We start from the raw sequence: 144,179 nt of genomic DNA, 5'->3' as shown, positions 1-144,179 counted from the left end.
TCATGAGCCAATTCATGAATGCAGGATTAAAAGCGGGCTAATTCACATACCGGTAAAAGCACAAGCAATTCATAGAGCAATTCATATATGCATAGATCAGTTCATAGACATGAGATTAAAAGCAAAGGCAATTCATAGATGAGAGAATAATCCATATACGATGGAAGGTGGGAAGTGCAAGTAAGGCATAGACCAATTCATGAACACAGTGTTGAAGGTGGAGCAATTCATAGGTGATTAAAACCATATATATATATGTGTGTGTGTGTGTGTGTGTGTGTGTGTGTGTGTGTGTGTGTGTGTGTGTGTGTGTGTGTGTGTGTGTGTGTGTGTGTGTGTGTGTGTATATGTATATGTATATATGTATATATGTATATATGTATATATAGATTAAAAGCAATTCATAGAAGGGGGAAATTCATATACGTTGAAAGTGAAAGGTGCAAGCAGGGCATAATTCATAGGTACAAGATTAAAAGTGAAGCAATTCATAGGACATTTCATAAAGAATTAAAAGCAATATATATATATATATATGTGAGATTAAAAGCAATAATTTAGGAGGTTAAAACCAATTCATAGATAAAGCAGCAATAATAAAAGCAAGTGCAAGGAAGTAATTCATGAGGGTAGGCAGCGGAAGGGTTCATGGGGGGGGCAGAAAAATAAAATTTGCAATTAAAAGACCAATTCATACAGCCAGATTAAAAACAAATTCATAAAGTTTAAAATCAGAAATTAAATAACCTTTAAAAGAGACCGGTCAGGAGGGGTCCCGGTTAAAACCAAATTCATAAAATGATAAATAGGCTAAAATCACTTCGGCGGAGAGAGTCAGGTTAAAAAGGCAATTCATAAAGTCAAAAGAAAATTCATAGGAATAAAAATTAATAAGGGGCAATTAAAAGATCCCAGTTCATGGGAGGATCATAGGCGCACTTGCAATAGACAGAGTGAGGGGTTAATTCGGGGCTAAATTCATAGGGGTGAAATTCATGAAAGCAATGGAAAGAAATTCATAGAGAATTTAAAACAACAGAGCGGCAAAGATCACAGATGGCTCAGTCCACAGTACAGCTGCTAGACTGGGTTGCATATATACAGGAACAAGCAAACTTAGTCCATGCGTCCCAAAACACAGTTCCACCCCCCCTTGCTGTCTGCGTCAATCCGCAGAGCAGGGTCGGTGGGCGGCGAGAAGGGCTTCAGGCACACAGTTCTAGTCCTCATGGAGGTAGCGCCGCTGGTGGTCGTTCGTAGGCGGGCCGTGGGCTGGGAGGCAGAGAAATACGTCCCCCCCTAGTTCACAAGAGGGCCTCGGAGCGGTGTCCGACAGCAAAGCGTCCATGGGGCCGGTTCAGAGTCCATACACGTAAAGGCACAAGCATAGTTCATAACACCATAAGCAATAAAATAAACAAGGGGTAAAAATAGGGCGCCAAGAACAACCGTTAAGGCAGAAGGAGGTCGGGATTGTAGCGATCCAAGCGGTAGGACATCCGGAGTTGTTGGAGCTGTCGGCGGCTCCAACAGCCTAAATAAAGTAGTGAGGCACACAACAGAACTTGGAAGGCCAAAATAACGATGATCGGGTGCAAAGCCAAATTGTAAATTCCAGTGGCAGTGGGGTTCCAGCCAAAGAGGGTCTCCCACCACGAGTGCTTTCCAGTGGTCTTGATTCGTTGGACTAGGTCCAGGATCTCCTTTCCGTTGTGGGACACGACCAAAGCAGTGGTATCCCCGTCCCTCTGGATGCTCTGGAGGGTGCGGTGGAGCTGCGGGTGGGTCAGGAGCTCATGGATTAGCTCCAGACCAATGCCAAGGGAGATGGGCTTCACATAACGATAGATGGAGGGTGCCACCAGGATCTCTTCTTGGATCCAGACCGGTACCGTGTAGGTGAAGTCGCAGGCTGCCACTGAGGACAGGTTGCAGAAACAGCGGTTGACTCCCGGGATCACGGGCTTAAACTGGAACGAGTTCAGGATCACAAAGTCGCAGGCCGTTCGCACGCAGGCACATCCTTTGCCAAGGTAGACCACAGCGGAGCTGTTCTCCCGGATGACCTCGAAGGAGCACTCGTTGAGGGCGTTGACTTGCGGGGCTACACAGGGGTGATGCGGTGCAAAGGCTTGGTCTTGGCAAATGAAGCTGGTCTGGTCTCGATGCTGGCACCCTTGGAGGCTGACGAGCTGCCATCCGGTCGGGGTGAAGCGGGCCCAATGGTCGGGGTGGCGGGCGTAGAGAACTTCGGTGTCGCTGACCTGGAGTCCCAGAGGCACGACTGGGTACACGTGGAATGACTCGTGCGCACTGGCCGTTAATAAAAATAATTTAAGTTCCTGGGTGGTCAGTGAGAATGAGGAATTTACGAGAGACCACCAGGATTCAAGCTCCAGTTCGATGGGTGACAATTTGGGCATAATCAATCTTTTAATTTCCAGGGGCAAGTGCCCGTCCGTGGCTTGCCGAATTACTCGAATTACTTACTCAGTGGTGAGTCTCCTGCCAGCCTTGTGCTGGCTATCATTCTGTGCAATGCCAGTTCTGCAAAAAAGGATCAGCTACCACACAGTTGTTCAGAAGTTAAAAAAACTAACAGTGGGAGATTCTGAAGATGGCTTTTCCAAATTGCCTCTGGTTTGTCCTTTATAATGCATTTTTTCCCAATTGGAACAGCTGTTGGATTTTAGACAAACCAGCCACCAATATGGAATAGTGCAACTAGATCTACTTCTATCCACTAGCGGATTCAGGTCTTTTGGTTTTGAGGCCCAGTAAATTTGGAAGATGCATTTGTTAGATCCTGAGGACTATTTAATGGATCTAGGAGAGGATATTGAACAATATATTGCCAATCCTGTCATTGCATGTGTTCAGTTAATGGTGACCAAGCAGCTCCATACTTTCCTCTTGCTTTACCCACAATGACTGGGGAGAAAATTGCCCTTCAATGCAGGTCTGTTTCTCAAACACCTTTAAAGTCTGCTTTCATTGACCGACCTGCATGGAAAAACAACTGAAAACTGAGTTTTCTTCATCACCTATGTCCACTTCAGGAAGAACATGGGCTGGATCTTTTCCTCCTGTTATCTCAGCTCCACACCTTTTCCTTATCCAAATTAACTTTGCACCTTTCTTGGTTCTTATTTGCTGTCTGAAGTTAATCTGTGCTGCCTTCATACAAACCTGCCCTCATATTTTTCACCTTGGTACTACAAAACTGATTGCTTCTCTGCTAACATTGGGGAAAGGATAAGAATCTTAAAGTCTGATTCAAAACTCACCCCTACCTGTATAAGCCAAGAGTAACACCATCAAAATGAAGACTTGCCCCAGCCACAGTCCGCTATAGCTATCTGTACTTCCACTGAGTTTGCCTTGAAGCATAATTGTGTTCAAGTTCTGAGAATAAATAGAAAATTCAGAGTTATTTTGGGTTACCAGGACCAAAGGGTTTAACAATATTCCAGACAGACCCTGTGCAGGGGTCTCTGAAGCTTCTGTGCAGCTGGCACAGTATTAAATAATGAGAGTCTGAAATCCTGGTACAAACATCCCATGGGCAATAAACAGGAGCTGCAGGATTCCTACTTTTCATGATTTAATAATAAATCTCACCACTTAGACACTTTTTAGAAGCTCGAAACTTTAACATAACTTTGAGCATTGCAATTTTTCTGCCAGGTGTATAGCCTATGTAGACCCACAGCAAAGGCTACGAATGGGAGTACAGCATACACCTTCAGAACTAGACGGGAAGACACTATCTGCCCACAGATACTTGGCTTCCATGATCCACTGTGACACACTTGAACACTAGAGTCAACAGTTTGGGCAGGGGCAGAAGGGATTCTGGGAAAAAAATGTTGTGGTCCTCCTGAGATTCAGGCTCAACTCCTGGCAAGTCCCTGAGAATGTAATCTTGAGGTATAAACTTGGCAAACTTGATGAGGCCTCGAGATGATCCTGTTGGTTTATCTTGGTCTCCTCTTTTGGTCCTGGTGCGAGCTCAGTCTCTAAGGTTTGTTGACCAAGCTGAGCCTCTAAGATCTATAGTGTTCAAGATGTACTCAAAAGATTTAGGGAAATGAGCACAGATGTTGGAGCACTGGGGTGGAATTGCATGTCCCCAAAACTACTTCTCAATTCTGAAGTAAATTTTAAAGTAGAGTTAGAAGGCGATGTTTTGCAGAATGAAGTAGCAGGGAGGGAGTGTGGTTAGTAGTCCCTGCCCAAATCGTTCCCTCTAAAACTCCATCCATTTAGAACTCTTTTCTCATCTGGGGTTCCAAACCCATTTACAACAGAACCACAGCTCTGAAAACCTACTGAGGGAAAGGGCATGGGAGGTCTGTTTAATGCAAACACAGCTTGAACATCTTCACCAACTTGATGCACAGTATATGAGCTTCATTTCAGGTCCATTATTTCTGCTCTCTTTCCTTCGCATGATAATGCCAGTGACTGAGGCTAAATTAGACTATTTACAGACTTTGCAGCTTCAGCTTTTTGTATGAAACAAGGGCACCCATTATGAAAAGGTACCAATAAAACAATCTACATTTCTTCACGGTAGCTATTCTTGTTGTTACAGAAGCCTTCGTTCAGAATTGTGTGGCTGGATGAAATTATAATAAATAAAACCATATGTGTCTTTTTAAAGTAATCCAGAGGATTTTCTCTGTGTACCATAATTTTGAACCAGGAATTGTACATCTCACATGCTATATTTAAACAAAATATTTTAACATGATTCAGTCATTTGATATTTAGAACTTAGCAGCCACAAGATGATAATAGTCAGCTGCCTAATTGCAGTAACAATTAAGGCTGAAATGTATTATCTGCAAATTTGTCTGTGATCCTTAACTAATATGATTGGAGAAATTCCAGAGTACATCTCCTCTCTTATGAACTCTCCCATTTTTAAAGATCTGCCAGTAAGATCATGCTTCTCAATGGTTTCCCTAGCATTATTTATTTAGCATGGAATACTCTCCCCCAGAATGTCCAGTCATCCCATTTGCTAATCTCATTCTGGAACAAGTAAAAGCCAGCCATACATTTGATACTAGATAATGCAAACAAGCATTGAAAATGTTTACCAATTTGGTTTTTGCTGTTTCTAGGTTTCTTTTGTTTTGATTTTATAGTACTTAAGTGTGGCTGTTTTGTTGATTTTTAAATGCTTGTTGTTTTGAATAAGTTACAAACAACTTTGAAAAATTGTTAAAATTTAATAAGCTGTATAGAAATTCAGACCAGTAGATAAAATTTGTATTAACAGTGACTTACTGAAAATGGAAGCAATTGAAACACTAAAAGTGCTCTAGTTGGGCAACAATATTCACTTTAAAGAGTAACCATGAAAGCAGTGAACCCATCCAAAAACCCTCTATGTTGACTATCTTCTTCCCACAGGTTCTGACCCAAGGGGGGAATATCAATAATTTCCCAAAGAGGAAATTAACAAATCCACTGAGCAGCGTCTTTGCCTGCTTTGTAGAGAGGGGAAATTGGCAGAGCCTTCTCCTCTGTCTTTTTAAACTATGCTTCCTGCTAACATTGCATCTCCCTTCACATGAGTATCCTCATGCAAGAGGTAGAAAATTAGTCTGTGTAACTGAGTCTGTGAATATACCTTTAAGAAGATACAATTATTTTTTAAAGCCACCAAGCTTAAGAACAATTCTGAAACCAATATTCTGTTCTTTATGTTCTTATAAATAAATTATACTTATGTTTAAGGAAAGAAATCCTTTTTTACCTCACAACCACCCTCATATGCTGACCGTTCTGTCAAACTACCATCTATAACCAGCCTTCCTCTATTCCAGTTAAACCACGGAGGTCTAAAGTGAAAGCCTTTTGAAGGAGTCAGACAGACAGCATTATGTAGGTCATTCAAACAAAAAGAGAAAGTGTTCTGGAGGTAAAATATGGGGTAGAGAACACCTGAAGCCCCGTATGAGTGGAAATGAAAAAGTGTTGGTTGAGATCAGAGCCCTGCTGAGGTATAAGTTTAAGGTAATGTAAGGAGGAGCTGCATTGAAAGTCCAAAGGCAAAGGTTATATAAAATACAGCAAATCATTTCAGCGTCCTTACACATGAAGAATTTAGGCTATGACTGCAATCCTAAAATCACTTTCCTGTGAACACACACCATTGAATAGTATGGGACTTACTTCTAAGTAGACCTGCTCAAGATTGCTCCCTAGATGTCTTATATCTGAATACTAGCTGGGCTGGGGAAAGGTTTGATCCAGGATTTGGGATATCTCCTGTTCTGGATGGAATTGCACTCCCCCTAAAGGAGCAAGTTCATAGGTTGGGATGTTGCTGGACCTGGTCCTCCTGTTGGATAAACAAGTGGCAGTAGTGGTCAGCAGAGCCTTTCACCAGTTTTGACTAGTGAGCGGACTGTGGCCCTTCCTGGGTAGGAAAGATTTTGCCACTTTGATACATGTCCTGGTATCAGATTGTAGACTGCCTTGTATGTGGGGCACTGCATCGTATGTGGGGCTGCCCTTGAGGAGTGTCTGGAAGCTACACTTGGTACAGAACATTTTAGCCAGAAGGAGGGGTTCATAGCAAGCATATCACTGTAGTCTTATTCTACTTGTGCTGGCTTCCAATTTCTTTCCAGTGTGGTACTGACCTTTAAAGCCCTATTCAGCTAGAAGCCCACATACCTTTAGGACTGTGTCTATATGAACCTCCAACTGCTCCAGTCATCTTCAGAGGCCCAGCTTTGGCTGCCCTGCCATCTGAGACAAGGCAGGCAGCAACCCAAGAAAAAGCTTTCTTGGTCATGGTGCCAAACTCTGGAATATGCTCCCAAGGGAGATTATTTTGTCTCTCTCTATTGTTCTCTTCAGCCAGCAGGTGAAGACTTCTTTGTTTTGTTTGGCATTCCCTCACTATCTCTCATTGATTCCCCTCTCTATTTGTGTGTCTCTGTGTTTATATTTTTTATTTAATTGTTTTAAACATTTTAAATATTTGTATCTGTATATTTAATGATTTTTTAAATATTTTGATGCTTGCCATGGTGGGGATCCTAAATCGAGTAGAAAGATAGCATTAAAAATGTCTTAAATAAATAAATAAAATAATGACCTCCTTGTGTTCAATCTAAAAGTGAGAATTTTAATTGCATATAAACCAGGAACAATCTACCTGAAATTTGGCAGAGCAGATTTCTTGAGTTCAGTTCCAGTTGGATACAGGGGGGAAGATACAGCTGGAAATGTGTTTCTCATTGAAACAGATGGAATCTAAAATATTATAATAAATACAATGAACATAATTAATAATAAAATACATGTTTTGAAAGAAAATGAACTGATTTTTAAAAAAAATTATGAACAACTCTACTCCTAAGCCATTATTCTACCCATTCATAGGACTTTATAGACTTTAGCAAGATACTTTAGAAAGATTAGACTGAATCTTTATTCTACAATAAACATCCTAAGTCCATAAAGGGTGGGGAGTGGCTATATGATCTCAAGACACTACTTCAAAGAACGTCCAAGGCTGAAAACGTGTACCCAAGGCCTTCTTTTTGGTAGGTTCCTCTTTAGGGGAAAGTTTGGGAGTCTAGAGAATACAAAACCACTTCTGTTTTTTCTTAAATCCTAAAATAGCTATTCTATGACTCCCTCTCCTCCCCTTTAAGTATATTTGTTTGTAGAGATACCAGATGTGTCACAAATAAGTGCCCATACATGTAACTATTTACCACACATCTGCATTTGATGTGCAGCTTAAAAATTCTCATTGTTACTGGGGTCATGGTACAGGCAGACTTTTACAATCCTTGTCTTATTCTTCCAAACAATCTAGTCAGGTAGGTCATTAATATTCCCTTCATTATTCACAAAGTAGCATTTCCTATCCCAGCATCATGTGAGGTTGCTATTGAAACATTTTATTGTATGAAGCAAGCAAAGGTTGGGAGCTTAGCTTCAATATCTAAAGGAGTCTTTAGGCAAACAGCTTTTACTTCAGGTGTCTGCTGCTCAGGTATTTCTGTAAAACGCCCACGTAAGCAGCATTCTTTGCTCCTTTCACTCTAGAAGATAAATTATGCTAGTTTGTTCTGAGAGTGAACTGGGGCATGTGAGATATTTCACCATCTGAAAATGCTCATTGTAAGGGGAGGTCACTTCAGCTTTGCTTACTCAGGCCCCTGAATTTACTGCAATAGCTTTTTTTCCCCCTGTCAAGCTGTCAAACTTTCTCTGCAGAGTTTCACTTTCTGGTTACATCTTTCAGCTAGAAATTGAGGGTGCATTTAGCTGCTCAGCCCTCTTGCTCAGGGGAATAATTACAGATTTCATTAGAATGGGACAACAGATTTTAGTACTTAGGACAGCATCCAGTCATTTGGTAAAAAAAGCCACTGCAAAACATAGATGTATAGGCACTCCTACCACCTGAAGTGATACAGTCTACTATGTTCCCACTATGTTGCCCTTCCTTGTTTGTGAAGAGCACACTTCACGCTATACATACATATATTGTGTGTGTGTGTGTGTGTGTGTGTGTGTGTGTGTGTGTGTGTGTGGGTGTGGGTGTGGGTGTGGGTGTGGGTGTGGGTGTGGGTGTGGGTGTGGGTGTGGGGAGGGGTGTGTGGGTGTGGGTGCAGATGTTTATATATATATATATATATATATATATATATATATATATGTCTCATACTCTCTGTGTGTGTGTGTGTGTGTGTGTGTATTATGAGACATGGTCTACACATTTACTTTGCATCAGATTGCATTGCTGGTAGAGATGATAGCCTTTGATATCACAGAGTGACCTATCCCATATTAGGCTATGAGTGGGAGTGCCATTTCCTTTTCTAATGTATCCCCTTGTGAAAAGAGTTTTTTTTTAAATAGCGCTGATTAACTTTCTCCATGGCATGGTAATTTTCTATCTGCAGGAATGCTTAGAGTTTTGTTTATTTTTTACATACAGGAGCACTTAAATTTGCAATCCACTAACTTATTCACATAATTTACTAAGTATATTTAATGACCTATACAAGAGTGTTTTTAAAAAGCCTTATGGTCTATTGATGTCACTTTAAACCAAAGACACTTTCATTTTGTTGCTCCAAATTCTGAATAACAGCATCAAAGAACAACAGTGTGTTCTTCTGTCAGGATGATAATGTGATAGCAATTAATATCACCCTTTTCAAACTTATCTTTATAAAATCTCTGTTTTAACTGTTTGAATTGTGAATATGAGAGGGTGATTAAAGGGACAAGCAGAACTTTAACAATATCTACCAGTAAACAGAGTGCACCTACTTAAGATTGCACTGTAAGTTAAACACTCTATCCTTTTCAAGCAATACAAAATGTAAGCAGTCACCATTAGGGATGTTCAAATACCTCCCAGTTTAGATTGTGCCCTATTCACCAGTTGTGAATAGAGACCTGATTTTTTGATGATTGGTTTGATAGTTTGTCAATCTGTCTGTGGATATTTGTCAAGTTGCTTCATTGTATTTCTTCCTAACCATGCACAACAGTGCAATTGGCTTTTCTAGTATGCACATTCTCACACAGCCTAATTGAGTTCTATTTAACTCCCCTCCCTTCATTGCTTTGTACTAGCCCCAGTCATCAGGAAATTATTTAAACTGACAACTGGATCACTATAAGTCATATAAATTAGTCATAAATAAATCCTGTCTTTCAGTAAAATTCTACCCTCAGGTGTTCATCTAAGCAGTGCTTAGTGGTGCTAATAGCCATCAATCGTTATAATCAGCGGCCTCTTGCCATGGTTTTGTGAAAACTTGATGCAAACCAGTTCAACAGGTTTTGGTAGATGCTCAGCACAAACCAAAGAGAACAAGTGATCAGCTCACATCTGATTGCCACCTTTGAACATGTACATTTGACTACCAAATATATTTGTGATGAAATTCACAGTATCCCTATTCACCATCATAATTAATATGATGGACTTTTCAGGACCACGTAAGTATGGGTGGAAATGCATATACCTCATATTCCTATGGGCAGGGTGTTTTTTGTGAAGGTACTCACCAGTACTGAGTACTGACACCTTTTAGAGGGCTCTCCCAAGTCCTGATCCTCATGTGTTGTCCAATTCCCACTCAGCCAGAGAAAGTGAACCCTCAGGAACAGCCTAGTGGGCTGAGGAAGGGGAGAGTTGATGGAAATCAGCACAGCCTTATACATGAGTACTACACTTTTTAAAACAAAAAAACAGTGTCTATGGGGTATATCTCCCCCCGCACTACATATAACCACTGTTATATGTAGTGAAAATGTTGTTTTATATTAGGTGTTTAATTAGGTGTATGGATCATGAAAAGCTATTGATAGTGTTAAAAGAAAGGGGGTGCCACAACATCCACTTGTTATGATGTGCAACCTGTACTCTGGACAAGAGACTGCTGTCAGGACAGAACTTGGGGAAACAGAATGGCTTCCAATTGGCAAAGGTGTCAGACGAGGATGCATATTATCTCCCTACCTGTTCAACCTCTATGCAGAGCATATCATAAGGAAAGCTGCATTAGATCTAGAAGAAGGTGGAGTGAAAATTGGTAGAAGGAACATTAACAATTTGAGATATGCAAATGACACCACGTTACTGGCAGAAAATAATGAAGACTTGAAATGACTTCTGATGAAGGTTAAAGGAGAAAGCACCAAAGCAGGATTACAACTGAACATCAAGAAGACAAAAGTAATGACTACTGAGGAATTACACAATTTTAAAGTTGAGAATGAGGAAATTGAAATTGTCCAAGATTTTCTATTCCTTGGCTCAATCAACCAAAAGGGAAACTTCAATAAAGAAATCAGAAGATTGAGACTTGGAAGAGCAGCTGTGAGGGAACTGGAAAAGATCCTTAAAGATAAAGAGCCAAGCCACAAGAGACAAGTGACACATGGCAGGTCAGCGCCCTGGGAAGTGTAGGGGACTCCTTGCCCTCTCCTTCCCCTTTCTGCAAAAGCCACCTGCCAGCTTCAGGCTCCCCTCGCTTGCTGAAGAGCTGGAGGAAGCCAGAAGCAGCAGCCATTGCCAATACTTCTTCCAGGCACGAGCCTGCCAGACATGAGGGCCCCCAAAGACCATTTGGGGTGGGCAGCTGCTGCTCTCTCCCAGGGTGCCTGTGTCCAGCAGGCTGCCTGCCCACCCCCGAGGAGCTGCTATGGAGACAGCCGCCACATCGGTGAAGCTCAAGCCGCAGTGACAAGTAGAGGGATCTTCTGCTGCTCTGACATGCTCTCACTCCAGTTTTCCTCCGGGAGCTTGGGGGCAGATGAAAGGCATGTCAGAGTAGCAGCATCAGCAGCGATGTGGCAGCTGTCTCCGTAGAAGATCCCCAGGGGGCAGACAGGCAGCCTGCCAGACACAGGGCACCCTGGGAGAGACCAGCAGCTGCCTGCCTCAAATGGTCTTTCGGGGCTCTCACATCTGGTGGGCTTGTGCCTGGAAGAAGTATTGGTGATGGCTGCTGCTGCTGGCTTCCTCCAGCTCTTCAGCAAGCAAGGGGAGCCTGAAGCTGGCAGGCAGCTCTCACAGAGAGAGGAAGGAGTCTCCTACACTTCCCAGGTAAACCTGAGCCAACTCGCCATGTGTACCTCATCTCTTGTGGTTCGGTTCATAGGTGTCTCTCTGGGGACCAAGATCAAGAGAATCCAAACTATAGTATTCCCCATTATTATGTATGGATGTTAATGTTGGATCATGAAGAAAGCTGTCAGGAAGAAAATGGATTCATTTGAAATATAGTGCTGGAGGACTGTTTTGTGGATACCATGGGTGGCCAAAAAGATAAGTGGGTTCTAGATTAAATCAAGCCTGAATTCTCCCTAGAAGCTAAAATGACAAAACTTTAGGCTATCATACTTTGGTCACATCATGAGAAAACAAGATTTTCTGGAAAAGTTAATCATGCTAGGAAAAGAGGAAGACTTAAAACAAGTTAGCTTAACTCAATAAAAGAAGCCATGTCTTCCAGTTTGCAAGATATGAGCAAGTCTATTAATGATAAGACATTTTGGAAGTCGTTCCTTCATAGGGTTGCCATAGGTTGGAGGCAACTTGATGGCACATAACACACACACACAGGTGTTTAATTTAATAAAAATATTCATCCCAAGTAGATAAATGGTTTTGAACTTTAATATAATGGTTCATATTCACTGTATATATTTGTAACGTTCACCTTTCATAGGGTTGGAGCCAGGTAGCATTTTACATCATTCACAACTAAGTCCCTTCCTTTCTTCATTTGACATCCTATATGGCTTTGTCCATGAAAGTCACATGATCCCCAGCAATGCATAGTCTTTTTGGTAGTCCTCTCTTTTTCAGAAGCAGACGAGCTGGTTGGATCCAACCCATAGACTCAGAAATATACATAAACCCATTAAAGTGTGTAACTTTGTACAGGACTGTGCCTTGACAACATATTTGTAGAAAGCAGAATACAGATGCATTAAAAAAAAAAACAGGAGTAGCTATATTCTGGAAGTGCATTCAACACCTTGTTTTCAAAGATGAAATTTTCTATCCAGGATCAACCTCATGTGAAATAGGGTTGCCTGTTTTCAGTCAAATCTGCCTGTGCTCTGGACTAACTGGCTGAGACCTTGTGATGATGTCACAAATGCATATCCCTAGAATAATTTTTCAGCTCTAAAGACTTAATCAGATTGTGCGTTTTTAAAATGCCCAATTCTGTGTTACTTATTCAAATGCATTAAACAGAAACAATTAGTGCTGCCCACTAGAAGCACAAAAGAGGAGCATAAATGAAAAATTAAAATCAGCATATAATTCAGAGGCAAACAGGTGAGAGGGAGAACTAGGCTCCTCCAGAGAATAAAACTTGTAAGTTGGTTCTTGCTCTAGAGTATTTTGTGCTCCCACCATTTCTGTTGGCTACAGCTACTCAATTTCTAATCATTTCTTTGAATCCTCACTTGGAAATTTGGCAGCATGCCTATAAGAAAGGCTGACTGTGCCACTGCTTCAGGCTGCAGGTTGGAGATCACATTTGTGAATGTTCCCCTGTAGTGAACAGAACTTGGGCTAGAAGGGGAATGAGGGTGTGAAAAACAAACAGAAGCCGTGGATTTGGGTCTAATAGAATGATGACTCAGCATCTCCAAGGATAACTTTCAGAGTCCTACAGGGGGAAAAAAGAGCCAGTTTGGTGTAGTGGTTAAGAGCGCAGGACTCTAATCTGGAGAGCCGGGTTTGATTCCCCACTCCTCCACTCGAAGCCAGCTGGGTGACCTTGAACTAGTCACAGCTTCCTTGGAGCTCTCTCAGCCCCACCCACCTCACAGGGTAATTGTTGTGGGGATAATAATAACATACTTTGTAAACCGCTCTGAGTGGGTGTTAAGTCATCCTGAAGGGCGGTATATAAATTGAAAGATATTATTATTATTAAAATCATTGAAGAGGTATCCTTAAAATTCCAACCAGATGTTCAAACCAATCCAAAATAATAGAATGATCACCAAATGAAATAATAAACCTATTGGGAGACCCTGTCAATAAGTTTCTTGCCTAAGATGTCCTGGAAAGAAGAGGGAAAGCATCTGGAGCAGGATAAGTGGTGACTACATTGTTTCTCCCAAACATTATTTAAGTCTAAAAAATCCGTTTTCTATTTCAAGCGATTACATGATTACTCTTCCAGTTCTTCAATTCTATGAAAATATTTAACTTGTGATCTTAAAACTCAGCTTACTTTCTAACAAGAATTACAGTGTTTTGCTCTGTGGTTACAATATATGCATCATATTTTTGCTAGTTACATTCCCACATTGCATTAATTGCAAATGCAATGTACATAATTCCATGTAACTACTACAACTGGTGTATTACATAATTCCATGTAACTACTACAACTGGTAAGTCATGGTGTATTACATGGCACATAAAATCTGATGAGGGGGTATTAATAAGTCAACCATACTGAAGAAATACTTCAGCCTCAACATCATTCCTTAGGATACTGGAGAGTACATTGACTTGACTCAGTGCACTCAGGGCAGACATGTTGCTCTCAGAGGAGAAACCAAAACGATCTCTTTGCTCAGCTATTCACCTTGCCTCGGGCAAATGGAAAATAAGCTTTCAATTCTTTCAGGACACCAATTTTTTGTATGCTTCTTGGTAAGAGTTTATTACTTGGGGACTGTAGCCATGTAGACAGAGGAGAAATTCCTTCACCTACACTAACAGAACTGAAGGTTATTTTCACCCCCATTTTACACTGAGAAAGAGATTCTTTCAGAGCCAGCAAAGCATGCAAGCAGTAGAACCTGCATCCAGTTTATAGTTCATCACAAAACAAGAACATGATTGAGTTAAAAGAATCCTTCCAGGGGGTTCTGAAATGTAAGGAACAACTATAATAAAACTCAGGTAGATGGTTGAATCAAGTGGAGTATCATATACTCTGGCAACTGCCAAGCTTTGAATGGGAGATAAAAGGTAGAAATCCAGAGTCTACCCTTCTTTCCTTTCCCTAGAGTTACCCTGTTGCACCATTTAACCCCCTTTCTTCTAGACAGTGGGCTGAGACACAGCTGAAAAGTCAAGAGATGCAGAGATGGCTTGCAATCCAAAATTCCTTGAGCTGTCATAGGGTGTGCATACAAACTCCAGTCAGGGCAAAAGCTGCGTGCTAGACCATTGTGTCTAAATTCTGAAACAGTTGGCTGCCTCACACAGTCAGAAGGGGAGCTAAGCCCTTTAGAGTAGATTTTAACCACACTCCTTGGCCTCTTCCTTCATTCTAGTGCTTCTTGCATCCCTCTTCCACAGCCTCACCCCTCGTTGAAGATGGAGGGGAGAATCTGGCAGGCAATGGAGACAGTTGAAAGGCCAGATAGCACTCTTCACTAGGTGAGATTTGCCCTCCCCCCCCCCATGTTGGCACATTGCAATTCTTATTGTATGGGGAAATTAAGAGGTTGTAAGGGATTTGGGATCTCAGAATGGGTACCATGGCAGTGGGCTATGTGCACCTAACTGCCTGCATCAACATGATACGTTGCCAGAAGAAGGCACTGAGATCTCTTTCTTTCTTCTCTTTCTTTTATATTGCTATACTTCCTGTGAAGACAGGGCCTCCAAGAGAAGGAGACTGTGGGGACAAAATTCCCAGGGCACAGAGTCTGCTTGAGGGCCCTGAGCTGTGGTTCTCTGACAGCCAACACAGTACAATTTAGCTTCCCTGGATTGCCCATGCTCACTTCTGCCCTTTTGGCTACTGCTGGTGCACTGTGATGACACACAAACAGAGTGAGAGAGAGATGCTAGGGGTTAGTTCAGCTTCCCCCGCCTGCCTCCATCCTGTACTTGCATAGCCAGGCAGGCTTACATGCTGGACTTCATGCTGGGAAGATACAATGTGCATCACGTGCTCCTTCACCTTGTCAAAAACCACCATGTGCTGCATGTTCTCTGCCTCATTTCCTCAGCTGCACGGAGAGGCTTCTTGGGATTGTCAAATAAGTCCCTACTGGAGGAAAGAGCAAGATTCATGTCCAGTAGTACCTTAAGTTGGAGCAAGTGGGGGAGGGGGAGTTCTCAATGATCTCAAGCCCCAGAGAAGAATATGATGGAGGGGGCAGAGCTGTGAAACCTGACACTGTGATGCTGAAGAGGCAGTTTTTTCCCCCAGGCAGTTGCTCAGCATTAGTACCAGGACCAAGGAAATACAGATTGGGGTCTCAAGAGCAGTGGTCATTGCAGATAGGAGTGCCAACTGACCAAAAAAGAGGCGTGGTTGCTCCTCTTCCTTTAATGCATGCTTGATCTATAAAAAGCAGCAAGTGGAACTATGACTCCACTGATACACCAGTAGCCGCTACAGATTTTGGGCTTTCTAGGCAGTTCAGAGCAGTCAAAATCTACCACCTGTCTAGCCTCTCTCCTCTGCTCCAAAATCCTCGCAAACAGGCATCCAGTCCTAAATTCTCTACCTCTCAGCCAGCTAATTGCCAGGGGTTCCCATTTAGTTCCCATATACTCTGCCACCATATAATTCCTCAGACCCCTTGGTCATGCTATTTCCCTAAGGCAGTGGTTCCTTAGCTTTGGGATGTGGTGACCCACAAGTCCAAATGTATTGGGCACAGGAACCCATCCAGGGTTGGTCCAAGGTTTTCTTGTGCCCTAGGCAAAGTATGACCCTGGTGCCCATCTAATCAGCATTCCATTTTCCACAGTGGTCAACCATATGTTTTTAAGAAACCAAAAACATTGTCATACTATGAATCTTGGGCAAGGGCCGTTTCAAAGTACACATACAAGGTCCTGCATATAAGAGCTACATTCCAGCTGGTGACCACCCTATTCTTCTCCATTACTCCCTCTAATCCCCTTTAAGATTCTAAGAAATCCACTCTAGTAACAATCCAGAGACATTTTACTTCATTCTTTATCAATCAACACATTTGTGCAGTGAAAAAGAAAAAAATATCAACTAATGTATGACTTGGACAACACTGTTTCTAGGGTCAGGCCTTCGTTTCAAAACACAGGTCAAAACTTTGCCTCAAATTAAGCACTGAAGATGGTTCTTACAGGAGTCTCTTCACACCTGATGATTTTCCTACAGAAATATTATTCCTCATAGGAAAATGTGAATACCTATACAGTTACTAGAGCCCCATGGTGCAGAGTGGTAAGCTGCAGTACTGCAGCCCAAGCTCTGCTCATGAGTTTGATCTTGGCAGAAGCCTTCCAATTTGACTCAGCCTTCTATCCTTCCGAGGTCAGTAAAATGAATATCCAGTTGCCTGGGGGTAAAGCATAGATGACTGGAGAAGGCAATGGCAAACCACCCCATAACAGAAGTCTGCCAAGAAAATGTCATGATGCAATGTCCCCTCATGGATCAGTAATGACTCCATACTTGCACATGCTTGCACCTTTGTCTTTACATATACAGTTACTAGTTGCCAGATGGCTTTCCCTCCTTCTTATTGTTGCAAAGGGAGGGAGAAGCAAGAATGTGAGAAGCTGGCATAGAAGAAGAGCAGAGAAAGAGAGCAATGCAAAAGGCAGGAGAGGCCATTTGGGAAGGCTGGCCTATGACCCTTTTTCAGAGGCTTTGTGACCTACTTCTGGGTCCTGACCCATAGGTTGGGAAACAGTGCTCTAAGCCAACAACTTGCAGCGATAAAGTAAGTATTTATTTACTTCTTTATTTATTTATTTCAAATTTGTATTCTGCCCTCTCTGTGTGCGGGCTCAGAGAAGGTAACAACATATTAAAAATACAATTAAAAATTCATGTTCTTTAAAAACAACACATTTAAAATAGGATGGTGGACAGCCTTCACAGGGACAGTTAAGATTTATACACCCCTTTTTTCCAGGCCAGTGGAGGCCCAGCCTCAGCCATATGCCTGGTGGAATAACTCTGTCTTGCAGGCCCGGCAAAAAGATATTAGATCCTGCCAGGCCCTGATTTCAGCAGACAGAGCATTCCACCAGGTGGGAGCCAGGACTGAAAAGGCCCTGGCTCTAGTTGAGGCTAGGCGGGCCTCCTTGGGGACAGGGACCACCAACAGCTGTTTGTCCCCTGATCAGAGTGTCCTCTGGGGAATATATGGGGAGAGATGGTCCCGTAGATATGCTGGTCCCAGTCCTCACAGGGCCTTTTAGTTCAATACCAGAACCTTGAATCTGATCCAGTACTCTACTGGCAACCAATGCAGCTCACGTAAGAACAGTGTTATATGCGCCTTATTTGGCACTCTCGTAATAACACACGCCACTGCATTTGGTACCAGCTGTAATCTCCGGGTCAGACTCAAGGGCAGCCCCGCGTAGAGCGAGTTACAGTAATCTAGCCTAGAGAGCAGGTTTTTTTATCCACCACCCCTAGCGGAGGACTGGCAACCCTAAGTATGGGAGACCAGCTAGCCGCTTGTGAAAAATGATACACTCTTATCTTGTGCCTGCTAATGGCCAACTCCTGTTCACAAAATGAATGGTTATGATAGCTTACAAAAACTGGAGCAATTGTTCACACCAAACCAACCAACACCACTATGTTGTATTATGCTGCTAATGCTATGTCTTTGTGAACTTGTATCTATTTAGTTTATGGCATTGTTTATGGAAATATTCCTGATATGGACTGTACTAATCACACCGTGCAATCCACCTTGAGTCTCAGTGAGAAAGGCAGACTGTAAATGACATAAATAAATAATAAAATTAATTGGAACGTGAACATGTTTCTATAGCCATTGTTTTGGAAACTATCATGTACCCTTTATGTTGTTGCTTTCAACCCATACTCCAGACCCACACCAAACTGTCCATTTGAAAATTATGCTGTGCCAATTCATCACCTGTTCTAGACTTCATAATGCTAATAAAACTAAAGATTGTGTTTGTTTTAATAATTCTGCTAGATCATTGTAAGTAATATTCTTAGAAAGCAACTATCAAAGGTTTATTGCAGAGAGTGTTACATAAACATTGACTGTGCTATTTCATCAGCAGACACAAGGTAGGAATGTGGGTTTGGGATGATTATATTACTAGGAGAATTTCATTAAGCTGAATCCACATTTGCTTGGTGCTGCAATATTTTATTACAGAGGAAAATCCATTTAATAGGAATTTAGTGAAGTCTTTGAAAGGTTCCCAACTTAATGTGATTTGAAAAGCTTTATTTATTTCATATATTATCTAAAAGGAGAAAATTGCTGCAGTAGCAATTTAAATTTTTCTGCCTTGGGGAAACACAACCAGAGTTCTCTGGGCAGTATTTCCTCATTATTTCTTTGCTAAACAACAAAATGACAATAATGGATTTAGTATCCCCAGAATACATGGAGTAAGGTTTGAGGCCACAGGAAAGCACTTGTCCTTTGGAAATACTATATAATTCTGTTTGGCTTGGTAAGACTTTATTTTACAGATAAAGCAACTAAAAGGAGGTATTTTGTTTAACTCTCTCCCTGGATTTCAGTGACTATAGGAATAATATAAATTTAATCCAGTCTTGTATCTTCAACTGTAGTCAGAACCAGCCAGTCTGCAGGGAGTACAGAAGGCAAACAGGTGTATTACTGACAGACTCTACCTATTGTTATTCATTTCTAGCTTGAAGAAGTCAGAGATTCTCCAAAAATTATGGAAATGGTCCTGCAGTAGTCCAATGTAAACCACACGTGGAGCTGCCTTATATTGAGTCAGATCATTGGTCTATCAAGATCGGCAATCTCTGACTGGCAAAGACTCTCCAAGGTCTTGAGCAGAGATCTTTCACATCATCCAATGCCTGATCCTTTTAACAGGAGCTGCTGGGGATTAAAACTGAGACTATCACTGAACTACAGTCCTATTCCAGGGGCTAAATATCTAAATGATGCCTTTGCGATGGGTAAAATCAATATGCACAGAGTAAAACAGTGATTTACATTGCAATCCTGTGCAGAGTTATTCCAGTCTAAGAGCAGAACCACAAGTGATGAAAGGCACAGATTGGACACTTGTCAGCTTCCCTCAAGTTTTGTTGGGAAATGTAGGGCCAAGCTACACATGACAAATGACACTTGAACGGCAAGTGGATTGAGTGGAGGGCAAGTGAACAGGGAGAAATACACTTGCCATTCAAGTGTCATTCGTCATGTGTAGCTTGGCCCCCAGGCAGCTTGGTGGAATGTTGGACAAGTGACAGTTGAAAAGTCCATTGGACAGCAGTCAGAGAGCCAAGCTGCAAGACTAGGATGCCTACATTTCCCATCAAAACTTGAGGGAAGCTGACAAGTGTCCAATCTGTGCCTTTTGTCACTTGTGGTTCCGCTCTAAATCTATTGAAATAAAAAAGGAGTTTAGATTTCAGTTGGTTTAGACATAGGATTTCAATGATACACAAGATGCTGAGTTAGTATCTAATACTGCCATCCTAAGCAGAGTTACCCTTCAAACTTTGATGGATTTAGAAAGGTATAACTCTGTTTCGAAGCACACTGTCATTTTTCTTGAGGAAATTCAACCAATGACAGTCAACTGACTAACTGTCATCTAGGCTCATAGTTAATAAATTTTCTGCACATTATTATATTGGCTTTAGAAATGTATGAATCCTGCTTAGACTTCACATGGGCTATATAGAGATTATATGCCCTAAATGACATAATGTTACTGGAAAAAAAGGCAGAGTAGATTTTGAGACTAAAAGCTCTGATCCCTGGTGGGTTAAATCAAAGTCTGGGGTTGCAGCCACTCCTATGAGCCACTCAGTTTGCCTTACACACTTTTTTCTGAAGCTTCACTGCAGGAACTCTGGCAACATTACTATATAGTTTAGCCATAATCGACTTTGTTTTACTTATGTGTGTCTGGGAGACTAGCCTTTTTTCTTTCTGTTTCGGAAGTATGATTCCAATAATGTGCATTCTACAGTATGTTATTTTATAATGGATCTGTGAGGAAATAGTTTGCAGGCCCAGCAGCTAAAGGGGGGAGCGAGTGTAAGGCGACAGAAACAAAGACCCAGAGAAGAAATTGTTGGAAAAGGTAAAGGCCACAGCTGATGAAGCCTTGGCTTACCATAGGGCACAGAACCAAGCATCAACCATCCTGCCTACCAACTGATAACCACCACTACCACCCCACCCCACCCCACCTGCCTGCTGAGGGGAGGACCAGTTGCTGGGGAGTTACCCTGCAGGCTTGTCCTTAGCCTCCATCTTCAGCGCTCTAAGACTGTGGGCGATGCTGGAGGGCTGGGAGCAATCACCCTAGTTTCACCTGTTGTTGTTTCCAGGCTGGAGGGCATTGGTGGCTCTTCCTCAGCTGCTGGCTGTTGGTCCTTCCTGACCAGCCTGTAGCTTGTCAGCCTGCTTGCTGGTTCCTGGTTCAGGGCTGGCTACCCAGGGCTCCTCTTCTCCTGAGGAACACTCAATGCTGCTGTGCTCTGACTGGCCCATGACACACTATTTTGCCTTTTCTTGTTCTGCTTACTGGTGCAGCCCTCTCTTCTGGACTGCTATAAAAATAGCCATTGATGAAGAGACCATCTATGGTAATGATGATCAGATAATGTATTGCCAACTGAACTTTTTTCCTAACAGAAAATACAGTTATAGCAGAAATGAACTGTCTCTGGGATATAAACTGCAGCCAAAAATTATCAAGAAATAAGAATTTAAATGGAATGGAATAATAAAGCTGAGATTCTTTAAAAATGAAACTATATACTGTCTTTATTTGTGTTTTACAAGTAAGAGAGCAATAGCAAATCTGACCTTACTTTGCTGTGCAGGTGTCCTGTTAGGTATGAATGCATGTTTAAAAAGCGCCATTTTGGAAGTCCGTCGGGCTTCTTCAAAATATGCAATGAAGCGTCAGCTGCCTCGCGAGATCATCATTGACTTCTCATCTAAGAGGATTCGGGACACTATCCTATATAATACATACAATGTGGATCTGGACTTTCTGGGTAATAAGGTTAAGATACTGAAGGACGTTCCATTTTTAGCTTGGAAAAGAAGATTTAAATACAAAGGGTTTGTGGCTCTTTTGAGGAAACGTGAAATAAAGTTCAAATGGTTATTTCCGGAAGGTATCTGGTTTAATTACAAAGATCAAGCTTACAAGATAATATCAGAAGATCAACTAAGGGACTTTGAGGGTCAGCATCCAGAGTTCCAGCAGGATTTGCAGCAAGAAGAGAAGGGTTCCAAGTCTGAAGGGGGAGGGGAGGAAGGAACGAGCGCGGCGACTGCAGCTGTTCAGAGAGAACTGCGTCCGAGGCCCAGGGGGGGGAGGAAGACCTAATCTTGATTATAATCTGTATTTTGCAAGGTCTACCAATCTAACAGTATTTTACAAAGTTTTAATTTTAAACAATGGCAGTATGAAGGGAAAGCATTATTTGTAGATGTAGTGTTTGTGCTGTTATGTGTTTTTTTTCTTCCCTTCCCTCTGCCCCCCTTCTTTCCTTTGTATTGTTAGTGATTAAAAAATAAAAACTTTATAAAAAAAGAAAGGTATGAATGCATGAAACAACCCTACCCACCCCCCATTAGGTTCACAATATATTTGTCATTCATGATCAGTTTGGCTGTCTGTGTTCATCCAGTTATTTTTGATGTATTAACAGAATAGTGTACACATGTATGCTTTCATACAACCCAATGGGAGTCTTACTTCTCTTCCCTTCCACACATAGCAAATGGGACGAACCATGAACCACATGGTTCATTTCTTCCTGGTTCGTGCCCACCTTTAGTTACTATGCCGCAGCAAAGCTGTTTGACAGTCATTCAAAGTGCAGAGTGGACAAGCAAATAGATCAGAGATTTAACTCATGGGTCAAGCATGGTACGTTCACTTGTCGATCATGTTTGCTGAAAAGTTCATGGCATCCATCCTTTTAAGTGGATCATCATTGCCATAATATACTCCTACTTTATTGTTGTTGTGTTCCTGTTAAATTGCAACTATTTCTTGAAGAACACAGTTGATCAGGTGCCATGGTCAGACCACTCGGTTTTGAAGGATATCCCCCCCCCCGCAAGGGTGGCGAGCGTATTTAAGCTCGCCTGCGGAGATTCATGGATCCTATTGGTTTCCAGAATGCTCTATGGGATCCAATACTCCCTGATGGTTTGTTAGATGAGCTGTGGGAAGACTGGCAAGTCCATCTCTCTGAAGCCATCGACGGAATCCCCCCCCCATCGCCCTCTTCACCCCCGCACCAGACTGGCTCCCTGGTACACTGAGGAGCTATGACGGATGAAGCGGGAACTAAGATGGCTTGTGCAAGTGTGACGATGATCTTGCGATGAAGAAGCAAAAACATCTTATAGGACGTTTATGAAAGCCTACGAGATGGCGATGAAAGCTACAAAGAAGGATTTCTACGTAGCTTCCATTGCATCAGCTAGCTCATGCCCAGCAAAATTATTTAATGTGGTTTGGTCTTTGGTCTCCCTGTCAGGGGGAGACTCTCAAATTTTAAATTCAAATATTAGCTGTGAGGCTTTTGCAAACTTTTTTGCTGACAAAATCTTGTCTCTCTGCCACAACTTGCCAGCCACAATTGATAGTTCATAATTGTGAACTAGAGGCCCCTTGGCCATCCACTGGGCCGATATTAGATCAATTCAACCCACTCTCTGGAGATGAGGTAGACAGGACCCTGCGAGCAGAGAGACCTACCACGTGCTCCTTGGACCAATGCCCGTCTTGCCTGGTGAAGGCCAGTGTGGATGGGCTATGGACTGCCTTGGAGGCCATTGTCAACATGTCCTTGAACTCTGAGGTCTTTCCTGTAGCACTGAAGGAAGCTGTGGTTAGGCCTCTACTGAAGAAACAATCTTTGGACCCCACTGACCTGGTCAACTACCACCCAGTTTTGAATCTTCCATTTCTGGGTAAGGTGATTGAGTGGGCAGTGGTGGAGCAGCTACAGGGTTTCCTGAATGATTCCTCATCCCTAGATCCCTTCCAGTCTGGCTTCTGCCCGGGTCACGAGACAGAGACGTTGCTGGTCACCCTCACTGACCATCTCCGCAGGCAACTGGATCATGGTGGATCGGCGCTGCTGATATTGTTGGATTTGTCAGCAGCATTCAACATGGTCGATCATGACCTATTGACCCACCACCTTGCCGATGTGGGGGTACAAGGGACTTCCTTACAGTGGCTTGTCTCTTTTCTCCATGGTCGGGGACAGAGGATGGTGCTTGGGGAGAAATTGTCATCCCACCACCCATTGGTGTGCGGTGTCCCTCAGGGGGTGATACTCTCCTCTCTATTGTTTAATGTTTATATGCACCCCCTCACCCAGTTGGTGCGAAGTTTCGGACTTGGGTGTCATCAATATGCCAATGACACCCAATTATATCTGATGATGGACGGCTGGCCTGACTCTGCCCCAGATGTCTTGGAGAGTGCCTTCGAAGCTGTGACTGAGTGGTTGAAACAGAGTCGGTTGAAACTAAATCCCACAAAAACGGAGGTCCTGCATGTGGGTCTGGGGTCCATGTGTACGGGACTCTGGCTCCCCGCTCTTGATGGAGCGCCGCTTGCACCACTTGCGAGAGTGAAGAGCCTGGCGGTGATCTTGGATGCCTCCTTGACTATGGAGGCACAGACCACAGCAGTTGTCCGGTCTTCATTTTTCCATCTGAGACAAGCCCGGCAACTTGTACCCTCCCTGTCGACCCACGACCTAACAGCAGTGATCCAAGCAATGGTTACCTCTAGATTAGATTACAGCAACTTGCTCTTCACCGGGCTTCCCTTGGGCTTGATCCAGAGATTATAGCTGGTTCAAATGCAGCTGCACAGCTGATTGCAAGAGTCCCAATAGGGGAACATATAACACCTATATTACGCCAGCTGCATTGGCTACCAGTTGAGTACCTGGTCCAGTTCAAGGTTTTGGTGCTGACCTATAAAGCCCTATGCAGACTGGGTCCAGCATATCTGTGGGACTGCCACTCCCTATATATACCCCAGAGGACACTTCGTTCTACACACAAAAAACTTTTGGTGGTCCCCGGTCCTAGGGAGGCTTGCCTGGCCTCGACCAGAGCCAAGGCCTTTTCAGTTCTGGCACCGGCCTGGTGGAAATCTCTGTCTGATGAAACCAGGGTCCAGCTGGATTTATTATCCTTCCGCCAGGCCTGTAAGACAAAGATGTTCTGCCAGGCATATGGCAGAGGCTAGGCTGGGCCCCCGCTGGCCATACTTGACTTGACTTGAAAAGAGCTGTCCACCAACCTATATATATCTATAGATATGGATATATGGGCCATGTCCAAAATGAAGTAACTCTTCCATTGCCATCTGAGGAGAAGTTTTTATTGTATGTAGTGTTTTAAATGTTATTGTAATGTTTTTATCTGCTTTTATGTGTTTTTATGTAAATTAAAATGTTGTGCTCCACCCTGAGCCTGCTCAGTGAGGAGGGTGGACTAAAAATCTAATATAATAAATAAATAAATAGTATCTTTCTTTTCTTTTCAAGCTCCTTTGATCCAATTATCTTGAACAGTGGATACAGAGTCTTTATTTCTTTAAGGAAAATTTGGAGGAGAGATACTTGGCCAAAGCCAGCGTGATCCTTAGGTTTCTATCCACCAGCAAATAAGGGACTATATTGTCTTTTAGTACAATTAAGGGGTAGTTTATTTAAAATAGGAGTAATCCACAGTTCACGATATGAATTGCAGCGAGGGCATTCCAGTGTTATATGGGGCAAAGAATCAACCTTTTCCATGTCGCATTTGCAAAGTCTATCCGAATCCTACTATATAAAAATCTAACTTCAAGACAGCTTACTTCCTATCCTGATGTACCTCCAGAGGGCGCTGCTGTATAAGGAAGCCCAGAAGAGGCAGTCCGTCCCTCCAAGAGTGCACCACAACAGGAAGCCCAGGCTGGGATCAGGCGCACAGCAGGGGGCAATGCCTGCCCCCGACTTCATCCAGCTGGGATCAGGAGAGGAGCAGGTGGCAATGCTCACTTGCTGCCATCACCCAGCTGGGATCTGGCGTAAAGCTGGTGGTAATGCCTGCCCCCTGACTTCACCCAGCTGGTATCAGGAACAGAACAGATGGCAATACCCACTCCCACCTTCACCCAGCTGGGATCAGGCATGGAGCAGGTGGCAATCCCAACTAACCCCAGCCATCACTCAGCTAGGATCAGGAGTGGAGAAGGTGGCAATGCCCGTCCCCCGCCTTCACCAAGCTGGGATAAAGAGCATAGCAGGTGGCAATGCCCATCCCCTGTCTTCACCCAGCTGGGATCAGAGCAGGTGGCAATGCCCGCACCCCCAACTTCACCCAGCTGGGATCAGGAGTGGAGCAGGTGGCAATGCCGGCCCCTGCCTTCACGCAGCTGGGATCAGATGTGGAGCAGGTGGCTGCCTTCACCTAGCTGGAATCAAGCACAAAGTAGGGGGTGATGCCCACCTCCCCACGTTCACCCAACTGAGATCAGGAGCAGAGCAGATGGCAACGCTCACCCCCACCATCACCCAGATGGTATCAGGAACAGAGCAGGAGGCAATACTCACTTCCCCCTTCACCCAGCCAAGATCAGGAGCGGAGCAGGTGGCAATGCCTGCTCCCTCTTCAACCTGCTGGAATCAGGCACAGCGAAGGTGGCAATGCCCCCTCCTTCATCCAGCCAGGATCAGATGCGGAGTAAGCAGCACTGTCCACCCCCATTAACCTGGACAGAATCAGGCGCAGAGCAGGAGGCAATGCCCACCCACCCCCTTCATGCAGCTGGGATCAGACACGGAGCAGGCGGAAATACTCTTCCCCTCATCTCCCCATTGGGATCAGATGCCTGCCCCCCTTCACCCAGACAGAACCAGGTGCAGAGCAGGAGGCAATGCCCATCCCTTTCACCCAGCTGGAATCAGGAGTGGAGCAGATGGCAATGCCCACCCCTCTTTACCTGGCCAGGATCAGGTGTGGAACATGTGGCAATGCTCGCCCCCCCTTCACACAGCCGAGATCAGGTACAGAGCAGGCAGCAATGCCCCCCTTTACCCCGTCAGGGCCAGACACAGAGCAGGCAGCAATGCCCACCCCCCTTCACCCAGACAGAGTCAGACACAGAGCAGGAGACAATGCTCACCCCCTTCACTTGGCTGGGATCAGGAATGATGCAGGCGGCAATGCCCGACCTCCGCCTTCACCTGGCTGGGATGAGATGTGGAGCTGGAGGAAAGGTCCACTCCCCACTTCACCCAGCTGGGATCAGGCACAGAGCAGGTGGCAATGCCTGCCCTCCCTTCACCCCCCCCACCCCAGAATCAGGAGCAGAGTGGGTGGCAATGCCTGCCCCCTTCACACTGCCAGAATCAGGTGTGGAACAGGTGGCATTGCTTGCCCTCCACCTTCACCTAGCCAGGATCAGAAGCGGAATAGGGGGCAATACCCACCCCCTGCCTTCACCCGGCCAGGATCAGGCACTTAGTAAGAGGCAATGTTCAACCCCTCTTCACCCAGCCAGGATCAGGAGCAGAGCAGGAGGCAATGCCTACTTTGTTACTAGTAAGGTATATTTAAAACTGCTGAAGAGCCACAGTAATGTAAGAAAAAATAAAGTTGTTTTATTAGGATCCTAAGGGATGGTGGGTCTAGGGAAATCCTTAACACATGCTCGTAGCCATACATATTCACACTGGGGAGCCTACTTCGAGTAAAGAAACAAAACTGCTTAAGGCATTACTCACTAGAAAGGTTTCCCTGACTATGATAACTGGTCCAGGCAATTGTGCAAAATTCAGTCTGGGCACAAGGCTAGAAATGTCCAAACTGTTTTTCTAACCATATTAAAGCTATTGCGTAGCATGGTAGAACTAGAAAACTGAACAAAAGAGTCATAAGCAAAAGAAGAAAATTGTAAGAGCATTACCTTATTGCACTGTACGTTGGGAATATAAACTGTATAAATAAAAAATGATCAGGGAATGATTCAGTCTCTCTAGATACTTGAACAGAATCATTTCCAAGGGCTATTACAACATGAAGCTGTTGAACTAGAATTCATTAACAAACATGATTGTCCCCGAATTTTAAATAAAGGATTGTGAATGATTCTCATATGAAAATTCAACTCTCTCTCATTTGAGTCTGTATGATGTTCCATATTTAGCACTCCAGTAAAGAGATTGTATTATTTTACTAATCAGTTTTCACTTTAATCTTCTGGCCAATTCTCCAGTGTAACTCAACTTTCTTGCTTTTTTAATTCATCGATGTGAGCTGTTGCTTATGTGACAATAAAAGATTTTGGGCTGATTCCCACATTCAGATTTGCCAACACATGAGCACAGAAAACAGCTGGTCACGTGTCCTTCCTCCTTGGGAAAGCAAAGCTAGATGCTACATCAACAGTGAATGGACAGCAGCTGATGGAACTCTCTCCTTGCCAGAAACATAGGACATGATGAAGTCCTTGAAGAGGGACTTCTGTTTGCTACTGGGACCACAACTAGCATGAGCAGGCTTCATCACACGTATTCCCTCATTAATAGCATAATATGCTAACTTAAAGGTACAACAGTACCATTTATCTTTCCCTTGTATCTGTCTTTCACTAAGACAGATACTATTGAATGTATCATGGAGGTTGGGATGGGAGCCAGGTTAAAAAATGCAAGTTGCCCTTTTTTCATATAGTAACATGGGGCTCTTTAAACATTACTCCAGCCATATTAGAACTGTTTTTCCATTAATGATTTCCAACCAAATGGAAATTCAGATAACCATATGACTAGGACCCAATCACAGGATCTTACACAGCCAGCAGGAGGGGTGCCAGTTCCATAGGAAAGACCCATGACTGGCCTTCACTCACATTTACCCCAGTCAAATAGAAAATAGTGATGTATAGTAGTTAGAGTGCTGGATTGAGGTTGTGGAGATCCAAGTTCAAGTCCCTACCAAGTTATGAAGTTCACCGGGTGACTTTTTGTTGGTCATTCTCTCAATCCAACCTACCTGATGGGGTTGTTGTGAAGATAAAATGGAGGAAGGGAAAATGATAGATGTCAATTTCCTTGAAGGAAGGAAAGGGTTAAAATGCAATTACACATATACAGGCTTGACCTGGAAGCCCAGGCTAGCCTGATCTTGTCAGATCTTGGAATCGAGGAGAGGGTTGGCGCTTCTTAGTACTTGAATGTGAGACCTCCAAGAAAGTCCAGGTTTGCTACATAGAGGCAGGCAATGCCAAACCACTTCTGTTTGTATCTTGCCTTGAAAATCCCACAGGGTCATCATAAATCAGCCGTGACTTGGTGTCACTTTACACAAACATATATGTGGGAGCCACAGGCAGCAAAGTAGTTTCTGCAGGATTAGGGTAGTGTTTAAACTGCCCCTTATTAAACTACCCTGTGCTGTTCCTTGTTTTCAGTGGAGTTAATCCAGGCTGCTTTATTTCATAATGTACATATCTGAACCCTATTGCTACAGATTTAGCTGGTCTGTTTTGTTTCAGTTCACAGCCTCAGAAAGGTCCTTTGAAGACAACCTGTAGTGACACCTCTTGCTGAAGAAACTGAGTGTTTTAGTAATATTCAAGTGGTTCAGTCACTTAAAGAATGAGTAAATGGAAAACATATGGATTCACTTATTCCTGAAAAGGCCTGCAGGGTAATTTTAAAGAGAAAAACGCACTGAACATTAACAGGCTGATTAAATCAATCACATTTCTTTAAAAAACAAATGCAATTTAATATAACTACCATTTAATTAGATGGCACAAACAGCATAAGCCACCAGGAATTTTTTGCACAAACCCTGCTGAAATAAATGGCAGTAGAGCGAGAGCAAAAGCAAAAGAGAATGACCTGGTGGATAGTGTCTTAAAACTGTTCCTCTAAATCAGAGTGTAAAATGGATTACCAGGCTAATATTTCTATTTCTATCTCTCCTTATATTGAAGAATCAAGGCAAGTTGCATCATATCTACCTTGCTGAAATAGGAATTACATTACACATACAAGTCAGGAATTCCCTATTTATGGACATTTTCACACGGCTTACCAGCCTCTGGAATGCTGCACAAAACTCCCAGCAGACAGTGTCTTCTCACGCGATTTCACGCAAAACTCCCAGATAACAGCATCTTCCTGGTGTGATTTCGCGTGAGAAGACGCTGTCTGCCGGGAGTTTTGTGCAACATTCCGGAGGCCGGTAAGCCATGTGAAAATGTTCTATGTCAGTGGAGAGAACAACTCCACGTATATGCAGAGGTGCATGTACAGGGCTACCTCATCTATTGCAGAAAACTGGGGAACCCACTTGTGAAGCTTTGTGTATATGCATCAGAGTGCCCGTGGGCATCTGAAGTAGAGAATTAAGTCACACTTCAATATAATCTGTGTGAGCTCACACTCTGAAGACAAGGCATGTTTTTAAAAAGCACCCAGCACATAAATACCCATGAAATTCAGCATACTTAAAATGCCTGTTTAAAAAAAACTTCAAAGACAAGCAAATTCGAACAAATTTGGGTATAATTTTGTTTCTGGTGAGCTAAAGTTCCTAGAAATGGGAAGAACTTTCACTGAACGATATGTAGGTGCAAAAATCCTTGCACTCAAAGAGTTCCTTTGCAACACATATCCTTTAGCTATTCATAAGACACCAGCTGTTTGGCCACCGGTAAAATATATGCAGGGTAAAATGGCCATTTCTATATTGGTCCTTTTGTACTACAGAAGTAAAGTATGATGAGAGTTATATGATCAATTCCAAGCCATTGCCTTTAAAGTGAGCAACAGAGCCTTTGTGTAGTAATCTTGTGGTCATATTCAGTCCCATGGGCATTATTATTTCAAATAGAATTCATTTGTGCATGAATACTGAATGAAGTGGTCCTCGGGGAAGACAGAGATCATTGATGGAAGGGATGGTCTGGCTGTCTAAATAAACTGCTATGACTGTTTTGAAGATGCATATGCCAGCATTATCTGTCAAGGAAGATATACAGAAATATTTCCTACCATGTTGGGCTAGGAACTATAACCATCTAGAACTATAAGACACCTATGACAGGCAGCAGTTCTCCAGGCTTTCAGGCAAAAGATGCCCTGTTAATGGGCACAGTTCAAAGTTCTGTTTCTTACTCATAACTCTAAATGGTATAGATAGAGGATACTGTTTGCTCTCATACTATCCAGCCTGATAGTTATCTTGCCCACAAATGTTGCCTCTGTGACCCCACCTTCAGAGATGAGGTAGGTGGCAGTCAGATCAGGGCATTTTGAGTGGTGGCAGCTCACTTGTGGAATGCCCTGGTACCTGCTGTACATTCTTTTAAGCACCAGTCCAAAAGAATGCATGGTGTTGACTTAAGTGGTTTTACAATATGCTTCTAGTCTGAGGACCATTGTGATGTTGTCTTCAGCTGCTAATTGTTTTACACTTCTATGGTTTTATGTGCTTTTATGCTTCTGGACTTTATTGTCTATATTTTTCATGGTTGTTAATTCCAGTGATTTTATTTTACATATCATTTATGTTGTGAGCTGCCTCAAGCAAGTTTCTGAGGAAGCGGCATATAAATGTTGTAAGTAAATATTTCACGCTTTCTACTCGAGATTCTCTAGCTGGAGAATGAACTTCATTAGGAGCCCTTATGTACTGAAAGCATCTGTTCAACTGCTGGGAAAAAGAAATGGTAATGATGTTGTAGGCTCTGGAACTCTGTCTCCTAGGAGTTATGCTTGGCCTCTTTGGTTGCATGCCAGCTGACATCAGCAGAAGGCTTTTTTTTTAAATGGAAAGCCTTTTGAATTGTGATCTTACTAGATTGCCAACTCTGGTTTGGGGAAATTCCTGGAGATATGGAGGATGGAGCCGGAGGATAGTTGGGTTTGGGGAGGTGGAAAATCTCAGTGCGGCATAACACTCTCAGAAGCTTCCGTTTTCTCCATGGGAAATGATCTCTGTTGTCTGGAGATAAATTGTAATTTGGGGAGATGAGGATTCTCTCTTTAAAATTAAGACTTCAAAATACAACCTGCTGCTACAGCTGATCTTAACAGCCATCACTGCTCACTTGGCAGGTGAACAAGCACAGGACTGGAGCATGCAGCATCCCTCCACTGCCAGGCAGCACAAGAGAGGAAGAAGAGCCCCCCTCCCCTTTCCCATAGGAAAGGTGGTCAGGCCTCATTCTTTGAGGGGGATGAGTGCCATGACACAGAGAGAGTGGACAAGTGTGATTGATCTGATTTGCAGTGGTGGGCTTTGGGGGCATCAGCTACCCAACAATGCCTCTCCCTGATAGATTCAGAGGATCTATCTCCCTGATACCAGTACTGACCCACCCACACATCCTGCACTCTTTGCCCAGCGTGGGTTGCAGTCTTGCAGATGCATGTGAGTAGCTTTTTGGATGAGGTTTTGTCATCGAAGCAAAGTGGGTAGGCAAAAAAAATAGCACTTATGTTCCCAAGGCAAAGTTTGAAAATATCAAATGCATGGAATTTGAATATAGAGGTTCAAGGACAAAAAATGTAACCCAGATTTAAAAGGTTCAAACAGCACCGGCTACAGAGGTACAGTCGTTCCCAGACAAATCAAACAGTTTAGAAGGTTTTGCCAAAGTTCTGAAAATCTTGTGTTGATATAATCTGTGTCATGTGAGGACATTCTGTTATCAGCTATAGCAAGCAGAAATCAGAGTCCGAAGGAAGGAGGAAAGCAGAATGCTTGCTCCAAGGCTGAATCCGCAACACTGCAAACCTGCAAGTTGAGGCTCCCTCTCCTCCCCTCTTTTATTGCATTTGTTTCTAGGTCTGCCAGATCAATCCCAGCCTCTCACCCTGAAAACATAAGGATTGCACCCAATATGCAAATAAAGTAGCTCTATTCAGTTGTATCCACTGACCTATTTGGGGTGCCAACAGAGTTAAAGAGTTGCCATGAAGAATTCAAGTCTCTTGATTGTGGGACTGTAAATGTCCCAGATTGCACAAGATTCTGGTCCAGTAGCACCTTAAAGACCAACTACATTTCCAGGGTATGAGCTTTCGTAGAATGTCTCCATGTGCCTTGGTTTCAATCACTTGTCTTAATGCCATCTCATATTCAAATATCTTCCTACTGGGCACAATTAAGACTTTTTTGCATTTAGGGAAAACATGACATTAATGAGGCATATAGTTTGGTCTGTGGGTAGAATCTTTATTGAAGTTGTAAAGTATAATTAAAACATCTAAGCTTAGAGCATCCTTGCTAGGAAGTCGTAGAATTGTCTGTACGTGGCTAAAATTACTACAAGAGAAAATGCTCCTAAGCATATGGAAATGTTCCTTTAATTCTTATGCTCTTGGGTATCTCTTCTACATAAAGAACAATATTGTGCTATTAAGGTAATGGTGCTTTGTAGAAATGAAATGACAAATTTAGCAATAGCCTCAATCTTTTTTCTTTACTCAGTTTGTGGTCTGCTAACCACCAGATTCCTCAAATGTCTCTCTTTGGCATGTCTGACTAATGAATCGATATGACAACTAATCTACTGGAATAGTTTGAGTTATTAAAAAGAGTTACTCCCATAGATTCTGAAGCCATAGGATTTTGTTTCATTGGCTTCATGATTATACATGAACATCACTGAGAGAAGCTTGAAGGTAATTTCAGGATTCTGGATTTTCTTTCTTTTTTTAAGTGAGGTTTTCCTATCATGACATGATTCAGCTTTGTCAAGGAAAGGAAGCATCACACAATTTGTGCACATTGGCTGGAAGATTCAACTGGCATTTCCCTGTTTCACACATCTTAGTTGAGCTGTAGCAGACTGGATACCTCATCCTGCATTATTCACTTTCAGTTTCGTGTTTCATGTTTCATTGACATGTGTATGTGCTTCAGCACATTGGTTTGGATCTAGATTAAATTTTCTACTAACTAAAGGGGAAGAGTAATATTTACCAGTTCCTCTTTCCTGCTTGTAGACCCTTGATTTGCCCTTCTTCCTGGGGAGTCCCAAATCCCCCAGAAACAACTTTTTTGGGAGATCAGCGGCCTGCAGCAGGAGAGGGAACTGGAACATCCTGTTCCATTGACAAAAGTGCCTTGATGAATGGAAAATTTAGTCTGGATCCAACCCAGGGGTACAACATCATATAAAAAGAACATTGTTCCAGCTATATAAATACTCCAAGAATGTTGTTTTGCAGTGTTTTATCAATGATCCACATACACATAGTCAAAACAGAGGGTGGGAAAGATGCAGATGAATAGGAGCAGAAAGTTGTGGTGAACTGGACATGCACAGTGTTCTGTGCATCATTCAGAATAGAAAAACAAAATATTTCTAGTGTTTTGACTTCAATTTGGAAAAAAATTGTGTCCTTAAACTACCAGAGCTAGAATCAGATTTTTCCCCATATTTCCTCCTGATGTGTTTAGAAAGGCTCTAACAATGCAATCCTAAGAACACTTTCCCTGGAGTAAGCCTCACTGGATAGGCCAAAGCAGAGTTCTGAGTAGACCTGCTTTAGACTGGACTTTCAGTCCCCCTGACTCAAAGAGCTACTTTATGTGAATGCAAAGGCCTGTTTAATCCAATAATTTGTTTGCCTTTTTCATCTCTTTCAGCAAACCACTATATGTCATCACAAACTGCTTTAGAAGCTCTCAGGCTCATAAGTCACTTACCATGTAGTATCAGTAGGGGGACTTTCTTTCCAGAAGCTCAAGCTACTCCAAAGAATTAGCTGTGAGGTTCTCTAGACTCTGAACTCCTCATCTGCAATTAATGCTGGTAGCAGTAATCCTAGCAGAAGACTCCTGAAGAAGTCTCATAGCTCTGCTTGGATGTGCTTAAAAAGGAATTTCTCCACATCATGGCTTGGTTAGTGTTCCTCGGGTTGATTTGTTTATTGTGGGTTTCTTCCTCTAAAGCCAAAGGTTTGTTTTACTTGCTTGAGATATTCAGAGTTATTAGCTGCATAAACAGTTTTTGGTTGTTGTTTCTTTGCTTGTGGTAGACAGCAGTCTGGACTATGTGGGTTGCTTGGGGAGAAGTGGCTCTCTCTCTCTCTCTCTCTCTCTCTCTCTCTCTCTCTCTCTCTCTCTCTCTCTCTCTCTCTCTCCATCAGCCTAACCTACCTCACAAGGTTGTTGTATGGGCAAAACAGAGTAAGAGAGACTGATGTGTGCCACCCTAAGCTCCTTTGAGAAAGGATAAGATAAAAATGCACTAAATAAACAATGCTGATTTCAGAGAAGAGAGTTTCCTCCCAAATTTATGAATGATCTAGCCCCAATAAACTTATTATTAACAGTTACTTGAGGCTTGCAGATAAAATTCTGGCTCAGAAAGACCTACAGACAGAACATTATCCTTTGTCCCTGTATCGGGGGTGAGAATATCTTCCAAAAACCCATGGGAACTGTCTTTTTCTCTTTCCCGTACTCACCCCAACCACTCTGTTGTATCCCAAATACTCGGGCTACTGAACCCACAACCTTGCTTTTTCTCCCTTCTTCCTCCTCTGAGGCATGTGTTCTATTGATACCTTATTCCTCTCTCTACCCTTCCTGGCACATATATGGCAAGGCTTCAGAGCTACAAGTTCAATACTATCTAAGGTTAGCCATAATACCATGAACCTTCGTGTACAAAGGCAGTGATACTTGATGTTAAGGGCAGATAGGTTTATCCGTCACCTTCACGGTAGCTAAGAAGACAAAAAAGTACAAAAAAATCATAAATCTAGCAGCGTGAAAGCAAGCCATAAAACTTTCCAGGGCACAAAGATAGCATGGAACAACTTTTTTTAAAAAAAGAAGCCTAAAATGGTATTCATGAATTAGTCCTTGGACTTGAAGCAGATTGTAAAAACTGCTGAAGAGGGACTCCCTCTGTTCAAAGCCTGCATAAAATGAAATATTTTGGCCTGGTGCCTAAAGGAAAGTAAGGGGAACCCCAGGCAAGCCTCGAGTGGGAGGGCATTCAAAAGGGAAAGTGCCACCACTGAAAAAGGTCTCTCTCTGTTCACTATCTGCCTCACCTCTGCAAGCAGGGGCACATTGAGCAGGACTTAGGAAGAAGACCTTGATTGGCAGACTGCATTCAACTGGAGGAGGCAGTTCCTTCTAGCCTCAACCTGTCTAGGGGTTCAGGAAACAGTTGGGGAGCCAGTGCAGATCTCTCAGCACAGGGGTGATAACAATCCAACAATAGTGTGGTCACTGAATTGTGGACCTATTGGATATTCTGAGCAGTTTTCAAAGACAGCTCACATAAAGCACATTATAGTAACCTAACCTGGATGTAAACAGAGTATGAATCACCATTTTTAAAGAATCACACTTTTTAAAGTAGAGCCTATGCTGGCAAATGAGCTGAAGCTGACAAAAGATGCTGCATGCCATAGAGGAGATCTGGCACTCCAAGCATAGGCCAGGATCCATCAGCACCCCCAAGCCACAAACTTGCTCCTTCCGGGGGAGATGCACCCTCCTCCAGAATAGGTTGACTTCATAGTCTTCGAGCACCTTCTCCATTGACCAACCGCACCTCTGTCTTGTCTGGTCTGGGATTCAGTTTACTGGCCTTCATTCCCCCCCCCCCACCTTCTCCAAGCATTTGTTAAATGTCCACACAGCCCCACCTTATTTAACTGTTAAAGGAGAAATAGAGCTGGCAGTCATCTACATATTGGTGGCACCTTCCTCCAAATCACCAGACAATCTCTCCCAGCAGTGTCATGTGTATGTTGAACAGCATAGGGTACAAGATGCATTTCTATGGGACACCTTAGCTTAAATATCACAGAGCCAAGCACAAGTCCTTGAACTCTACCTTCTGTAATCAATCAGCTAAATAAAACTGGAAGCACTAGACCAAGGCACACACAAACACCCAATCCCAGCCCACCTGGCCTATCCAGAAGGATACTGTGGTTGATGGTATCAAAAGCCACTGAGAGGTCTAGGAGAATCAAATATTCTCGGGGTTACACAATATTATATCTAGGAATATGATTGGTTGCAGTTGAAAAGAATATAGTGGACAAAAGGGAACTTAGCAAAATAATGCTGATACTCTTAGATACTTTTCTCCTTCATTATGATCCCACCACCCCACTTTTTGTAATGTGCATCTTGTATTCTGCACGTTCCCCATTCCAAGATCAGAGGCCCACAGAGGCAATATGATAAGCTTTTTCTGTTTGACCTTCATAACTATGGACTGCTCTATCAAGAATATCCATCTGATGCATCTCACCGTTGTTTTACAAGGACACTGAACATGTATTTATTATTTCAAGATGCATATAGTTAGGGTTACATACAAAAGCAGCAATCTGGATACAATGAGCAGAAACTGAAAAGTTTACCAGAGGTAAAATTTAATATACAAAGAAATGCAATTAGTTATTCCTGTTGGAAATAGCAATGTCTGGTGTACTGCAGCAGCAAGAAGGAAGAAGAGCCTACCATGCAAGGGGCAGCAAGGATCACTTAGTTAGGACAGTGAGAGCAGCACCTCTCTTGTTTCCTGGGGGTCATTTCCTTGTCTTGTCTCCTATTGGGCTAAACAGGGCAATATCCTGCTTCTTCTCTCTCCTGCCACACTTCCTCTCTCTCTCTGCAAGATGTAGTCAGATAGCCAGGATCTCTCTCTCTCCTCTTTACTATCAAGTATGTAACTTCCTCAAATAAAACTTTTTGCCTCTCTAATCAGCACAGCGTAATTCCACTGCATTATTTACACTCACTCCATCAGGGTTGAGGGCCCAGAAGCTAACGCATGCTGAAATTAGAGAGAGCAACAAACTTCTGCCGGAGCTCAGATAGCCGCAGGCTAAAGCACAGAGGGCAGACAATAGAGGAAAGATGGTGGACTCCTGGGGAGCACAGCAGGGGTTCCAGGTCAACCGACTAGGCAACGGAAACTACGATATTTGGGCAGAAAGAACCGAGGCGCGTCTTATTGAGCTGGAGGTCTGGTCTGCGGTGAGAGATGAAAAACCAACAGGAGACCCACAGAAGGAAGCCAAATGGGTGAAACAGGACAGCAAGGCAAGGTCTATTATCATTAATGCTTTAAGTGATAAACAATTGTTAAGAGTTATTCATGAGCCCACGGCTAGAGACATGTGGAGATCTCTTTTACAAATAAACAGACAAGAATCAATTAAAACTAAAATCTTGCTAATGAGACAATTGTATCGAATTCAAATGCAGCCCCAGCAACAACTAAAAGATCATATTTCAAATTTCATGGAATTAACACAGAAATTAAGATCCCTTGGAGAGGAGATCCAGGATGAGGATTTGGCAATAATTCTGTTAAGCAGCCTTCCTCAGTCTTATGCGAGCATTGTGCATGTTTTGGAAATGCAAGGAAGTCTAAGCTTAAACTATGTACTTGCAAGATTGCAAGAAGAAAATCTTAACAGACAATCTTATAAAGATCAGCCCAGAGAACTTGCTTTAAGAGTCAGTTCAAGAAATGATTTCTCCTGCAGCGTCTGTGGGAAGAGAGGGCATTTAAAAGGAAACTGCCACTTTCTTGAATCACAAAGAGGGAGCAACTCCCAGCCATGCGGGACGGAAACAAAAGGCTTTAGGAATGCAGATAAAGTCAATAGCTTACCTAATGTCAATAGCTGAGCAAATGCTGGCAGACCAAATAAGAACTGTTTAAATGTTGGTGAAAAGGATCAAAGTATATGCAAATGGGTCGTTGATTCTGGGTGCAATCAACATCTATCTAAAGATGAAAGTGTATTTAATGACATGAAAACACATCATCAAACACTATATACTGCTAATGGAGAAACTTTAACTGCTCGGGGACGAGGGAATGTGACTGCATATTGTGCATTACCCAGTGGCCAAGTTAGAGAAGTGCAGATTGTTGACTGTCTCTACATACCTGAACTTAAGACCAATTTATTGTCTGTATCTGCGATGGCACAAAAGGGCATTAAAACTGTGTTCAAAGGAGAGAAATGTTTTATTAGCAATGAAGGTGAATTAATTGCACAAGGCACATTAAAGGATGGACTGTATATGCTGGATTGCTCTGAAGGGGCAGTGAATTTAATTAAAGGGTGCAGTCATAAGAACTGTACATATCTTATGCATAAAAGGCTTGGACATGCTAATATGGATTATATATATCAGCTTGAAAGGCAGAATCCGACTAATGATTTGCAAATGAGAAAATGTGCTGATGCAGAGAAATGTCTTTGCTGTATTCAAGCCAAAGGCACAAGACCTTCTTTCACCAAGCAGAGTGAGAAGCAAACCACAAGACCACTGGAGCTGATTCACAGTGATGTCTGTGGACCAATGGGAACAGTAACACCCAGTGGAAGTAAGTACATTCTGACTTTTACTGATGATTTTTCAAGATTTACTGTAATCAACCTGCTCAGAGAAAAGAGTCAAGTACTGGAGACATTCAAGCTGTACCTAGCAGTGGTGCAGAACAGATTCCAGAGAAAACCAATGGCTATCCGCACAGACAATGGAGGCGAGTACGTGGGGAAGGAGATGACAAGCTTCCTAGCAGCTGAAGGAATAGAACATCACCTGACCGTGCCATACACCCCCGAACTCAACGGGATAGCGGAGAGGAAAAATCGTTCTCTCACAGAAATGTGCACAAGTATGCTGCAAGAAGCACAGCTACCTCAAAAATATTGGGGAGAAGCTATCAACACTGCCGCCTATCTGCAGAACATGCTATCTACAAAGGGTGCAAGAAGCACACCATTTGAACTGTGGTACAACCGCAAGCCCAGTGTAAGGCATCTGAGAGTGTTTGGATCAAAAGCCTACACTTATGTTCCAAAGGAAAAGAGATCTAAGAAGGATCTCAGAACAGAAGAAGGCATATTTGTTGGATATGCACTGGGATGCAAAGGATATCAAATCCTCAACCCAGAGACAGACACGGTGAAGATCCGCCACGTGGTGTACATTGATGAAAAAGAGAAGGCAAGCAAGCCAGACACCAGAGAATCTACACCAAAGGAAGCTGATGCAGCACAGCAGCCAGAAATTGTGCAACTCTGGGACCTGACTGAGACGCAAGAGACACATGCAGAGCCCACAGAAAGAGAAGGGGAAGCAGAGCCAAGTGTCAGACGCTCAGACAGAATAAACAAAGGAGTTCCACCACTGAAATTCTCTTACCTGGCAAAAACAGAAGCTGTACCAGAACCTTCTAGCTGGGAAGACATAGAAGGAATGCCAACAAGAGAAGCAGAGAAATGGAGAAAAGCTGCAAAAGAAGAAATTGACTCTCTGATCCAGAACAAGACATGGATCCTCACAGAACTACCACCTGGAAAAAGGACAGTAGGATGCAAATGGATTTTCAAAACCAAACTTGATGCAGATGGAGAAGTACAAAAGTACAAAGCAAGACCAGTTGCAAAGGGATATTCCCAGAAATATGGAGAAGACTATGATGAAACCTTTGTGCCAGTAGTGAAACACACTTCAGTAAGAACACTACTGAGCATAGCAGCCGCAAGGAAGATGCATGTGGAGCATCTGGATGTGAAAACTGCTTTTCTTCATGGAGAGCTGAAAGAAGATGTGTATATGACACAGCCTCCTGGATTTGAACAGTCCAAAGACAGAGGACTTGTATGCAAACTGCAGAAGAGCATTTATGGACTGAAACAGGCTGCAAGGGCCTGGAACCAGAAACTGAACCAAATGCTCATCAAAGAAGGATTCAAGCAAGGTGGAACAGAACGCTGCCTGTACTCAAGAAAGAAAGACAACAAATGGACTTTTATTCTGATTTATGTAGATGATCTTCTCCTTTGTTATGAAGATCAACAAGATTGTGATGAAATAATTCAGCATCTGAACCAAGAGGTTGAGGTAAAGTGACTTGGAAATGTCAGATTTTACCTCGGCGTTCAAATAGAGCGAGAGGAAGATGGAAGCTATCTTCTCAATCAAAAGCAAAAGATCATGGATTTCCTAGACTACATGGATATGAAAGGTGGAAAACCAACATGTACTCCAATGGAAACAGATTTCCTGAAACAAGATGGAAACAATGAACCTCTGAGAAACATCAAAGTATACAGAGAAGCAATTGGAAAACTGCTCTACATAAGTACAGTAACCAGACCTGACATAGCAGCAGCAGTTGGAATACTGTGCAGAAAGAGTGCTTCTCCAAGTGTGAATGACTGGCAAGCAGTCAAAAGACTGGCAAGATACCTGAGAGGTACTGCACAACTGAAGCTCAAGCTACCAGCAAGCAACAATCCCAGACTAGTGGGATTCATGGATGCTGACTGGGCAGAAGACATCACAGACAGAAAGTCTACCAGTGGACAAGTATTCTTTTATGGTGGAGGAGCAATCAGTTGGACAAGCAGAAAGCAAGACCTTGTAGCGGCATCAACTACAGAAGCTGAATACATATCAGCAGCGGAAGCATGCCAAGAACTCAAGTGGATTCTACAACTATTAGAAGACTTTGGGATAGATGAACCCAAACCTATACAACTTTTTGGAGATAATCAATCTTGCATAAAACTTGCAAATACAGAAAGAATTGGATCAAGAACCAAGCACATTGACATAAAGAATCACATTGTGAGAAATATGCAAGAAGAAGGGCTTGTTGAGCTACAGTACTGCCCTACAGAAGAAATGATAGCAGACGTACTCACCAAGCCACTTGCCGAAGAGAAATTTCAAAGTCTACGTGAAAGACTGAACTTTGTGGACTTTGTACACTAGACATTGAGAAGGGGTGTTGGAAATAGCAATGTCTGGTGTACTGCAGCAGCAAGAAGGAAGAAGAGCCTACCATGCAGGGGGCAGCAAGGATCACTTAGTTAGGACAGTGAGAGCAGCACCTCTCTTGTTTCCTGGGGGTCATTTCCTTGTCTTGTCTCCTATTGGGCTAAACAGGGCAATATCCTACTTCTTCTTTCTCCTGCCCCACTTCTTCTCTCTCTCTGCAAGATGTAGTCAGATAGCCAGGATCTCTCTCTCTCCTCTTTACTATCAAGTATGTAACTTCCTCAAATAAAACTTTTTGCCTCTCTAATCAGCACAGCGTAATTTCACTGTGTTATTTACACTCACTCCATCAATTCCCTGCCACAGAGAATTCTTAAATATATAATATTTATTTATTTACTACATTTATATCCACTTTTCTCCCCAATGAGGACCCAATGGTCACCCAATGAGCTTCCATGTCAGAATGGGAATTTGAACTTGCATCAGATGCTAGCCCAATGCTTTAACCACTAGCACACACTGGCTTCTTTACTTCTTTACACTTTACATGGGAATCATATTTTTTACACATCCTTTACAAAAAAATAACATACATCAGAGATCCAAAGCACTTATACCTCATTTTATGTTATTTTCGTTTTTTTCAGATGCATGTCTTTAATGGAAAACAGCAGGGTACTCAGGGCAAGCACAACTATGCCAAGTGTGAGACATTCTGGGGAAGACAGAGAAGAAAGTGTATCATTGCCAATAAATTCCTTTGAGATCCTTTGACTAAGAATACCTGAGGGTGAGGCGGGGGAAGAGTAGAAGTAATGTATGTTCTAATTCTAGGATAACAGTTGAAATAAGCCTCTTGTTGCTTCAGCCATCCATTTACTTATGCAAACATTTATATTCTGCCTCATCTGACTTCAAGTAACAAAACAAATATATCATCCAAAAGAAAACAAATAAATGAGACCTATACACCACAAGCTCAATCCAGGCACTTCTAATGCAGTGAGAGAGATAGGTACATGCTATATCTGCTGCTGAAGTCAATGTCCATTTATAGTGTCTAGAATAACTAAACACTGGGGAAAAAATAATATTTTAAGAAACAGAGAACATGGCCATTATTGCAACTAGCTAAGACTGCAATCCCAAGCATACTTATTTGGGCGTAGATTCAAGTGGGTAGCTGTGTTGGTCTGTAGTAGAAGAGCAAAATTCAGATCCAGTAGCACTTTAGAGACCAACTAGATTTTCAGAATATGAGCTTTGACTCTCAAAAGCTCATACCCTGGAAATCTAGTTGGTCTCTAAGGTGCTACTGGACCTGAATCTTGCTCATCTTACTTGGGAGTAAGTCTTGTTGAAATCAATGGAACTTAGACCTCAGTAAGCATGAGTAGGACTGAGCTGACATCCCTGATGTAAACAAACAGTAGGAAACGGCCTCCCTTATTTGTTAAGACCCAGTGATCTAAACATTTCTCTTGTTAGACTCACTACCATCAGCCCTTGACTGGAGACCTGCTGTCTGCTGCCCCAGGCTGCCCCACACCCTCTCTTAACATATTGCAAAAAAGGGTTAGATGTGTGATAGTTAATGTATGGGAGGATATCTAATTACTTGTGCTGAACAAACACTATAATGATGTCATCACAAAGTAACCATGTATTATTCAGTACAAACTTGTCTCAATGCTGACATGCTACAAAGCATTCTGAATGAAAAAAACACATTCATGTCACATTAGAAAACATTTATTTGTCACTTGGGTGACTTTATACAGGTAAAGTGCATTGATTTCAAATGCTGCTTTTAAGAGTCAAACATAAACAGAAAGGATGGGTTGGGGGTGAAAATATTACTAATATGTACATGACTAGGGAAACATAATTTCACATAACAAAACTGAACCAACTGAACCACCACGGGGCAAAAACATGGCTCAAAAGCACGGATCCTCATGGATCCTCTTGAATTTCACATGGGGCCATGTGGCTGTGCCCCGAAGGGGTAGACAGCTTAATCTTTGGGTCCCATTTGTGGAAATGGACCTGATCTGGTATTGTATGGTGGATTTTGTATGGCCCCATTTAAAAATCAAGAGGATTCGTGAGGATCCTTCCTTTTGAACCATGTTTTGGGCCCATGGTAGTGCCACGAAGGGGTGGACAGCTTAATCTTTGGGTCCCATTTGTGGCAATGGACATGATCAAGTATTCTATGGTGTATTGTGGATGATCCCTCGTAAAAATCAAGACGATCCGAGAGGATCCTTGCTTTTGATCCATGTTTTTGCCCCATGGCGGTGCCATGAAGTGGTGGACACTGGTTTTTTTGGTCCCATTTGTGTCAATGGACATGATCCAGTAGTGTATGGTGTATTTTGGGTGACCCCATGTAAAAATCAAGAGGATCCGTGAGGATCCGTGCTTTTGAGCCATGTTTTTGCCCCCTGGCGGTGCTATGAAGAGGTGGATGGCTGAATTTTTGGGTCCCATTTGTGGCAATGGACATGATTGAGTATGGTATGGTGGATTTTGGGTGACCCCATGTGAAAATCAAGAGGATCTATGAGGATCCGTGGCTTTTTAGCATGTTTTTGCTTCAAGGCGGTGCCACAATGAGGTGGATGGCTGAGTTTTTGGGTCTCATTTGAGGCAGTGGACCTGATCTAGTATTGTATGGTGGAATTTGGATGATCCCACGTAAAAATCAAGATGATCCGTGAGGATCCGTGCTTTTTAGCATGTTTTTTCCCCGTGGCGGTGCCACGAAGTGGTGGACGGCCAAATTTTTGGGTCCCTATTTTGGCACTGGACCTGGTCAAGTATTGTATGGTGGATTTTGGGTGGCCACATGTAAAAATCAAGAGGATCCGTGAGGATCCGTGCTTTTGAGCCATGTTTTTGCCCCGAAGCGGTGCCATGAAGGGATGGACGGCTGATTTTTTGGGTCCCTTTTGTGGCAATGGACATGATCTAGTATTGTATGGTGTATTTTGCATGGCCCCATTTAAAAATCAAGAGGATCCATGAGGATTCGTGCTTTTGAACCATGTTTTTGCCCCGTGGTGATGCCATGAAGGGGTGGACAGCTTAATCTTTGAGTCCCATTTTTGGCAATGGAGATGATCGAATATTCTATGGTGTATTTTGGGTGGCGCCATGTAAAAATCAAGACGATCCTTGAGGATCTGTGCTTTTGAGCCATGTTTTTGCCCCGTGGTGGTGCCACCAAGAGGTGGATGGCTGAATCTTTGGGTCTCATTTGTGGCAATGGATCTGTTCTAGTATTGTATGGTGGATCCGTGAGGATCCATGCTTTTGAACCATGTTTTTGCCCCGTCGCGGTTCCACAAAGCGGTGGACGGCTGGTTTTTCTGGTCCCATTTGTGTCATTGGGCATGATCTAGTATTGTATCGTGTATTTTGGGTGGCCTCATGTAAAAATCAAGAGGATACTTTTGATCCATGTTTTTGCCCTGTGGTGGTGCCACGAAGTGGTGGACGGCTTAATCTTTACATCCTATTTTTGGCAATGGACATGATTGAGTATTCTATGGTGTATTTTGGATGACCCCATGTAAAAATCAAGAGGATCCATGAGGATCCATGCTTTTTGAGCTTGTTTTTGTGCCGTGGCAGCACCACGAATTTGTGAATGCGTGATTGTTTTGTTGCTCTCTGTAGCCTGGTACATGATCTAAAATATGACAGCCTTTTTGTTTTGTTTCAATGTAAAAACCATATGAATTCATGAGGATCCGTGTCTCAGATTCATATTTTTTCACTGTGGCAGGGCCAAATATTTTTGGATCTGTGTTTTTTATATTTCAGTTTGTGGACCTGGCTGTGATATGTGATTTGATGTTTCATTTGTGTTTTTCCTATTTAAAAAACCATAGGATCCGTGAGGATCCGTGTGGATCCTGGTTTTACTTTCTTCCGTTCAAAATATTGAAAAGGATCGAGCAAATTGGAAAAAATAAAACAGGTATAAGAACTGAATCCAGCATTCTTCTCCCAGTTGCTTACGTACACACACACACACACACACACACCCGCGCGCACGCATACATACATAAATATACAGAAGTTCATTTAAAAAAAACAAATTTAACTGTCCGGTTTCAGATCTGGAGAAATCAACGTACTTTCCTTTTAGTGATATAGACCAGCAAAAGACAAAGCGGTAGTTAGAGCTATTCATTCTGGGCTCTGAAACTGACGAATTCTCCTTACCTGTCTCGCTTCGGTGAGTTCTCTCTGATGTTTCCCAACTCAGTTCAAACGAAAATCAAAGGAGGCGGCGGCGAACAAAAGAAAAACGGTTAAACCCGCTGATCGCTCCGTTGAGCGAGGTACAGAGATTGCGTTACGTTTGCTGGAAACGTGGCATGTCAAAGACAGGAGTCGAAGACCTCTTTAAAAGCCGGTGGTTTCGAAAGGGGAAACAAAAAACCATCAGCATGTTAAAGGTTAACCATCTTTGCCGAATAACGGGCGTTTGATCCAAACACAACAGAGTGTAGCTTTGCAATCTCACTAGCCAATGACAGCAGCTAGTGGGCGGAGCCAGGGTGCTCCAGAGGCCGGCCTTATGGATGGGGTTTTCTTTCCCGTTTTTTAACACCCCCTCCTCCCCCCGGCAGATGCTTTTTTTTTTAGTTTAGTAAATTAATGCAGCAAGAAAGTCTCAAGATCTGGCGAGTTCTATTGAGGTGAAGACGGGACGAGGAGGAAAATGGGCCGGATCAAGAGACCACTGAGAGACTTTCCTCTTGTTATCTCTTTCTGATTACCCTGGGAGTCCCATCCCCATGAAACTTGCCCTTAGCTTCCTTCTCCACTTTAGCCCCGAGCAATGGGACACCTTCCCTGCAGCAATAACCACTTATTCGTGAGGAAAAGATCCCGGGAAGCAGGAGTCAGCGGCAGCAGAAAGGCGACGGGCAGGAAAGCAACATCGCCGGAACAATGCAGCGAACGCAGGAGGATGGCACATTCCCTTGGATATAACTGAGGAGGGCAACCCAGCTTCCCGAGGAGATTAGCCGTTGGGATTCTGCCTCCCACCCATCCCTGTCTCCCCACATGGCCAATATATTCTCGTGGCATTCTGCATGGTCCAGAAGCCCGGTACGAGCTTTGGAATCTCACTGAAAGAAAGGGAGATTTCTTTGCAGGAATCTGGTCGTCCCGCAACGCCAGTCAAGGCTGGTTACACGCAGAGCAGCGCCGGAGTTTAAATGCCAATTTTTCTCTCCAAGGTGCTGAAACGCAGGGGGTGGTTTCCTGTCCAGGGTCCTGAATTCCTCACCTGCCTAAGCTCAGCTCGTTCCTCTCCCACTTCGCCTCTACAAGGATTGTAGTTTTTAAAAAAACAAAACAAAAAGGAGGAGATTTCCACCATTTTATTCAGTCTGGTTTTTTTAAAGTGCCAATTTATTCTTTTCTGACTCGTGGACTACAAATTCATCCGATCTGAAAAAATGTGTAACCTCAATGCACTTGGAGTCTACCTTTGGGAGACCGTAGTATTCTTCAGGTAGGCTGTTTTTAAAACCACTGAGCTAGGGCTGTATGTGTTTGAGATTGCAGTGATAGATCTAGTATGTTTCCTCGGCTGAAGCCTGCTTCTGAGAACACTTTCAAGTCATCTTTTGGACATCCATATACCTTTTTTAGGTTTTCATTGTTTTCTGTTTCTCATTGTTTAATCCTGAGTATAACGACTTCTGACAGCTTTATGAGTTACTCGGTGTAATTAGCACTGCATTCTCTGTCTGTAACCGCAGTGCTGAAAATACCAGGTGCTCAAACTGGTAGAAATGCGACAACTAGTGGAGGCTGCAGGAGTTGCACTTGTACCCCACGAAACTAAGTAATATTTCATTTTCCGTCTTAAAAAAAAAGTTAAGGTGAATGAAGTGAATTATGGCCCTAATATCTGTTTATAATCCAGCTTTTAGAAAAGAATTGCTTTATGCTTGGTGGATTGTTCCTATTCAGTTCAACAGGTTTAGTTCTAATATTTTCCTGCTATGGAAACATTATTTTTTTAAAAAAAAAATCTAAAAAAGTTTGTTGTTTGTCATTTATTTCTTTTTACTTCACCCATTTTAAGCAGACAAGATTGTGTATATTTCTGATTTATGTCATAATGCTATGATATGCCAAGTACAGCTCCATTTCTCTTTAGAATGCTCTTATTAAACAAATGGGAAGCGGGATAGTTAATGACAAACACCCCTGCTATGTGGGAATGAATAATCTTCTTTGGTAGTAATGAGCAGTATCATAGACATGCATTTGGGAACTGATACTTGTTTCACCACCTGCAGGGTCCATCAATCGTCCACTTCATTCGAGTTGCATGACTGGAACACTTCGCCCTCCATGTGTTTTAGAAGAGCACAATCTTATGTTTTGATAAAGAACGCTGAATCATGCCATTACACACATGCGCATGGATATACCACCATTATGCATATAAACATTGCCAATACTATTACTTCTCTTTCTTCTGTCTTTATTTAACACCAATGAATTGCTATAATTTATCAATTTTGAGGATTAATTGACTTTGTTGGCTAAGCATATCAAGGTCAACACTGGAAGCTTTCCCAGTCTTAGAGTTTATAAGAATCAAAGATATGGGGCCTCCAAGAAGAAACCTATTTATCCCTGCCATATGTTGTAGTATGAAAATTACATTTTCAAATCTTTTATATGCAATACTTGATAACATGGAAAATGAGCTGCAATGCTGCACAGTTAGCCATTGACTTAAGCTGAGTTTAGGACAGTAACCTTTCCTTAAGAAATGATAAACATGAGAGCTGCTGTCATCTTGATCCTCAGTCTTTTGAATGCAGATTTCTTCTGATGTATCTTAAAACTGTGCTTCAGACAGGATGCCAAGCAGGTAACATTGACATGCAAAGAGAAACTCTCATCTTTGTAAATGACACACAATATTTTAAAAACCGAGTTTAATAGGGTGAACTATATCTAAAATTGAGTCTTTGATCAGTTAATGATGAAGAGTTTCTCTTCTGAAGAGAAACTAGAAAGCATTCTAAATAAAGTTTTAACAGGGTCTCAGAAGTATTCTAGAGACAGTTATTTAGTGAACGGGCTACCACAAAGAAAGGGGGGTGTAGATTTACAATCCTGTTTCCTCATCTTGCAGATTGAAATTTGTGCATTTTATGTGTTTGCCACATTTTATATGACATGTATTCATATAGTCTCATTTAGAAGGATCCTGATCAAATGAGTGTTACTGACTTCCATGAGAGTTTTAGATTGTGGATGTTAGGTTTACATCTCTCTCTAGAGACTGGAAACAAAGGCTTTGTATGTATTGGTGTTTTCTAATATTTGCCATAATTGCTCTTCTTGGTAGGAGGAATTTGAAGCAACCTAAAGCTCTTTTATATAAATCTTTGCAGATGAAATAATGCCTGTTGAAAGGAGTTTGTACCTGTCCCTACTGCTATCACCATGGGGCACTTTTGCAGCCAAAAGCCCCTGCAATGAAGTTATTCCCAAATAATTTTTTGAGATTTCCATGTAGTGGATTAAGGACAGTTTGGGAAGTGAATATAGGTCAATTATCCCCATGGAGGGTGAGATGCAATACTTAAAGTGTGACAACTAAGTAATCTAATAATCTCTCATAGAACAGAGATATGCAGTACATTAACTAGTATTGCATGATCATTCTCCTTGCCTGTCCATCAAGCCAAAGTATTTTGGAATAGGAGTAAGAGTAAACACTGCGTCAGTAGTCTGAAAAATAAAAAATAAAGAGGGAGGGGGAGATGTATCTAGCGATTACATGAGAGAAGAAAGCTTAGCTTCTGTTTAAACATAAGGCCTTCTGTAAGCCATTAAAAACCTCCTAAATCTGTAGGGACAAATAACATCTGGTGTGTGATTGCAAACATTATGATATTGCCAATATAATATATGTTTCTGTTACACTTGGAGCGTTTTTGGATGAATTTTCAGTTTATTCACGACAACCTTTCATGAAACAAGTTCATTTATCAGTTTTCATACAGATATATGCATGTCTTTACATTCTGTAGCTGTTTCATCCTATAGCTAGAATAAACTGCTGTAGCTAAGGAGGGAAAAGAAATGACATTTTTATTTGTCACATTCATAGGCCAGTCTTCCAGCAGATCTCTGTGCATAACTCTGAAAAGCCAGAGCATTTATTTGTACCAAAAAAGCTCACTTTAATTGCATCTTTAAATGTATCATCTAAAATTTTGCCACCATTTAATGCAGAGATATTGACATATCTGTATTTCTATCTGCCAAACACATATCATTTCATCTTCCATTTGTCTACCCAAGAAGTCCACATTGTGCCTTGGCAAAGGCGATCTTGCAAAATGGACACCTTTATTGCATTATTTTCATGACAGTCTCAGTTGAGTTCTCATTGTGTGGAATGCCTCTTGCAATTCATAAAAAAGATCATCAGTGATACTCTAACTGTGGAACAACTTAACCATATTTTGAAAGAGCTGAAATATCACACACACATGTATTTTACTTATTAAATTTATATGTTGCCTTTCCAGAGACCTGCTTAAGACAAAACATAGGTTAGAATGTGCATTGATAAAGATGAACATTGGGGCTTCTTAAAAGTTAACCAGAAGCCTTGGATGAACACTAATTATTAGTTATCTGGACTGAAATAAATTCAAAATAACTTCCCTAAAATCAAATAGACAGAGTGGTCCGGTTGGGATTACTGAAGTAGAAACATCTGAGACTGTTGCACCAAGTGCATGTCTAAAATTTGGAGAAATTGATCTATTTATAGATGAATTGGGCCTCTTTTGTAGCGCTGGATTTATGCTAAGAATTGTACTGAAGCTTCTCTGATTGTGCATGTTTGCTGCACCTTGCTAACTGTTTGAAGAACTTGTTTGGTATACTATTTGCTATCAATTTCCATTACATTCTAGTGGATAAGAGGCAATTCCTTTCCATCTCACATAAGATCAGTGATCTTCTTGCACAACCATATCCTTGGAAGTGAATGAAAACAAAAAGCTTGCCTCCTTAGTTCACAGAAATGCAGCTGAGATTCCAGATTTCCATTTCTTCTTCTGAAGCTCTGCAGTGCTGAATAACAGTGCAGTAAAACCTGCAAGTGGGGCAGCAAAGAGATTTCTTGGTCCATGTGCCTATGAAATGTTCCCCTTTTATAAAGGAATTCTAAAAACAGGGAGAAATCTTGTTTACACTCTGTTTTGAGGAGCCTCATTTTTCCCTAAAGTTATTTTAAACAGTTTAGCAACTTTTTGGAATAGATAGAGGCTTCTGCTTAACTATATAAAGTCCATAAAAACAACAGCAAACCTCTTCTGTAGTAATTATTCATACCTTGAAAGGAAAAAATAAATATATGTCATATATTTCAATGTACTGGTTCAACATTTGTATTTTGCATTATCTTGTTTTAAAATCATTATTTTTAAAAAAACATAACTAATTTCTTTTAAAGGAAATCGTGTGCATATATGTGTGCGTGCATGCATGTGTGTGTGTGTGCGCACGTGTGCATGTGTGTGTGTAATAAAATGCCATGGACATCAATCTTCCATATTTCCTTAAAGTGACCAGAAGCCTTTCTGTCTTTGCTTATAGTTAGCTACCAGAATTTTGGAGAAACCGTTTGGTATTTTCATCAAAATGGAAAAAAAAAGTCATGTACAGAGATATTTGGGAGCCAGTTTGTACCCCCTTGGCCTAACTTACCAAATGCAGCCTAATATGACTGTGGTTTCTTGCTACTTGTATCTCTGTTGGGCTCTTGTAAGGCATAAGAACTGCCCCGCTAGGTCATTCTGAAAGTCTACTCAATTCCACATTCTCTTTTCCCAACAGCAGCCGCCCAGATGCCCTGGGAAGCTCATATGCATGGCACAGAGCAACAATCCAATGTTTAGCAAAAGGAACAAGAGTTGGTTCACTTGCTCCTCCTATAAAGAGTTATACTCTTGAAGAAGTCCCAACCACATCAGTCTGTTCTCAAATGGTATCTTGTGCGTTCTTCATAAGAAAAAATGTTATACATTGGGGTTGATGGGTGCCTCTCAGTCTTTTATGATCTCAGGTTTTATCTTTTTTAAAAAAAATACCTTTGGGATTAAGAGTTTAGGGTAAAAATCCACAACAGTTGCACCTTTGTGTGCTCAGTGCCTATGACTGTGTTTTTATCAAGTGCATTCTAGACAGAGTCAGATTTCTAAAGGATAAAATGAGAGCAGCTTTCAAATTCATTTGTAGCCGTGTATTAGATCTGAGCAATAGTTCTAGAGCATGAGGGTTTCATTGTTTGCTCCACAGACTGACTCAACTCTGCCACGAAAGCAGCATGCTCTTGGAAGTGGCAGTGCACTGCAGCTGCCCCAAGTCCCTACCAAAAAAGGCTCCTACCGTCACCTTTAGGGAAGTCAGAATGCCAGAGTCTCATCATGACATTTGCTCATTTGCTCAAATAAAATTAGCGTTTCCAGCATGTGAATGTACATGCCCATCGGTGCCTGATGAAGTTACTTTAACACTCTGATGGTGACTAATGGGCATTAATTTGGATAGTAAGCAGGAAAGTGTCTCTCCAGTTCTGCTCCATATCTATATTAAATACCATGGTTAATGATAGTTATTTCTAAGCAAAAACACAAACCTCTGTATACAGGTCATTGCAATGTATGGACAAATGAAAAGCAAGGAGTTTTATTTCACCCAGCAGTTGTTTGAGAAGTAGTCAGATGATGAGCAGACACTACATTAGAATTCCATATGTCCAAACAGAGTCATTTGTTTACCCCAAAATGAGGAAATGATCCCCGGGCCCATTTGATTCTGGTTTTTAATAACGTCTCTGTTTACTGTTGCCAGAGGGTTTTAATTTATAGCTGTATTAATAAGAACATCATCCAAGTGCTAATGCCCACTGAAATCAGCGGGCCTTAAGCATTCTAAGGGAGAGCTCATGAATCAGCTTTCTTGTTCTTCCAGAGGGGTAGCCATATTAGTCCCTTTGCAGCCAAAATAACAAAGAGTATTGTGACATGGTCAAAATGACCACATTTATTATGACATAAGCATCCATGTAAAAGCTTATTCCACACCTGACAATGTGAACTGTGGCTCACAATGGCATGTGCCATAATAAATTCGTTAGACTTTAAGTTGACACAAGATACTTTGTCCTTTTTCTAGTTATTTTGCCATGCATTGTCTCTGACTGGTGGTTGTTCCTTTAGTTTCCCCCCCTATTTTCCAGTATCTACAGGCCCTTTACAGTGTTAAAGGAAAAATAATTTTCATTCTCTACCTTTATGCAGTGATCCATGGATTAATTTTTCCATGTTTAAATATGTTTCAGATAGAATTCAAAACACATTTACTTGAAAGTAAATCTTATTTGTTTCAGTGGAATTTACTTTCAAGTCAATATGCTCAGGATTGCAACCTAATTCATTCTCCTCTCTCTCTCCCTCCCTCCCCCTTCTCCTTGCTTGAACACACACACACACACACAAATACAGGCATACCCAAATTTCCTGTATTGGCTGTGATTCAAATAAGTTATCTTTGGGTAAATCAAACACTTGCAAGAACTGCCGAAATCGCCAGTCACCTATGGATAAGCAAAAAATGTAGGCATTCATGGGAGCATAAAGATTGCAAAAAGCAAAATAGCTAGCTAAAAATATTAAAGAAATTATAGTAGATGTTGCTTTGTGAGACCCAGACAAAGGCATTCTTACATTTGCACGTACAAATTGAGAAGAGAACAACCACTGCAAAAATTTCGTATGTTAAAGTGTTCCATTACTGAGTTCATAGGTTTATTATCTCCCACCCTTCTTTCCCTCTAGAAAACAGCCACGATGACACCAGCTCTCTATTATAAAGATTTTGCATAAGTTGCTACCAATGCATTACACTACTGAAAGGTCATAGGCCATTATTTTGAAATGATGTACATTAGCATATACCCACTTGGCATTGGTGAAGCTATGAGAGTTTACATCTCCAAGAAGATGGAGACTAGAACTGAATGCTGCAGATGAGTTTGTATTTCTGGAAGTATATATTTAGGACTGTATGTACTCAGGGATTGTCTGTACCAATCCTTCTCTGTCCTGTCCTCTGCTCTAAAATATTCTAGTCCTCATCATCCAGTTTCTGGTATCCTCCCAGTGACTAAGAAGCCATTCCTGCAAGAAAAACTAGCCCTAAGCAAGAATTTTTTTAATTGTAGAATTGTGGGGCTGACTCAAGTAAATAAGCCAACCCACACATGATTTTGTTGAATGAATCTCAGCACTAATATTGCCAGTTAACGTCCAAGTCCATTTATTTAGGGGGCTGCAAGAAACACTGGACATTTCCCCTCTAAAACTGCTACCCAATGTAGTCTGCATAACAGATTATGCAAATCGGGAGTGATGAGGGTGCTCTTCTCTTACACAGAACACGATGCTTTGTGTGTGGATGATTATGTACTCAGTACCTTGCACTGTGTAAGCCACTTATTTAGCAAGTGTATCAAATTGTGTAAACATGTTTTTTTTAATATTGGCAGTTAAGTAAATAGGTCTTTGTTGGACGAGTATACAATAAATCATCTGAAATTCTGACAAGCAAACAGAAAATATTGCATTACGTCAGAATCTGAGTTTTGAGTTCATTTTTTGACACAATATCCCTTTTGTATTTCATTTCTGCAAGGATCTCTCTTTTTTTAAAGGGGATAGATTTGTAGAATAACCTTCAGAAAGCTAGGATGTGTTTAGCATTCCTTCGTTGAGAGAAAAGGGAGAAAGCGGGGGTTTGCCGATAGGGAGATCATCACATGGATGGTACATTGATTCTTGCAGTGCCATCAATCATTACACATTGCCTTCAGACTCAAGCTGGTGGCGGCAGCCCAAGCTACACCAACATACGATAGATCTCTCCCAAGACAACCCCCACCCCTGCCTCCACATTTGTTTTCATTAACAATGCAGTTTCCAATAGAACATGCGCAGAGCCCCCGTCATCAAAAGGATTCTGGATGTGTATGTTTCAAGGCCATTTCAGCAGCAGTGGGACATCTTAGGGGGAAATTCTCACTGCTTTCTGTCATACATCTGAAGTTTTCAATCATTTTTCTATTAATAGATTTTGGTGATGGGGAAATTTTTTGGTATTTTTAAATATCCCAATTAATCTAATGCACTAAGAAGGAAAGGGGGGGGAGTGCTGAACATAACACTGGAGGAATCTCCTTCAGTCTCGGAATCCATTGCAATGATTTTGAGATCAGATAGCCTAATAAGAAAATGTAATAGAACCTTCCCCTAATTTAAATTTTACACTCAGAGTGGCTGGCATACACTAGTACTTTTAGGGTCATAAAAGTCCCCCTGCCTAAAGAAACCAGGATAGTGTAAAACTTGCAAATGTTATCAATACTTACACACACACACTAAGTATCTATTGATGTGCTCAGAATTTACCATACTAAAAGAAAGCCATAACATCCTCCTAACTGCACCCACTTCATTTAAGAAAGAAAAACAAACCAGTTTTCCACCCACCCATCTTTGCCCTCAGCTCTCCAATAACCACAAGTTAAACTCTTGTTTAAATATCAACTATACGATTCCTCTTTGTTTTGCTCCCTCATGATCACTTCTAAAGTCAGTGGGGTTAAAAATTATCCAGCCAATAGTACTGATGAAGGGCACAGTCAAATCAAATGTATTTCCTTCTTCCACATTTGTGGGGCTCCTCAGACAGGCACAGAGAGAGCCCTTTACCAGTGATGGAGGCATATCTCAAATAACATAAAGAGGGCCCAGTCTTGGAGCACCTAAGCACAGTATTTGAAAATACTTAAAACTCTTTAGAGCGGAAGACTTGTATAGATGCTCTACTGGTATTTGCCTTTGTAAGGCTGGTGCATCAGCAATCTGGAATTATGCTAGAAATGAGCTTAAAGGTGACATTTATCTCTAAATAAGACATACATTTTTGCAGTAGTTGCTCTCAGAGAACAGGAATTGTTTAATTTCATTTCTAAACCTGTGCTAATACAAGATAATAGATGACTCTGAATATTTCTGAGTCTATTTATTCCTCACTAGATTTGCTTTAGTTATCAGAAATGTCATTTCCACCAAATTTGGTACCTAGAGTTATTGTTGTGATTTCCTCTCAGAATTAAAAAAAAAAAAAAAATTGTGCTTAGATTCTGAGGTCACTTTTTAAAATATCGACCTGATACTGATTTACAAACCAACTCTGAATACATTTTCATATTAATCCTAACTTTACCTGAAAGTAAGTCTTATCAATTTCAGTACACCTCCAAATAAGTATGATTAAAATTGCAATCTTAGTTGAAAAGATTAGTTTCAGTTCACATTAAGTTTGCAATACACCTCACTGAAATAAATGGCAGGAATCCTATTATGTTTAGTGCTTTGAACTTTTTACTTTCTTTGCTTAGAGTATGAGTAATAAAGCATGATTAATTCATATATATCACACACATACGTGGAGAAACACCGTGTCTCATTGCTTCATGAAACCACTTAAAGGCATTCTGTTAAAACTGTAAACTACCATTGGATTTAAAATGATATGAAATCTCTGATATTTTGTTCTGTGTCAGCTCTTACAAATACACAAATCTTCACTCAGTATTGCAGTAACTGAACAATAAACACGCATGTATAAACTGACCCTTAATCCCTCCCTTATGCACACAATCACAACTAACACAGACTCCACTACTATATATTCTCAACCTGACATTAAAATATGCAAAAGAGAAAAAGTTACTAGTACACCTTTTGTTGGTGTAGGAATTACACAAAACTTAATCTCATTGCAGCCCAATTAAAATATCTCAGAGAATCAAGAGTTTGCACATTCTAATATAAATACAAGTTCTTCAGTATACGATATCTCCTTGTTTATTTTGCATTTCTTGTAAAACAAAGATTTTTGTTAATAAGGGACTGGAGTAAGTGTATTTTAATTGATAAATGATAGGTGTTATTTTCTAAAAGGTCTATTCTGCAATTTCATTAAATCAAGTGCAAGATGGGATTCTAGGTGCTAAAGATATATTTTTGTTCAAGAAATGCATGGAGTGAGGTAGATAAACTCCATTGTTTATAGAAAACTGCAGCTGTAATCTTTTATCCAGTTTTAATAAATGATAACAGTTCTTGCATGGAGACTGCTTTCTTTTCAAAAATCATTTATCACAAACTGTTCCTGTGTGCTGCATCCATGCAGATACAGATGTTATTAAAATGAAGACATATAATCAGAATGACATCAGATAAGTAACAAGGAAATCAAGGGACATTTACAAAGCCCATTGCAGTCAATGAAAACATTCTCACTGATTTCAAATGATTGCAGTTCTGGCTCTCAGAATTTCTGTCTGCATTATATGTTAAAGAACATATGAGCCGCTGGTTCTGAAAATACAGTGAGATGTTCTTTGTAGATGGATATTCTTTTTTACTTGCTCACCTACAAATCCCAATGATTTGATACAGCATTAGTACGAGAAATGGAAGTATTATAAATTATTGTAAATGCAGGAGTTTTTGGACTTTTGTAAGAGTGTTTAAAAGAGTCTTCTACAGGTTTAGAGCTTTCTATATGGAGAGGCAAGATCAATCCCTTGAAAATCCAACATATAGGCCTATGGATAATAATGTGTAGTATTTACACAATGGTTTCCCTTTTTTAAAAAACAACAGCAACTCTTTAAGGTAAGCTTGTGTTATGATTTGCTGTTTTCCAGATGGCCAGCAGAAGTTAAAGAAGCTAAATAAATTTTACTATCATCTATCACATTTTTAGCCCACCTTTTATCCAAATAGCTCAGGGTGACATACATAGCTCTCTCCTCCATTCTGTCTCCATAACAACTCTGTGAGCTAGGTTAGCCTGAAAGAACATGACTGGCCCAGCATCACTCTATGACCTTCTCATCCGAGAAGTACTGGAACTCCGGTTTCCTCACTACTAATCCGATACTCTAACTAGCACACAACACTGGAAAGTGGCTAACAGTATGTCTGATGGAGAATGTGCATTATTTCTTTAGACAAAGAATTAAAAACGTGGGGTGGAGGGATTACCTGATTCATAATTAGATCGTTAACCACTACACTAGCTCCAGTGGCTCACAATCCCATTCAGTTAAATAAAACATACTATCATTGAATCATAATTATATTTCACTCTTCTTAATAATGTGTTTAATTCTCTTCAAGGTCTGCAGTTCCTATACATTGCATTTTTAGAGGGATCCATCCATCTCCTACTCAAGGCAAAATTCATGTTCCACTGACTTCTATGGCATTAACAGCATGCTCTGTGTTACATTAAAATTAGACCTTTCTAGTGCCCCATATGAATTTGGAAACTGGGTTCTCTGGCAAGTCTTTGACAAGATGCCTGATGGAGAAAGTTGTTTTTTCCTTAGGCATATAATATTTTTTTAAAAAAAATAGTCAGAGCTGTCATTAAACTTGTTGAAAAACCATAATGAGTCTTGCTGTTTTGCAGCCACTTATAAAGAGTCAAATGTAAAGTGAAGCCAATATCATACCAATGCAAAAAGAAAGAATGCCAGCCTGAATTAAAATATTAGCCACTTGAAAAGAAATGTTTATATTAAAAATGAACAAAAAATGCAATAAAGGATAGGAAAGTAGTTTCTAGTTGTTGTTGTTGTTGCTTGGACCCCATCAAGATGATTGCCGTGGTTCCCATTCCAGTTTGACTATGTTCATTAAGGAGAAAAACTGACCTTGAGGCTGCAGTACATTAAGGTGATATGGTGCAAAGAGTGCCATTAATTGTGTACAGGACATTTGTAAAGAGCAGCCGAATAAACTGTCTCTTTCTGCAGCCAGGCTGTGGCTCATCTAAACAGTTCATAGGCCAAGGTTTGCTTTCGCTGAGGGGTTGCATTTTCTGTTGCTCTGTGACCCTGAGCCACCCTTTGGTTATCTGGGCCCAGCTGCAATTTCAGCCTACAGTGACTGTCCTTGGTTTAATCAGTCTAATTGGCCTGTTTTATAGGTTTGGAAGAAGCAGCTGTAAGGAGGGATAGGGGATGGAATGTGCCACTGGCACATACAGCTTGCTGCAGTCTGAACACAAAGTTTTGCTATTTGCTTGCAGGAAGGGTTAGAAATGGTTTTCTACAATTATTCGTACCACATAAAAGGGCCATTTTATCCCTCTAGGATAGTCATCTCTGTCATGGTTGCATAGTGTTTGTGTGGGTGTGATGACAATGTAACATTTCTATAGCACGTTCCAGGGTCCCCAAGCACTTTAGAAGTGGCTGACCTGCTGAAGATTAAACCAGAGCATCCAGACCTAAATCATAAGTTATATGCAACCTTGAAGGACACAGACAAAATCTAAAACTAAAAATCATTTCAGGCTATCTCATATATCCATTGAAAAGCAAGTACAGTCTGAATAAGTTCAGAAGTTATACCTTCACTAAATTACACTGGCACCATTCAAGGGTTGCCAACTCTGGGTTTGGAAATTTTTGGAGATTTTGGAGGAAAGCCAAGGGAGGGTGGGGTTTGGGGAGGAAAGGGACCTCAGCCGGTTATAGTGTCGGACAGCCAACCCTCCAAAGCAGCCACTTTCTCCAGGGGAACTGATCTCTGTAGTTTGGAGATCAGTTATAATTCCAGGAGCTCTCCGGGCCTCAGTCGAGCATTGGCAACTCTATGCCATTCTGCCCATAGCTGTAATGTAGCTATTTATGAGGTCAAGCAAAGAAATAATGAATTCAAGGTAGTATTGAATAATGCATTAAGATACAGTGAAGATTCTATTTGTTAACAGATTTCAATGATATTTTTCTTGTCATAACTACAAAAGGGAAATATGGAACATGAGTAGACATTGTCCAACCCACATGCCTCTCTCAGCTTTGCATAAAGTTCATCCTCCAACACTATCACCACCATCTGCATTATCTTCATTGCGTTTTTGCTTCTTATGTAATTCTCTTTCACACTTCCCCTCTGGCCACATATTCAGGATTTTTAATTATGGATGTTGGCCCTCAAGTTTCCTAAAAGTGAGTCAGCAAATCAACTTTTAAAATTTCTTGCTCATGTCATTGTCGTTTACTTTCTCTGTTGTATAAAATCATTTCATCTTATTTGATACACAGTCTTGACTATAAAAATTACAGAACAGTTTATCTGAGAGGTGTGCTTGTGCATGTGTGTATGTGCATGCACATGGTAACGATGGGGTGAGAGAGGTGTGGAAAGGTATTTTAAGCCCATCATATCTTAAATTCTGCATTAAAAACTCCTAAAAACCTTGATGAATGCTACCAATTCAAAGGCAGCACACGTCACAGAAAAGCATTCAGAAAATGAGCTTGGCTGGTTTTTTAATTGAATTATATACAAATATTGATTGTGCTACCCATTTTAATATTTAATTTTTAAAAATCAGCATACCCTCTGAGAGCTTTTCCCAGGCATTTAAAACTACTATTTAATTGTTTTTATATAGCATCAACCAGAATTAATATGAAGAGCTAATACGGAATTTAAGACTACTCTCTGGAGGAATTTTGTGGGTGCTTTAATCCTATGTCCAAGATATACATAGAACAAAAAAACGAGGAAAAAAAGATGTGTGTGCATGTGTAGTAGATAGCTAAAAGGTTAAAGGAAGGACTCAGCTACCAGACAATCTATAGTGGACAGGTGTGAAAACAGGAAAGATCTAACAAGAACTGGCTGGGGGATGAGATGGAAATGGGAAAAGAAACAGAGAAAGACATGCAGATTAGGAAGGAGTGATGTATTTGAAAGGTAACATAGCTACAGCAATTCTGAAAGTTGAAGATTACTGGGAATGCTATTTCAGGTTCATTTTCCCAAATGGTACCTTAAGAAAATAGTGAGAACTAATGTATATATCTGTTTATTCTGGCAGGAAATAGTGCTAAAGTGTTCTGAAGCAATACCACCATTTGCAACAACTCAGAATATTAATTAATGAAGAAGGAAAACTAGGCAGCTGACCAATTTAAATAAGCACAAGTGGCAAGAACATGCAAGGAGCATCTTATTTCCCTCTCCCCACCATGTCCTCTTTCCCTTACTTGCCCCCAATAGCATCTCCCCTTTTCCTGCTTCCTTCTCTCTCCCCACCCACTTTTGACCCTGATCCTGCCCCTGCCCCCCCTTCACCTTTCCCCCTTCCTCCCCTCCAGCAGCCTCTCCCTTATGTCTCAGTTGCATGGTACCAGCTGAGCTTGGCCCAGTTGCATGATGAGGAACTTACAAGGACTTGCAGAGGATACTTCACTTTACACTGTATCCCCTTCTCCATGTTGTTTCCTCTTTCCTTCCTCCTGACAGCCTCCATATGCTCACATTTCCCTATATCCTTCTTTCCTTCAAACCCACTAAAAAACTTACCTTTTATCTGCCTCCCTCCCACCATTTTTACCTATATTTCTTAAATTAGTTCATTTATATACTGCCTTTCTCCATAAGGGTGACCCAAAGTAGCTTGCATCATTCTCCTTGCCTCCTTATTATCTTCACAGCAACCCTGAGAGGTAGGTTTGTCTGAGAATGTGTGACTGGATGAAGTTACCCAGTGAGTTTCCACAGCAGAGTCATGATTTGAACCTGAATCTCCCGTATCTTACTGTCAGTTCTAGGGATGGCAGCCCATGGCAGATAGATCCCCAAACCCCTCACAGCAAGCACTCCAGTGCATTGGTTGAAAAGGTCTTTCTTTATTCAGAGATCCATAAAGTTCATGGGTACATCCATAGATGGGATAGGTTGGCAGGAGTGAGTATACAAGCATATGCACTATTGATATAAGGAGCATTATTCCCCCCTCCCCTTTAGGCATGAAAATCCTAAAAAGTTCCATGAGAACACAATAGCTTAGTCTGGACAGAGAAAGGCAGAAGATTACAATGAATCAACACTCCCTCTTTCCCCTGTGAAGAGTTACAGTACAGCTGCAAGGTCACTGAGCATACTTTCAGAGATAACAGTTACTTGTTCTGGGGGTAAGGCACTTTTGTTTTCAAGCAGGTTAACATTGGTACTTGATTATGTGACTACAGTACAAAGCACAATCATATGAACAATGCATGAGATCAATATATTGGATCAGAGAAACAAAAATGGCATGGATGGGTGCAAATATGACACTTACTCTGAAACTCTAACCACTACACAATACTGACTTGGGTTGGGAAGGGTTGCTGTTGAACAGTGGCAAGCAGCTAGGCCTGGGAGAGTTATGCAAGTCATGTGGTATCAAGTCACCTGGTGGTTGCTTCTGGCCCTGGCCCCAGTGAGTTTTCTTTCACTGGTCAAAACATCTCTGGAAAGTGCCTTTCCCCCTCACCTTGCCCTTTACTGCCAGAAAACAAGCCTGGAACACAGGCTAAACTGTTATGGTAGCATAGCAACAGCCACTGAGGGCATCTGGCTAAAGTTCCAGGTACTCCTTTTATCATTTGGGTTTTTTAAAACCTTCCAATGTGTTTTGCTTAGATATCAGGTTTTTCTGCAAACTTGGGGCATTTTTCAGGTGTATAGGAAGATCTGTTTGTCTGTTCATGGTTCCATTCTCCAGCTTTAAGTATCCTCAGCTCAGAGCCAGTTAGCTATTACTATATAAGATAGGGCAGAAAATGACAACTAGTGTAAATATCTAGGGTTGTAATCTCAGGCATTGCCCATTGAGTTACATTTGTGAAGCTTGTCTGCTGCCATCCTTTGGAAAAGTTACTTCAGAGGCATTGCTACTGTAGGCTTAATCTTTGGATCTTTTTCACGGTGGCTTTCTAGACCAATGTAACAGGGGCCTCTTCCTGGAGACCTGTGATAGACATTGTGTTTCTGCTACTTTCTTGGGTCATTCTCATATGAAGCCCATTTTGAAATACATCTGTGACACATTTCTGAGTTTGTAACTTATAAAGTATGGCAAAATTTTCATTCACTGAATTCAGCCTACTATGTAGGCTTGAATGCTTTTCACAGTGAGTCATTATTTATGGCTTCCTGGTTCACAAGTTCTGTACACATGCCACATGTTGAGTTATGCATGGAGAAACCGGGCTTGGGTATGCTGGCCCCATCCCCACCCCCACCCCCTTGAATGCCAGCTTTTCAACACAGCACTGATGTGGGGAGGCAGTGTCCACCTGTATGATCCTTCCTTGTGATCAGGGATACTGCCTTCTGAATGTGGCCAGTCACTGGGAGGGATCGTACAAGTGGACACTGCCTTTGTGGGTAGGCGCTATTCTCACAAGCCAGTAATCACATAGAAGCAGAGGGGCAGAGCCAGTTTGCTCATATGCTCTCCGCACATTCAGTGACAATAATAATATTATTATGATAACATTTGATTTATATACCGCCCTTCAGGACAACTTAACATCTACTCAGAGCAGTTTACAAAGTGTGCTATTATCATCCTCATGACAATCACCCTGTGAGGTGGGTGGGGCTGAAAGAGCTCTGAGAGAGCTGTGACTGACTGAAGGTCACCCAGCTGGCTTCAAGCAGAGGAGTAGGGAACAAAACCTGGTTCTCCAGATTAGAGTTCTGCCACTCTAAACCATTACACCAAACAGGTGGGGATAGGCTGAAGTTTATCCCTGCCCTCTAGGAGTGAGATGCTACTGCATGGAGGGTTCAGGTATTCAGGTTTCAAAGGAAAGCAGACTTGCAAAAATCATTAAAACAGGCTGGAAAAAATCAGCCACTGTGGCCGATGTGCTTAATGACTTCCATACCTTTTTATTCAAAGATCATTAAGATGCACCCAGAGTTACCAAGCCAGATAGATTAATGACAAGACAATAAGAGAATCCTAAAAGGTCAAATCCACACATACTCACTTATATTCATTATTGATGCCATACATCTTGAACTGATTCAAACACATCTAGTGATATGTAGTTTTTATATAGAAAAGACTTCCATCTAAAAGACAGTGGCACCTTTATGAGCATACTGGGAGAAAGCAAAGCTGCCATTTTATTCATATCCAGGCTTCAGGTTAAGGTTCTTGTAATAATTTCACAGCAACCAGTACTAAAACTATTCAAAATTTTATTGGGACATAGGCAGGGTTTGGTCTAGTCACAGCCAGCAACCAACATAACAGGAGGGGAAAAAAACCAACTAAGGCAAAGTCTTTTCCCTTAAGGGATCATGTTAAAATAACTACACAATACAATAAGGGAACATCACCAAATTCACAGTTCCCTGTGATATAACAGTTCCCTTTGTACAGAACTAGGGTTGCCAGGTCCCCTTACCCTCCCGGCAGAAGGGGGGACCCCACACTTACCTTTCTGTTGCTCTCGGTGTGCTCCTTCTGCATGCACAAAGCATGCACATTCCCACACCTGTGCAATGACATTCATCATGCATGCGTGGGAGCATGCATGTGCTTCTCAGTGGGCTGATTTGGGCCCCAAACAGGCCCAATTTGGCCCATTTGTGGTCAAAATTGGCCCACTGCAAAGCATAGGAGCACTCTTGGGGCGGTGCTATTATGTCACTCCTGGGAAGTGTCATCATTGTGGATGCACTAGGAACGTGCCTGGGAGGCCTGTTCCCACGCCTTTATCCCACGCCGGTCAGGTGAGTTGTAGCGGGGGTGGAGGGTGGGAGCAGGGGATCCCCCACCCTTACAGGGGGAATGGGATCTCTATATGGAAATACCAGTATGGTAGTATAAATGGAAGTACAGCCAGATGTATAGTTACCACATGGAGGTCAGTTTATACAAGTGGTGATTCCATGTGAGCATCACTAGACTGTAAGCTTTATACCAACCCAGCATACTCCCAGAGAGCCTACATGAGGGCCACTTAGTAGTGTGAATCAGTATGCTTAAGATACACATGATGGTTTGCTGCTATATTATTTCTGAATGAATCTAATTGTGAGAAAAAAAGATGGTTAGACAGCAGTCAAAATATTATGACAATCGGTAATGTCAGGAAAGAGGAAGCTGCTGACAGCCAACAGGTTGTGCTATAATATTTGCAACTGGCAGAGCCATGCATTGTAGCTAAGGTCCATATGCGCATGCATTGAAAACAGGTTGTTGTTTACAAAAACGCATACCCTAATTAATCAGCCACTAGAGAAAAACATTTGCACCCTACTCGTTAACAAACTGTGGTAACAGTGAATTGAGAGCTAGCGGAAGGCCATTTTATTTATTTATAGTTATATATCCCATCTTCCTTTTTCAAAAGCTAAATTAGCTTACAAAAACAGACTGGTAAAAATGTGTCAACAGAAGGGTCCATAGTTTCTCTCCTCCAAAAAGGCTATCTATAGGTGGGCATCAGGTGAGAGTTGGCCAGGCAAGTTGATGGAAAACTCCCCTTTCTATGATGATTAATAGAAATTATCTGGGTGGTTGGGGAAAGGGAGAAAAACATTGATTTTTGTTCTACAAAAAGGAAAGCGTGTGAACAGAACTCCCTGCAAAAGGAATCCCATAAAACCTTCTGACTTGCTAGGGAGCTGCTCTGCTTGAGAGAATTATTTCTGAGGCCCTGTTCAGCTGCAAAATGGCGTATTATCAAGGCCTCATGTTGAGCTTACATTCTGATGCCCCAAGCCTCTCTAATCTTTATGTGATGCCCTCTCTTTCACTTGCAGATGTGAAAATATACAGAGGACTGCCACTTTTTTATGGACAGCATTAAACAGCTCCACAACAATATGAAGCTTTTCCTGCAAAGAAATTAACAGTGCCCTCAAATGTGTGGGAATTCTGAAGGAGAACATTATAGGGAACTCACAGAAGCTTTGTTCACATGTTACAGTGAATGTATGTACAAGCGGCATGAATGTGCACAGGGGCGGCGGGCCTATTGAGGCCAGGTAGGCGGTGGCCGCAGGCGCGGGGTACCGGAGGGAGCGCCGGAGGAGGCTCGGCGGGCGGGAGCGCGCGCCACAAAGCACCAGCCTCCTATCCCTCCCACCCCACGCCGCTGCCACCACCAGCACAAGCCCCTGGCCAGGCGCAGCCACCGCGGGCAGGCATCTGCGGCGGCGCAGGCAACCGAGCAGGAGAGCTCGGAGGCCGCCTGCCGCAGCAATCGGGCCGGTGGCGGCGCGTGCGCTCCCATGATAATGTCACGCGTGATGTCATCACGCAGGCCAGTGCGCACGCGCGCTCATGCGCGCATGGGGGCGCCTGGCCGGCCGGCCGCGAGCAAGGTAAACCCTTGCTCCGCCCCTGAATGTGCATACAACTGTAAGAAAGAACCAGCACACATTCACTTGACAAATGAAACTAGGGACCGGTGCCTGGATATATGTGAGATTTCAATCGCAAGTTAAACTGGACATGTGTAAAATGTAACATGAGAATTACTAACATGGGTATAAAGAAAAATCGAGTGCATGCTGTACATGAATTATACATACATTCACTGTAAATGGTGAACAGGACTAGAAAGACTACTTACGAAGTTATGACTACATTTAGGATTAACATCCCTTTTTCTGGCAGACCTCCCATGTTTCATGAATCATGATACACAGAAATGCAGCAGGTCGAGATTTCTCCATCACAGCATCTCTGTGCTAGGGAAAATTGCACTTACTGAGTGTTTGCCTCTTTTACATCCATTAAGGCCTGCCAGGAAATGTGGAAGCCCTCATTAGACTGTAAAAGACTGCAAAAGAAGACTGTTTGGCTGTGGCCATAATCAAGAGCTTTTTGCAAAATGCTAGCCTAAATTAGTATTCATAACAGCCAATCAACTTAGGGCCAAGCTAGAAGTGACGAATTACACTTGAACAGCAAGTGTATTTCTCCCTGTTCACTTGCCCTCCACTCAATCCACTTGCCATTCAAGTGTCATTCGTCACTTGTAGCTTGGCCCTCAGTCTCACAAGCCAAAGGATGTATATGCTAGTGATCACACTGGTTCCTGAACCAGGCATCTATCCCTCGGTGTAGCAGCACTGTCCAAAAGTTAGCATTGCCAGCTTTTATATTGGTCCTTTTAGCTGTCCCTGTACTATCAGTTTGATTTGCAGCAAATATCAGGCTATTTACCTTTATGCCAGTGAAAAGCTTCAGCTGCCGATTTTTATGCCTTAAGTCTGTCTTCAAGGGACAGGACATTTTTCTCCTGGCCACTTGGCAACCCTACCAAAACTATGTTTTGGAACAACAGAAGTCTGACTGACAAGGACTGAGGCTATATCAGAGACTTGCACTTCTAGGTAAGGAAGAAATAGAAATCCCAAGACAGTAAAGGCTAAAACACACTCCCTTTCCAAGCGTTTTTCTGTGTTCATCTGAAAGACAAAGATCCCAGACTAGATAAACAATGGATTTGGGCTGCTTGTAAGCAGCATCAAGCTTCAGAAATAAGTGGACAGTGAACATGATTCTCTTGTAGACCTCTAAACTGCTTGGCCGCAGTTGCTGACAAGGAAGCCTTACAAGTCTCTCACTTAAAACATATTTTCAAGGCTGTTGATTGCACATTCAATGTTGTTAAGACAAGATGCATGCCTCTTTTATTACAGCCAAACCTAATTCTTTCACACAAAACCATTATCTGGTCCATTTCCATATGCTGTAGTGTTTATTTTAAATGTGTATCCCATCTTCTTCATGAAGGACAGGGTAGCTTATAACAAAAAGGCAAACAATCCAGCCATCCCAGCCAGTGGCAATTGCCACTTAGGCTGGTGGCCATTATTTGCCTCCTCGGAAGGAGGAAGGCAAACAGCGCACCCGGCATCCGGGGTTTCAGCGCGGGGGCGGAGACTGTAGCCTCAACAGGCTTCTCCACCCCCTGCCGCCTCAGTTGGCAAGGGCTCTGGTTGGCATTAAGCCATTTGTGGGGCGCTGAGGCATAAGCAGAGGCTTGGCCTCTGCGGTGGCAGGATTTAAGTTAGGGGAAAATTTGAGCGGGCCAGTGAGCACCCTTGGCACCTCCTCATTGGTGGGGAATTGGGGTCTGTCAGGAGCAGCTGGCTGCTGTACGGCCCAGTTGCGAGGACAGACGCCCTGGGTGGGGAACCCCTGGACAAGACAGTCTCCCCCTGCTACTGTACGGCCGGGTGGGGGAGTTTCACAGGGGCGAACCACTTCGCCTGGCCGGGCTGGGTCCCAGCCATTCAATGGATGGCTCACACCCGGGGCAGCGGGTGACTCACCCAGACAGGTTGGGGTGGGGTCCAGGTAGTGACCCCAGGGCCCGACCTGTACCGCTAGTTAGGCCCTTGCCGTAGTTGATGTTTAACTGTTGAAATGTTAATAAAGCAGCCCATTTTATAACCCAAATACTGTGTCTGCCTTTCACTCCAACTGAGGTGGCAATTCAATCAACACACATTTTAACAATAAAAATAAAAGCATCAGACCGTCAGAGCAGATGTAAAGTGAAATTAACTCCTCAAATGCTAACTCAAACCTGTAGCAATCACGGCAAGCGACTTTATTCTAACAGCCAGGGCTGATTTGCAGGAACTGTGTTCCAGAAAAGGTTACAACAGGGGGAGCTGCTCCTCATGTCTCTGTATTCTGTACAGATACATTTCGTATCTCTTCTAGTGATGGCATGCATACAATATTGTATCAGTATCTTTACAGCACTATAGAAAGCCAAAGTGCATAACTGTTAGATCTTTTAAAAACTGTTTTTAGATTACCCAAGACTTTTCTGTTGCTACTACTTCCATTGGTTAAATTTTAAATTAGTTCTTGACTGACTATGGGCTAGATCCAAACTTCCATGGATTGAAGAAGTTAAGAAAAAATGTCTCTTCTCCTTCTTCTCCTGCCTGCAGCAACCTCTAGTACCCCCGGAAAAGCAGGTGCAGAGGGCTGGGAGGAACCTTCCTCCTGAACTGTGGGCTCTAGGAAGAAGGGGAACTGAAGCTTAACTTGTTCCACATGTCCTAGAGAAAGCAGGACCCAGTGCTGGCATTTTGCTCCACAATTTTCAGAGGGATACTGTGGTGGGAAGAAGAGAGGGAACACTTCTGTGAACTCCTTCAGTTGGCAGTTTGGATCTAGCCCACCATTCCTCTTACCAAATTTCTGATCCTGTGTTTTTTTTCAAAGATATCTTAGGTATTCCTGGAACAAAAAGGTAGAATATAAATTTCTAAATACAGTGAATAAATAAACTTGTGATTAATGCCATCTTACTTACGAGTACTGATAACTATTTAGGTAATTGATTGGCAAAGCCGTCCTTGTAAGCCCACTGACATCAATGACAGGAAGGGTTATTACATCAGTGCTTAGTTCTTGTGGCCCCTTCTTACATGCCCAGGTAAGGCCAATTGCCACCTTGGGGTCAGGTAGCAATTTTCCCCAGGCCAAGTTGGCTAGGGATCCTGAAAGTGTTTTCCCATGTTTTGGTTATGGAGTAAGGATCACTGGGTGTGTGTGGAGGAGTATGTGTTTGTGAATTTCCTGCATTGTGCAGGGGGTTGAACTATTTTTATTTATTTATGTCATTTATAGTCCACCTTTCTCACTGAGACTCGAGGTGGATTACACAGTATGAGATTAGTACAATCAGTATCAAGTACATTTCAATACAGTATCAAGGACATTTCATAAACAATACCATAGGGTAAATGGAAAAAAGTTTAAAAGAAATAGTATTAGCAAGAATCCAATACAGAGTAGAAAAAATACTGAAGAAGAACATAATCAATTCTAGGACTAACATTAGACAACATGGAGCACTGGTGGTACATAGAAGTACATCTTTAAAGCAGCAGATAATATGTAAGGCAATATAGTGATGAAGTCTATGGTCCCTAACTCATTAGTGAAAAATCTGAGACCCCTTCCCTACAATACAACCCTCCCATTTGAGTAAAAAGCCTTTTTGAATAGGTCGGTTTTGCAACATTTACGAAAAGCCAGGAGAGTGGGGGTTTTTCTGACTTCCTCAAGCAGGTCATTCCACAGGATAGGGGCCACCACAGAGAAAGCCTGTGTATGGGCTGCTGCTGACTTCATCTGTGTGCAGCCTGGCACCTGCAGGAGACCCTGTTCAGATGAGCGAAGCTGCCATGGAGGGAGGCGGTCCCATAGATATGCCGGACCAAAGAACTTTGTATGTAATAACTAATACCTTGAACTGAGCATGGTATGGGTAGCCAATGGAGTGTCTGTAGGATGGGAGTGATGTTCATGCTCCTGCTCACTTCTGATAACAGTCAAGCTGCAGCATTTTGCACTAATTGGAGCCTCCTAGTTAACTTAGATGGGAGACCAATGTATAGAGCACTACAATAGTCAAGCCTTGATGTTACCATAGCATGGATCCAAGTGGCCAGGTCAGCCGTGTCAAGATAAGAAGCCATCTTCCAGGCTAGAGTGAGGTTGTAGTAAGCATTTTTGCCACTGCCTTAACTTGTTTTTCTAGTAATAATGCTGGATCCATTATAACCCCTAGGCCAGTGATGGCGAACCTTTTTGAGCCTGAGTGCCCAAACTGCAACACAAAACCAACTTATTTATTTCAAAGTGCTAGCACTGCAACTAAACCTGAATACTGAGGTTTTAGTTAAGCAAAAACAACTCATACAGTTGTCCCAACTAATTAACATCTCTCTCTCTCTCTCTCTCTCTCTCTCTCTCTCTCTCTCTCTCTCTCTCTCTCTGTCACTCACTCACTCAGGAGCCACGACTGAAAGTAAAGCAAGTTAAATCAAAGCAGCTTACTCTTCTTTAGAAAGCCAGCCCCAGCAGTCCTGCTGCTGCCTCTGCTTCCTGCTGCTAAAGAGACAGGCAGCAGGGAGGCAGCCTTGAGGAAAAGGAATCACGTGGGCAGGGCCAAAACCCATGTGATCTCTGCTCAGAGCTACTGGAAAACCGTTCCAGGTGTTCCCCCTCCAAATGAGCCCTGGACCTAGTGATCGGTGACTTGGCTCGCATGCCCACAGAGAGGGCTCTGCATGCCAACTGTGGCATGCGTGCCATAGGTTCGCCATCGCTGCCCTAGGCTCTTAACTGTGTCAAAGGCTGCAGATAGAGCCAATAGAAGCAATAAGGAGGCATGGCCTTTGTCTATATTCAGACAGAGATCATCCACTAATGCTACTAGTGCTGTTTCTGTCCCATGCCCTGGTCTGAAACCTGACTGGCAAGTGTCCAGAGCGCTAGACGACCCTAGAGGTAACTTCCAACCCTCTGATTCTATGAATGGTTTAAGAATGGTGTGACTCTGTTTAGGATTACACGGCAAGAGTGCTCATATTTCAGATGAACCTTGTTATTAGTCTTCTAATCGTATGGATCAATGTTCTGTGTTTTTAAAGTATGTTCTGTGTTTTGTAATATATGCTATTACTTTTCACAACTGATTATAGGCATGATCCAAATAAAGTTAGGCATGCTTAAGTTCCACTGGTCTTATGCTCTCTAAAATAAATGGAACAGCAAATCACTTAAACTTGGCTGGATTGTGACCAGATTTAAATTAAAATAAAGAACAAAAATAAGAACATTAAAATAAGAACAAAATGAGTTTGTCTGGAATATATTTGTATCCTTCTGATAATATCATTATGGTCACCTACACTAAAATAATTTGCTTACAGCTATGTTATGAAAATTATAAACTGTTAATCACAATATCATATTGTGAAGTAGCTGCGTGCTGATATGCACCACACCTTTAACTGTGGCTCTTGTTGCCACATTTATGCTTAAACGGATATCAAAAAGGAGTTTTATTTAGCTTAGAGTGACTTGAACTCTGTGCAAAATCATAGAATGGGTATGATAAGCAATAAAGAAAATATATCCTTGACTCTACCCAGATGGTTATCAGATCTAAATATTACCAAAATGCTACGGAAAGAAGCTATAGGGTACTCTTGAACACATGAAGCTGCTTTATATTGAAACAATTACAGTGCAAATTCTAAGAAGAGTTATTCCAGTCTAAGCCCATTTAAATCAATGGGCTTAGACTGGAGTAACTCTGTTTAGGATTGCAGTTTGGTGTAGTGGTTAAGAGCGTAGGACTCTAATCTGGAGAACCAGGTTTGATTCCTCACTCCTCCACTTGAAGCCAGCTGGGTGACCTTAGGTCAATCACAGCTTCTAGCTTTCTCAGCCCTATCCACCTCACAGGGTGTTTTGTTGTGGGGATAATAATGGCATACTTTGTAAACCGCTCTGAGTGGGTGTTAAGTCATCCTGAAGGGTGGTACATAAATTGAATGTTGTTGTTGTTGTTAATGTTAATCCATTAAAGTCATTTTCTTTTCTGACTGGAAGCAGCTCTCCAAGATCTCAGGGACCTTTTCATATCACCCGCTACCTGATTCTTTTAACTGGAGATATCAGGGATGCAACTTGGACCTTTTGCATGCAAAGCATGCCACTCAGCTACAGCAAAGCATCTACCACTCAGCCACAGCCCCAATGAGTAGGGTAGCAGGTCTAACACCACTGCAGAGAACATATGCATCAGTCCAAAGAGCATGTGTGCAAGTTACGATCAGATGAATGCCCCATGGGGAACAAAAGTTACCCATGAGAGTTTTCAAAGTACTTCTTGAAATTAATGTTGCCTTTTTACCATTAAAGAGCTGATGATGCCATCCGAAGCAGAGGAATCTCCTTCTAAGTCCATTGAAGCCAATGGGGTTAGAAGTATATAACTCTGCTTAGGAGGGCACTGTGAGTTAGCCAGCAATAAGAAATGAATGGCACAGCAGAGAAGAAAGGACTGTTTGCCTAGGTTCCAGCAGGGACCTGGGCAAGAAGGATATAAGTGCCTTATTTATGTATTACGTTTCACTCCTACCTTTTTCTCACCATAAAGCTCAATGCCAAGTTGGGTTCTCAGGAGGTCTCTTATTCAGGCATTGACCAGTCACAGACCTGATTAGCTTCAGCAAGGTTGCTGTCTCACATGCTGCAATCTTTAAAAGAACTAGCTCAGCTTACAATGATGCTTACATTAATTAGTTATGGCAAGGTATCACAGAAAGAAAGATGGTGACATGAAATGTATCATATCTGCAGTGAGATTGCTGTTATCCTATCATGTAAATGAACAGAGAAGGGAGTAATTTCTGAGCATGTTCACTGTCTGTTGGTAGCAAAGATAGTCTAATTAATATATATTCTCTGAGCTAGTAGTATGGACATTTTCACATGGGTGATATTTTAGTTGTTTCTGTAATATTAGTTCATGTCTCTTTTGTCATTCATAGTGCTTTCCTCCAAATGTTTCACTTGTTGCCCGATGAAACTTGCACATAATCCATTTTGTCTTTCTTAACTTTGTCCATTACGTATAACCAAATGCACACAGATACAGGAGATCCCAGTTATACAGTATAAATATATCAGTTCTCCTGTGTTTTCTTCATATATTACAGAGAAAAGAAGAAAGAGAGAGAAGTTAATATCTAATCACCCGACCTGTACATTTATGCTAGTACTTCAGAATACAGCTACAATGAGTCCTAAGTAGAGATGGGCACGAACAGCAATATAAACTTTAAAAAAAACACGAACAATTCAATCTGCTGTTTGTGAACAAGCTGTTCGTGAGGCCCATTCTAAATGAACAGGTGGTCGTTGCAAGCCTCTTTCATTGTTGTTCATTGCTGTTCGTCAAGCCAGACAGTCTGGCACCTGCAATCAGTTCCCATGACAACTCAGGCAGGGATTGTCTGAACTCTGTCTGAACTTTTGCTGTTGCCCTGGAAACCTCAATCTAAGCCCAATTCAGCTTGATAGGCAGGTCTTCCTTCCAAATGTGAACTAGAGCTCCAAATTTGTTACAGGAGGAAAAGACCAGGGGGGGGGAGGCTCCCAGCTCTGGCTTTCAGGGAGAGACAGCTGCTGTTAGAGAGACAGGGTGAGTGCACTGGAGCTTGAATTTTCTTTGTGTGTGGTGGGATAGGGATCTATCCCTTCAGGTTCCAGGGCTGCAGCCAGGCTCTGAGGCCAAGCTATTATTTATTATTGGTACCTTTTCTGCTGCCTGCTCACGTAGGGTTTCTGGGAGTGGTGCAGTAGGGACCTTGATGGCTGGACGAGAGCCTGCTGGCCCCCACGAACAACTAACAACAAACATGTTCATGACAGGATCATGTTCGTCAGTGTTCGTTGTTCGTGGATGGCAACAAACAATGAACCCCATGTTCATTTTTTTTCTGTTCATGCCCATGTCTAGTCCTAAGTACATGTACTCAATCATACTCAAGTTTAATCAAAGTGACTTGCTCCCTGGAATATGTTCCTAGGATTCCACTGCTAATTGGTTCAGTTACTAAACATAATTGTGTGAAATCCAGTGTGGAGTTAGAGGGTTTGTCTAGGACTGGAGATACCAGAGTTCATATCCCCACTTTACCATAAACAGGGGTAGACATGTAAGTTAAAATGGCCATAGAGAAAACCAAGCTGAGTGATATCTTCAATAACGCAAGCCAGAACTCAGAGGCCACTCAGCTTAGACCCAGCCAATGATGAGCATTGGTTCAACCTTTGCCTCCTGCCTCACCGTCACCAACCAGGGACAGTGCTGGAGGAAGCAGCAGGGGAGCTGACACTAATTATTGCGACCATTGAAGGCTGTGAGCTGAATGGCCCCTGTAGCACTAACAGAGCTGATGAGGTTTAGCTCTGGATTAGCAGCTCACTGGAAACCAATGACCAGTCCACTCCAGCCATAAAGCAAACTGAGTGGGCCAGTCACATACTCTCAGGCCCAAACTACATGTTACATTTTACAGTGATCACCAAGGGAACTTGCAGCCATACAGTAGATAACAGTTCCCCATGGGAACTCAATTTAGAAGTGCCACACAGGTCCAGTGGGGAAGCTCCCCCACCCCCACCCCGCCCCACCCCCAACAACATGCGATTTCCTTGACCTGAAACATTCCCAGGGGATGACTTCACATGCACTGGATGCAGGGTCAGGGAAATGGTGGTAGGAGGCAAAAGCCCTTCTTCCCTTTTTCCATGGTCCCAATCAGAATTGGTCTCCGGTGGTACTTCTAAATTGAGTTGCCATGGGGAACTTGCAGCTGACATCCTGCTGCAGCAGGTCCCCATTGGGACCATGTAATGTGTCAAATGTAACATATCATTTGGGTCTCAGTCATGCCTTCCTCATGAGTGTTGTGAGGCAAAATGTGGAGCAAAATCATGACTGCTACTCTGAGGGTGGGATAAAATGTAATAATAAATAATAAAGCCTCATCACTTGTGAATGGGTATATAAATTGACCATAACATTAATTATATTAATATTAATCATATTTATTAAAATGAAAATAGAAGCTGACTATTTGGGTTTGCCTATTAATTACTTTTGTCTTATACGCCGGAGTAAATGGCATACATGTTAGAAGAAAATTTTTCATAACCCTAATTTCTTAGCTTTTTAAAAAGAAAATTGTAGTGGCTTTTAACATCTATATGTATGTGTATATATATCTTCATGGGTTTTTTAAACATATATTTTATTGCATCTTTCCCCATAGCCTACAGTTAATGAGAAGAAATCAGTATATTGCATTTTCTGGCACCTCTCTGCTGAACTGGCAGGATTCTTTGGGCACCAACTCATTTGCTGTTTAATTGAAATTTTTTTCTCCTGGCTCATTTCCATGCAGAACCTCTTTTGGAATGCAGATTTATAGCCCAGTATTGATTGCCTCTCTTCCCATTTTCTCCTGCACTTGCAAAGCAAAGATACCAATTTTTAAAGCAACGATAGCCTATTACCCCAGATTGCTCTAGGGAAGATATTCACATTTAAATGGATAATCTCAGCCTGTTCTAATATAGATCCTTCTTTATTCATATGAAGAGATGTAGAACATACACAATACCACAAACATATTCATACATGCATGCACATGCATACATGCACACAACATTAATTCAGCTCAAAATTTTATTGTAAACACTTTTTCATTTGGGACAGATGTTATAGACCTTGACAAATGTCTTGAATGAGGAACTTTTGATTCTATATGTATTGTGCAGCCACATCTGAGGTACATTTTAAATAAATTATTCTAATTAATGTTTCTCCAGTCTTGTTTACACCATCATGCACACATTGCCTCCAATGATTTTCACTTTAAGGAAGGAAGGGGCTTCTCATGACATTCCTTGCGGGGGAGCTTTCCTTTCCACTAAAAGGGCAGGGAAAGATGGCCTTTGCCAACAGGGAAATTCTGTGTGTACACGAAATCACTGACTCAAGGTTCATATGTGAAGTCCATCAAAACCTATTTCTTATTCTATTCACATAAATGAATCTTGTAAAGAAACAGAGACAGTGCTGGGTAGAATGCACACTATATATGTATGTATCTATGTATCACCTTAAATGAACAATAAATGAACTCATATCTAGTTAGAAGCATACTCTGCGAAGGAGCAATGCAGGCAAACACAATCCTGATTTTAAATTCCAGATCATTTCTGGTCATAATTCTACCTTCCACAGGCAGAACAACATCTTTACTGCTGAAATAAAAGAGAAAGAAATTTTAAAAAGGGGGGTAAAGAATGAATTCAGTGCAGGCAACATAATTTGCAGAAAATTATTCCATTAATAAGTGCCTGGAGGTCAAAGATTCTACTCATGAAGGTTAAGGGACTGTCACTGCAGATAGAGTTCAGCAGAATTATGCCCACCCGCTAGGTACGCTTCATTCTGTGCTCACTAGTTATCCATATTATCTTAGTTACAAATCTTAGTGTAAGGCATACTCATGCATTATGTTTGCTTTATGAAACAGGACTCCTTTGATTAAAAATCTGATCAGATAGGCAAAAGAAGAATCATTGCATGGGTACTCCTTTATGCAGAAGGGATAGAAACACATTATGCATACAAAGAAATACTGTGACCATTGTTAGTAGCTCTAGTAGTATTTTTTACATCTTTGAGCAACAAAGCATAAAGTACCAGAAGCAGCTAACAACAGGAATGCAATTATACTATAGGGCAGTGGTACTCAAACTTTCTGAAGCGTGGCCTACTTTTAAACTTGCACCGCTTTTGGGGATCCACTTGCCAAGCATTACCACACTACTTGCCCCTTGCAAGAACCTTACATCAGTTAACACCAAATGGTATTTATATTTTTCATGTTTAATATTTAGAAATATATAGCATTACTGTGCAACAGGCTGTATTCCATTGCCATTTTGCACATTATGTGGAGGCAAGCCCAAATTTGTCACTAAGATTCCCAGATAGAAACATGGATGTGAAACTGTCTATGTGATCTGCCATTGACACCCTCTGCTGATCAGACTCATTTTCCACAACCTGATAAGGCAGCCCCAACCAGTCAGTGTAGTCAGACAAGTAAATGGTTTCATCATTCTGGTCAAGGCAGGGTAAGTAAAAGAAGATTACACAACTGAGCCAGAATTTCCCTTCTCTAGAAGATGCAGCACTGTCCCCCAAACTGAGTGCAATTAGGCAAAGACATATTTTAGAGGAATGCCCTGAAGGGATCCTGTGCTGGGTAGATGCAAAATCACATGCAAGTTTCATAATTCCACATATATAATACAGGTGAGTTACATATAAGTGAGTTATTTGCACAAGCCGCATGAGATCTAGTTTCTGAACAAATTATATCAGTTTGTCCATGTGTGATCAAGATCACCCTCTTAGATTCATATTTTGATATCAAGAAAAAATACAAGTCCCATTGTCAAAGCACCAGGTTATGTATTTATTTACTTCTGTTATACCCCATTTTTCTCCAGCTTCTCCTCTCTTCCATTTAATCTTCACAATACCTTCATTTAGTGATACTCACAAAGGCATGGAAGTTAGCTCAGCAAGGGGCATTTCCACACAGCTTACCTTCTTCCGGAAAACAGCATCTTCACACACGAAATCGTGCTAGGAAGACGCTGTTATCACACAAACTCATGCGAGAAGACGCCGTCTTCTGCAATAACAGCATCTTCTCGCACGATATCGTGTGATAACAGCATCTTCTTGCGCGATTTTGCACATGAAGACGCTGTTTTCCAGAAGAAGATAAGCCATGGGGAACTGGCCAATGTTTCACACAGTACAATCCTATGCATGCTTACTCAGAAGAAAGTACTATTTTTTCAATGACCCTACTCCAAGGTGAGTCTGTATGGCCTGCAGCCTTAGTATCCCTTCGCTCATTTCCCAGATTCAGGTATCTGCCCATTTACAGTGCCATCCCAAACAAAGTTACACTATTCTATGTCAATGGACTTAGAAGGATATAACTCTACTTCCATCCTTAGCTCCTGCCTGAAATTCTGTGCCTTTCAAGTCAATGAGATTTGTTTAATTAAAGCTTCTGGACTAACTCTTATGAAAAAAAACCCCACATCTCAATGACATCCTCTTGACATTAAGTCACAAGCAACTTATGTCTATTGGGCTGGATCCAGACTAACTAATGATTACCACCAATTACCCCTTCCCACTGCCAACCCTCAGGGTTCCCTGTCTCTCAGGAGCAGCATTTTGCAGAGATCAATGAGCTGCAGTGGGAGGAGGCAGTCAGGAAAGTTCCATTCCACTGATAGAACAGTTCATCTGCTCCAACCCATTGATCTCAATAGGCATGACAATCTTTAATTGTCCAGCACACACTTAATTTAACCTAGAAGTGATTACAAGGGCAATGACAATATTAAACATGGCTCTGCTGCTTGCAGTATGTTTGGACTAACAATGGAGAACCTGTATGCTTGAGGACTCTTGAGCTGAGATCACAGCATGACAGACACATTTTTGTAATAAGGAGGGATTAAAGTGAATGTGAGAAATCACAGGCACTTGAAGTTTCACCATACCGTGCAGGAAATTTAAACTTGTGCTATCTATTAAAACAAATGGAAGTTGAGTAGCACCTGCACACCATGCACACTCTTTAAAAAAGAATGAAAATGTCAACATTCTGCCGACCCTCCTCCACTATTTGCCACATAATTACATGGTAATTGATGCTGCATAATAAAACAGGACTAATCTTCAAGTGTGTTTCTGCACTAAGGTACAATGCTAAAGTTCACATTTCTGATTTTAAGTTAGCCTCCGGATCTGTGCCTAAATTAGCAGAGGGATTTTCTTCCTCTGTTATCCTGCTTGATCTTGGGCAGCAGTTGGGATTCTGTGTTCAGGAATGTTTGGGCTGAGCAAACAAATTAACAGAGACCAGCTTCATTAAGAATCCACAGAGGTATTTGTCATGGCTTATAATGGGAACAATGTGCTTGGTGAAATGAATTCTGATCCCATACCCTCACAACATGGGGCAAAAGATACAATTTCAATTTGAGATGGAATACTACTAATTAAATCTCTGCTTGCTCTCTTCCTTTTTTGGCTCAGCCTCGCCGCTTCCAAAGAAACTGGAGCAGCAGCCCGATCCGCTCCTAAACTTATGTCCCCTTCAGATTTCCTGGATAAACTGATGGGAAGGACGTCAGGATATGATGCCAGAATCAGGCCCAATTTTAAAGGTATGCAACCTTCTTTGGTGTTTTCTCCACCATTTTGTTTTAGAGCAGAGCATGCTTACACAGCTTATTTTGATCCAATTTTGTTTGTTCCTAAAATCCTTGTTTCCTGATAGCTACCAGGTCCCATTTCTCTCTCATTCATCTTGTATTTGTTTCCTAGAAATGCATCTCATGATATGGGCTGGATATACACATGCAGCAGAATGAGTCCATAGAGTTCTGAGGCAATAGACTGTAGCAGGTCAATCTCCAAGTAGGGTACAGATTTTCAAAACATTCCCTCATATTACTTCATGTAAGTAGAAAACTACCATGTCAAAGAGGGAGGTTCTATCTCAGCCACCTATTCACAGAGGTTTGTTTTGTTTTTTACAAGAGAAACAGTTAAAAATGTGATCTCCTCCAGTCAATTCTACCACCTTGGGATGTTACCACTTCAATTCCACTCCATTCTGCTGCCTAAGGCTTGACATAAATGTGGCATGGTCAAGGCAAAGGGGCTTTCTTGTATGACTTTGCACTCACATAGGATCTCATCTAAACTGGGGTGCTACCCATACAAAACAACTACACTTGCTTTGTCTGCTCACAAGCCTGATATCCTCAAGGGCTATGGAACTCTGTCATGTAAATTAAGTAAATGTAAGGGCTTTACACAGGTTGCAACCCAATTTAAATGAGATGCAAAGTTGTGTGGGCCTTCGCCTCTTATTTGAAAGGGATAAAAAGGCATACAAAAGACGCTCTTGAGAAAACAGTATGTTGGGAGTGGATTTTGCTTCTGAGAAACTGTCATGATATATTTGATTTCATGAAATTCTCCACTGAATTATCTTGCTCAGTAAAGGGAGGTAGAAAGCCACTAAGAAGTCATCCAGAACCATATTCTTTCTTCAACAGCAGACTCTTTGGAGATGCTTCATAATGTCTCAACAATTTAGGGTTCATAGTGCTCCGCTCCTTGACATCTCTTACCAGTTTTCCAGCCATCTAATATACCAGCTATTCATTAAACGTACAGATGAATACACTGACTATTCTACCTAACAGATGTTGATACACCTACTGGCAGTGAATTTATCTTTCCATATTCAAAATTTAACCATAATGCTTCAGATAGCAGCAAGTTCTGGAGATCAAATGCATATTATGTGGGGAGAAATCTGCTTGCATATTTGCTATAGGTTGATCTCATTTCCATTGCCTTTTCATTCTAGTCATATATTAAATGATTAAGGGTTGAATCCTATGAAGCACAAATGCAATGGCACTTGCAGACCTTTCCCACTTTCCTCCTTTCTGCAACAATCCCCCATGATCTACCAAAAACTAGTGCTAGAGGTTGCAAGAACCATAAACAAAAATGTGTATGACTTGGGGCTATAGTGACATGCGGGGGGGCAGATCAGGGACTGCTCTCGCACCAGTTAGACATCATGTATCAGTGAAGTCTCCACTGATGAAAAACAAAGGGGGAAACAACTTTGGTTGGCTTCCCTCTTCTCTGCAGTTCCGTGGACCATGCGGCTTTTTGGCCACATGGGTCCTGCAGTCTACAGCAGTGGCATTTGGGAGATCTCAGGATATATTTGTGTTTTAAAAGATCCAAGTATTTACAAGTTATGTTTTCCATTCTGTACAAGAGATTATAGATTTCAATAATCTCCCTTATTATCATGGCACTTGATTTACTGTCACAACTCTATGCAACCATCTACTCTCTGCTTCTTTAGTATTAAGATTTATAATAATATATAAACTAGATATTTTAATTTCCTCAACAATCCCTGCATATCAGATAGCTAGAAATTCAAAGACTGTTCATGGATTTTTTTTTCCATCCTAGTGTGGCACAGTCATACTGCATCATGTCTTGTGCTTTATCATCCACAACCCGTATCACAGGTGTATGGGTCAACCACCAACACACACACATTGCCTATCAGGAAATGAAACCAAAATACTCCATGACCCATCATTCAGTGTTAGAATCAGTTTTGACAATGGGAAGGAAAAGAGAAAAGGAAGAGGCAAGTGTAGCAAGGAGTGGATATGCACAAATATGCAGTTAGATATACTTTGGGCAGCACTGCACATGGGTGCAGGAAACTCCACAGTTCCATCTGTACTTTCTTTATCAAAGGCATGAAACATAGGGTAACACAATAATGTCCATGTGGCTATAAAGATGTACATGCACCTAGAAAACCTGACTCATATTATGGCCACCTTGAATCTCAGTGAGAAAGGTAGACTATAAATAATATAAATAAGTAATAAATCTGAAATGTACACAAGTGCTAAAAAATGTTGAGTTACTTCTACATTTTTTGCATTTGCTACAGAAGACACCAAGGTAACGTCAGCATTGCTCTTTGTTGGACTGGGAGATGAAGGAGGAAACCCGCTGCTCATCTGAGTTGATTTCCTATCACATGTATGTTTATCAAGGATGTTTATCACATCCTTGATAAGCATGCAGTTGCTGCTTTATCAGCCTTGGGCAGTCACTCTGCGCTTTGCTTGCTCAACTACCCAGGCAAGGTTGGTCAAAATAGCATGAAATCCATTCCAATTAAATACCATATCTGATAGGGGAAGCTGACTCTGGCTGATTTTGTGCCACCAGAACATATTGTTAGTTGTTGAGGTCAATCTGACCCTGAAAAGCTCCCTGTGCTACAGTCCCTATAGTTTTTCAACAATGGGTACCAGACCAATGAGACATTTTTGCTTTGTCTGAGTCCTTCACAACTTAAGTGCATTCTTCCGTTTCTGAACATTCCTTTAAAAACCCATGATGGTTCCCAGGGAAATAACAACAATATCGATCAATAAACTGAGCACTTGTCCTTGTTGAGTAGTTCTATAATGTGTGGTCCTCAGTCCTGCAAGGAACAAATAAACAACTATGATAAACACAGAATTCCAAGGAGTTATTAACTACGTCAACTGCTCCTGCAGAACAGTTGCAAACACTCAAGTGACTATTTGTTCAGTTAAAACTGTTAATTCCTCATCTCAGAGAGACAGAACAAGTATCATAATAAATATAACTCCTATTAAAATTGAATTAAAATTCCAATTCAATAGCTTAAACCACAACAGAAACTTAAACCCCAACCAACCAGATTGAAAGTGCAATCCTGAACAGAGTTACTTCTTTGTAAACCTGTTGCCTTCAGTGGATTTAGAAGGGCATAACTGAGTTTGGGACTGTGATATAAATCTGCTTGTATGCCTCTTTCTACCTCCCCCCAAAAGAAAGCTATAGATGCTCAGGCTTTGGAAATGTTCCAAGGCAAACTTCAAGACAGCCAATATACTTCAATGAAATTGGATTTGGGAGTCTGCTTCAGAGGTATAATTAGGCTGGGTGAGCTCCCATAAACAGGAAATAAACAGCGGCTGCTTAAAGGCTTACTATGCAGCACCTGCAACCACTAGGAGTTGGTCATTGTTGGCAGTTTCCAGTCATTTGTGAAGCCAAGCCATAAAACAAATAATTTCACCCACAACGACAAAATCCAAAATTTGTATTTTATCAACCATCATTTTAAAATTCAAAGATCATTATCATCAAAGACCATTATCATTATCATCGAAACATTATTTGAAACAGTCACATTTCCAAAATGTGACAAAGAGAACTGTGATTCTCGAAAGCTTATGCTACAATAAAGTTGGTTAGTCTTAAAGGTGCTACTGGACTCTTTTTGACATTTCCAAAAGTAAAGGATGGAAGAAAACTGCTAAACAGATCTGAAGGCTGAAGTCATTCATATTGCCTGAGATGAAGGGGCAGCTAAAAGAAAGTGATGAGCAGATCTCAGAGGATTCACAGGATTCCTGCCTTAAACAGATCTTTCTCTCCTGCCCCACCTTATAGTTGTCTCGTCTCTGTCTGCAAAATGCGAAAAACATTGGTTGGCCTGGCAAGATCATTGTGAGGCACAGGGCCATCAAGATTAGATGCACTGCATTAATTGTAATTATTTTTATGCAAATAATTTTGATTTCCCCCCCCCACTCAAGCAGATGATTTTATAGATGGGGGGACTGATATTGATAGACCATGTATGACCCAAGACCACTTACTGATTTGGTAATTCAGCTAGGATTAAAACTCATATTTCCCAAATATTTCCCAAAGCTTGGTCTCCCACTACTATAAACTACAGCTATAATACTACAAATTCTTCTAGAGGCCCAGCTAAGGAAGAGGCCTAAGATACTGGGAGACGAAACAACATAGGGTTAAAAGAAATGCACTACAGGAACATCTTCCCATCACAGCATGCACGTATACACAAAAGAAATTAAACTTTAATATTTAATGAAATATATACATTACCCTTCTGCTGAAGGCAGTTGTATTGTAATTTTATCCAAGATAATTTAATTTCAGATTTATTTCAATGAACTGCACCTCCCCTGTGGGGGCAGTTTGCTGGCTTGGTCTGTCACACATAAATCAGTATCCAATTTATATGAAAGTCACAGCAGCAGCTTTGCAGAGCTTGGGGTTGTAGCTCTCTGAACACGTCATTTAAATGAACTGGCAATAAGTCACAGAGGCATTTTAATGGTTTAGATCTAAATGAAAATAATACTATGGTTGCACAGGACAGGGCCAGTTTCTTTCTTTGTTTCTGTTAGTAAAAATTAAAAGCAAGAAGTGGAGGCATTTTTGGTAAAGCCACACAATGTCCACAATTTTCTTCCTGAACTCATATGTCAGCTACTATTTATATTAAAAGGTCATCTGGAAATATTATTACAGCACATATGTACTCTGCTAAAGAGTTCAAGGTAGTATTTTATCCTTGCAACTACTTTTTCATCAAAATTAAATGAGATTAGGTTTGCTGTATTCAAATTCTCAAAATGAGGGGGGGGTAATTTGCATATTATGCAAATTGGTTGCTAATTATATAAATCAAGAATGGTAATTGTACTGTTATCTTGCAGTTGCTTTGCATCTCCCCCTGTTAACGGTAACTAAAAAAGGAAGGACTATCGTAAACATATCTATATCTGACCCTTTGCTCATTCCAGGATTTACTTAAGCTCTCTTCTGAGAATTAAGCTGTATTGGTCCACATACAACTCAGAAGAAAAAACAAAATCCACATATGATATGTTTTATTAGGGCCAACCAAAATGACACAAAAGGTTGTGGAAGCTTTCAAGCTCATTAGAGCTCTTCATCAGGCTGGGGCCATAATAACTACATGATACACTGTTTTCTGGTCCATCCCTGGGTTTGGCCTAGGCTATGTCAAGCTATGGTTTCCAGCCTCCAGGTGGTACCTGGAGATCTCCTGGAATTACAACTGATCTCCAGGCAACAGAGACAAGTTCCCCTGGAGAAAATGGTTACTCTGAAGAGTGAACTCTATGGCATTATACCCCACTGAGCAGTCTATCCTCCCCAAACCTCACCCTCTCCAGGATCCACCCCCAAAATCTCCAGGACTTTCCCAACCTGGACCTGGCAACCCTATGTCAAACAGACGTGCTGAGAGTTCCTGGTTGAAATGCAGAGCCAAGCTACAAGTGACGACTTACACAGGTTAGACACTTGTCAGCTTACCTCAAGTTTTGATGGGAAATGTAGGTGTCCTGGTTTTACAGCTTGGCTCTTCATTACAGCTGCAAAACCAGGATGCCTACATTTCCCATCAAAATTTGAGGGAAGCTGACAAGTGTCCAACCTGTGTCAGGCGTCACTTGTAGCTTGGCTCTCAGATTCTCAGGCATGTGGGAACCAATTTGGACAGGGAACATGGTGTGCAGGGGAAGGAGACTTCCTTCTGTGTCATTTTCTCAATCTGAAACATTCCAGAAATGTTGCTGTTTTCCACACTGAAAAGCTTACCTGTAGCTAGAGTTGCCAACTGGTCTGGAAAAATCCGATAGCAACCCTCACTAATTGTATACTTTGAAGTTTCCATGTAGCCATTTTAAGTTAGTTCACAGACCAACAGCTCTTTTGCCTACCTGCGCTATAAACTTATAAAAACAGTACAATGTTCAGTTTCACAGACAGAGGAATCCTGGGAACTGTAGTTGGTGAGAATGGGGAAAATGAGAGAGGCTCTGAACTTTGCAGCAAACAGGTTCAGTAACTAAACATATCTTGTTTGACAGCCGCCATCACCTTGAGCCAAACATCTCCTCTGACATAAGGGGGAGCTATGCTTCCCATAAGACTATACAAAAATGAGTATGTGCAAAATAATGTTTATAACACAGACTTAGACAAACACCAAATGGTAAGATTAGTTTAAAGTTTATATGTAATCATTGATGGGTTGTTTGATTTGTTCACTCTTAATTTATACCATTGGTTCTTGAGTGTGAGGAGGGAAGGGTTATGTTGGACTGTTGCTGGGCTCTGTGAGAATACATATGTATGAAACACTGCTGATTACTCAAGTACTGTACTGTCTGAATAACTGAAAAGTAACTCGACAAACCGGCTCAAGCTGTTTGCAGATTTCAAACTGATAAACTGCTAGTCAGCTTCTGAAGACGATCAGTGAACACATGGTGAGCTGGTTCAGTGAGTTGAATGGGTATTTGAGCATCCCTAATGAAAATCCTTTTGTTAGAGATTGCTAGCCCTTCTCATAAAGCTCGAGCTCCCCAGATTCCTTAAGGCAAGGAAAACTGTTAAACCGGAGTGGATCTGTAGTTTAGTAAATCCAGAGATAGTCTGAGTGAAGCAGTAAATTTAAACACAGAATCCATACCATATAATTTATACCAGCATTGTGCAAAAGGACAAGAAAATATCGTTTATCATGATTGACGCAGCCTTGGAGTGTCCAGGAGCCATAGCTTTCAATATAGCCATTCTTAGTAAATGCATTAGACCATGGTGAAGTTTATTTGCTGCATATGAACTGCCAGACAAAAGCAATAGTTCTCTTTGCACATCTGAAGAACATCAAACACTTTTAAAGAAAGATGGCAGATATAGTAAATCTTGGGAGTTTTCTAGCCTGCTGCCAAAATGAATCCTATAATAGTGGTGACTGCCCCCAAAGAAGGAAGTGGCAACAACTGATTCACATATGCTAATACATGCAGGTACTTTAAATTGCTCATTGGGTGATTCCGCACGAATGGTTTTCCCTGCTTCAGCTTCTAAGGGCCAAGCTACACATGACGAATGACACTTGAACGGCAAGTGTATTTCTCCCTGTTCACTTGCCCTCCACTCAATCCACTTGCCATTCAAGTGTCATTCGTCATGTGTAGCTTGGCCCTCAATGGCCTTGATTTTTTCTTGTGTTTCCACACGTGGGAAGGCAATCCTAGCAGCAGATTCAAAGTCACTGCACGTTTTGTCCGTTTTTTTCCCATCCTGCTTTCCCCCGACTTATTTGTCTATGCGCAGCAGATTAGGGATTTTAATCACACGGAATTCTTTATCCGATGTTTTCCCCACCCTTGCCCTTTTCTCTCACCCTTCGAATCAACTTAATTTGATTGGCCAATCATGTTTTCTAAGGTACACCCACTACCCTTTCCCTTCCCCTCTTTTTTTTTTTTTTAAAAAAATGTAAAAAAACGTTGCAACGTTTCTACAAATCTATGCAGAAACATATCCTGTGTCACTTGACAACAGCTGACCAATAATGGGTCCATTTTACAACATGCCAAATTTCTTACTTGTTGCTTGCTGACAGCTGACAGCTTCTGAGGTAGAGTGAAAGTGTGATGGAAGGACTTCAGCGTTCAACTAGTGGTCTAGGCATTTCATGGAGGGAGAAAGAGACCGTCCTCAACACAACACTTATCACTAAACCACACCGCTCATGAAGAAAGCAGGAAAGATAGACGCGGGGTCATTGGTAACAATTTTCCCTCCAAATGTCAATAGCCAATACTCTTCCACAATATCGGCGGGAAGTGCTCTGGCCTATCCAATATGTTTATTTGATGCAACGTTTATGTGTAGCAACGTTTTTTTGTGAGAAATTTTTTTCTAATGTGTTGGTTTGATGCAATGTTTATGTGTAGCAACGTTTTTTTGGGGGGGGGAATAAAAAAAAATGAAGATGTGCATCGTTCGACACTTCCCCCGGAAAAAGCGATGAGGAATCGATTTTTATCTTGTCAAAAATTCCGCATGATGGACTTTGAGCCAATGAAATGTGCGAAACAAAAGCCTAATGTGGAATCGGGGAGAAGTGGATTCGTAGGACTCCACCGCGGCATGACTGCTCAGAAAGTCCGATCAAAATTGATCATGCAGAATCCCCCATAGTTTCATATTGGGACAAGACTGGCAAAGCACAAAGGCCATATGACAGAAAAAAGAAACATATAAAAAAGAAAGAAAAGAAAATGTTATTCTCCACCCACACACATGTGTGTTGGTATTCAAAGTAAAACCAGCATGAAGGCATGTATTTTAGTAAATGACAAAGATGCTATATATCTTTAATGCTCTCACTCATCCAATGAAAACTAGGTCCTACTTCCCTGCCTCTAGAACTTCTCACTGTTGAAGCATGGTAACAGTATCCATCTGAAATCAAGCCCATTTAATACTGTAGAACACACTTCCAAATTAGAGTGGGTAAGGCCCAAACATAAATGAATCTGGAAGAGTCATTAATTACTGGATCTTTCCAGAGTTTGCAAAAGATTAATAGCGGCTATGTAGGGCTTTAATTTGGCTATCAGCTATCACAGAGGGGCAGAAGGAGTTTAACCTAGCTACCTTCTTATACATGTTTATCCCACTCTTCCTTTCTGGCAGCATACATAGGTCCCCCTTCCCCATTTATGCTCACACAACACCCCTGTGAGGTAGGTTAAGTTTAGAGAGTATGAGTGGCCCAAGGTCACCCAACGAGCTTTATAGCTGACGGCATTTGCACCTCAAATTCCCTAGTTCTAGTCTAATATGCTAATTCTATCTACTGTGACATTTACTAACTGAAACCAAACCTGCCCCTACATACCCTAAAGAGACAATGCCTGTCGTTTTGTTTTGTTTTGTTTTGTTTTGAGGGCTGAGAACAGTTGCAGGGTACTTAGTTTTAGTCAGAGAAATGGTGTGAATGTAGAATTGGAACTTTGCATGGAAGCTCTTAGCTTTTTAAACATGCAGAAAATGCTGATCCCAACACTCCAAATGTTCCATCTGTTTTCACCCTTAAAAAATTTTCCCTAAAACTTGAGCCACTGGACAGAGATCTTTCCGAACCTGGTGGCAGCACCAATCAGTTTCACAGATGGTCATGTAGGGGCTGCCGAATTTAAGAAGCCGGCCTAAATATGCAGCAGTCAAGTGTAGAGAAATCCAATTATGGGCATGCATGTGTGAACCAGACTTACAGTTCTATAAAAGGAATTCTAGGTTCAGTGAGTCTAGACAGCCAGCTACAGCTGTTTCCTGGCAAGACCTTTGAAACTGGATGAAGCTCTCCTCGGCCTCTTCCCCTTTGTGCTCAGTCAGCCAGATCCTAGCCGTGAATATAGATTGATTTATTATCCTGACTGAATTTCACAGTCTGCTATTGCTGTTCACAAAAGACTTATTTATATTTGGAATAGGTTTGCTGGTGTATTTAATCCTGTAATCGCTCCAAGGTAGAACTATACGTAATAACAGGTATTAAGACAAAGGTGAAATGGAGCAAACCTCTGGAGGGTGCCTTTTGGATCATTTCAGTGAATGCTGCTAAAAATCTGGTGCTAATCCTCACACACCACTTAAAAGCTTCCCCTGTTGCTCCCAGATAGGGTGCCCTTTGTCACTCACTTTTTCACAAGGGACTGTCTAAGCTTTCTGTCACTCCTGTTCAAAGTGATTTCCAGACTTCTGTCCAGTAGATCTCCAGATGGTATAATTTCAGGGAATCATGCCCTGCTTACTCCTTCTGGCTGTCTAATAAGGTTTAGTCCCCAAAAGATGACAAATTGGGTGAGAAAAGTATAGCACCATTCCTGTGCACTAAACTTTTGTGCTTGATGTGTCAATTTTTCCATAACAAATAATTCTCAGAATCAACAAAGACTCTAGTGGCATAGTAGACTAGTAGACTAATTAAGGATAAGCTTGACTAAAGCTTGCTTCAACAGACAAATGAAGCATTATCTGCAGTCCACAGTTTACTTACATATACAAAAAACATTGGGTTCAAATGATCTATTTCATTTCTAGGCAAAGTTCAAATGTATATAAGATACAACTAGTGCGATCATTCACAATGTGGCAACAATGATTGGGGAAAACAAAATTAATTTAACTTCTGTAGTGGAAGGAGAGGGGAAATAATCTTTCTGATACAATAACTACAATCCACAAGCAGCGGATAAATTCTAAACTGGTATTTTCATGCCGAAGGCCCTCATTGATTTCCTTTGGTGAAGAATGATGCATTTCATGATTATATGATCAAGTTTTTACAAAGAAAATCTTTCATGAGGTCAGGAAGCACATTAAACAGGGTCAGGTCAGATAACAGACAATATAATGATCAGTACTGCTCTCGTTTAAAATGAGGGTTCTATGTCCAGAGCCAACAAATGTTGAGAGACTTTGGGAGCAGTACCTACAGAGGATGGAGGGTTTTTAGGGGGGGAGCAATATCACTTCTGGCTGATGTTTTAGGAATTTTCCTCTCATCTCCCTAACAAAAACCATAAAGATGAGGGGAAATTCCTAGAATTTTTCTTCCTGCTCCTCAAGTCATCAAGGGTGAGTAATTGAGGACAAGAGCAGGGGGTTGCAAATGGTAAGCCTACATAAAATCTTTGTTTTTAGATGTTTGTGCAAGCCCACCACATGTAGTACAATGCACTAGTTTCTTTACATTCTCCAGCATTTACCAGCATTTTATATTGCTAATAAAATAAGATCATGTTGGTCATGTTGATTTTATGCATTGTCAGAAGAGGCAAATGTGTAGATAATGTCATATAGGAAATTTTGAGGACAGTCACGTGTCGACTGAATGTGTCAAGTATGAGAAAGGGCAAGGAAATTAACATATTATATTGCCAGAGACCACATGCAGTTTCTGATAAACAGCAATGAAGAAGAATAGAGAAAGTTGGGATCTTGCTCTGTGATACCCAGATCAGAATTTAAAAAGACTAGGCACAAATAACTGCCTAGAAGACTTATCATTTCTCAAACAGATAAATCAAGGATGGGGGTAAGATGAGGAACTAATTGGGGCAGGGGATAAAAGACACAAATTGATGGCAGTAATCATACAACCAAAAGAATGGTCTGTAATTTCAAAACATTCACGTATAATAGAGTGTTGACTTTTGAGGACTTGTCTGACTGACCACTATATGAACTCTGAATGGTTGATGGCTTCTAAAATTTCTGGAAAAGGAAGTGTTATAGAATTTGGGAAAATGTGGCCCCAGAGTAGCCAGGTAACAACCTGGAGATGTGTGCTGTGGGCAACCGTGGTATCTTCCACCTACTTTTTTACTTAGTCCTGTCCCCAACGTCATCTACTATAAGAGGGTTAGCAACCTGCTATATATGCAACCAGTAACATACTAGAGCACTTTGCTCAGGACCAGTTCTCTGTGCAGAGAACCAAGGCAAGCACCAAAGATGCTGACAACACCCTGGGGACTCAACTTGCCTCTGTGTGTCCAGCCAAAGCAACCCTCATCATTTCCTCCTTACAATTTTGTCTGACAGTCCATCAGCATCTTTACAGATAGATGTTGCCTATCCTTGTTTTTGTCCCATGGAAAGATATGCAGTGTATATATGCAGTGTATCGGGCATGTACAATGCTCACTGTCCCACTTTTGTTTTGTTGGCACACTGACTTCTTCCCAGGTAGTTCTTGCATTTTTCCAAAAAAGTTGCATAGCACAACATGCAGCAGAGTGGGAAGATGGCAAATGACAGGACCAGGAGGAGAATGGATTATACTAGGGAATGTAAAGGTGCAGCAAATATCTCTTGATTCCATCCTGGTGGCAACCCTTAGTGGTTCATGGTAGCCAATGTATGTCCCACTTTTTTAAGGAATCCTTATTAGGAGGTATTTTGGTGATGTACATTAAGGCACTGGGGAGTTACTCCAGTCTAAGCCCATTGATTTCAGTGGGCTTAGACTGGAGTAACTCTGCTTAGAATTTCACTGTTAGTACAGTAATGTTGAACTGCATTTGCTCGTGGATCCTCAGAAAATCCATGACCAATCTTTATTTGCATTGCAGGGCCTCCAGTGAATGTCAGCTGCAACATTTTCATCAACAGTTTTGGGTCTATTGCAGAAACTACTATGGTGAGTAAAACTACATATAACTTTCTTACTTGCAACTAAACAGCTCAGATTCTTTGCTTTGCATATGACGAAGGATATAATTTATTTGTTTGTAGTTTTTCTAGACCATTTTTAACTTAATTCTTGATGGGGTATACAGATGAAATGGATAGTACATAAATATATAATAATGAAGTTCAATGCCAATTTATCACTCTGTTGATGCTAACAGGGTGGGTCATTATTTTCTTCTGGAAATAATAGAAAATTGAATACTCCACCCAGCATTAGGAGACTCAACTGACTCCTTAGCTGGATTGGAAATACTGGCACTACATTTATCAGCATTCAAAAACAACAGGTTTATGGTAATGTCCTAGTAATTTTCCTCACCAACCATGAAAAAAATAGAAGCTCAGATTTCAGTGAAAACATCCTAATGTATCCAAAATGGTGCAGATGTCTGGGTCAGTTTCTGCATCAACTGTCCTCCAATGTGCAACTTGCCTTCTTTATATTATCTCTGTCCTAGGTTTATTTTACATGAGCTGCATACTGATAAGCAATGTTCTGTGATATTAGCATGGTCAAGATGCACAATTGCTCATGTGAACATTATGATGGCAGCTCTATGAATCTGAGGATCACATTGGGGCACCATGTTCCACCCCATTCCTGATTTCTGAGCTATAATGTTTCTTGGCATATAGAGTATGGATGTCAGTATCTGTACCATCAGTTAAAGTATATGCTTTTTCTTGAAGAATATTTTTCCATTTAAATATAAGTGTTAAACTGAAATGTCTGCTTTTCATAAACACATGATAGGTGCCAGTTCTACACATGGTAATCATCAGTGGAAAAATGTTTGCAGTGAAACAACTTTTCAACATTCTGGAATACTAATCCAAAAGGAAATGGCATTTTCATGTCATTTTAGACTTTTTCATAAGAAAAATTAAAATTTCAAGTGAGAGGGCACACATCTGGGGTTTTGGTTTTCAGACATAACCAGCAGTGTCTGATGATAGCTACAGCTGAGTTTCAGCATCACTATGAGATTACTGTTCCCTTTGGGGTAAAATTTGCATAGTTATTACAAGTTTAGCTTTTATCTAGAAAAATCATTAAAATGCCAGTATTGGGACTTGCAGTTTACACATAAGACATTAACATTGACATTTAACAAGAGTAGAGGTAGTCTCCACAACACACAAATCTGTAGCTATCATCATGTCAATATGCAAAGGTCTAAAGAATTCACAAACACAGTTTGGAACATAATCCAAAGGGACAGAATAGGAGCTAGAAAGAACACAAAGAAATGGAAGATGCTATCAGGAAACTAACAATGCTGCCCTAATCAGATTTCTAACTGCATTTAAGCCTATGTTCTTAGAGACTGGTGTAATTCTATGTAGGTCTGCACTGTGACTGAGCCATAACACTGGTTAGCTGGCTGGTATTTATTTTTAAATGAGAGTACAAAAGGGGGGGGTCATAACAATGTGAGGAATTTACAGACGGTTGCCAGCAGAACCCATTCATTGTAACTGATAAATTAGGAGAGGGAACAAGAAAGAAAGGAGCAGGCTACAAGAGAAAATAAATGAGAGGCAGGAGGATTATTCATTTGTAATGGACAATCAAAAGCAAAAATTAGTTTATAGACTGTTTTTCAGCTAAAAAGTCCCCAAGGTAGTTTACAGCACAATAAGCCAATAAAATACAACAAGAAAGCAAGTGTTGTACAGTAGTTAGAGTGTCAGACTAGGATCTGGGAGAACCAGATTCAAATTCCCATTCTGCCAATGAAGCTCACTAGGTTACCATTCATACATTTTCAGCCTAACCTACCTTACAGGTGTATTGTCAAAGGCTTTCACACACTGTGACACTGAGAGATCTCTGTCTTTTGGTGCTACACCTCTGAAGATGCCAGCCACAGCTGCTGGTGAAACGTCAGGAACTACAATGCCAAGACCACGGCAATACAGCCCGGAAAACCCACAACAACCATCTACCTTACAGGGTTATTGTGAGGAAAAATATCCAAGAAAGCCAATGTAGATCGTATCCTTAATATGATCCCTTCAACATGTGCCTGTAGGAATGCTATCTGCTACAATTCTGACCAGTGGAAATTTCCAAACTATTGTCAGGGCCAGCCCCACATAAGCATGTTACAGTAGTCAAGTCTGGATGTTACCAAGCCATGTGTGACAGTGGCCAAGTCAGCTTTTTCCAAGAAAGGTGGCCAGTGGCCACTGGTGAACCAACCTTAGTTGATAAAAGGCAGTTTCTGACAGTTAACCAACTGACAGAAGCCCTCTTCACATGTTACATAGAGAATGCATGTACAATCTGCATGCACATGTGCACACCTGTTTGTAAGAAAGAGCCAATGTGCATTCACTTTACAAATAAAACCAGGAACCAGAGATATATGTGGGATTTCAATCACACATTCAGCTGTGAATGTAACATGAGAATTACTGAAGAAATACCAAGTGTGCTATACATACATTCACTGTAACTGGTGAAGAGGCCTACTGTTAAGTCTAGAAGTACCCCTCAAGCTATGCACCTGATCTTGCAGGGGGGCAGGGTTGGAGGGGGGACTCTATTAAATATCAGGAGAATTCCTGTTTGCAGATTAGCCTTAGTTACCTCATAGCTTTGGTTTATCAAAACTCTCAGCCATTCCTTAACTCTTCCCAAAAACAAAAGTATGCTGAATAACACTAATATAGTATCATCAGTGTAAACATACAGTCATATTATACTAAAATTGCTTTTAGACATCACATTTAACCAACCTTAAACTAGGGCATGCATACACCTAATTTGTTGCCAGGCTTACACAAGTGTCTTACTTCTCCCTCTTTCCCCCCTTCCTTTTCTCACAGAGTATCTCAGTTAGAAACTAACTCTGATTATCTGTGACATACAAATCTCACAGAGTGAGTTCTCGCTCAACAAACCAGGATTCCAAACCCAAGTTTAATCCAAGTTTAGAATCCTAGTTTGTGGTGGTTAACCCATGCACCTACATACATATGTTGTGAATAATCAGATATGGTTTCTAACTGGGATTCTCCGGGCAAGAAGAGAGGAGGAAAAGAGAGGGGGATGAGGTCTGCATGTAAGCCCAGCAACCATTCAAGTTTGCACACATCCCACATCATTTAATAGTGGTGTCTGAATTCTGCCTTAAGTCTCTTTGGATCAATCTGTAGACATGTTTGATTCTAGCAAGTGTCTGATAATTTTGTAGCAAACCAAGAAGGCATTTATCATCACCTTCTACAGTTAGTGATAACAAACTACTCTCTGGTGCTTAATTCAGCCCTTTGAAATTATAACCCTAAACAAATCAGTTTTTTAAGGATGCTTGCCCATCTTGTCTATTCTTTTCAGTATACTAAAAAGGCCAGCTGTGGTAAGGAGGAGAGGTACAAACCTAGCCTCCTGGCAGTTGCAGTAGTTGACCACAGAGTGCTTGCCTGCCAAACCTGCCTACACAAGGTTCACAAAATCTTGGCCTCACATATGTGTATTATGTGCCATCAAGTCGCCTCTGACCCTATGAATGGCAACACTGAATGAAAGACCTCCAAAACGTCCTATCATTAACAGACATGCTCAAATCCTGCAAACTGGAGAACATGGCTTCTTTTATTGAGTCAAGCCATCTCATTTAGGTCTTCCTCTTTTTCTACTGCCTTCTACTTTTCCTAGAATTATTGACTTTTCCAGAGAATCTTGTCTTCTCATGATGTAACTAAAGTACGATAGCCTCAGTTTTGTCATTTTAACTTCTAGGGAGAATTCAGACTTGATTTGATTTAGAACCCACTTATTTGGTTTTTTGGCTGTCCATGGTATCTGCAAAACTCTCCTCCAGCACCACATTTCAAATGAATCACTTTTCTTCCTATGGGCTTTCTTCACCATTCAACTTTAACATCCATACATAGTAATGGGGAATATCATAGTTTGGATTCTCTTGATCTTAGTCCCCAGAGAGACATCTTTATCGTTAATGTTCTTTTCCAGTTCCCTCACAGCTGCTCTTCCAAGTCTCAATCTTCTTTGGATTTCTTGGTTGCAGTCTCCATTTTGGTTGATGATTGAGCCAAGGAATAGAAAATCTTGAACTATTTCAATTTTCTCATTGTCAGTTTTAAAATTGTATAAAATTGTGCCTCACATACCATAAGGCATTACCAGTTCAGCTGAGGGCACAACTGGAAAATACATCCACATGTAATGTTTGGTGTACATCTTGAGTCATGTGTGAATGGACAAACTCTTTCTGAGGTTCACTTTCTGTATTTTTTTCTGTTGTCATTACAACAGACTCACATGTATGTAGCACCTTGTACAAGAACTGTGACTGGCCACACATAAAACAAAGAAACTGATGTCTCTTATGGGCAATAATGATGTGTATCATTAGTTGTAGACTTGGAGGAGGGGTGTTCCTTTTGTAGCATGATTACAAGTTCCACGTAATTGGACCATCCAATAGGAAGAACACATGAGACAAGTGGGTGATGTCATTATTTCTTCGGGATTGGACAGGAGTAGACACATAATCCACCCATCCCATGTGATGACTATGTGATGACTATTCAGTAGGCAAGGAAAATCCTCTAACTTGCATGTACTGGGTATGTGTACCCAAGTTATCACTTTGGAATTGTTAGAAGGTATGTAACATGATATGAGTTCTGTTGCAACTGCACAGTCTGCATGTGAGCCCAACTGAGAGGTGCTGGTCAGTCAGCCTAAAATGAGCTTAAAGAAATCAGTTACAGGTTCTGCTTCAAGTATCATCCGAAAGGCAGGGGCTTGACAGAAGTGGCGTCTAACTAATTTGACTCAAGAGAAAGACAGGATTAAAATCAATAATGGAATTCCATCGCTTGTCATTTAATGCTTGCACAATATGATCCCCATATTTCTTCAGAAATTCCACTGTGGCCAAAGGAGCACTTCTGACAAATGGTCATAGGGCCTTCATCAGAAAACCAGACTTAGTAGAGCTCATGTATTTGTTGCTGTGAGTGATGACTGATTTTATTTTGTACTTGAGCACCACCTTGAGAACTTCATACCTACAAGACAGCATATATCATTTAAATAAATAAATATTTTACTACTAAGGATCATTCCATTGTTTCTAATGGCAGTTAGTCACATCTAGCTTTTGTTTAATTTACCCTGCTATGTAAAGTGTGACAGGAGAATAATCCTAGAATTATGGTTGTTGGGGGTTTTCCGGGCTGTATTGCCGTGGTCTTGGCATTGTAGTTCCTGACGTTTCGCCAGCAGCTGTGGCTGGCATCTTCAGAGGTGTAGCACCAAAAGACAGAGATCTCTCAGTGTCACAGTGTGGAAAAGATGTAGGTCATTTGTATCTGCTCAGGAGGGGTGGGGTTGAACTGAGTCATTCTGTAAGAGTTTCCCAGGGTGTGGAGTGCTAATGGCGGGAGGCTTCACTGTATCCTGAGGAGGTTCTTTTGCATATGGATTGGTGCTTGATGTGCTAATCTTCTCTGCAGGGCTATTGTCGGGTGTGGAGTGTTTTGTTGGCCTGGTGTTTTTCAGAACTGGAGCCCATGCTCTGTTCATTCTTAAGGTTTCTTCTTTCCTGTTGAAGTTTTGCTTATGCTTGTGAATTTCAATGGCTTCCCTGTGCAGTCTGACAAAGTAGTTGGAAGTGTTGTCCAGTATTTTGGTGTCCTGGAATAAGATACTGTGCCCTGTTTGAGTTAGGCTATGTTCAGCCACTGCTGATTTTTCAGGCTGTCCAAGTCTGCAGTGTCTTTCATGATCTTTCAGTTAGGTCACAAGGTCTACAGGAAACCAACTCACACTGATCGGTACTTACACAAAAACTCCAATCACCACCCCCGACAGAAAAGAGGCATAATGAAAACATTAGTGGATCGTGCAAGATGGATATGTGAGCCGCGCTTTCTCAATGAGGAAATTAATCATCTAAACCACGCACTTCAGGCAAATGGCTACTCCAGAAATGAAATCCGAAGAGCAATCAAACCCAGGATGAATCAAACAACCAAGGAAAAACAGTCACCTACAGGAAAAGTGTTTTTGCCATATATCAAAGGAATTACTGATCAGATGGGAAAGCTTATGGAAAAGCATAACCTTCAAGCAGTATTCAGACCCACCCGAAAAATACAACAGATGCTACGATCAGCAAAAGACAGCAGAGACCCCCTCACCTCTGCAGGAGTATACCGTATACCCTGCAGCTGTGGACAAGTTTACATCGGGACCACAAAGCGTAGCATCCAGACAAGAATAAAAGAACATGAAAGACACTGCAGACTTGGACAGCCTGAAAAATCAGCAGTGGCTGAACATAGCCTAACTCAAACAGGGCACAGTATCTTATTCCAGGACACCAAAATACTGGACAACACTTCCAACTACTTTGTCAGACTGCACAGGGAAGCCATTGAAATTCACAAGCATAAGCAAAACTTCAACAGGAAAGAAGAAACCTTAAGAATGAACAGAGCATGGGCTCCAGTTCTGAAAAACACCAGGCCAACAAAACACTCCACACCCGACAATAGCCCTGCAGAGAAGATTAGCACATCAAGCACCAATCCATATGCAAAAGAACCTCCTCAGGATACAGTGAAGCCTCCCGCCATTAGCATTCCACACCCTGGGAAACTCTTACAGAATGACTCAGCTCAACCCCACCCCTCCTGAGCAGATACAAATGACCTACATCTTTTCCACACTGTGACACTGAGAGATCTCTGTCTTTTGGTGCTACACCTCTGAAGATGCCAGCCACAGCTGCTGGCGAAACGTCAGGAACTACAATGCCAAGACCACGGCAATACAGCCCGGAAAACCCCCAACAACCATCGTTCTCCAGCCGTGAAAGCCTTCGACAATAAATCCTAGAATTACTGATTATTAGTAATTAGTGTTCTACTTTCCATTTTTCTGTACTGTTGTACTTTCTAACGACCCGTCTTCCCTAATTCTTACTGGCCTGTTTGCAAGAATGGTTTTCACCAGGGCTTAGAAACAACTCTTCAAGCTATTTAGAAAAATAGCAACTCAAAGGCCACTCAGCCATCACACCCTGTACTGCTAAATAGCTCAACAGTTCTGGTCACATCCAGGTTAGGTAGTTGCAATGTACTCTGTGTGGGGTGCCTTTGAAAACTGTGTGGAAACTCTAATTGCTCCAGAAAGCAGCAGCCACTGCCAGTACCTGGATAAATATGGGGTTTAAATCACATATTGAGCTGTACATGTGTTGTATGTAACATGAGAATTACTCAATGTATATATTAAAAATTAAGTGTACAATCTATATGGATTGTACGTATGTTCACTGTAACTGATGAACAGGTATAAATCCAGTTGAGGATTGAGGAGTCAACTTGTCCTGGAAGGTGTTGTATTCCCCTGAAAGAGCAGATTGGTAGCTTTAGGTACTGTCAGATCCTGGCCTATACCTAGAAGCTTAAGCTGTACATAGCATCTTTTGTGAGCTTTAGCTGATATGCCAGCTACAGCCTTTCCTTGAAAAGAGTGATCTGGCCTCAGACATCCGTTCTCTCATATCTGATTATATCCATTTTAGATAATTTGTAATGTGCTGTGTGGCTGCCTTTGAAAACAGTTTGGAAACTCTTAACAGGTCCAGAATGCAACAGCCAATTGTCAACTGCTGCATATGGGGACAAGATCACCCTTGTAAGATCTTAACTGGCTGCCCATCTGTTTCTCAGCACAATTCAAAGTGCTGATCCTTAACTATAACACCTTACACAGTTACTTGAAGAACCACCTGCGGCCATATTGGCTAGTCCACCAACTGGGATCCTCTGTTCTCTATCCCCCCACCTTCAGAGCTAAGGGCTTTTTCTGCGGTGCTACCTCACCTTTGGAATGCCCTTTCCCTTGAGGCTCATACTTTACTCTCCTTCAGATCCCAGCCTTTACTCAGGCTTTTCATCTTTTTAGAAAGTCTGCTCCTATCCTGAGAACTGTTAGAATTTTAGACTGCTCCATTTTATGCCCTGGGCTGCTTTTATTGGCTGTTTTCATTGGTAGGGTTCTTACTGACTGGATTGTTTTATTTCTGTTTTTATTGGAATGACTTGTTTTTTTTATTTTTACTATGTTTCATTGTTTATTTGTTTTACTGTTGTAAGCTGTCTTGAGCTGATCTGAAGAGGCAGCATACCAACTTTTTAAATAAAATAGATAACTATGGTTCCAGCTATTAAAAAACATCATGCCAGATATCCCCTTTCATAGCAGTTTATAGTTGTTCTATTGTTAGAAGCAAAAGTTTTAATTCAAGCTTAAATTAAAGATCGAAAGTTGACATTTGGAATTTTCGTTCTATAGTGCCCTTTGCATCTACCCGATCTATATGCGCGCGCGCGCACGCACGTGTGTGTGTAAAGAAAAAGCATATATTACCCATCTTGCTTCAGAAGATTCAACTAAATGTAACCTTATAGGCAACTGCAGTACAGCCATAGCAACTGTGGAAATGAATCTAAAGGGCAGAAGAAAACAGAGGCTACAAATGTTTAAATGGAAATAATTGTAAGAAGTCATCTGGACATGAACTATAGAATTAGATAATTGGTTGCTTTGGCAAATTATTATTAAGAGGCAAATATGCACTTGCTGACTACAATCCTCCACATAAAGTGACCAGCAGAAAACTATCAGAATGGGCAGAACAAATAACATTACATTTTACCCTGGAGTCATATATACTGAGAGCAGAACTAGAGGTTACAACAAGAGAAATAGGATTCCAACCTTAGGTTTCCCTTGTAACACTGTTAAGAAGCCCTTACTTGGCAAATAGGAAGGGGTGCCTAATCCTTTTACTGTGCACAAGAGTTCCCTTCGAGTGTTCCCAGGGCACTTTTTTCTCCCACCCAGCCTCCACAATCAGAAATAAGTCCAGATGAGAAATTGCTAAGGGAATAGGCAGCAGATGCAGTAGGAGCACCCTGGCCTCCTGCCTGCTACGCTGATCTTTTTACTGTACATAAAGAGTCTTATTTCTGCTAAACTAAGGACACATTAGTCCAGCATCTTGTTTCCAACAGAGTCTATGCATTTTTTTCTGAAAGCCCCCAAAGCAGGAGAGGAGGCAATAGTCCCCCAGTTCAGTGTTGTACCCCTTCCCCCAGCAACAAGTATTAATTTGTACACTGACTCTAAGTTTAGAAGTTCTGATTAGCCATCATTGTTAGTAACAATATAATTCTATCCTCCATGAATTTGTGTTCTATGAAACAACTTTTAAAGCCATTTAAGCCCCTGCCTATCAGCTATCTTGTCGTATCAGCTGATCTCATGCCCCTGCATTCCCATTTTCTTGGCAAATACAGATTTGAGTACACACATTTACAAACATATCAGATAGAATTGTTATGTTTAGTTCTGTGATCATTTAAAAAAATTTCTTCTCCCAAGTATTGTATATGGGTCTCCTTTTTGGAGGAGTATTGGGGGTAGGGGGGAGAAGCCATTGAACCCTTTCATCCCCTTCTCTTTCCCACTTTAAAAAAAAATACTGTTCCTGAGTCACTTTTCCCCTTGATTGGAAACTGCATGGGTCCCTCTCCCCGCATCTACACCATTCTACCTCTTCAAAAAGCAGTCCCAGTGACTGTATTGGAAAACTCCCTTGTAAAAATGATCCTGGTGTAAAAATATAACATAAATTCATTGCTCTTTGAGTGATAACCTATAGTCTTCTACCTAAGACACGTAGGCCACCTAAATCTGCATAATGGTGGGGCTGAAACTGCCACCAGAGGCCTGCAAACAGAGGGCTCTAAGCACATCTGAGCTTCTCTCACATATTTTTAATATAGAAAAGGATGTCCGGGGTCTGAGTCCCAGCCCCCAGACTTGTCAGGAGGGAACAGCAGGAGGCAACAGGGAGGCAGCAACCCTGCCACCCCAGCCAGCAACCAGAGCCAGAACCTGCCTACTCCAGGGGGAAGGGGCAAAAGGCCAAAGCCTCAGAGGGCTGGAGGGAACAAGGAGAGACCAGCTAGTCCCACCCTCCAGGGGGAGGAGAGGGGGCTAAGCAGGCCAGAGGAAAAGGACCAAGGCAGGGGGAATAGGGGCCCAGCAGCAGCCCAAACAGAGCTCTTACCTGGCAGGGAGGAGAAGCAGCCACAGCACCTCAGAGCCACACCCCAGCCTCCACCTCATCTTGAAGACCGCAATCTGGCTCAGGAGATGCTCAGAACCCAGCCCCTCCAGGTGGAGCTGCTGAAAGCATTCTGCAGGAAGAGCTGGGCAGCCAGCCAAAGGGCCAGAGCTGGGCCTACCTTCAATAATCAGCTCAGCCAGAGAGGCCTGGCAGCCAGCCAACATAACACAGCTGTTGCTGATCCCAGCAGCCCAGCCAGCTACCCCAGCTGCAGCAGCTGGAGACAGCCCAGGCCAATGCTAGGAGGCCAAGGAGGGGTGTGGCCTGACAGGCAGGACCTGCAATGTGGGCGGGGTGCTGAAAGAAGGCTCTATAAAAGCTGGCTGGGAAGAGCTCTGAGGTGGTGGGTGTGAGTAAGGAGTGATGGTGTGGAGTGAGAGCAAAGCAGCGTGAGAGTGGCGGCTTGGAGGAGAGTTCTGGGAGAAGGAGATGATGGAGGATGCAGGGGGTAAGCAGGCCAGGTTGAGCAGGCCAGCGAGTGGACTGAAAAGGAGTCAGGGTGATGTATACCACCCCTCCTTCCACAGAGCATGGTCCTGCAGCATCCCTGGTGCCCCTCTGATGTCAGGGCCAGCCCAGCCAGTGCCCCGCCCAGTGGCAGCAGCGACAGGCCCTGACAAAGGACACAGAGAAAGATCAGATGTATAGTTCTGGCTATGCATAGGATTGCCAACCTCTAGGTGGGACTGGATTTCTCTTGTAATTATAACTGATTTCCAGACCCCACAGATCAATTCCCCTAGAGAAAATAGCATCTCTGGAGGCTGGACTTTATGGCATCAAATCTCTGGTGAGGTCCATACCCTTTCAAAATTTCACCTTCCTCAGTTTCCTCCACCCCAAATGTTCAGGTATTTCCCAGTCTGGAGTTTTATTTATTTGTTTGTTTGTTTATTAGGTTTTTAGTCTGCCCTCCACAACCATAGCTATGCAGTTGTATGTTTGCCTTACAGAATGACATAAGTTCAGATGAATTATGGCTCATATGCAAAAATGACATCACTTTGGAATAGCCTACCTAAAATCTATCTTTTTTTCTTCAGGGTAAATCAAGCATGCCTCCTTAAGTCCCCTACCCATCAACAATCTGTTCAAACCTTCATTTATTAAAATAGTGTGACATTTCCCCAAGCAATTGACATCATGTTTTTACCAACCCCTCTTGCACCATTTCATCATACAAGACTGAGCAGCTCCTGCTGGAATGTCTTCCCCTATATAAATTTATCCCACATCTTACATGAAATAGGCACAGGAGCAGGGTTGACCTGACAATATTCAGCTGGTTTGTACCTGAATAAGCAGAAGTATTTTTTACTTTCTGGTTGTAAGGTCAATTACATTGATTTTCACTGACAGTAGCCATTCCTGATTTTCACAAGCAGAATGGGAAGGAAATCAGTGCATTTGATTTGCTCAGGTAGCTGCTGTTGGCCAAGGTTCAAGACTTCAAATCCTTCCATTTTCTTTCCTTGCATCTTTCTTCCCGGACTTCAGGCTTGCCTGACTGGTTAGTTGTGCATAAAGCCAATCCCATTATTAGCTGTCCTCAGCTATTCAACAGTTTCTAAAGATATCTTACCTTGGGGAGAAAGAAACGGGTAATTAAACAGAACATATGAAGGTGACTTTTTGGAACCCAACCCTCCTCGCAAACAGCAGAGAATAAAATTTTATTCATGGTTCTCAGAGACATACTTTCAAGTTCAAATGGAGGTGAGGAACTAGCAGGAAAAAGTTTACGTGGTTACATTAGCACCACGGAAGAGGTTTGGGTGGAATGAAAAAGGCCTGTGATGGCTTGTTCAAGACAGAGAAATCCTGAATCACTATTAAGATATTTGCATATTACATTTTATCATTATGCATCCCAAGTAATGCCTTGCACATTAACAGAAATTCATTTATATAACCCTTTGCTCTTTTTAAAAGCATCCTGTTGTACTGTATTGTACTATTGTATTGTACACCATTGTACTTCTGGTGTCTTGTTTTCTCTCACCTGTTCCCCTGCCCCCATCAAAAGTGGCTCAAGGCAGCTTTCATAGAAGCTTTCAATGAAAATGTAGGTATGGTGCAAAAACAAAGTCACACAATAGTAACTAGAATAATCATAAACTATAACTATTGGAACACCTGAAAAATAAGCATAAAGTAGCCTAGATTAGCAATCCTCAAATGACTCTCATGCCTGTGCCTGGAACATGAAAGACATGGATCATGCTTGGGATGCCTCGTATGAATCTTGGGCTAATTTATCCATCCTGTCTTGCTTGTGCTGCTGCTTCTGATACACTGACTGTTTTGGTGATCATCAACAACACCTGCACCTGTGTTGCTCCTCACACTGACCATGAATTTACTTAGTCAGGATGGAACTACAAAAGTATCTTGCCCTAAAGACAAACTTTCATTTTTGTGGTTCGCCAAGGACATACATAAAAACAGCTACACATGCAGCCCAATAAAACAGTACTCCAGCTACAGATCATAACCCTGGGTATCAAACTGGGATTGGAGATAATTAGCCCGTTCAGTGTATAGCATGTACAAGCTGAGTTTTTAGCACTGCCATACTCTTCCTTAGATGCAACCTTTTATGGAAAGTCTTACTACATTTTTGTCAATGTAGAAACACCTATCATTAACTTTACAAATGTGTATTTGCAAATAGAACTGTGTAAACTCCTGATTGCACTGTGCTAGCACAGAACTGGATATGTGTGTAAAGTGCCATCCAGTCACAGCTGATTTATGGTAACATCATTGGGTTTTCAAGGCAAGAGATGAACAGATGTGGTTTGCCATTTCCTGCCTTTGCATAGCAACCCTAGTGGACTTCCTCAGTGGTCGCCCGTCCAAATACTAACCAGGCCAACCCTGCTTAGCTGCTGAGATCTGATTATAAATATGTGTTTACAAGAATATGATCAGAGTTGATGAATTCACTAATGGCAGACGAGGAACTGTTAGGGCAGTGTCAAATGTTGCTAGCCAAAGTCAACCCATTATTTCAAGAAACTAATAAATTGTCCCAGAGGTCACTGCAGTGTTCCAGAACCTCTGGACCAGTCTCCTACTTCATTCTGGGAGTGACTGGAAGCTCTTTTGCTCACCTTATAGTCTTGCCAACATCAACAGAGATTGAAAGGTCATGAAAAAGTTGCTTCCTCTTCCCAGATGCCTCTGCATGTACACATGCATGATGGGGTGCCATGCTTGGAGGTGGCTGGAGGCCATCTTACCCAGATCCCAAAAAACCTTGTAGTCAACTCTAGGGGGGTTGTAATTACCAGGAAGAATTTGCACTTTCATTTCAGATACGGCACTTCCCATGATCAGTAAATGAAGAATTATTTATTCAAAGAATCAGTAGGAGGTAGTGCTTAGATGTGACTGTTGTACAAGAGCTGGGTAGACCTGGGTTCCTTCTCCTGCCATAAAGTTCAGTACTTGGCCTAGGCATAACTTGGCCCAGGCATTCTTTCTTTCTGTCTCAGTTTAACCTAGCTTACAAGATGGCTGTGAAGATATAATGGGGGGAGGAAACCATGTATACCACCCTGAGCTCCTTAGAGGAAGCATGGAATGTAAATATAATATTCCAGATTTTTTGTTTTATATATGCATTTCCCAACTCACGTTGAGAACCCCATTTCTAGAACTGATTCAGGGCACACTTTCATATCACTTTTTTCAGTCCTCCTCAAACTGCAGTTAACTGGGACAAGGGCCTGCAATAAACCAAGATGCCAGCTCTGTCCCCATATTCACTCCAACAACACAATCACTAGACCTAACAACACCAGCTATACCATCTCACACTCATTCACTTGTTCATCTTCCAACGTTATATATGCCATCAAGTGTCAGCAATGACCTTCAACTCTCTATACTGGACAAACAGGTCAGTCCCTTTGCAAAAGAATGAATGGACATAAATCTGATATCAAAAATCACAACATCCAAAATCCAGTGGAAGAACATTTCAATCTGCAAAGACATTCCATCACTGATCTCAGAATAGCAGTTCTCAAGCAGAGAAACTTCAAAGGAAAATTTCAATGGGAGATTGCTGAAACTGAGTTTATTTGCAAATTTGGAACAAAGGATTCCCCAGGGGTGAATCAGTACACAGGATTTTCCTCGCATTATAGATGCTAGTTTTACGCACTTCACACCTATGTTCTATCGACCTACAACATGTATTATAGCTAGCTTCCTGACAATCTAATTTGCAATACCCCTGCCACCCTCTATGTGGATTTTAAAGACTCCTATCTTTTTCCACTCCATGTGTCTAACGAAGCTCACATCCTGGAAATCTAGTTGGTCTCTAAGATGCTACTGGATTCAAATCTCACACTTCTACTACAGACCAACACTGCTATGCACTTGAAACTGTCTAAAAATAGTGATTCTAAGCACCATTGGCTTGCATTCTTCTGTCTGAGGCTATGCATTAGTTATCAATGAGCACACATGTAATGGGTTCTTCATATACCTTTACTTTATTATCAGCTTCTGACTCATTGCTTCAGGTCATCCCAAGTAAGAAAAGCCCTGAATAAAACCATAAATCCTAATCCTAACAATAAATTTGATTAAGGGCGGTGAAATTGGTTTATGACCTGCCACATCTCAAGCACATCGAAAATGCAAATGAAGGAAGGGACTCTGGGCTTTTATCACCTCTTTTGTTTATCAAAGGCTGCCTGTGTCTTTTCTCATGCAGAGCCATGGGGAAAGGGACAGATGGTGAAGGGAAACCATTGGTCAGACAAAGAAAACCAGAGCTGCCAGCTATTGTCCAGGAAAACGGTCAAAAAATATCAAAGGTCTGGCTTGGCCTGACCTGGAGATACCCAGAGGAGCTGTAAGACATGAGGTTATGAAGCAAATGTCATTCTCAATAGTGCTGGTGAGACAGATTTCAATTAAATTACAAGGCAGGCCCATAAAATCTGTAACACAGACTGGTTTTGCAGCTGGATAGGAGAAGACTATGAACTACAGAGCTCTCTCTCTAACAGTGTCACCTCCATCTTTCATTCCCCTCTCCCTCACGCACACAGTGCTCTGCTTTTTGTCTGCATAGGGACTGTTAAAAATGGTAAGAATGTCATGCTATGAATAGAAAAATCAATAAATATGTTAGCCTAGACCAGAATTTGAACATTTGTAAGTATTCAAGAATATATTGGTATTCTTCTTCTTGTTCAAAGGGCTCAGAGCATACCTGAGGTTATAACTGATAATCAGTATTTCTATAGGATATTTGAGTGTTCAAACCACACTTATCCAAGGAACAAACCAGCCAGGTCAGGGACATCCCTGCTCAGTTCCCTGTCTCCCACATCTGCCCTGAGCCTGCGAATGTGGGGAGGGTGGGATAGAAATCGAAACAAATAAATAATTTTTTTCCAGGTCAAAGCAACCTAGAGGGACTGTTTGGGTCAGAAAAACAGTAAGGGTGGAGGGGGACCATTTCTGCATGTGCCATTTTTCCAATCTAAATCACAGACACAAACACACAAAATGCTTTGCTTGCCCCATAAGGGAAAACAATGCAGTTAACTCACACACCCTAAGTTTCACTTTCCCAGTCCAACCCAGCACCACTCCATGGCTGTTTTAACCTTTAACTAAAAACTGGGAGATCTGATCATGGATCTTCTTGCATCTTGTATGATTTGTCTAGGGCTCAGTCTAAGGTTCCCAACCTTCAAGTGGTAGCTGGAGAGCTCCTAGAATTACAACTGATCTCTGAGTGACAGAGATCAGTTCCCTGGGGCAAAATGGCTGCATTGGAAGGTAGACTTTATGGCATTATACTCTGCTGAGGTCCCTCCCCTCTCTAAACTCCACCAGCCCCAGGATCCATCCCCCAAATCTTCAGGAATTTCCCATCCTGGAATTTCCAACCCTAGCCCAATCATACCTGAGTGAGGATTATAATCCTGGTAAACCTGATAGATAGCTGAATTCAGGAGGGGCCAATGCATACAAGATTCCATCTGCAGCACTGATTTATCACATCTAAGGTTTTTAAAAAGCACTTCTTAATTCATGACATAAGAGCTTCTAGTGAAAGGATGTGTTGTTTTCAAGAATAGGTATTCTGGGGGGGGGGGTATCTGGTTTGCACCCCAAAACTTGCACTGCTCTAAATTTTACCTGTCTGGCCTTTCCAATTCCACCTACCCAAGGATCTTACCAGATATGCACTGTTCCACAAAGACCTATGACCCAGGTGGATAGGACAGTCTAGAAGCCAAAAGCATGCATCACCACATGCTTTATTCCTCAAGTCCCCACTGATCACCTGAACTCTAGGTCCCACCACCCATGTTTCTTGTTTCTTCAAAGTAGTGTGAATTTTTAAAGGCGATGTCTTTTCTTTTTAAAAATGTTAATAGCAGAGCAAGTGAACTCGGGTTTTAACAGCAAAACCAACTGAAAGTGGAAGGGTTAAATCCGCTCTCCCTTTCTTGCTTGGCCCAAGAGCAAATTGAGGCTGTGCAATGCATGATCTTCTTGTATGCTTGAACCCAGAGGCTGATTCAAAGAAGACGAGTGTTGTGTTTTAATTAGGGCAGTCACATCTCCCAGTATAGTGGAAGACCTCCTACAGCTGGGCTTCCACTGCTGCATGCTCCCATTGATCAGCAGGAGCAAAATTGAAGAAAATGAAGGTGTTGCAGCAATGCTCTAAGAATTCCCCAAATATATATTATTTTTACCATAGAAATTTGGGAAATTCCTAGAGCACCATTGCAATGTCCTGCCATCACTTCTGGGTACATAACCAGAAGTGATGTTGCAGCATCGTGCACCACAATCTCTCTCCTGCTGTGGCCCCAAAAGCTCCCAGGGGTTGCCAATAGATGGATGGTACCCTAATATTAATAACTATGGTTTATTTTCTTGTTTAGATGTTTGTCCAGTTAGGAATACAGTAGTCTGTTGCTGGGCAAACTAGATTCCTATATAATGAGAGAGAGAAAGCTGAGCGAAAGGAAAAACTAAAGATAGAGGAGGAAGTAGAGCAGGGGCTGTATGAAAGACTGAAGAATAAAACTTTGTGTTAGAAATCCTGCCTTGTGTGGCCTATATCAACCTACAAAAACAAATCGAGATAAATGAACCATTCAGAGACACAACCAGCAGCAGTGTGGGGAGCAGGGACATGGTGGGTGGTGGCATCACAATCATAATGATGAAAACCATAGTTTCCAGCCATTACCATAGCTACCCACCATCATTTCAAGAGTTTCCCCAGAAGTTATGTAACAATGCACATGATGTCACCAGTTTTTCATTTAAAAAAAAAATCCCTTGTCACCTCTTGGAACAACAGTGGACAGCAGAAGCTCAGGATGGGGAATCTTAGATTATGCTACAAGGAGGTACTTTAAATTCTCTGGAGCTCTTATCTATTTATTTCCTATTGCATGTTACCAGTTCTATCACAGAACACAAATATGCCTTGGCACACGCTTCAGGGATTATTGGTTTCATGGAATTCTTGTTCAATGAATCTGTGAGGTATGATTACAAATACCACAAGCCCCCCATTCATCATATGGTAGTGGATGATTTGCAGCCTCTCAGTTTTGATTTCCCGTGAATAAATGGGAAGGTTGGTTGCTTACCTCTTAGGGAACCTCTAAAGATAAGAAACTGGACTATAAATTTATTTTTATTTATTTATTTATACGATTTATAGTCTTCCTTTCTCACTGAGACTCAAGGCGGATTACATAGTGTGAGATTAGTACAATCAGTATCAAAGACATTTCCATACAGTGTCAAGGATATTTCCATAGACAATGCCATAGGATAAATAAATACAGTTTAGAAAGTCATAGCATTAGCAAGGATCCAATACAGAGTTGAAGAACTGCTGAAACAATAAAAAGCTATGGTTGTTGTGGGTTTTCCGGGCTGTATTGCCGTGGTCTTGGCATTGTAGTTCCTGACGTCTCGCCAGCAGCTGTGGCTGGCATCTTCAGAGGTGTAGCACCAAAAGACAGAGATCTCTCAGAATGCCAATTCAGAGATCTCTCTGAATGCCAAGACCACGGCAATACAGCCCGGAAAACCCACAACAACCATCGTTCTCCGGCCGTGAAAGCCTTCGACAATACAATAAAAAGCCTTTTTGAATAATTTAGTTTTGCATCATTTGTGGAAAGCCAGGAGAGTGTGGGCTCTCCTGACCTCCTCAGGCAGGCCATTCCACAGGGTAGGGGCCACCACAGAGAAAGCCCATGTACAGCTTAAATGCTTAAGTGGTTGTGGAAATTATCTTTTAAGAGGCACACTGAATACTCCTTTACATTATGCATTTTCCATGCTTTCTCTAGAGCTATCTCACTACTTTAACGCCAGATCCATCTTAAAAGGAGAATGCTTTGTCTATTCTTCAGCCTGGGAAAATATTCAGTTCAACTCATCATAGCACTAGTCTGTTGTGGTATGATCTGAAAATTGCTGTATGGAGCAAGTGTTGCGGGCCTCAGCTGTTTGCCCTATGATATATCCCTTAGCAACAGCGCTAAAAATAAAGACAATTCCCTAAGAAATGGCACTAGTGGGTGAATGACAGATTAAGAGTATGATTCTGATGACAATGAAGGCCTAGCTTGCTAACAGTGCAATCCTAAGAAGAGTTATTCCAGTCTAAATCAATGGTCTTAGACTGGAGTTACTCTGCTTACGATTGCATGGTTAGTCTCAGGTGCTTCTCAGTTGCTTTTCTTGTTTTTTCTGCAAAGAGCACTGCAGATTCTGACCACTAACATTTTTCTTAGGGTACTAGATAACTCTGCTTTTGGTTTCTTTGATACAGGATTACAGAGTGAATATTTTCTTGCGGCAGCAGTGGAATGATCCCCGGCTGGCTTACAATGAATATCCAGATGATGCCCTGGATTTGGACCCATCCATGTTGGATTCCATCTGGAAACCAGATCTGTTTTTTGCTAATGAGAAAGGGGCCCACTTTCACGAGATCACCACAGATAACAAACTCCTGCGTATCTCCAAAAACGGCAATGTCCTGTACAGCATCAGGTAAGGGTTAAGGGATGAAATAAAGGACAGAACACAGAGCCATAATGCCAGTATCTATGATATATATGTCTTACACATAGTTGTATGCAGAAGCAAGCCTGAGGCTTACATGTCCCTCTGGGGGCGGCAGGTTCCCCCCCTTGCCCATGAGCCATCTTGTCAAGGTCCTGCCAGCCTTTGAGGTGGGACAGGGTTACATCACCGTGGTTCCTCTTTCCCTCCTCCTCTTCCTTCTCCATCTCCATCTCTGTTTCTATCTCTGTCTCTCCCGCTTGTCTCTTTTCTCCAGCCTCTCTCCTTCACCACCACACCCACTTGCCCCTGGGGCCGGCCTTATATCCCTCCCCGCCATTCCCAACACAACAGCCTTGCCAGGACACAGTCCAATCCCAGGGCTAGGGGTTGTAGCAGAGCGGAAGGGCAGCTTCCCACATGGTTTTCCCAAGTCCCTCTAAAATGGATGAGTATGCTGGTGTGGCCATGCCCTTTGCTCCCCAGGCCATTCCCAGATGTCCTAGCACCAGGTGGCTCCCCCACACTGCATGGGCCCTGCAGCCGTACCCAGGCTGGGCTGTAAGTGTATATGGCTGGCTGTGGCCAGGGCCAGGCACCTGCCTCCACAAGCAATTTTGCCCCTCCAGGGCATAGGGTAGGCCCCAGCCCAGCTTGCAGCTCAGCAGTGGCTGCTCCTCCCTCTTCCCAATCTCCTCTGGCAGCAGCTCCTCTGCCAGACTCCTCCCATCCTAGCCATGGGGAGGTTGTCTGCTGTTCCTTGCTTCCTCCTGGCATGCCCCCATTGAGTCGGGGTCTTCAAGGGGGCTGGGCCAGTGGCTGTTAGAAAGTTCTTTAGGGGGGATGGGGGCAACAGCCCTGAGGCCAGGGAAGCATCTCCAGACACATCTCTACTATTAACCAGGAACTGTTCATGTGTATTTATTTATATGCAAACAGACCCCACCTACAGGATCCATGTGCCACAAAAAAAGGGTGCATCTATGACATGGGCTAGGCCTGTTTGCATACATGCAACATACATCCCAATTAGCACTTAATATGCAGTGGTAACATGTAAGCCCACACTCATATTCTGCCAGATGTAAGACAAGCATGTCAGGGTTAAGTTCTTGGATCTTTGGTGATATTATGGTATGGACCTTTGTGATATTGTATGAACAAATGATAAACAAACTCAGGTGAATCCTTAAAGTAATATGCCATTTCAAATATACAACAAGTGGATGGCATAATGTAAAAATAATTGTTACCATCAGGAATACCTACAAAAATGAAGTTGAATATCAATTAGAATGGGTAAACATTTATAAGGAGGGGAAGTACATGAATGCCTCCTTCTTTCCATAGAGCAAGCACGTACCCTTTTAGTCAATGTTCCCTCCAGTCAATGTCCTCTCTTTGTCATTGGCCAGATTGAGACATTTTTCTTCAACAAAATACTTCTGTTCCAGGACCTTGCATTTGCCTACTACCACATGGAGAGAGAAGGGGGCAGAATAGCCAGAACACAGCATCAGTCCAATGGTGCAATGTCACTTCCAGCAAATACCCAGAAATAACATCACATTGCTCACCTGACACTCTAGGATTTAGTCAGAGCATCACACTGATGATGGGATGTCACTTCCAGATATTTGCATGAAGTGATGTCACCTCATTGGCATGATATCATTTTCTCCTGTCCTGCTGTCTCCAGCTGGTTGCCAGCTAAGAGCCACTTAACTTGGAAAATAGTAAAGAATCAATAACCAATGAAGTTGGTTAGTCTTAAAGGTGCTACTGGCCTCTTTACTATTTTGCAACTACAGACTAGCATGGTTAACTCCTCTGGACTTAAGTTGGAAGAAAGCTCCTTAGGCTATGGGAAAGCTGCATGCCAATATCCCCCACCAACACACAGTTAATATGTCCATTGTTACTGTGAGTGCTGCATGGAATACGGTTGCATCTGACCAAATATGCCTGCGGCCTTCATGCAGACAGCAGCACTTTTAAAAACTGAGTAGTAATAAGGCTTTGAAATATCATGAAAAGCAGATAGATAAGTTCTGTAAATACAAAATGAGGCAGTTCTTCTGTAGTAATGCTGTGGCATTTTGCACATATTATATTAAAATTGTTTTAAATTGTATTCTTTGATGCAGTAAAGTGCAAGTCCTCCCTGTTTTTGTTTTGCATTTTAAGCAACAACTGCTGTTCCATCCAGAAACAGGGTAGTTAACACTCATGAAAGAGAAGTGTGGCAGACACATAGGAGAGGGCAAATCACAAGACTTGGCTAGCTCCATGGCCCTTTTCACCCAGTAACCTGCTCTTGAAAGTCCTGCTTACCTGTGGAAGGGAGGGGTTTTGGCTTTTAGGCAAACTGGAGCTGAATCAGCTTGGCCAGCTTAAAATAGAAGCTGGTAATGTTTCTTGTTCCTTCTGCAATAGTTAGATAATTCTAAAATGTCTGCTCCCCTTTATACTAAACCCATAGCACTATTTTCAAAATCCAGCACAATTCGAGTATGTATATGGGGAACTTCCACGCATTGGGACAATAGAGTTCAAATGATGTTGCAGCTCTATTTTTGTTAAGTTTTCAGGTAAATGAAAATGGTTTTAAAAGACAGGGCAAACCGCACAGGGCAAACCACAGACTTATCTGGTTTTCCCCCACTCTTGCTCAACACTGTTATTTCTGGGTCATTGGATTTCAGATTAATGCTATGTGAACTGAAATAGCTGCACTGGTTTTAATTTGGACACAATCTATCCCAGCCACCTCCACACGCCTTCACCTCCCCCTACCCAAACAATGCAATTAAGAACATGCAATTTTCTTGTTAAGCAGAGCCTGATCCTTCAGAGGAAAGCACTGACAACAGATTCAAAATACTGCCTTTTTTGTGAACTCCGTGCTATATTTGCATACTCCTGCTCTCTCCAAGCCTGGCAGTGCAATCCCAAAATGTAAAGGAATGCATCCCAGTGGAACACCTGGCTCATGTCGCAGGTGTTGCGCCAGTGTGGAGGAACAGGAAATAAACAGACATTGTTGTAAGGCAGACGGAAAAAAACCAGGAGGTGGCTTCAGTTCAAACAGCAGACACCAGGCAACAAAACAGTAATCAAAGCACGTAGCCTAGGTCTTTGGGAACTCAAAGCTTTAATTCACACAGCTGTTTGAAATGCTTCCCAGCTAACAATAGGTAGGTAGTAAAGCGACAGTCTCCGAAGGTGACCTACCATTTATTGTTCTGCTCTAAAGGTGAGAGACATGTGTTCATATTTCTCCTCTCTGCAAAGTACACGGTGAAGCAATGCTCATGTGGCGGGGGCGGAGGGGAGAAAAAAGTAGTGGGAAGGTCAGTATTTCTTGCTACATTTCCTATTATTCCCTACATACTTTTCTCTTGTTAAAAATAAACATGGATAATCATAGCATTGTGGGGCTGGAGAGGCCCTTTAGGAGAGGCCTGTGGCTCAGTGACAGAGCACATGCTTTGCATGCAGAAGGTTCAGATTCATTTCTTAGCATTGCAAGCCAAAAAAGATCTTGGGGATAAGTGTTGAGAAAAACTGACTTTTCTCTGTCTGGGAAGCCTCTGTCAATCAGAGCAGACAGTACAGGGGAGCCAGGTGGACCAGTGATATGATTTATTATAAAATAGCTAACATATATGCCCAATGCAACATCCTCTTCAGAAGACAGGTGGTGCTCTGCTATGAGATGTAGATCTTCCAGATCTTTCATGTGGGTAGCCATGTTGGTCTATAGTAAAAGAGCAAAAATTGAGTTCAGTAGGAGTCTTCTCTCTCCTGTCCCAACCTTTCCAGAGGTCCCAGCCTTGTTGAAAAGTTCCCTCCCCTTTGAGAGCTGTCCTTTGCTATTGCAACCAGTGTAGTAGCACTACAACCATCCCATTCAAATAAATTCATACATGAAAATGACAATTTTTTTGTTGCTTAAAAATTGCAAATACAAATGGATAATCACTGGTCCTTCAGTAACAATGTACTTTGTCTGTAAATGGTAGAATTACTTAACTGCCTGGAATCGGATCTTTGCATAATATGTTTAGAGTCTGTATGTTGAAGCCCCTGTTGTGTAACATATATATGAAGTCATACTTGTAGACTTGTAGATACTCCTGGAAGGGTTTATGTGTCACAGTAATTAGTAGTGATCAGCTCCACCCTTTGGGGGACTCATTTTGTAACTGCCCCCTGAGAGGAGTTTTTTGTACCTGGTTCCAGTTGCTGCATCTCATAGCCCTGCCCAAGAAAAGGTACCACTCAAGGATTAAATCTACCCATCTTCACCTGTGTTATAGTAAGCATGCCTAGGGTCTCATACAAAACAAGACACAGCTCAACTGGGTCTGCTTGTAATATAATTTACTGGCATGCCCTGTGCTCTAGAGAAATGAGCCTGTCTGATTTTGGCACTGATAACCTTCACAATTATCCTTAATACTGTGTGGAGGTTATTTTCTCATTGGCTGAGAGCTATGAATGCCAGGTCCCCTTAACCTCCTGATAGGGGCGGGGGGGGGGGACCTGGTGCTTAACTTTTCATCACTTCCAGGATGCTCCTGCGCCTGCCTGATGAGATCACCCCCAGGAAGTGACATCATCAAGCAGGTGCAAGAGCCCATGCATGCTTCTCAGTGGGTCGATTTGGGCCCCCGGGGGAATGGCAATGATCACCAGGTTTATACACAAGCTACTTCTCAGAGTCTCAGATTATGACGGGCCTCTAAATTAAAAAAACCTAAACATTACTAAATGACCATGCTTTGGGTAATGTTATAGGGCTTGTAACATATCTTAGAGATTCAGCATGTCTTAAACCAGCCCTGATCAATAGGCAGCCCTGGCCAGCAATCCCTGGGAGCTTTTCAAGGCCAGAGTGTGGGAGGGGGAGTGTCACCACATCAATGACACTCCAAATATCTCTTTGGTAAAGACTACAGAAATTGGGGAGATTTCTAAAATGTTGCAAACATGGTGACTCGAAGTATTGTTGCCATCTCCACAATACAATCTCCTACCACCCCCACCCCCACACCCCTTTTCTCCCATCACTCCCATCATGGCCTGAGAGTGAGTGAGAGCGGGTGGGAGCAGGAGGTTGTCCGCTGCAGGCAAGCAACTGGCCTCCCAAATCGGCTGTCTCATGTGATGTACTAATTTTATGGTAACACATCAAACTGCAGATGGAAGGGTGCAAATATTGAATGTTCTTCTATTTAACAATACTTTTCATGCGCACAAAATAAACAGGAGGAAGGTGGTACCCCAGCATTTTCCTGGATTGCTAGTTTTGTGTGGGCTGAGAAAATATTTATGTAGGAGATACAGAAATATCAAGCAGTACTAGTAGAAATTGTGGGGGAATATGGAACTACAGTTGAGGCAAACTGTTAGGCAAACCAGATTTGATACCAAAAAAACTTAATTTTGTAATGGCTGTGGATGTTTCCTGAGCCAAACAGTTCAGCTGCAGGGCTGTGATATGTGGGAAGTGCATGGCAGATTGTGTGTAAAAAAACGACAGCTGGGAAGCCACAGAGAGAGTTCTGAGCAGGATGAAAGAGAAGTGCCTTGGTCTGCTGGCTCCATCTCTGAGGATTTAATCAGGGTGGCAGATCTACTGCCGTCTTGAGGAATCTCCTTGCCACTCTTGACTTACACTGTGTAATCCCCCTTGAGCCTCAGTAAAAAACAAGGACTATAAATAATAATAAATAAATAAATATTTATGAGCTGCTTTAAGTAAGTAAATCGCTGGAGTCTTTAGTCCTTTCTTATCCAAAGTAAACTAACAGCCCAGTCCAACAGCCATTGACACAAAAGCAGCATAATTGGTTCATTCCCTAAGGACAACCTGCTGGGAAGGGGGGGGGGGAATGTGTGCCCCTCTGCAAAGCACAGATGGCATAACAAGTGCACCAGAGTCCATAGCAACTCCACCAATCATGGCAATGGCAGCCAATGTCGCCCTTATGAATGGCCATATGGGCACAGCCAGTCACTGCCCACCAATCCAGCTACTGCCCATCGACACACCCCCATGGAGAGAAAGTGGACATGGAGGAAAAACCCAGGCACATGGCCTGAGCAGCCCACCCCATCCCCCAGTCCATGGGGAAAGGGAAACCTTTCCCTGGCAAGTGCTTGACTGGCAGCAAAAGTGTCCACATGCTGACAACCCTGCTCCAAGACCCATATCCATTTCCCATGGAGAAATAAAAAATAGAAAGACAATAAAAGACAGGTGTAAATCCGCAGACTCAAGACCAGCACCCTAACCACTGGACCAAGAGTGCCAAAAGGTACTGTGATAGCATGGACAGAGTTCCTGGTTTTATTTCCCACATGAAGAGAGGTGAGAGGCAGACAAAAGTCTCAGAGCTGATGTCCCCCCTCCCAACCAACTGCAAAAGAGGGGATGGGATAGCTTAGCCAATGGCCCTCCCAAGAGATCCACCATTTTGTCAGGGATGCTGCTCCACAACCCTTCTATGCTGCATCCCCTGCTGCGAATCAGCACTCTACTGGTTCGAATCCCATGAATGCCATGAGCTCGGTAAGTGGCCTTGGGTAAGCCACTCCTCTCAGCCCCAATTCCCCAGCTGCATTGTAGGGATAATAATAACACTGACTTGTTCACCGCTCTGGGTGAGGCACTAATCTTTCTAGAAGAGCAGTATATAAGTGCAGTTATTATTATTATTATCATCATCATCATCAGATGCCAGCTGTGCTGTGGGGGAGTGAGGGACCAAGGGTATGGTGTCAGGTGGGTCTGGCTCAATACACATACACAGCTGGCCTTGGTTGTGGGAGCTTGCTTTGACAGGGTGCCATTTAGGCTTGTGCAAGGGGAGCAGAGGAGAGCTGGACTCCTACTCCAGGTCACCTGTCAGTACATGGTTGCACTTTCAGGTTAAGCCTCCAGAGATGGGTTACTTGTTAAAGTTCTGAAATGAGACATGCTATCCCCACAGCATGGACTTTGCTCTCCCCCTTGAGTGTTAGTGCTAAGTGCTCCCTCACTGGTGCTAAGTGCCCTCCATGTGCCACCATCAAAGTGCAACACTGTGTGTTATAGTATGCATGGCATAGACTTGTGAGACAGAGTCCTATACTACACATCCTAACTACTAGACTATGGGGCATACTGGTTGAGGTAATGTAGTGCTTAGGAGGCTGTGATTGGGTTGGGGGGGTGTTAGCTGCCACTGGGTAAGTAGTGATTGGTTGTGGCTGTGCTCTACAAGGGCTTTAGGGAACGGCCACACCTCAGGGAGTGCTTGGTCTTTTCCACTACATGGGTACTTATGGGCTACTCCGTGGTTTTTGCTGGTGTAACTTCCTGCCAGCTTGAGGTGATTATTCCCAGGCAGGTCCAGCTTAGGGAATCCACTCACTCCTGCCATGCCCCTGGGTCCACTACTTTCCTCACTGGCACAGTTTCTTGAATGGGCATTGCTCCATGGTGTTCCCATGCTGGTGCTCAGCTTAGGCCTTCCATTGGCACATCTCGGAGATATGTCAGCTTATCTTAGAGATACGCTGGAATAGCAGCTAGTCTGCTTCTATGCACCCTGCCCCCAAACTGTGCTGTAACAGCCTGATCTTTTGCATATTTCCTTAGAAGTAAATCCCAGTATGTTTAGTAAAGCTCACTTCCAGATGAGTAGGCACAGGATTGTAACTTCTATCAGTTGTTCTATCTTGGAACAACTCATGGCTCAGAGAAGCATGGAGCACAGCACAACACCATGGCCATTTCCACATATCCTTAAAGTGACACCCTACTCACCAAACACTGATGGCTTTTCCCCTTCACTCCAGACATCTCCATTTTCAAAATGGTTGCAGGCTGTTTGGCTTCCATTTTTGGCGCCTTTTCAGGGACTGCAGGAAAGTGCATTCCCAGAAAAGGTGCTGAAAAAACAGAAGCTAAACAGCCTGCAGCCATTTTGAAAACGGAGATGTCTGGAGTGAAGGGGAAGAGCCGCCAGCATTTGGTGATGAGGCCGTCCCTTTAAGGATGTGTGGAAATGGCCCATATTTCCTCGAGGAGGTAGTATCTTCTGTATAACTTTCTCACATCCATAAAATCATGATAAGTATTCTACCCACATACACTTTAGTGAAGATGTTGCTTTCCTGACTTGAACATAATTTGTCAGATCAGTCAGATATGCCTAGAATCACCATCTCTATTTAATTTACAGGATCACCCTGACACTGGCTTGCCCCATGGATCTGAAGAACTTTCCCATGGACGTCCAGACGTGTATCATGCAGTTAGAAAGCTGTGAGTCCTGGAGGTTTCCTCCCTAAAAATAACCATTCCTAACACACACACATATACATACATAATGTCATCTGTTCAGCTCTTAACTGAATCTTCAAATTATGGAAAAGAAACAAAAGTAAAAATGGAAGAGATGAAGCATCAGAGCAGTCTGTGTGTCATGTGCAAGTTTTCATGCTCTTTTTTATCCAGCTCCCCATTCCGGCTGTCCAGCTTAGATTTAACTTCCCTCAACAGGTTCTCCCCGCAAAAGACTTAAAGGGTATGTGTACAAATCCAACTTTATTCAAAGGGGCTTACTCCTAGGAAAGCGTTTTTAGTATTGATATATTGTTGGAGGCTTTCACAGCCAGAGAACGATGGTTGTTGTGGGTTTTCCGGGCTGCATTGCCGTGGTCTTGGCATTGTAGTTCCTGGCGTTTCGCCAGCAGCTGTGACTGGCATCTTCAGAGGTGTAGCACCGAAAGACAGGGATCTCTCAGTGTCAAACTGTGGAGATGTTTGCAGGTGATTTATATCTACTCAGAAAGGTGGGTTGGGTTTGGGTTGTGTCATCCTGTAAGGGTTTCCCAGAGTGTGGAATGCTAATGGAGTGCTAATGCTTCACTGTATCCTGAGGAGGTTCTTTTGCATATGGATTGGTGCTTGATATGCTAATCTTCTCTGCAGGGCTATTGTGGGTTGTAGAGTCTTTTGTTAGCCTGGTGTTTTTCAGAACTGGAAACCATGCTCTATTCATTCTTAAAGTCTCTTCTTTCCTGTTGAAGTTTTGCTTATGCTTGTGAATTTCAATGGCTTCCCTGTGCAATCTGACAATCCTTACAGGATGACACAACCCAACCCACCTTTCTGAGTAGATATAAATCACCTGCAAACATCTCCTCCACAGTTTGACACTGAGAGATCTCTGTCTTTTGGTGCTACACCTCTGAAGATGCCAGTCACAGCTGCTGGCAAAACGTCAGGAACTGCAATGCCAAGACCACGGCAATACAGTCCGGAAAACCCACAACAACCATCGTTTTTAGTATTGCAGCCTTAGTTTCTGCCAAGGACATTATGGGAAAAGAAGATCTGAAAGAAATGAGAGGTGACATCACAGTTGTTCTGGCAGGTGGTTTTATGGGCATAAGGCACAGCAAGGTACAAAGGGTGCAGGAGAAAGCAGACTTTCAGATGATTGAATGGTGGTGCTGCATGAGTGAAGGTCACAGGCAGCAATATACTGGGATATGAGAAGGCTTGTAAGGTAAGGATGAAGAGTTTGTACTAAATCCAGAATTATGGCTGTTCGTAACCACTGGGTTGAATGAACAGTAATAGAAATGAAGGAAATCTAGAATTGTGAGGATGTGAGGAGTTGTGTAACATGAACAGACCAATGTGAGGGGTGAATGGAAAGTAAAACAATGTAAATCACTTTAGGTCCCCTTCAGAGAGAATGAAATAAATAAATGCAGTTTTTCTTTCCCCCTCAGTAACATCTCATGGGATTTTCCTTATGTCCTGCTATGATAATGTTACCCATTTATTTTGACATGATAGGGGTTTACAAAATTATGCATGAGATAGAGAAGGTAGAGAAAGAAGTATTTTTCTCCCTTTCTCACGATACAAGAACTCATGCCCTGAAGTCTGAGTTGGATCTAACATAGATTGTAAGCACTCTGGACAGCAGTAGCATGACTTCTATGGGAGTACAGAACCTAGCATCTTGCACCTTGCTTTTAGTAAACAGCAGTATTGTAGTAGTAGAAGCCAGCATCAACTAAATAAACCAGTCGTCAAAATTTACCTTAAGCTCCATTTGTCATACTGCCTTTGATAACTCACCTATGTTTAAATTAATGCACAGCCACAGATGAACGTTCCCAACATCCCTCTCCCTTCCTTCCCATTCCATGATGAATTTATATGAAGCTGCAGTATGTTTCTACCCAAGTGTGACATTTGGTTTGGTGTGGCTTGAGTGGGTCATGTTCTTTGCATGACACTGTTCCACTCTGGGTATTTGAGTGGCTTGAATGCTACCAGTTTTTCGGCTAGTGCAAGGAAGGGTGATTTTACTTGATTTCCCCTTTATAGAGTGGCCCCATCATAACTCATGGCTTCTGTCCACATAGGCACCATGATGCTCAGCGTAGCCTTTTAGAGGTCAAGTAAGGCTGATTGAATCCATTCCTAATGTATGTCATGGTATCTCCTTTGCCTGTTCCCTTGTTCTCCACAGTTGGCTACACAATGAATGATCTGATATTTGAGTGGCAAGAAAATGGAGCCGTGCAGGTTGCTGATGGGTTAACTTTGCCTCAGTTCATCCTAAAGGAAGAAAAAGACTTGCGCTACTGCACTAAGCATTACAATACAGGTCAGTAATTGCGGAGATATGTTAATCATGTACTCTTAAAATAATCAGCTTATCAGAATTCTGGCTCCATACATTTTATTGGGTACTTCTCGTTAATTACAAACCAAGACCATTCAAGCTATTGGATGAGCCATCTAATTGAAAGCAGAGTTAGTGAGACCATTCAAGCAAATCAAAAGGTAATGCAGAACGACTTTTTTATGATCAAAACTAAGAACTGAGCTGCATGTCACAGGAGACATAGAGCTGCTACTGCTCTGTGAGATTTCTCCTTACTTTCTGGTAACATAGCATGAGACCATCATGCTGTTTCCTCAGCTTTACCAACAGCCAATGATGCTGAGACCGTGATGAGGAGACACACAGTGTGATGACATCTTGTCCTACTAGCTGTAAGCAAGAAGCGGGAAGAAAGAGACACAAAGCAAATACCAGCACCTGGTCTCTTATAATATCTAACTGTGCCTTAAAGAATGATCTCATGCAGCTGATTACATTGGTGGAATGCCATTTCTCTTCATTGATATGGGACTCCTACAGGTCACATAGTAAATTCAGATGAAACAGAGGCACGGTCAATGGTGATTCTATTATATTATGGAAAAAACAAACAAAAATATTGACTACAATTGTTCATTTTGCTTTTTCTTTGTTCTCTAAAATATTAAATTATTTTGATTGAATTGCTTCCAAATAAAAGCAAAACATGGGAGAAATGTAGCAGAAAATTAGAGAAATGACATTTGTTGTATATGAAAAAATAGGCAAAAATATGTGATAAAATACATCTTACAAAGAAAACAATTTACTAATTCTAGGTAGGCCCTTTACACAGAGTTGATGCAAGTTAGGTTCAGAACTGACTCATTTCCCAAATTTCCCTTTTTCCTTAGAGCAGGACAAATTTATCTAAACAATGGATGGAGAACATTTATAAGAAGATCTCAATGTTTGTGCTATTGTCCCTAGTTTGTAGTATCTGTTTTCAAAGTGGCATCTTTGGACCTTTAATAGTTCATAAAACATGTGAAGAAATCCTCTAGAAGACTAATGAAGGCATAATGGTAGAACTTCTCGTGGAATGTGTCATTGGAAGATTGTAACTTGGGCATTGAAGCATGTTGTTTCCATAACTTCTTCAGTTCAGGCATATGAGTTCTTCTGCTTGCTAGTCCCCACAGTTAACCAGAACTAATCTAAGGACTGTGCTGTTTGTACAGCTTGCTTCCATGGGGAATTATCAAGTATTGTGGAGGTATTGTGCCTTTATCATAGACACTTCCTGTGCCTACTGTGACCAAAGGGGAGGAAGCAGTTGCTGAGAAATGAATTTAAAGAAACCAAGGAAATCTATTTTCTTTTGGCTGTTTAGTGTTCTTTATAGGGGATGCAGAGAGGGAATTTCTCAGTCATTGCTGTTCTGTGGTACCCTCATATTATTTTTACTGTTCATCCACCACCCAATGCAGAGAGGAGGAAGGAAGCAAGTGGAAACTCATGCCTCTTTTGCTTTATATACATGAGTTGAAAAGCCAGAGTTAAATGCAACTTTTTATGTACGTTCAAATGGCACACCTCATGATATTCCTCTTTCCTTACAGCAAGGAAAAGAAATTGTTACAAATGGCACACCTCATGATATTCCTCTTTCCTTACATCAAGGAAAAGAAATTGTTACATGGGAAGCAGCCCTGATTTCGTGTCAGTTTCTGGACAGGAAATGATAGTCCTGCAGGTGACCCATTATTTGCAAATGTTTCATGCTAAAAACCTAACACGCCCCCTCATGAGTCACCTTTAGACTAAAGTATAGATAAAACCACCACCACCCATTTTGTTCAGCACACAATGCTGGTTCTCTGCCCAAGGGACCAAAGGGTATCCGTGCCACTCTTGGAGCACCACAGGGGCTGGGCTTGCTCCCAGTACGTCTGATCAAGCACAACCCTCTCTTTTGTTTGCCAGCACACCAACTTCTTCACAGGAAGGTATTGCCAGGTTTCTTGGTACTCAGTCCAAAACGATTAGCTACCCTGGGACTAACTTTTTAATTGAATTTCCTGTCATTCCCAGGGAAGTTCACCTGCATTGAAGCCCGTTTCCATCTGGAACGACAGATGGGCTACTACCTGATCCAGATGTACATCCCCAGCTTGCTGATTGTAATTCTCTCCTGGATCTCCTTCTGGATTAACATGGATGCTGCTCCTGCGCGTGTTGGCCTGGGTATCACTACTGTGCTCACTATGACTACACAAAGCTCTGGTTCCCGAGCCTCCTTGCCCAAGGTAAATTGTCCTCCTTTTTATAAAATAAATAATAATAACCTTATGAAGTGAAGAAACTCAGCATACACTTTTTAGAACACTTTTTAGGTGTATTTCCCAGTTGTTCCTGTCTCCTACCTGGCAAATCTAACAGGTGAATTTCCTCCTTTGCACGGGTCCGAATGTGCGCTTAAAGTAGAACAGATCAAACTCATACTAGCAGTAGCTGCCTGAAAGATAAGTGAATTAGTCTCGACTATAAAGTTTATATCTAACCATTTCTTGCAAATGTATCCATTCTCAGTGCCTACAAATGCTTACATCACCATCCCAATGGTCATACATTTTGAAAGAAAACATACTTTGGGAGACTGCAGGTTGGAATGCAAAAACCGTAGGGTGGTAATACTGACTTCTTTCCCCACCTGCTGCTTCTCTGCTTCAAATCCACTGTACCATATTACAACCACCCTATGCAGGATTCCAAATGTGTGTTTATTTTTTGTGAATGTGCATTTGGAACTCCATAGGGATAGAAACGGTCTGAGTCAGAGCTATTTGGAGTAGAGAATTGGTGAGGGAGAAAGGGATTAAGCAAGCACCCGCTCTTCTTTGCTACTTCTTTGTTCTATATTACTACCTGAAACAGCATTTCTCCTTTTTTCTTTTAAAAGCCCATTTGGTTCTCTTTACACACAAATGTAGGGTTGCAAGGCACATGTCTGCAACTCCTGGGAGACTGGGGGTGAAGGCATGGAAGTGGGAGACATTGTGCATATCTTTACTATGGTAAAACTATAGAGATGGATGAAATCCTAGACTGTTGGTGGCATGACTTCTGAGTTTTAGCTGAAAGTGACATTGGCATTTACATGACATCTCTCTATCACTCACACACACACCCCACTCACTGAAGCAGCAGCAGGGGCTGAGAGGTAGCAGCAAATGCTCAGCATAGCAGAGAAGTTGGCAAGCCTAGATAACTATGAGGCCTTTTAGTGAGTAAGACCAATCACAAAGCCAGTTACCTGGAAATAAGTCTCATTTTACTCAGTGAGACTTACTTCTAAGTAAACATACTTAAAGTGGAGCCGTGAGTTAATCTTATTGATTTATTACTTTTTATCCTGCCCTTCCTCCAAAGAGATCAGAATGGCATACATGGTTCCTCCACATTCCATTTCATTGTCACAACTACCCTGTAAGGTTGGTTAGGCTTAGAGACTGACTGGTCCTAGGTCACCTAATAAGTTTCATGGCAATGAGGATTTCAACCTTCCTTTCCACAGCGATCCCAAGTGACTCTTTTAAAACTACAGTTCCCAGGAAACACTGTGTCACCCGATACTTGAAGAACACATACCAGATGTCTTGTGTAATTCTCACCCATCTAAATGATTGGCTGTAATTCTCACCCATCTAAATGAATCTGACCTACTAATGCTATGAAAGTCAACAGTAATTGAAAATTATGCTAACATTGATACTCTCTCCAGGGGAGTGGTACTCCTTCACCCAGACTGTTGGAAAAGTTGGAAAGTTTGGGGTTTTTAAAACTTTGCTATACAGAGCTAAAACACCTTAAACCAATCTCTTCCCTCTTCCAGGTATCCTATGTAAAGGCCATTGATATTTGGATGGCTGTGTGCCTGCTGTTTGTGTTCTCAGCTCTTCTGGAATATGCTGCTGTCAACTTTGTGTCCCGGCAGCACAAAGAGCTGCTCAGGTTCAGGAGAAGGAGGCGGCACCATAAGGTAGGCAATACACAAGTTATTATCACTATGTAGAGCACAGCTGAAATGGATGCATCCAGGACACCAGTTTGAAGCCAATATGATCAAAACTTGAGGCTGGCAGCCATTACGTATGATAGGCATGTTGCAGCCTGTGCACCATGTATCTGTAAAATGAATACCGTATGTTTGAAAGGGAGATGTACATATCAGATGATGTAGTTGGAAAGTGCATGGGAGCCACACCCAAATCCATGCTCCCTGGCACATGTTCTCTGAAAATACTCATGTGTTTACAGTAACACATCTCCCCTCAAATATTATGATGATCATTGCATGGCAAACAGTGGATACGTTAGAAATCTGTTCAGTCCATAAAGAATAAAGCAGCCCTTATTGTATAAGGGTACATTAAGGAGGGAGTGGGAGCTGAGGGGATCAAAGTACAAGCCTATCCTGTTGTTCTTGTGACATTCAGCTTGCTCTCCATGTATGGCGAAATATGTTGACTGTCTATAAATGAAGTTCTCAGCTATGATTGCTGTGTTGCTTCATATGCTTCTGTTATCATTCATGGTCCATGCTGCTTTATTAGTTGGGTTGGAAGGCAGGGATGATCTTAGAATGGCATCATTCAAACAGCCAGTTTCATTTAGCCGTGCAAGGTAGAGCTAAACCACAGGAGGCAAATTACATGAGGACGCTCACGTGAAGGAAGACACAACATTAGCTGGGAAGCATAGTTTGAATTTCATCCCTTTCTACAGAGCCGGCTAATATCCCTCCTCAGAGGGATTATTAATTTCACCTCTCTACAGAGCAGACAAAGAGCTCTTCAGGGGGGTTGTTAATTTCCTCCTTGCCTCCCCAATGGCTCTGTCAATTATTGCCAAACCCTCTGAGGAACCATCTTTGCCACTCAGGAAGAGTCATTGCTTCAAGGAAACATTAGACAACATGAAGACTTTAGAAACAATGGAGGACTCACAGCAAAAGGTTGCTGAATATTTCCCGCTTGTCTGAAGGTGGCAGCCTTGGCTCTTACCCTTGGGAGGTTAGAGAGCAGCAGTGGTTGGAACAATCCCAGCAGATGCTCTTTAACTGCCTGGCTGCTAAAATTAGACCCGCCCATATGAGTTGGCAGGAGAGAGAAAATTCCAACTTGCCCCTGCTTCCCCACCTTTTCTCTGTCTCGTTTGGCTACCCTACCCCAGAAGAAGTAGGCCAAAAGCCAAGCATGCAATCAAACTGGACAGATATTTATTAATAATTCCTATGTGTTTCACATTAGCTACCTCAGGGGATCTAGTCAAATAGTTGTCCTTTCTCCCCACAGCCTACTAGATCCCCAAAGTAGCTACTTTGAGCCATGTAGGGAATTATTAATTTAATAAATGTCTGCTCTCTTTTATTGTACCATTGCACCACTGGCTTTTGGCCTACCTTTTTCTTTGTGATTGGGACCTTTTTCTTGGTGACCTGCCCACTCCCTCCCCCCCACTCTTGCCCCTATTACTCACAATCCCAATTTTTTCTCCATATCCTGTACCCCAACTGCTTGGTTTTTCCTCCCTCCACCTACTCCACTCACCCCCCCCCACCCCCGCAATTGGCTTCCCCCTTTCAACAATGTCTCCTTTCCCCCTTCTCTCCCCCTCCCCCACTCAACTCCTCTCATTCTCAGGCACAATTCTGGGTTGCCCTGGCAGCCTAAAATGATCTCTTTTACTGGACTAGTCCCTCTTGGGAAAAATATGCAAATGACTTTGAATCACTGAGAACTCTTCTTCAGACTGACCGTGAAGATTTGGTGAATGATAGGCTAGATAAAATAAAGCAAGATAAAACTGAACAGGCTGTACTTGAAAGCTTGGTTTGAATACTACCAAGACAAAGTGATTTAGAGGCACATATGATTTTGATGCTCTTTTCACCAATCTTAAAATAGTTAACTATCATTCCCTTTCCCCAGTATACCATATTCTATCGGGATGGGACAGCGGCAGCCTATGGTTTAGTTCTCTGTACCTTTGCCTAGCTACATATTCCAGAATCCTTTAGTAGTACCAGAGATAATTAAACTGATATAAACATGCTCTTGGTACTTGATGAAGTTTGCCTAATCAAATTTGAACTTTATCTTTTTTTCTGTGTGGAAACTAAGGCTGTACATGAAGCCTCTTATTTATATTTGTATTGATTGCTAGTGGTAATTTGGGTGAAAGCTTGAAGGAGCCAGGAGCTCTTGTTTGCAGTTGGTTCCTGCCATATTGGTTTGCACCACGGCTCCATCATAGTTCTGAGGCATTTTTATGCAAGTATATGGCAGATAGTAGAACAACCAAAGTGAAATGAGAACACCTTTGTCCTCTTGAACAGGAAAACACTGGGTGTTTCTGCCACTTTGGGGAACTTTTCCTTTTCTTCTTCCTGAGTGTTTTCCCTTCTGGGCAGATCAGTCTTCACTGAATGTCTGCATGGACCCTGTGGAGAGCTACACATGTCCATATATTTTGTCTATGTTGCCCCTGAGATTCTCAGACCAGGATAATGCAGAAGTTCTAACACTGGATCATTCAGCAAAGGGAAGAATACAGGCACTGAACCACATCTTCTTGCCTTTTTATCACTGAGGAACATATCAAGGACAGGCGGGAAAGTAAACAGGGAGACATAGGAACTGAGTATTACAATCAGCTGCAGTAAAGTCCTTATTAACATTAGCCAGAGGATCTAATAGGTCATCCCTCTGCCACCCTTTCGTCCCTCCGTCCTTTGGGCAAGGATAAACCAACCCATGAATCCAGACAATCTAATTGTTTCCAAGATCTGCGTGGCATTCATTTTCTCTAATGTTCTAATATGAATTTCCAAATGTTCCCACAAATCTTTGCATGGAATTGTCCACTCTGCAGCACTGAGCTTCTGCTTCCAGGAGTTTGAAAAGTCACCTGACCAGCATCTATGGCAAAAGCTGAAATGCAGATTTCTACTTCTCATTCATATACTTCTCATTTCACTTTGCTGCCACCTGCTGGCAAGAGCAAGGGTTGTCTTTTTTTAAGATGTAAAGGAAGGTAATGCATTTTTGGAAAGTGCCTTTGATAAGCAAAAGGTTGAGGTTGAAAAGGCTGAGGTTGAAAAAACCATTTCCCATTACATTTCTTAAGTCACCCCTTCACTTTTAACTTGATGGCAATTTCCAATGCTTCATCTATCATATAAATTAAAATAGCAAAATCCACTTAATAATTTGATAACCCACATTTTCTGCAGAACCATAATCTAAATCTGCCTGTTAAACAAATTGGAATCTCTTTTTATAATTTAGTGCCAAAATGGTAGAAATAATAGTTCTATGAACTTTTGACTTTCTTTTATCTTGGTGCTAATTGAGGACAAACATTATGTATGCATGGAAGTTTTACAGGGGGACAGTACATGGATCTATCAAAGTACTTGAAATCCTCCTTCAGACACACATAGTATGGAGCATTGCCTATTGCCAAGAGCAGTTGTTCATAGTGGAGCTGTGATTTCTTACTTGATTCACTCCACCTATGCTAGTCTCTCCTTTTCCATCCTTGAGAAGAAGAATGACAGGAGGAAAGAGAGACATTCCTAGATGCCAGGGTTGTTTGCCCTTTGAAGGTATATAAGCCTTGTTTGTACCAACACCTGGGTGCTGAATGCCGATATGGTTCACTAGCAGGGTCAGGGCAGCTTTAGAATACAAAACATCCTGTAAAAATACATGTTTATCAACCCAAAATTACAAAAAAAGGTAGGCAAACCAAATGTTCAGCTGAAATGGCAAAGGAATGCATAGAGCCAATTTGTTTAATGATAGAAGGTTCCCATCTTAACCTTTTCTGCTTGTTGAAGATCTGTCCATCCAAAGAAAGGCTGGCAGTTTTTGGTGATTCCTTCCATCCCACTGTCAGGCTCCACATGCATAATACTGGGATCATTATTCTAGGAAGTCTTGGTGGGCTGCAACAAGAGGGAGGAGGTCAGGAAGTTCCCTCATGTAAGTTCCACTGTGCTGATGTAACTTAGGATCCAAACCATAGACATTTCCTGAGAGGCTGTTATAATATTTCTGGGCCCACCAGACTGAGGAGTGGCTTAAAGTGAGTTTAATAAAAACAGCAATTAAAACATCTTGCTTAACAGTCTTTGAGGGTCACTCTACATGTTACTTCTTTTACGAGTTCTCTATGGAGTCAACCTGTGCTCTGGCGACACACATCAAATTGGAGATTGGCTTCTATCAAAAAACCAAGAATGTAAATGGGCTCAGAAAACTGCTACCCCAGGGGAAGGAGAGCTCCCCTACAATGTGTAGGGGAGACATTTCCCCATTTCTGCTGTTCTATGTGAAGGTATTGTGTGCACATGCGGCAGCAGAAAGGAGAAAACTCTCTCACAGTTTATGCGTGGGGAAAAAAGCTTGGGAGAAAGGCAGAAGCTTTCCCTCCCCTGGTAAGCTTGCAGAGTCTATTTGCATACTGTTTTTTTAAAATAGAAGCCAATCCCCAAGGTGACGCGTGTCTGCATGGAGCACGGGTTGGCTTCATGGAGAGCTGGTAAAAGAAGTAACATGTAGAGTGACCCTAAGCCTTGTTACAGAGCTAACTAAAACCATGTGATTTGAGGGCAACTCCACAAATTCCCAGTTCAATAATCCTATTAAACATAAGAGAATGTGTCTAAATTATAATTTTCTCACTACAGCCATAATACAATATGATAAGAAAGATGAAAAGCATTACTGAAAGGAGACAGAAATTTCAGAGAATTCTTGACATCTGTTTCTTGAATAGCAGCCCCCTCCCCCACCAATACTGTATGGCAAACTGCTTTTGAAATGGAGAAGAATTTGTAAAGTAGTTTATGATATGACATGCTATTTAAAAAAACTAAGTAAAAAGCCCTCCACGTCCTCACCAAGACTGGGCATTCTAAAAGACTGTTTTCATCCCAGCCTTAGTAGATCAGAACGTATAGCACACATTTACAGTGCAATCCTAAGAAGATGGGCTTAGACTGAAGTAACTCTTTTTGTGATTGCACTGTCAGGTGCCCAGGTATCACATTCTGCTAATGTGAAATGGCATAGAAGGAAACATGGTAAAGTAGTAGATAAAAAAGAGACCTCACAATCTGAGTACTGACTGGAGGCAGACACAATGGACCTGAAGAGAAATTGGTGTGGGTTTGCAGACCTATCCCTCCTATTGAGTCTAAAGAGTGTTGTTGGTAAGTCATATGTGTTTCAACTAATTCTAGATCAAGCAATGCTTTATTCCATATTGTTTTGCTCATATTTCCCAAAGTGCTCTCAATCACATTCATAATTCCTGGCTGTGACGTGACAATGTAATTCATCCATACCATGCAATATGAAAATCAGGGCCATTCTTAAAAGATACTCTCTGAACAAAGGCTAAAGAAAGCAGATGCATGTACATGACAGTTTGCTACATTATTCTAAAGTAAAGCTCAAAGTGGAATGGGGACTTAATGGGTGGAATCTGTCATTAGAACTAGGAACACTTTTTTTTCTCCAACTCACTGCCAGCATTTAATTTGGAAAGGCTACATTTTAAATGTGCCCAAGTCTTAACACAGAAGATTTTTCTATGCATTGTAGCTAGGGCAGCAATTGGTGGAATTGTTAAGTGACTTTTGCATTTAGAGCAGTGGTCGCCAACATGGTACCTTTGGGTGCCGCGATGCTTATGAGATCCCTAAATGGCTGGAATCGCTTGAGAGAGAAAAGCAAAGTAGAGAATTGTCAGTGAAGCAGATGTAAAGAGGAGAAGGAGTGCTACAAGCAACTATGGAAAAATAATATCTTGGTAGGGAGGGTATTTCAGAACCCCCTGCCTTCATTACAGGAGAATCCTTGGCATGGAACCTCCTTACACTTTGTGGAACCTCCTGGTATTTTGTGATTAGACCTAATCCCCATGTCAATCATTTTGTGAGGATAACAACAACAACAACATTCAATTTATATATCGCCCTTCAGGACAACTTAATGCCCACTCAGAGTGGTTTACAAAGTATATTATTATCCCCACAACAAAACACCCTGTGAGGTGGGTGGGGCTGAGAGAGCTCCTAGAAGCTGTGACTGACCCAAGGTCACCCAGCTGGCTTCAGGTGGAGGAGTGGGGAATCAAACCCGGTCCTCCAGATTAGAGTCCTGCACTCTTAACCACTACACCAAACTGATTAGCCCCATCATGGCTTTGTTGCCATGGTAGTCACTACCTGCAGGGGCTAGCATACCAAAACACCAAAAGAGCCAATGGGCAACTGGGACAACTGCCCTGGATCCTGGGCTGGGGGGCTGACCACCTGTGGCCCCACACTGTTGATTGCCACCAATCTCCCCCACCCTGTTTGGGGCTTTGGCTGTCCACTCAGAGCAACAGCTAGTCATGCCTGTCACATCTGGGGCTTAAGCAACTGGATCAGCAGTAGCTGCTTATGCCCGCTCCCTCCAGGGCTTGAGCAACCAGCTTCTGGCAACAGCTCACACCTGCCTCACACAGGGCAGGGGCCACCCCTTGCATGGCCCTGGCAGGGGTGAGCAGCAGAGGGGCCGTGATTGTAGGTGACAGTGATTGTGTCCCCATTGTGGACTTTTGCCCAGGGCTCCAGAATCACTAAGGCCTTCCTTGATTATCTGTTCTCAAAATTCCTAAAGTACACACAGGTTCAACACTGTTGGGAACTCCTGATTAAGAGCATTATAGCAACTAGTTCAGATTCTGAATTAAGGAAGGGCCAAGGACAAACTTGATTTCTCTTCCTGGCTTTGTACTTTGACCAAATGACCCTGGTTCAGTCACTCCAGCTATGAAATAGGGATAATACCCAACTCTGAAGAGCCCTTTTATATTCTCAGAATGAGACCCAGTTTGGTGTAGTAGTTAAGAGCGCAGAACTTTAATCTGGAGAACCGGGTTTGATTCTCACTCCTCCACTTGAAGCCAGCTGGGTGACCTTGGGTCAGTCACAGCTTTTAGCTCTCTCAGCCCCATCCACCTCACAGGGTGTTTGTTGTGGGGATAATAATAACATACTTTGTAAACTGCTCTGAGTGGATGTTAAGTCATCCTGAAGGGCGGTATATAAATCAAATGTTATTAAAGTATATAACAACAGAGAGTTCTTTATAATACATTGTATTACTGCAATGAATAATCTCTGTTATTCTATTTTATTATTCATCAATGCCAAGAAGAAGAAAAGAATTTAATATATTGTTTCTGTAAAGTAGCATATACATATAATTTAGGTACTCCCACTGGTATTCTCCTAATCTCAAATTATTTTTCCTTTTTAAAATGTCAGAATAAGTCATCTACTTCTCTTCAGATAGAGGAAACAACAACATTTTTAATCCCTGTCATTCTCTGCTACTTCTCCCCATCTAAGAGCATGCTTGCATGGCAAGTGAAGTCACTGGAAACCAAACTCTGGAGGCACTGCTGTACTACCAATCTATATTAATTGTATACCTATGTAGTGGTATCATTGCCTATAAAGAATCCTGAGGTTTGGAAAATTGTGAGAATTCTTGGCACATACAATTCCTACAATACATACACAGATTTGATTCCTTAAGAAAAAAGAAAAACCTTACACTTGCCTAAGTCTGTGGAACAGGCATGCTTCGCTCTGTTGTTTAAAAATGGAGATAGAAAACACAGGGTTAAAGAAAAGCACAAAAAGATAGCAAGGAAAGGGGAAGATTCATCATGAATACAGTCAGATCATGATGCATAGAGGTATCTTTTAATGGATGACCCTTTATGCTACACATCCATGTAACTCCATAGAAATTTTCTTTGTTACTATAAGAGTTACATGGAGCCCACTCCTTCTGGGCAAGCCAAGTATAAAGAAGGTATGGATGGGGAGGAGGGGCAGAAGCAAAACAGGGGATATATTTTTGAAAGAAAAAAATGTTTCTAGAAGGAAATCCAGATCAATCCACTTTCCGGTTGTAAATGGATCCCCTGCTTTGCATCTGTACATTCCACTGCACCCATCTATAAGGCTGATCTCCCCAAGGAAGAGTTGCCCCCTTGAGCAAAGGCTTATGGGAGATATATGTCATCCCCCAACTGCATTGGGAGCCATTACAGGAGAGCCTTATAGCAAGGGTGCATTGCCTATATCTTATTTTTAAGTAGAGCCCTATGTTCAATATATTTCAGGAGGATGATACTGGGGAAGGCAGGTTCAACTTTTCTGCCTATGGGATGGGGCCTGCCTGCCTGCAAGCCAAGGATGGCATCTCGGTCAAAGGCGCAAACAACAACAACACGACAAACCCAGCCCCACCTCCTTCAAAGTCTCCTGATGAAATGCGCAAGCTTTTTATCCAGCGAGCCAAGAAGATAGATAAGATCTCGCGCATCGGCTTCCCCATGGCTTTCCTCATCTTCAACATTTTCTACTGGATTATCTACAAGATTGTCCGAAGGGAAGATGTACACAACCAATGAGGCGGGTCTGTACGTGGAATTCAAGGAAGGAGGGATGGTTGAGAAAGCGAGACAAATGGTTCCTCTATACACACCATGTGCAATAGCAATGCAGTGATGCATGAGTTTAAGAATGTGGCAATATCTATTTTAAAAAGTGGGGCGACTTTTAAAAAAAATATGAACTGAAGAATACTATAGGGGTGGGTGGGCTATGGGATGAAAGCTTTCAAAACTTGAGTTGGGGGAGATTATGGGAGGGGTAATTGTTTTACAGCATAAGGAAGTTTAGGATTGCTTTGGCAGCAGTCCAAGCAGTGTAATATATTAAATATATATTCATGCTTAATTATAATGCAAAAAGAAATCCTTTTTTAGCCTATTAACAGCTTAGATTCTAAAGCCAATGGAATGATTCATGATTCCTTGTGCAAAGAGGACTGCAATTATGCTTAAACCAGACTCTTGCTATATAAGGCCATACCAGTTTCTAAGCAAGCACGCTCAAAAAGTACAAGCAAAAGAGAAAGTCATATGCCTGTGTACTTCCCCACATTGTTTGCATATGGTTTGAAGATGGAAGGACTTAAGACTGGGAGGGGGGATTTTAAATGAGAAAGGCTCAGGGTCTGCAGGGATGGGTTGAGGGCTAGCTAATTTGCAAATTAGAAAGCAATCATTATATGATCCCCAAAATCTTATATACTATTTAAGAATCCAATATCCATTTCAGAGTTATGCACACTGGAATTTTAAAATCCTCCTGTAACATTAATGTGAAATTATAACACTTGGTGCAACCAGCAGCCTTCAAAATGAATGGGAGATGTTCCCATTGATTTCAAGGAGATATTGGCTGTGCCTTCTGTTTTCAATGCAAGTGGTATGAACTGTGGCTTTCAAACAAGGGGCGTGTGTCAGTCACTACTCATACCTGTTGACTTCAGCAGGATTCCCCAGTGTGATCACAGAGTTAAGAGATGCATTGTTGTAAAATATCATTAATCTTAAGATGCTTGATGTATTTCTTTAAGAAAGAAGCTAACATGAAATAAGCAAATAGCTACTGTGGGGCTTTAAAAACCCCACATAAGCCAGTATGCCTCTTCTGCTCTTTACAGAGAAGAAAAACAGTATAGGAATGTCTGCAGTGTGTGTGTGTGTGTGTGTGTGTGTTTAAACTGAAGCAACAGAAAATTAAATTTAACTTGTAAATCTGGGTTGGGGAATGGGAAAGGATAGTATATATACAGAAAAGATAACCATTATTTTCTGACATTTCATAGCATAGCATTATTCAAGAGGAATTGCTAGCCCAACTATATTTTTGTATCACTCTGTGCTGTGTCTAGCAAGATACAGCTTTTGGAGCTCCTCTGCACCTTGATATCTATGGGTATGCATATGGGTCCCATGATGTTCTGTTGCAGAGAAAGAGAAATACCGCTCATCAGGGTTTATATGAACTGGGGATGAGAGCAGCTCCACAAGGGAAGTTAAAATTTGAACAGGGAAGCCTTTTATGGCAATAGAATCTATAGTCAGTGTTTAGGGTGGGGGTGGGTGTCAGAAGAGGAAGGAAATCTATATGGAGTCGGTGCAGAAATCCCAATTTGCCTTTTGGTGCAATTGTCAAGGCACTAAATTACCTTTTTTAGTTAAATATTTGGCACTTTAGAAAGATAAGATTCAAAGAGTGGAAAGACAATCAGTTCTTGCTGAATGTTTCCCTATAATGCCTAGACTGATGGATAATTGCAGCCCAAATTTGGGCAGCTTCCCATATTACAACTTCTAGAGGCAGCACTAGATTCCCACAAGTGTTTCTTACAACCAACAAGAAATATTGAAACCAGCTTTAGAGGTGCATCCCAAGAGTTCAACTGTGCCATTCAGAATTTGAGTCCAGATTTCTAAAATACACTTGGTTCACTTCAGCCCAAAATACAAGAAATGGTTTTCATCTTTCAAGAACAGCAGCAGCCTATGTAAAAAAAAATCAGCCTATATCTCCACTGAGGGATGAGGTGGTCCAAATAAATTTTGATAGCCTCTGTTTAACTTAGAATCCTCATCAAGAATCTTGATCTGATATAAGCACTAGAGTTCAAATAGCCTCCTTCGAGTGACATATATCCTACTTTTACACTGAGCAGGGTCTAAGCCTTCCTCCAGCCTAAGGAATCTTCCTCAATGAAAGTCAGAGGAAGGTTCCTTAGGCTGGAAGAAGGCTGAAGGAACTCTCTATGTTAGGCATGGATATATGCCAGTGTCTCCAGAGATGCACTCACCAAATCAGGTTAATTGTGGGGGAGAAAGAAGATTCAGGAAATATAAGCAGACTTTACCTGTAGCTGTGTCGGTAGAAGGAACAATCCTTCAACCCCTAGGGCAGCTTAACAACTCCTTTCAGTTGAATTATGTTTTCACCTTGGTTTGGAAAAGATGATTCTATTTCAAAGAAGAGAGCACAATGCAGTAATTACCCAAAGAGTCTGAAGAATGTACAGATGCTCTACTATTTGAATAAAATGGAATGGTGTTTCCATAAGATTAGAACCAAGGCTGAGTTAAAAAGCACAGAGGTGCTTCTGTGTAGTTAGGATTGCCAGTCTGGTCTCTGCCCCCGTTATGGGGAGAAAGAATGCTGAGGGGAGCTAGAGGGAGAAGCTTTATAAACCATCCTACAATAACACCATGATGATGTTCTTGTTGTTTCTTGTTTTGCAATAATATTACACCCTAATCTATGCAGTAGTGCCATGAAATTATATGGGCTGCATAAAGAGTCATGGTTCTCATCAGTAAATGGTGGGATCAGGCATTTGCTGGGAATCAGAAATTGTTGAGGGTCTCACCATCAATCGGTACCACCCCTAAGTTTCCCTGCTAATGCATGGGTTGTTGCATACACACACTAATGTCTGGTATAATCTAGAAATGGAAATGCCCTAAACTCAGGGCTTTTTTTCAGGGGGAACGTGGGGGAACGGAGTTCCGGAACCTCTTGAAAATGGTCACATGGTCGGTGGCCCCGCCCCCTGATCTCCAGACAGAGGGGAGTTTAGATTGCCCTCCACGCCGCTGAGCGGCATGGAGGGCAATCTAAACTCCCCTCTGTCTGGAGATCAGGGGGCGGGGCCACCGGCCATGTGACTATTTTTCCGAGGGCAACCCACTGAGTTCCACCACCTCTTTTCCCAGAAAAAAAGCCCTGCCTAAACTTATTTAATGAGAGCCTTGAAGTGACAATTTCTAGCAGTGCTTCAACCGTACTAAGAAAGAGTGCTTTGTATGTTCCTAAGGCTGATCTTCTTGCATGGGGAGGGCACAGTAGAACAGGAAGGTCAGCTCATCCTCTTGCCCAATACCACAAAAACCTGGATCTGTTTTTACAGATGGAGAATTCAGATAATTGTGTGCTTTGAACAACTGTTAAAATGAATTCTAGCCTACTCACTAAGGTCTTGGCAAATGGTGATTTTAAGTGTTTGGCGATATACTGCACTGCAGCACAGCAATAAGCAGGTGGAGGTATGCTGCATGGAAAGAACAAGGCATTTGCAGGCCTTTGAATACTGCTCCAGTTCCTCCATCCATAGAACTTAAATCTTAGGGGAGGGTAAGTCTTTCCTGCAACTCTTTGATTGACAAAACCTTAATTCCAAAATGTTTGCACACAACCCTTTGAAATCCAAGCCATTACAGCACAGTTGCTGTTAGAATCCAAAGACTGTGTTCTGAGTCTTATCTGGAGGCCGCAGCTAAAGCTGGTCTGAGCTTGCTTGTCGATTCACTGCAGCACGCATAGCCTGTTGTGCATTGTGTAAGCACTTTCACTTGCTGTGTGTTCCTGTCTGAAGTCACTGCGCAGATGGAGGGAATTCCCCTACCTGCTCTGTGTGACACAAGAGCAGACTCTACAGCTGCAGCTGCAGCCTACTTGCTGCCCTTGCAAAATGCTGGGGAAAATCCCTGGCTGCTTTTCTTTCTTTGCCTGTGTGAAATGGAGGCAAGGTTCAGCTTGGCACAGATGCTGCAGACCAAGACGCATTAAACAATGGTTTGCACGGCTGCCTGCCTGCTCTGTATTCAGACTTGCCTGACTGGGTTTACGCTGACCGAGCCAAGTTTTCCCAGGTGTAACTCCACAATCTTTCAGGGAGGTCAAGGCATGGCTGATGGCCATTTTTTGAATAGGAATTGTTTTCTGTAGGAGTCCTCTCTGTTTGTTTTGGGAAATGAAGTTATTCCATCAGGTTAGCAGATTATAGGAGCCCTTCTTCACAGCATCAGTTTGTGGATTTCCTGCCTCTGTAAACTGGCATATAATATTTGCTTTGGATACCATGCGCATTCGGATGCCATGTGCATTCACAATTAGGACTGCATTAACAACTTCATGAGTAACACAACCCAGACTAACAGATATTCTTAATGTCACTTGTGCAAATACCTTTAGATTCATCACACTCACATCGTACAACATAACCTCTTTCAGCACAGCCAAAGACTACCCTCTCATCACGTTTCTATATTATCTGGGATTAAAATCACTCAATAAACACTATGAATTCATAGAGTATTTTGAATTTCATGGTCCGATCATTGCTCGGGTAGTGGTACAGACAGAGTCAGGTGGAAGGGTCTCAGTGCCTGATACTGACCCATATAGAAGAAGCTGACACCAGTGCTTGCCAATGCTTGCCCAGGCCCAGTGAATCATCAGTGCCGGGTGCTGGCAAGTATTGTGAAGAGGGGGATCAAATCCTCTTCTAAAAATCTATCAGTGATCCAGTCAATAACGCAGCATTACGTGCATGTTTTAATTGCAAGCATGAAGCCAAAGGTGGGGCCTTAACTGCCATGCGCAAACCTCTCTCTATGATGTGGCAGAGAAAATGGTTTTATTGGATCTAGTGCTGCCTTTATCCTTCATTTTGCTTAGTTAGTAGCAGCACTCCAGTTCCAATGAAGAGGGTTTACATGGCTTCTTAACCTAAGCTGACAGATACAGTTTAATTTGCCTTGGAATCGGCTGCTTGTTTACAACTGGAAGTCCCATAGATTTTGAACAGCATCCTGATTCCCATTCTAGCCAAAAGCAATAGTCCCCTTTGTTCCATAGCAGCAGGATTAGATGCCCCTCAATGCACAAAGTACATTTTGGCAATTCTACTCTTATGGCTCTGCCAGGCTGAGAAACAGAAAGGGGGTATCAAGGTTTTGTGAGTGCATTTTCCCTGCATTTATCAAGCCTCTTCATTATTTTGAAAGATAATTATAGCATCCTGTCATCCTTCAGAGCATTACAATTAGCTCTATACTGGTATTGTTATGCATTATCTTTTAGAATCACTCCAGTATCCCTGGACTGAAGCCTAGCTCAGGCCTTTCTTGCTTCTCACTCCCATTAGCAGGGTTTACATTTCTGAGCATGAAGCAGTTTGGAGAATGACGTCAGTTCTTACAAGCTGCATCACGTGAGACAGGTTGCAGTGTTTATTCATTCTGTTGCCATGCTATAGTCCTTGTTCTGTACATGCAGCAGAATGAAATGGTAGGCACCTGAGGGGGTGGAATGGACAGCACCACTTCAAAGTACAGCTGAAGAATGGCATTTTTAAGTGCTCCCATATTAGGAAAACTCCCTGCAAGTGGAAAACTAGCACATCAAAGGGCAGGCCAGACTAGAATTTTTCTCCTTGCAGTGCTAGTTAGGTAGTGTCCCCCCACCCCCCCACAAAAAAACTTGAAAGAGTCTTTTACATGGCAAAGCATATCATGCCCTTTCCGCAACCAGACGTGATACCGCCCATTCCACCACTGCATTCTGTTACACATATAGACCCTTAGTTCCCCTCCCCCAAAGCTCATTGTGCCATCATAACACCAATCTCCCAAACTTAGCAGTCAGTGGATATCAACTGAGCCCCTACTCCCCTCTACTTGAAAAACTGATTGGATTGAAATCAGAGATGATAAATTCCCAGTATTTTAGCTTCAGAATCAGCTCCCAAGAACCAATGGCAAGGACCAAAGGCCTTCACTGAGAGCAGACAGAACCAGACCTTAATGAGATTTCTTGTTCATATCCCTTTTCATGACAATGCCTTTTATTGACCTTCCTCTTTCCACTCAACTGCTTTATTGTATCTGGAAATTGTTGGCAGCAATTAGATAAGAGAGTCAGTGCACAAATGGAGGTTGTTGGCAGAGCAACAGGAAGGAAGGATCCTCTTCTGTCTGCTAATCAAAGCACCAGCATAACAATAGACTCGCTGCCTGTGTTGAAAGGAGGCATCCTCTCCCAATATGTCTCAGAGAAATCACCTCTTGAAACAACAGATAGAACACTTATACCAGAGTTACTAGTAAATCCCTGTTAGGAGAGTTTATGTGCTGAAGCAACATAATAAAATATTTGCACATATATTCTCTACAACACTGACAGAGATTGGGAGCGTTTGGGAGACGAGCACACTCTCCCTGAGGCAGTAAGTGCACAGACGCGTCTATCAGGTGACACAAGTGCAAGAAGGAGCAGAACTGCTGGACTTCCCTCCAATGCTTTCTGCAGGCACGTAGGGGAGTCTGAGGCTGCCTGTTCTTCATGCTGAAGGTCTAGGTGGGGAAGGACTTTTAGGCTGCTGGGTGGAGAGGAGCTGGCAGGCTATAGATGAAGGTGGGGCTGCTGAAGGCACAGCAAGCGGCAGTCCCTGGGGCAGGACACTGCCAGGTGTGCACAGAAAGCTTTCCCAGGCAAGAACTCACTTTGGACTTGGATCCAGACTAAATTGGCACTTTCCACCAATTCCTCCTTCCTTCCACAGACCCACCTCATGCCTTTCTTCAGGATCTCCTGTCCTCCAAGAGCAGCATCTCATGGAGATTTTGGGGCTGCAGTGGGAGGGGGAGGCAGGAAAGTTCTGTTCTGCTGATGGGAAAGTTACTTTGGATCTCTGACTTCTTACTTTTCTGTATCAATAATGTACTCCCATATTCAGGTCTCTAGTATTTCAAAATGTATACACACACACACACATACCACCACCACCAATATCTGGTCATAATTTAATGTTTAGCTTAGCATGCTAGATGCAGTCTGCTTGAACAACAGCAAAGCAAACACCATCCAGTATCAGGGCCTCTGGCTGGACTGAGACATATAGCTGTGCAGCAACAGACAGACAACGCTGTCTGCATTGACAGTGCCATTCATCTGTTCAGGACAGGAGTAGAAGGACTGAGTTCAGGAATCCCCTTCCAGCTCATCAGATGATTGCTGTTACCAAAGCAGACAGCATAAACCATCTGTTCAGCAAGCAAATCATCACACTGTCTTTGTAGCATGAAATGTTCAAACCTACTGAAATCCTTGAATCCGCTCTCATAATGATAGCAGATCCAAGTATTTCAATAGGTCTATATGCATATGACAATCTTGTATAATCAATGCACATATAGGGAAAGGTGGGCTAAAATTCATTGGCCTCCACCACCATGTGTGTTCAGCATAGCTCCTGCAATGCCTATATGTGGACAAACTGTTTATATGTGTGAGAACTATGTAAAATGCAGGGTCCCTGATCACACAGGCAGAAAGCTCTTGCAGAAGTTATGCTGAATGCACAGGAGGTGTGACCAGTGGGTAAAGCTAGCTCTCCCCCAAACCCAGATGCACAATTTGTTACTGCACTTCTAATGTGTGTCCAGTCCTATTTTTAAGGCAAGTTGGTATATATACATTAGGGAGGAAGCTGATGTAGCTTAGTAGCTAAAAATTTGAGTTAAGGATCAGAATATCCTTGGTTTAAATCATGCCTCTGCCTCTGTCATGAATTCATGATGTGGCCTTAAGCCACTTCTCTCAGTTTTAGCTCCCCGTCTTGAATGTGGGGAATAATTTCCGACCTGCCTTACAGAGTTGTTACAAGAAGATAATAAATGTTCTTATACATTTGGAAATCAGTATATTCAGGAAATAACTCAAAACAGAGACTCGGAGTCTCCAGACATCTTTATACAACACAGTTCCCACAGAAACTTCAATGAGAATGCTCTGTTTCATTTAAAAATAGGTTTCATATTAAAACCCTAACTGTTCATTTGTAATTTGATCCTTATGATTCATTTTGTTCCTATTAAAGTACAGTGTGAACAATATTTTCATATTAATTTCTATCCAGGGGTATGTATAGTGTTAACTAGAATTATTAACCCAAGACTGATTAAAAGTAGAAATATTTTTAAAGAGATTATTTATAATTTTAAAAAAAAATTGAGGAAAATCAAATAGTAACCAGAGTTGTTGTTTTTTCCTAGATCTCACAAAGCTGTGTGTTAAAGAGAGACTTCTACCAGTACCAAGCGTTAAGAAATCATCCATCTATGCTTTTTGCTCCAATATTTACAAAGTAATAAGTTGTAAATAATAGTGCTAGAGATTTTTGACCATGCCTTCCAGTTTTATAAGGCAGTTCCAATAAAACATCCAATAAAACAGTAGAATGCATTTAATGCATTTAATGCATTCTACTGTTACCAAGTTTTCTCATATGAGAAGCTGCATATATGAACATATTCACAAATCTCTGAGAGTACCAATAATCTGGACATTTTAAAGATAAATCCATGTATATATCCTAGTCTATACATCCCTAAAGATCCTGTCAAATGACACACACACACACCCCCACACACACATGATCTCAATGACGATGGAAAAAATCACAGGGTTCAGATTTGTCCCTAGATCCTTCCAATAAAAATCAGATGGTGATACCAGTGAGAGCTATTAGTGCAATAACATGGCCAGGAATTCTAATCAAGCCAGACATGAGGAATATAGTGTCATCCTATTGCATATGCTGCCAATCCATGTAGGATCCAAACACCATTGGATTTTGCACTACTTTAATTATTCCTGTCTAGATAGGATCAACCAGTAGATGAATTATTTCAATAGAATTACCAAGGAAGTTATGCATACAAGCCAATAAAAAGAACATTAAAGTATTGCTAAGTTAATTAATACAAAATGCAACACTAAACATATAGCCATTATCTAAATTTGAAACAAAGGAAAGTAAAACATTTTCCAGTGAATATATCAAATCATGAGCAAGCTATCACACGTCATAAATGAAAAGTTGACTTCTCTATGAATGTTTCATCCAATACTGCCCTGTGCCAGGATTCAGCCCCCCAAACTTGCTGCAGTTTTCCATTGCCTAACCTTTTTTAATCTTGTGAATTGGTTATACACATGGCACTTTACAGAGTAAACTAAGCAAAAAGACAGGTCTCGTTGCCAATATTTCCAGGGGAGGAGGCTGCAGAGACAGGGGCAAGGCAACAAAGGGAAAGGATACCAGGGTGAGTTATACAAACACAGCTGGGTATCCTTAGACTTTGCTTCAGTAGTGCATGGAGACCGGGGTTTTAAGCCACAGGATTCATAGAAAAAAATGGGCTTTCAGTATAATTCTAAATTGAGCTACACCCTTCTAAATCCAGTGATGTCAAAGGGTTTAGAAGAGTGTAACTGTTTAGAATCTACTGTTTGGGTTATGGGTTGAAGAATGAGAGGGAGGTGAAAAGATATAGCTTTATAATTTCATAGGAGACTCACTCCTATCTATCTATCTATCTATCTATCTATCTATCTGTCTGTCTGTCTGTCTGTCTGTCTGTCTGTCTGTCTGTCTGTCTGTCTGTCTGTCTGTCTGTCTGTCTGTCTGTCTGTCTGTCTATCTAGGATTAATTGACGCTCAGTGGGCCTCAATGATTGATTTCCACTTCCAGATGCCCAAGGGGTAGCAACATTAGCTTGGCTTCAAGACCAGATTGAGACATGCTAGGGCCCTCATTTGTGTCAAGTTTAAGAGCCCCATAATATTACCCTCCTGTTATTCTAATAATTTAGTTTTAAGAAATATGTAGAGGCCCCTAATAACCTGAGGCCCTAAATTGTAGCTCTCTTCTTTTATGTGAAAATCTAGCTCTGTTTGATTTATTTGTGCAGAAGTGACATGCACATGCATACACATACAGGCAGCTGGTGTCCAGAACAAAAGACAGTTCACAGCCAATCACTGCGACATCAAACATCATTCTTCTGAGAATGCCACACATTGTGTTTAGAGATACAGTATAACTGGAGAGACCCAGCACTCCTTGATTCGATAAGTTCTCCCCATTGCCTTTGCCTATTAAGGCATGCCTGTACTCTAGCCTGAATCAATTTTGCCCAAGGCATTTTCCCCTCAAGCTAAACTTTTAAGACACATGGATTGACACCATCAGCAGTAACTCCAGCACAGCACAGAGGCTCACTATTTGAAACTAATCACTTTGCATCAGTGGATTGATTTTTCCTTTTCTTTACAGCCTCTT

At 42.0% G+C, this 144,179-nt stretch overlaps 1 protein-coding gene across 2 annotated transcripts; it reads left to right on the top strand.

Annotated features, from left to right (window-relative positions):
* Positions 1 to 46,793: 46,793 nt before the first annotated feature.
* Positions 46,794 to 133,802, top strand: GLRA1 (glycine receptor alpha 1). 2 transcript variants are annotated; one of them, XM_054977731.1, is made up of 9 exons: positions 46,794 to 46,849; positions 78,827 to 78,957; positions 91,183 to 91,250; positions 110,348 to 110,571; positions 118,821 to 118,903; positions 121,134 to 121,271; positions 123,345 to 123,559; positions 125,146 to 125,292; positions 133,488 to 133,802. In XM_054977731.1, the coding sequence occupies exons 1-9, from the start codon at positions 46,794 to 46,796 to the stop codon at positions 133,800 to 133,802; spliced, it is 1,377 nt and encodes a 458-aa protein (XP_054833706.1). The 2 variants fall into 2 exon arrangements, with proteins under 2 accessions (XP_054833706.1, XP_054833707.1); XM_054977732.1 differs by lacking the exon at positions 46,794 to 46,849 and having other exon boundaries at positions 78,879 to 78,957; positions 125,146 to 125,307; positions 133,512 to 133,802.
* The last annotated feature ends 10,377 nt before the right edge of the window (positions 133,803 to 144,179 follow it).

The sequence above is a fragment of the Eublepharis macularius genome, chromosome 4 (assembly GCF_028583425.1).
Source record: "Eublepharis macularius isolate TG4126 chromosome 4, MPM_Emac_v1.0, whole genome shotgun sequence".
Classification (NCBI taxonomy): Eukaryota; Metazoa; Chordata; class Lepidosauria; order Squamata; family Eublepharidae; genus Eublepharis; species Eublepharis macularius.
The sequence above is the reverse complement of the archived record's forward strand: the minus strand, read 5'-3'. Positions and strand labels throughout refer to the sequence as shown.

Excerpts from the sequence above, each read along its gene's own strand:
- GLRA1 (XM_054977731.1), top strand. The coding sequence starts at position 46,794 with ATGTGTAACCTCAATGCACTTGGAGTCTACCTTTGGGAGACCGTAGTA. Across the intron at positions 91,251-110,347 it reads CTATTGCAGAAACTACTATG|GATTACAGAGTGAATATTTT; the intron begins GTGAGTAAAACT and ends TCTTTGATACAG. Across the intron at positions 110,572-118,820 it reads AATGTCCTGTACAGCATCAG|GATCACCCTGACACTGGCTT; the intron begins GTAAGGGTTAAG and ends TTTAATTTACAG.